The sequence below is a fragment of the Choristoneura fumiferana genome, chromosome 11, assembly GCF_025370935.1.
Source record: "Choristoneura fumiferana chromosome 11, NRCan_CFum_1, whole genome shotgun sequence".
NCBI lineage: Eukaryota > Metazoa > Arthropoda > Insecta > Lepidoptera > Tortricidae > Choristoneura > Choristoneura fumiferana.
Genome location: NC_133482.1, coordinates 8,279,502 through 8,423,680, shown reverse-complemented (window position 1 = coordinate 8,423,680; position 144,179 = coordinate 8,279,502). Strand labels below are relative to the sequence as shown.

Below are 144,179 nucleotides of genomic sequence, written 5' to 3'. Positions count from 1 at the left end.
AACAAAATAAAGAAAATAGTTCAGCACTTTTACTAGTACATAGGCTTGTTTGTCAGTACATGAATCATATGACAATGATTCAGATACTGACAATCAAACCTATCTGCGAATGCCCTCAGGATGCCGTTAGCGCTCCCCTCCGCCCTCCGCACTAGGGATGTGTAATGAAATGAGGGCTATCGTTTTTTGTCTCACTAGATGGCGCACTGTTGCGTGAGGTTTTTATGTATGGCTTTCAAAGTCTGTTATTACGGGCGTGAAAACAAAGTTTAGATTAAAATCATATTTAATACACCTTAAAACCGTACCATAAAAATATCGAGCATGCCACAGTGTTCCATAGTCCCCGTTTTGTTCGGAATAAAGGGAGGACAAAGGTTTCCGAAAGACAAAACTGTCTCAAAACACAGACATTCATTGCCCCGGAACGCATATCTGCCATAATTAATTTCAGATATTGAAAAATATTCACAAAATTATTCTAATTATAAATAAACCCGCGTAGCTCACCCAAAAACTATGAGATTTGACATTTCGGAGACCTCACGCTACACTAGCGCCTCTAGTGGCGAATTCATACGCGATACACCGAATATATAGAATTTTCAATAAAGAAAATACGTAAGCTCTTAATCTGAGCTCTTAATTTAGAAAAGTCCTACTTATCAGATGTCTCCTTTAATGCTGATTAATTACCTACATAAATCTATCAATCTAATACCTTTGAACTAGCAATTCTTGTATATATGTATATATATATTTCAGAGATTTCGGAAACGGCTAAAACGATTTCGATGTATTTTGGTATGTTTGGTTCTCGGGAATGAAAAATCGATCTAGCTTGGTCTTATCTCTGGGAAAACGCTGGTTAGCTACCGAGTTATAGCCCGAGCGGAGCTCGGTCGCCCAGGTACTTTTATACTTAATGGATAAAGACACATTCTTCAATGACATTAGATTAGGACATCATTTATGTAGGAATCAATTAACTGTAATGGAAATATTGGAAATGGATCAGTAAATTTAACTCTTTGTTTGGGATTCATCTTCACGCCAAAAATTACATATCTTGCTGAACTAATTTCCAAAGACGCATTACATCATCGTTGCAAAACAAAATGGGAGGTGCGAGAAGTATTACGATGGTTTATATTATCGAACCGAGAAAACGGAAGAGATTATAATTCTTTTGTTCTGGCATCAGCATCCACTTATAAAAACGATGCATGGATGGATAATGGTGGATTATTACAGAATTATTTTGGTTTAACTTTAAGTCCGACTTCATTTTGTGTTATATATGATGATGTGTTGATGTTCTTGACTCCCGTATGATCCTACCACTCATGATTCATCCTAGTTTGATTATTTCTAGTGCTTAACAAAACGTAACTATAAATACAATTAAGTTTGTTCATTTACTTTTTTCGTAAGCTAATTTCTTCCCATTATGTAATAATAGCAAGTAAATAATTCCATAAGCAAAAATTAAAACTACATTATGCTCCTGAGTCCTGTCATTTTTTAACAAACTTAGCGTTTAAGACCTAGACGTGGTTGACCTGCTTTGTTATTTTGGATATTATTTCAAAATTCTTACAATTCTTTATTCAATCAACAATTTGTACTTTATAAAGTACATTCGGCCGTTATTCTTAGTGTTAATTAGTCCTGTATAAAGTACGCGAGGACTTAGGAGGTTATTATTGCTATTATTGGATTATAGAATTCCATGTGCAAAAGATCATTTTATGAGACTAATAAAAAATAAACACTTGAGAATAATAATGTGCTAATGGACAGAGGATTTACCTATATGAATGTTTTAATGCGCTTCAGACGAATGGATCGCGAACGAAACTCAAACTTTTAAACTGTCAAATATATCACATTAAAATAGGCAGAAGGCATGTGGAGAATTTTATATAAATAGAGACATGGACATCAGACACGCGGAGCGTGCGACAAATTTTATTTACTACGGTTATGGTTATGATATGAAGAACACTAACAAAGAAATGGTACACAAGCCTAAAGGACAAAGAAATATTCTGCAGATAGTATATGATGATAGTCAGATATTTATGCTTTAGCCTATTTTCCAATCATTAATAGCTTTTATTTGACTGTCGGAACGCATTAGTGTTTAATCCAAACAATGTTAAACCTAGGATGATTTGAGAAAAGACAACAATCAGAAGTAGGTCTTATTCCCGAAATATGATTAAATTGGTCGCCCGGCCGGCTGGTATGCGCAGGAGATGAAAGCTTTTCAGTTTTCACGCAGGCGCGGGCGGATCCGATCATCGCGCGATGACGTCCAAAAATGCGCCAAAGAAAAACAAAAAGAAGGTGGATTTTGGTCAATATTTTCTTAAAACGGTTTTTGCGCTGTGCTAAGTGATAAATCGTAGTTATTTTGTATTCACAAGTATTTATCTTATAAATATCGCGGTATTGTCATACTTACCAGGGGGTGCCGGCCACATTGTTTGTACCTAGGTTAAGTTTTGAAAATCAACATTTTTTGATACACTTAGAGAGGTGCAGTTTACAAATAATTTTATGAATAGTGAGCACAAAATTTTAGTGTGTTAATGGGGAATCCGTGACTTAAAATTAGCAATAATGCTTGGTTGAATTCGTGTAGGTGTATCGTCAAGGCAGTACACGATGGTGTGTCGGCATGGACCAGGTGACAGAGGATTCAGACGACCTGGAGGCAGGCTATATCTCCAGCGACGAGTCCGCCAGGGGAATCGATCTAGCTGAGCGGATCCGGGTCAAACCCAGCAGGGACATTTGGACAATTGGTAATCTTATACTTTGTAACATGATGTTATTTCTTAGCTAGTCTCTAGTAATATTTCAGAGTTGATAAAAAATCCTAATAGAAAGCTCTTAACATTTCTTTATTGCTTCACATTCAAGAGGAAATACAGTATGTGTTGCGGCAACTTCCATATGCGGAAACAATATCGGCGCTAGTTGAAGATGGTCTTTATGAAAAGGTGATAAACCTTGCCGCACAGCCAGAGGAAAGGAAAACAGCGGCCTTATGGGCGTGCTGGCTAGGACGGAGCTCTTTGTTAGCCAGGCTGTTGAAGCTTGGAATAGATCCTAACTGGGCAGACGATGCTGGCAGGTAAAAACTACTTATACGATTGTGCGATTGTGATTGTGTACACAATGGAAATCATCGATACAAATTCCCATTGAGTTTTTTTTTTCAGGACTTGTCTGCACCTGAGCTGCTTAGTGGGGAGTGAAGAATGCGTCAAATTGCTACTAGAACACAAGGCCGACCCTAACCGTTGGGAATGTCGACATGAGATGAAAGCAACCCCGCTTCATTGCGCCGCAAGTGCTAAAAGTTTAGCTTGTGTTAAGGTAAGCTGGATCATTTTAGTTTAAATTTTATGGCCAATAGCTTTACATTATTTTTATTATTTATAATTTCCAGATATTATTAGAGCACGGAGCTGACGTAAATGCAGGTCTAAACGAACACTCCCCGCTGCATTATGCGGTACTAAGTGACGCACCGGAGGTTGTCAGTTTGTTGTTACAAGCCGGCGCCTGTCCTGACACTCCACAGGTGTGCGAGAATATAATTCCCTATACAATTCATGAAAAAATAATTATATTTACGGGTTTATATAGAAATATCATCAACGCTTTGTCATACTTGCAGGTGTTCACAGAAACACCTCTTCACGTCGCCGCCTCGTTGGGTTCAGCGAAATGTACAAAGCTACTTCTCGATGCAGGAGCGGATGTAAGGGCTGCTTTTGGCACGGGACGAGCCACCGCACTCCATCTTGCTGCTGAAGATGGTCACGCTGAATGCGCAAGACTCCTACTAGAGCATAATGCGCGGATAGACTGCCCTAATTATAGAGGGCAGACGCCTCTTCACTTAGGTAGAGCTACAAAATAAAAAACTACCACTATTATATGATGAGGCAACAGGATAGCCGAGTGGTTAAAGAACCTGACTACGAAGCTAAAGGTCCCGGGCTTCCGGGCTCGATTCCCGGCCGGGGCAGAATATACATATATACGAATAATACGAATGTTTGTTCTCAGGTCTTGGATGTTTAATATGTATTTAAGTATGTTATCTATATAAGTACGTTTGTTAATGTTGCAGCAGCGTTAGCGCAGTCTGTAGAAGTGGTCGAACTGCTGGTCGGAAGGCATGCAGATGTCCATGCCAAAGACGTGGACGGTCGGACGCCACTACACGGGTCTATAGTAAGAGGAGCTAGAGCTTGTGACGTCGCACGGATGCTGCTCTCAGTCGGAGCTGATCCAAACGCACCCGACGAATTTGGATACACTCCATTGCACATAGCCGCTTTGAACGAGTTTTCTGCTTGTGTATTATTACTTTTAGGTAGCGTATATGGCTTTAAAATCACAGCTCAAGTTTTCTTCAATCTTTTTTACCTCGTATTTTTTTGTATCTACAGATTATGGTGGCGATTTAACGCTAAGGACGAACGGCGGAGTGTCAGCGCTTTCGTTTGTCGTCCGTCGAGTTCCAGATGTCGTGCCACGATACTTGTGCAAGTTTGACGATGCCGTTCACATGAGCGAGCACGAGCTAGGAGATGTGGACTGCGAGTTTACAATTGACTTCAGACCTTTGGTGCCGTGCTTAACCCGCGGGGAAGCCGAGTTGCTACTTGCTTTTATTGAGGTAAGCAAACGTGACATAGGTATATTTTTTTTCAATGATATTTCAATAAATGGTAAATGGTAATATTATGAGTTTTCTTTACAGGTGGGCCGTAAAGACGTTCTGAAGCATCCAGTAGCCGAAACATTCCTGTTTCTCAAATGGAGGAGGATAAGAAAGTTTTTTGTTCTAAGCTTCATCTATCATGCCTTGTTTATTACCCTGTACAGTATTTACATACTTCGTAAGTAGATTTTAACTTTAGTAGATAAATTAATATTCGAAGTAATATAGTAAATAGTTTGACGTCTTTGCTTTTCAGAAATATATTTATGTGCAGAAGTGACCTGTGATGTCCCAACATACCTTAGACCAGTACAATACCTTATTATATTGTTAAATTTGTGCTTTCTATGCAAGGAAATCTTTCAAGCGTGCCTTGATTGGTCTGCGTATATTCGTCAATGGGAAAATTGGTTACAATGCATTATTATAATTGGAGTTTTCTTATGCACTGTAAGTAGTAGAATAATGGTGAGTTGTAAGCATATCTATCACAATAAAGAGCAGAAATCAAATAAGGTCGTCACATTCTTCATAAGTCACATTTTCGACGTGAATTGCAAAATCTGGCAACATGATTGATTAATGATTAATTCTGCTGTTTATTGCCGTAGGTAGGTACTTACTCTAACAATGTTTACAGAAGGTTTTCAGTATAATTGTTAATAATATGTTTACAGGCCCCCAACTGGGAAATGGATAATGGAGTTATACGAAGTAATACGTCAGGGTGGCAGCATGATATAGCAGCTGTCACGATATTCTTTTGCTGGCTAGAATTAATGATGATTATTGGCCGATTCCCAACTTTTGGCCTTTACGTCCAAATGTTTACGACCGGTAAGAGACAGTTAGCAATTAGATACGATATTTTACAACATCACATTAACGGAGAACTCTTTGTTTGCAGTGACAGTGAATTTTGCGACGTTTTTGCTGGCCTACAGCTGTCTCCTAATTGCATTTGGGCTGGCGTTCAGCGTTTTATTTAGTAACTACCCTGCGTTCCAGTTGCCTGCAGGTTTGGTCAAGACTGTGATGATGATGTCAGGAGAACTGGAGTATGAGGATATATTTTACAACAACTGCACAAATTCACAGATCCAATACCCGTTAACGGCACATGGAATGTTTCTTATATTTGTGCTATTGGTCACTGTTATCCTTACTAATTTATTAGTAGGTTTGGCGGTCAGTGACATTCAGGTGAGAATTAGTCTGTTTATGTTTAATTTAAAGGCAGAGGTTCCCAAACTTTTTTTCTCGCAGACTTATTTTAAAGTTTAACTGTTTTCAGTAGACCTCCTCTGCTACATTTCTACTATATTCCCAAAACCCCTAAAACCTTTTTCACCCCAATCTGGACCCCCGTCTGGTTTCCCGTGGATGCCTGGAGGTCCACCTGGACCACTTTGGGAACTTTTGATTTAGGCGTACACAGTCAGACAAAACCAGATGGTGTATAAATACTATCTAACGCGCTGACGTTCGCGATCGCATCGCATTCATCATCTCCTTCTACTCTCGTCTTATGCCGTGTGCCTACTACTACGAAATTCGAAAATCGAAGTTCGTGGCGTTCCGTCCCTCTGACACTTACACTATACTATACGAGAGTGAGAGGGACGGTACGACACGAACTTCGATTTTCGAATTTCGGAGTAGGCCCTGTGTTCTCTTAATTTATATTTTCTTTTAGGCTTTGCAAGTATCGGCAGGCTTGGATCGGTTGGTGCGAACAACTCAATTGGTAGCGCATCTTGAAAGCATGCTGTTTAGTTCACTGTTGTCGTGTGCGCCGAAACAGCTGATCGCAGTTTTGCGGTGGGGCGCTTTGCTCACAGCATCTCATACGCGCACCCTGAATATTCGACCGAATGACCCTCGAGAGAATAGGGTAAGAGTAAGGCGCAAAAAAGTGATAAGTTCTTCAATTTTGGCATCATCATCCCAGCCCATTTATGTGACACTGCTGGGCACAGGCCTCCTCTCAGAATGAGAGGGCTTTGGCCGTACTTCCCACGTAAGCTCAGTGCGAATTGGGAACTTCAAGCACCACTGAAGTGCTTCCCACGTTGCGCAGGTTTTCTCACGATGTTTTCCTTCACCGTAAAGCATTGTAATTTCGAAAAACTCAGTGGTGCGAGCCCGGATTTGCACCCACGATCGTCTGCTTGAGAGGCCATAGATCAGGGTTGGGGAAATAGAGTTAGAGATGGGCCATATACAATAATTACAAGATTTCCGCGGGCCGGGGAGCATTTATTGAATACATTTTATTCTAATCAAGTAACAACAAAAATAAATCATGTAGGTATCTATAATAAATAAATTTATTGTTTTGATATGCTGGGTCGGTGTGAATAATTAAACGCGCGTGTCAAAAAGGTCTGATGCGGCGGCGCGGCGTTAATCGCGCTTTTGTTTTAGCGCGAATATTTGAATATTGTTTATCATATCACGGGCCGCTTTAATTTAGATGACGGGTTTTGGTCGCGGGCCGGACTTGGCCCGCGGGCCGCTATTTCCCTATCCCTGCCATAGATCAAACCATTGGGCCGCCACGGCAATTTAGGAATGTAACAATTATATTGTTTCAGATACCAAAGGAACTAATAACCTCAATTTATGGGATGGTCGCAAGCCGCAAAGACACCAAAAGAAGCATTCGGAAGAATAATAACTATGAATGTCGAATAAAATGTAAGGAAGAGCCAGGAGCTCCAAAACCTCAGCTTATTAAAAGAAAAAGCAATTTGTTTGATCGGTATTCATCCGAGAGCCAGCAAGTAGAAAGGCGAAAAAGAACTACTTCGGGATCCGATAACAGGAACAGGCCTATATCAATGAACATAAGCGCTATACAGGAAATATGCATGGTGGATATTAAAACTCAGTTGACAGAGTTGACCAAAAAGATAAATAAGTTGGTTGAGGTTACTGACTCCAGGTTAAATATAATTGAAAAGAAATTGGATAGTATTCCGCCATCTTAAGTGTAATTTTGCATAAGTTAATATTTATTTATTAAACTTGAGGAAAAAGCAAATGTTTGAGGTGTGCCGCTGATGTGGCAATCCTTAGTTAAGACTAAGGCTAGAAGATAAATGAGAAAGTGTATCATAAGTTGATATTAGACAATAAAAAAATACTATAAAACTGAGAAGGAAAACTTTTCATATTCAATATATGTAGAAGAGTGCAGGGTAAAAAAAAGATAGCCAGGTGGCCAAGTGGTTAGAGAACCTGACTATGAAGCTTGAGGTCCTGGGTTTGATTCCCGGTCGGGGCAGATATTTGTATGAATAATATGAATGTTTGTTCTTGGGTCTTAGATGATTAATATGTATTTAAGTATGTATTTATCTATTTAGGTATGTTTATCTGTTGCCTAGTATCCATAGTTCAAGCTTTCCTTAGTTTGGGACTAGGTCAATTGGTGTCAAGTGTCCCATGATGATACTGAAATAAAATTCAAGTAGAACTATTTTCCACTTACACAAAGGCTGATATTAAATTTACATATTTTTGTGTAATTCAAGGTCTGAATTATGAATTAACTTATGAACTGAATTATGGACTTTTACAATAACAGTTTCTGTGCCAAACTAGTTAGTGCTTGTACCATCAGCCAAATATGTGGTCTACCACCCTAAAGTTGATAATTGTTTGCATGTCACAAAACAATAATGCTAATAGATGTGTCTGTCAACTTGAAAGTTCGACTTTAGCGACATATTCATTTGATAGGAACTTATTTAAAAATGATAAACCACTTATTTGGCTGATGGTGCCGTGAGGTATGTTTGACAACTTTAATAATACATGTATGTCACATTTGTGTGGTTAAGTAACTAAATGAGCCAGTCAAAAGTAAGACTGTAACATCAAACAGACCTCTCAATACTAACACGATCTTGCAACACCTGTCAAGAAACCCCCATTATTTACATTTATTGATATTTCCTGATATAGTTCATTTCCCAAGGTAGTAAAAAATCATAAACAGGCCCAATAACATGCTTAAGCAAAACACAAATAAATGCAACAACTGATAAAACTCAGTATGTCGTTGATTTTTATAGGCAAGCAATTTTAACTGTAGTCTCAAACAGAAAGCTTTGTAAGATGCCTGTTTATATTATTATAAACATCTCAAAAAAAAAAACTGTTCATAGTAACATTAGTTAGAACAACATATTGGATGTTACAACCAAGAAAAAGTCTCAATAAAATCTTATATACCAAAATAACGCTGGTTTTAACAACCAACCATGTTTAACAACCAAATATAGCTGTCCCTTCCATGTCATTGTACCTAAACAGTTTTCACTGTGTTATTGATTACATGATTACTTACCAATAATCTGCAAGAGTAAACATCACCATTGTTCATTTTGACTAAGCTGTCAGTTGTATTATTTGTTGGTAATTCATAACCTGAAATCTTGGCCCCATATATAATTTCAACATTTTTTATTTCTGATGAAGTTAATTCAGTGTTGACTGCATGTTGTAGGACATCATTTTCTACTATGTATGCTACATCTTCATCAAGAATCTCAGCACTGTTGAATGTTATGATAGCATCGGAACATGCATCCCAGACCTACAAGTAAAGAATGGATTATGTATCATATTTACATAGTGGTATAACTGTAGGGTGGGCTCACAGTAAACTAAACCTGGTACAGAAATAAAAAGAAGTGATTTTTGTAACATAAATTGTTGTTTTAACAGGCCTCCCAAAATGAATGTGTAGATAAATAAGGGGAAAAGTTCCTTGAGAGTTTAAATATAAAATAATGTTTTTTTTCCTTTTCTGGTAACTGCAATCAGTTGAAAGACTTTAATTGGATTGGATGAGGGTGGTTCATGATTTGCATGGGAATAAGGCCATTGTTGTATTCTCCTTTTATAACACTTGGCATGTTTTCAGCCTCACAACGTTGTTATCAATGTTTAGCAGCAAAATAATGTTGCAGTAGGTATATTTTTACCTGCATATTACGTACAGGTTGTAGTCTCATCTCCTCAACATGTTGCCAAACTTTTAGAGATTTCATCAAAGTTTTTGTCTTTTGACTCAAGGCGACCACTCTATTGCTGTATTCTGGCTTCAGATGAAACTGTTTGTTCGGACTTCCCTCTAATAATAATATTTTAAGGTTGGAAAGTATGGAGTTCTTACCTAAAACAGACAAATTGAGCAAGTTGCAATATTTTGAAGGATAATTACATTACCATAATCAAACTATTATAAAGTAATAAACACCTCAAATAAATTGTTATTTTATTCTTACCTAAAGCGCAAGCCAAACTGCATCCAACCATTCCGCCACCAGCGATAATAACATCATATTGGCTTTTTATTTCGTGTTTTTTATTCGAATCAGTGCTTAAATTTCGACTGTAAACTCTGTAAACTTTCGACTGTAAAGTTTCTATTTTTCTAACAAGTATGAAATTGCGGTGAATGTTTTTTGGAAGCAACATTTTTAATAAGTTTGCAATAGTAACGTTTTCTTCTATTAATAGCGCAAAATTGACAAAAAACCTTGCAGATATAATTTAATTTTCTTAGAATTCGCAAATCGCAAATAGTTATATTTTTTGCATAGGATTAGAGGTTACCTTTTTATTTTTATATTGTCTTTGGTTTGATTGAGTTGACAGTTGACTGACAGAAATTTTATATTGCCATATACAAATTATACAATTTAAAGTGTTTTTTTATTTTTATTTTTATGTAAAAATTCAATAAATGGTTTTATTTAAAGTAATACATATGAAATTTATGTTAAAATTCTTAGTGTAAAAGATTTAAAATATAGCATTTATGGCTATAAGGCGTGCTTGTACAGCATGACGTAGAGTTATCCGGAGAAAAAAGGATGGTGACTTATGAGATAGTTCAGCTACTCACTACAAGATGGCGCGAGCAAACACATCGAAGCTAAAATATTGGTCAATAATATGTTTTTTTACCTTGAAAAATTGTTTTATTTTTAAACTTAAAATATCCCGGGATTTTTGGTCTGGCTTATTTTTGGTAATACTAGTCTTTACTAGCAGTTTTGCTCGCGGGAATAATCATTAGGTTAAAAATTTACGTCGTGGTCCTAATTTAAGTTTAAGAAGAAGACTTGAGACAAATTTCATGCGTTTAGACAGAGATTATGATTTCAGGATTTTCGTGCGTACATCCCTATCAAGTGGGAATATCGGGTTAAAAAGTAGCCTATGTGTTCGAGATGGCGATCCAGCAACCTACTTTCTATAATTTCATTTAAATCCGACCAGCCGTTTGAGCGTGAAAGAACAAATACATACACACCTTAAATTACTCGAAATATAAGTTCAATAATATTGGAGAGGACGGTAAAGGATAAATAGTTGCCTATTTACGTTTATCTAATTAGGTTTTCAGTTACCCGTAGTAACAGCAAAACACAGTTTAAATTGTACCTTCTCGTTCATTATTTCTCGTTTATAAAAAAATGCTATTTTATTAGTCTACTAAAATGTTGCTAAACGAAAGAATGTGTCGTAATATTTTCTAAATTTGATGAATTTGTACATTATACCATTATAAGTACGTCTTGAGGTAGGTACGTAGGTACTCGTAAATAAGATGCTTTGTAATTTATTGCAGATCAATTATAATGTTTTCAGTGACAAAAAGATAGGTAGGTTTTTCATCAAGCATTTATGATAGATTAGGTAAAGTGGTACTATAGATGATTCGATTACCTAATAATAAATGTTTTCGGAATTAATGCTATAACATTGACCTCGCGCAGAGTATCTGCGCAAGCTGCTATGGCAACGATTACTGCAACAAACGCTCACCAAAGCTATTCCCTTGAAATACACTACTTTGTCAAGTACTATCTGTATCTTAGCAATGAACCACAGCTGTAGCGTATTTGCAAACTCTTGTCTTAAACTTCCAGTGGATCCGATTAGTAAAATGCCGAAGCCCGAGTACGAGCGAAAGGATAAAATTATCACCTGCCAGAATTCCGTGGATTCTTCTTCAAACTCCTCAGTATACGCCGTGAAAGTGAATACGGAGAAAATAAAAGACTTCTATCGCAGCATCCCAGATTACAACGATATAAACCACTTGCCGGCTGAAGAATTTTACTCCACTTTAAAATCTTTACGCCAGAAAAAGAAAGTCATGTTAGAGTTTGCTGTGGATCAGATAGATGACTCAAATAGCGAAAATACTCTAGTTAGAGAAGATGCATATAGCAATCATAATGCAGTGAATGATAAGTCTGTTAAGACAGTTTACAACAGTTCTCTTAGGCGTAAATACAGTGCAGAAAAGAAAGATGCCAGTCGAGATTTCTGTGGAGCTACAAACCTGAATAGAAGATCTAATATCGATACTGCACAGTCATCGAAGAATTTAACAGTATCAGCGATGAAACAACCGCAAAAAAAGTTGACTGTTAGCAACCTCGAAGTGACAATAGACGACGATCCGAAAATGAGCACAAGCAAAAGTAGTTCTATGAAAGAGAAAAACAAAACTAATAAAGCTAAAAGAAACCACTCGGCCTGTTCCATATCGTGGAATGACGATAAAATTGAAACAAAAAATGAAGTTGATCAAAAGTTTCAGAAGTTTTTTGACGGCGCAGAATATTCCAAATTAAAAAAAGTTTATGTAGACGACGAATTCAAAACTCAAAGTATGCCTTCGAGCCCTTTACGAGGAAAGCGTTCCGGGTCTCCTCCAAGGAGACGTAAAAGTATTACTGTACCAAAACCATTTAAAATGACTGAAAGGTAAGTACCTGATATTTTTCAGTTTTCAGTGTCTGCAGTTGCCCTTTGCACTTGAAGAAACGCGAGTCTAAGCAACTCTTTTGACTTCAAATGTAAAAAACAATGACAGAAAAGGAGGTACTTATATGTATTTAATTTTAATAATTTCTAATTGCTTCATCATTGATTGTGATAACAGAGATGAAGATGAGAGAGCCGTAAACGAGTTACGTTGTCTCCAGAAGTCCTTTTCTGAAGACATGCTTCATCGGAAGTGTGATCGAAAGCAATTCCGCACCAGACCGGTGCCCATAGAATCTCGAATCCCTCTTTACGACAAGATTCTTGAAGACCAGGCTATGAGGTTTCCATATTCTTACATGTGCACATTTTATTTATGCTTGTCATTAGATCACCAGTTTGTTTTGAGATCTGTTATCATCAAAAAACACAAGTTTATTCACATACCTTATCTTTATTTTATATCTTACAGGTTGATTTGAGCCTCGGAGAGCTCTACCCTGATTCCTTCTTAATGATTTGCTGCTATAAATAGGTATTTTTTGTTTGTTTTTAGTTTTTAATTGTGTATTACGTTTGCGCTATTTTTATTTTATTTATTATTTTTATCTTATTTTTTAATAGTTACGTATGAGGTAATAAATTAAATGTAACGTAACTATTCTAGACGAGCTATAACCAAAATCAACAGTGAAGCAGAGCTCCGTGCGAAGATGAAACCCTTTAGCTTTACAGAGAGAGAAGAAAGTGGTATTCAGAAGTCTTGCGAGAGAGCAATGAATGTATTGCCTAAACCCAAGAAAAAGAAGAAATTCAGGGCGCGGCCGGTACCTAAAAATCTCTTTTCTAACTATTTTTATGATAAAATGAAGGAGGAAGAATTTTTTCGGTAGGTGTTTGACTCAAAAAATCGGAATTTTAGTAAATGATATTATTTTATTATGAATGTAATTTATAATCACCGCCTCAGGTCTATGAATCGGCGTATTAGATCGGAGGAAATGCTTCGCAATGCCAGCTATCCCGGTACAATGGCGATGAGAGAGCGCAGTAGATTGTCAACTCCGGCAGCCCACAGCGATCTACCGATAGACCCGTCCCCTGGCATCCCGTCCGTCAGTTCTTCCGACAGGCAGAGAGCCCGAAGTCCCATGGAAAAGAGGACCCGATGTGAGAAGTCTGTGAAAGAAGATTTCATCACTACGACCCCTAAGCCTTTCCGGTTCAATACCGCTGATAGAGCATTAAAAAAGGTAAAGAAAAAAAAAATAAAGGCATTTTTTTAAAGGAACTGTAATTTAAAACATACTTACGAGTTTTCTTAACGTTTTGATTATCATATTTAATGAAATAAAACCGGATAACTCATGGCATAAATTGAGTTTAGCTCGACATGTTTCGGGCTGATTCCCGCACGCGCACTCAGTCAGTTGCTAGAAGAAGGGCTACGAATAAACCCGAAACATATCGAGGTAATCTCGATTTAAGACGTGAGTTATCCGGTTTTATTTTGTTAAATATGAGTGAGTTTCATATTCAATACCTAAGTCGCAGAAATTACAGTGTCAGAAAAGTTAGGTAAATCGGCTTCTGATCTGTGAATCCTATGCCTAAATGAAAGGTTATAAGAGAGAGCTAAGATATGCTGATTAGAAAGGCTAAAGGCTCATCATCTCCAGGGCCGGATTTAGAAGTCTGGAGGCCTTGGGGCAGCAAAGGAGTGGAGGTCCCCCCCCTTCGCCCAAACTATGTTCAAAATGAAATGAGGGCCATTGGAGATTTTGACGTAATTACTGATTGCCTGATTGATGAGAACAAATAGAGATGAATATTTAATTGGTTGTTTACTAGTAATTACTCGTCGGAATTTTAAAAATAATAATCCGAAGTCTCTTTTGTGGAGGCCCCGGGGCTGTAGCCTCGTTTGCAATCCCCTAAATCCGGCCCTGCTCCGCTCAGCTACGTTTTAATCACCATTTAGTACCTACCTACCTATGTTTTCGATTGTAACTTTAGGTACTTACTATTTTGTCAGAACTTGTCGATTAATTTGTATTTTTTTTATTCGACTGGATGGAAAACGAGCAAGTGGGTCTCCTGATGGTAAGAGATCACCACCGCCCTTAAACATCTGCAACACAAGGTCTATTGCAGATGCGTTGCCAACCTAGAGGCCTAAGATGGCATAATACCTCAAGTGCCAGTAATTTCACCGGCTGTCTTACTCTCCACGCCGAAACACAACAGTGCAAGCACTGCTGCTTCACGGCAGGATTAGCAAGCAAGATGGTGGTAGCAATCAGACCTTGCACAAGGTTCTACCACCTGCATTTGTATATTAATTTTAATTTACGCATATAGTGAAGTTACGTTATTGCGCTTCCACTTACTTGCGTTTCATTTATTGGGTGGTAAGTAGTAAAGTAGTACAGTCGAGTTCTATACACGCTTCTACGCCGTTAACAATAGTAGCCGTGTTCAGATTTTTTTGAAAAAAATTTTGCTTACATGTTTATGACTGTACCTAGTAAGATGATGCTCAAGACAGAATTATTTTCTAGATGCAAGACGTAGCAAAGAAAATGTCTCAAGAGAGCAAGAGCACCGAAAGCGTTGGAACCAGCGGCGACGTCGGAGTCATGCGCGGCTACTCGGCCCTAGAACTGCGAGCCGCAGCTTCGGGGCGATCGAACTTGGCAGCATTGCTGAGAGCAGAAGCGGTTCGGAGGCGGTTCGAGCTAGACGCAGCCGGCCGCTTGGCCGAGCAGAGGAGGCGAAACGAGATGAGGACACGAGACCGCCTTCTTCGATCCAACCCGGCCTGGCATCTCGTTAAAAACAAGTGAGACGATTGCGAGATGTTCGTTTGTTCAGTTCTATTAAAGAAAAGTTTAATTGTTGGTTGCCAGCTTAGATGAATGATTGGTCTCGCGCAGTCTCGCGCGCTCGCTCGACTAGATACCGCGCTACCTAAAAACAAAAGGTTCGTGAATCGTGAATGAGGTAACTCAATATTGTAGTGTGTGTAGTGTAAGAACGGTGTAAGACAATTTGCAAGGATGCTAGTGTGCGTGACGAATTGTGTTGCCAGCTGGTCCACTGTTACCCGAATTATTGGGAAAAAAATATATTATGCTGTGGTCTATTAAGTTATTGGTTATAAAATGTATCGTGGGAAATACTTAGAAATGAACAAGTAAATGTATTAATATGTTTGTGTATAGGTTAGGCGTAGGTTTCTTCTTTAGAAAAAAGGTAGGTATGTAAGTATATCAATGATCAGGCCTCACTTTTAGTTAAAAAAAATATATTTAAGGACATTTAATATTTACAAATTATTACTAAAAATTCATGGACAGAATCACCAACTAAGAGGTTTTGCGTAGTTAAGATAACACGTTGCTCCTATAGTTAAATCTAATATAATGAACAGGTTAATGAAGACTATTTTTTTTTATTTACAAAATATACATACATACATGCATACATACAAACATACGCTTGAAAAACATAACCTTCCTTCGGGCAGTCGGGTGAAATGTTAACATTTCAGGAAAATGAGTGGAAATACGAAAAATTTTTTTTAGTAATGCAGCTGATTGGGTTTTTCGAATGGAAAGACGAAAAACATTTTTAATTTTAAGACACAATCACCCCTTAATCTGTGCCTTAATTAAATAGTGTCGGGTAACATTTTACCTTCATTGTATATATCACAAAGATAAAGATTAAATAATATAGAACTAGGTTATGTATATATAATAATTACGTTAGATAAATAAAATCAGTTATTAAAATTGATCATCATTTAATGATGATAACAATAAAATTCAATTTATTAAAATCTCAACCACGGGGAATTCGATTCTTGTCTACACGGCAACACTGAATGGCGTATATGGTTCATGTTATTTTAATTTGTAATTTCGAAATTATACGATATTTACTGATGGTATGTGATCTCAGTGTCCTTCTTATTTCTTGTAGTATTATTTTTACGCAGTTTCACTATGCAAACTGGAATTTTACTTCGGTTTATGACCATAATTTAACAAAACATTCGGTACGTGCACTGCAACGCGACTGACTCGGGTACGCCGAATTCGGCGTACTATTTGTTGCCGCATTTGACAAGTAAGTACGCCGGCGGTATCTAGTCGAGCGAGCGCGCGATACGAATCATTCATCTAAAGTTGCCAGATTTATGTGGAATGGATTCTTGGTCACTATTTGGATGATTTTGATTTTTCTTAACCAGGAAATAAAAATCAGGAAGAAAGTGTTGTTCCTGATAACAAAAAATGTGCTTGCGTCTAAACTCGTCTTAGGTCTATTTCCAAATAGGTACATCTTCTTTAACCATGAAACCATAATATGTAATGCAAATGTTTCATTTTGACCACCAGATGGCCTAGTCGTTAGAGAACCTGACTAGTCTGACTACGAAGCTTGTGGTCCCGGGTTCGATTCCCGTGTCGGGGCAGATATTTGAACGAAAAATACGAATGTTTGTTCTCGGGTCTTGGGTGTTTAATATGTATTTAAGTATGGATCTATCTATATAATTATATTTATCCGTTGCTTAGTACCCATAACACAAGCTTTGCTAAGCTTAGGTACTTATTGTCCCGTGATATTAATTTATTTTATTTTACTTATTTATTTTCAGTCACGCAGAAGACATTGCTATGCGGCTGCAAACGCGTCGCGACGAGGAACGAATGAGACGAGAGGAGTTCCTCCACGAGATGGAACTCATGTACGGTAGGGTGCAACAGCAGCCGTTGCTCTTCGAAAGATACTATGCGCCTAGGTCCCATTCAGCTCCTGTCGACTACATTCAGCTATCCCCACGTAAATCTGGCAAAAGAGTCTCTAGAAAGAATAAATCGTATCATTTTAATACTCCTAGCAGATCCCGAAAAGACTCTTTGTATGATCTCAACGGTCACATGTTGGAGTACTTGAATAGAATAGAGAATGATGAGAAATCTTACACCTACTCCGAAGATGTCATTGATAGCCCAAATGGCAAATAGGGGTACTATGTAAGTAAAGCCCTCCTATTCTGAGAGAAGGTTTGTGCCCAGCAGAGGGACGTATATAGGCTGGAGGGATTATATAATTAAAGTGTGGAAGAATAATAAACGTTGTTTATTTGTTCACCAGAATTTCGTCTTTTTATTTTGTCATAACAATGTGAGCGATTTGATTAAGGCATAAATATCTTACAACTAGATGTCTGTCCTTCAAATGTACAATTAAAAGTATCATTACACTAGTCAGAAGAAAATAAGGTCCACTTTAGTTTCATCGGTGCCTAGAATGATATCAGAAATATATACTTACTTAAGGTATAGAGCGAGAGAGAGAGAGAGTTACGAGTTATGATGACGCGTGCCGTGGTTCTTATTGCAATGTCATTAATGTCTAATTTTGACAAAATCACGCGTCTTCGTGGATGGCACTAGGTATTTTTGCGTTTTTATCTAAATTCATGTATCTCGACACGCTAATGCCCAATAGACGACACTCTGCTGTCATCTCTATTGATATAATCTTAAAGATGCCTACTATTGGGACAGCGACGAGCACTCGTACGTTTACCTTAAGCAATTAAACGAAATTTATTTGTGTTGTGTTTATGCTGTAGGTACCTACTAATAAAGCCATTTTTTGGCAAAGGAATGTTACAAAGAATTATAATTAAGTGCTTTGGTAATTCTGTAAACGGGGTTATTCCATTTATTTAAAATTTCTCCTAAACGTGTTGATGTTTAACCACTGGCAACACTTAAATGGACGCCCCATTTACCGCTCCTCGCGTCTCTCCAGATGATGCGAGGCGCTGACATCGGTTGGACGTGCAATATATATTTTTTTGGGTCGAGTGCATTTTCGTGCCAAAAAATTAAATACGAAATAACCCCAACACCGCTAACTCTAGAACCTGATAAGTTACAAGATTGAACTATTAATTTTATGACAAATAATCGTTTTTTGCGAATGACTGTGTCAGTCTAAAAGGCCTAGCTATAGTTTAAAAAATTTTCCCGAATTACCCCTTTAGGGTTATTCCAGTGAAGTGATTCCCGAATAACCCCAGCTTACTTTAGTATGGTAATTGTCTGAGGTATTCAAACTTTCAACTTTTCAAGATTTACATTTTTTTATTTGTGGTGTAAGGGGGCCAACCTCCATCTATGGACTCCAAGCCAACCTTACCTGATCGTGGTGCACCCTGCCGTCTAACAGACTGGGCTCTGGCAGCTGGCTGAATGCGGCATAGCGCAGCCAAAATCGGCACAGTTAAATCTGGATGGGCTGCAGCATCGGCGGTGCAATAAACTGTGCCCTACGATCGCTAACTCGCATGCCCAGTGTGAGGATTATGGGCAAACCCGTACCAGAATGAGCGCACGGCAAAGAGATGGCCCCAGTTCCGGTCGCCCCGCTATTCCTTGCCATAGTAGCGTTCATGGTAATGTGGGGCAGAGGATGCTTAGAATCCCGGGCGATCCAAGGCTATCTAAGTAAACTGACCCTGGCTACGTAGAACGGACGGACTTTTAGGACTCTTCTAGCGCAGTTCGAAGTGGAGCTGGAAAATAAGGTGGCATATTCAGGAGTTAAGTGAAATACATAGAGACGGAGAGGGCACCATCATCTTAGACTCGGGCCATCTTCTGTACTTCCGCGAGGATGATCAAACATCACAGGGTGGCGTAGGGTTCCTTGTTAATAGATCCTTCTCTAACAACATTAAAGAGATCTCCAGTGTGTCGAACAGGGTAGCGTACCTGATACTTCGGCTATCAAAACGATGTAGCATGAAGTTTATTTAGTTGCTTGCATACTTGCTTCTTTGAAATGATTATGGTTCACGCGAGCGAAGCATGCTCACTTGCAAGCTAGCTTAAATGTTTGCTTGCATGCTTGCTTGCTTGCATGCTTGCTTGCTTGCATACTTGCTTGCAAGCTAGCTTAAATGCTTGCTAGCATGCTTACTTGATTGCTTGCTTCATTGAAATGTTTATGGTCACGCGAGCGTAGCCGCGGTAAAGCTAGTTCAAAATATAAAAGTGACATGGCATTTCTAATTGTTTTATATACTTACTAGTATACTCCCGCGGCTTCGCTCCTTTCCCCCTATTCTGCTATTCGGGGCGGAGACAAACTCTACAATCCACACATCAAATCATAGTAATCTGTCCAGCTGTTCTCGAGTTATAAATGGTGTAACTAATCCAGCTTTTTCTATAATGTATGTAGATTTAATATTCCTTTGCGCCAAATTTTGACCACATTGCGTTTGTTTATTTTGAATACAGAGATTGAAAAAATGTAACTATGGATATTACTAACGAAATAAAAAATAAAATGAATGGGGTAATTTAAGCCTAAAAAAAATATGAATCTTGAGCCAAATTATAATAAAGTCCACCTTTCAATAACACGCAGAATAACCCCGCTATATTCCGAAATAGCCCCTGTGCAAAAAAAATAAGTAACTAGTTTTGATTAAATATTTCCATAAATCGATCATATTTTAGAAACTTTTTTATATAGTATCTAGATCGACAGAAATATCCTAAGACTTTAAAGATAATGTACCAACTCGTAGTAATTAAGAAATTACAAACGTCCTGTCAACTCATCAAAAAAGCCATTTTTTGGCAATTACCCCAAAGAATTATTACCCTACTATTGGTATTTTAGTTTTACGAATGAAACTCACATGGGCCCTATTTTCTTTTGAGTACCTAGCAAGTAGGTATAAGAGAAAGTTTCTTTGTAGGCTTTTATCTTATTTAGGTAAGTGTCATGGCAGCGACGCGACTTGTAAATGTATCTAATATAAATAATCACTATGTATGCATTACAAGTATCTTATAACCTAACCTAAACAACAAAAAGTTGGAAAACCCTCGACTTCGTCACTTCAAAGTTCAATATCTCAAAAACGACTAAACTGATTTTGATAAAACATGTCTAAGAACTATCGCTAGAAAACCTGCTATCAAATAAAAACACCACATTCAAATCGGTCCACCCGCTTAAGAGCTACGGTGCCACAGACAGACAGGCACACACATAGCGGTCAAACTTATAATACCCCTCTTTTTGGGTCGGGGATTAAAAAAGGGCGCCCAATGATGACGCGAGGCGATTCCGGCGTTTTCTTGACCGCGCGCTTAATCTCAAGTGTCATTTTTCAAGATAACAATATTTTAGTGGTGCAATTTTGACCCAGTTTCCTTGCGATTTCACTGTTTCTTGTAGAAAAAAAAATTACGAGCTATTGATTTACTTCACGTGAAATTTTGTGAGATTCGGCTCGACACCCTCCACAATGGCCTAAAAACCCAACGTAATTAATTAATGGACGTCCCTAAACTCTCGTATGAAATAGGTAGATACTTACTCGTAAAACAGCCCATTTCTCATCGAAAGTTACAAATACTTATGGACAAGTAGGACAAACCTTGTCTTATTGGAATAAGGCTCACGAGCGTTTTGCCCGCCCGTTCCAGTGTGTTATGAATATTGATGCATACCATAACTATTTGCGTCAACTTCTGATACAAGTAGTTTATCTTTTTAAGTGAAGTATTCATCCTTGTATTAGTAGAAACGGGTCATCATTCGTATGCATCAATATTCATAACACACTGGAACGGGCGGGAAAACGCTATGAGCCTTACCCATTGGTGATTCTACGTTATTTATTATCTTACACAGATCTTACAATGAGAAAATTCATGCTATAAAATCGATGCCAGCTGTGATTTCTGATGCTTGCAATATGGTTGGAAGCGATTTAATTGCTGGTATTGTAGTTAATTATGTATCTAACCATTTTAAGCTCAGCGTAAGATTATAACGTAGTATCACCGAATTACCAACCAAGTATCACCGATAAGCTAAACCTGACTCTTCACAACAATTTCGGTAGCATTGGCACTAATAGTTCTTAGTATCCAGTCCAAGTAGTAAGTTGTCCTTGTGTAAATGCCGGGTAGACCTTCTGCGCCACATTTTGAAGGGCCGAAGCTGGTTACCCCGTAAAGGAACCAATTAAGTTGGTTATTCTCGCTGACCAACTTGACGAGGGAACTGCCGGAGTCTCCGGCGCAGCTGTCCTCACCCTTCCTACCTCCCGCGCATATAGAACTAGACGCAAGTGCGTCAGAAATACGCGGGATTGCCAACCGACAAATTGACATCGGGACTGCATTTAACGTTATTTTTCGTTTAACCACAGCTCTCAATTCTGAAAATAAGTTAATTAACAAGTCAAATAATGTTTGCAAGCAATCAAGAATTGAGTTGTTTTAGTGTCGGATCGAAACCAGTATTTTCAACTGAAACCGAACCAGAAACCGAATTTCGGTTTGCGTATCAGTATTGTTTGAAACCGAAACTTTATTCGAGGGCTATTCTAATGTAGGTACCTATACCGAGTGATTCGCGAGACTGAGCAGGACCAACCCTACACCCTCATTAATTGATATGGATCGTTCACACTCATATGTACCTAAGTAAAATCGGCACATTTTTAATTGCGATGTGACCATAAGTACTTAGTTTTCAATAAAAAAAAAGTTAATCTCACTAATGCGGCATTAGTGAGATTAACGTTTATTGCTGGTACAATTATAATAGTCTTAATTTAACGGATCCGTTATGGTTGGTCTTGCTCAAGTTTCCCTAATCACCTGTATCATTAAAGTGTTCATTTTAAGAATAGAAAGGTAATTAACTGAAACTTTAATAAAAGGCATGGATGTATTCTATTTCATATAGTTTACCACATCTACTAGCTAGTAGCTTTAGCTACTTATGTAGGTAAGCCACGAAAAATTTGCTAATGCACGGGTGGCACGGAGTCATTCGACGACGCCGATTGTTTCCGAACGCAGCACAAAAGCTCATGAATCCAGTTTCGGCAACCGAAACTCTAGTTTAACTCCGAAACTTTCGAATTCCGAGTGTCCGGTCGGACACTAAATATCACTCTTTTAACGACCGATGTGCCGTGTAATTAACAGCAATCTACAAGCTGGTTGGAATTGGAAAACAATCTGGGTAAGAATCCCTTGAGGAACAGAAATGACTTGGGCGAGCTCGAGTAAGGATGATTATTACATGAATACGTACCATATTCTGTTCGACCCCAGCCTCCCGTTACGTAACTGTTGTCCAGATCGTAATCCTTCCGAGCGACGTATTCCGTAGTTGGCAAGCAAATTGGTCGAACGAATTCTGAAAAATGGCCATTTTATTAATATCTAAATACATATCTAAGAGTAGCTTACAGAATGATTGACTGACTGACTAACTGACATATCAATGCACACCTCAATGTACTGAGTCTAGGAACTCGAAATTTTGCCTATTCCTTATTTTATGAGTCCCTAAGGAGTGACACAGGGGATTTATTCGGAACATCGAAACAGCTGAAGTTAAAGTATATTAAGTATGTATGTCGCAGGGATATGATAAAAACAGGGATTTGATCAAATTCCTCAGGGATTTGATCAGGTCCTGGGAGATGATAAAAAAACATCGCGTTGTATAATTTCTCTTGCGGAATTCAGTGATTTGATCAAGTCTTCGAGCCGTTTAGGGGAATGATAGAATTATAGCAATAGCTGATGGATTTCTTAATTTCCCTTAGCAATTTGATTAAATCTCTGACCTGTTTTAGGGCAAAGATAAAACGAGTTATTTAAGTCAACTAGATTCGAACATTTTACTAAACACATCTAGTGATTTGATAGTTTTGTTAGCTTTTCGGTGAAGGAATACATCGTGAGGAAACCTGTATATATCTGCGAAGAAATTCAAGGATGTATGCGAACCCGCTCTGCGAACAGCTCAGGGATGATGAATTCCATCGGCCATTGCCATAATTCTATCATTACCCTAAAACGCCTCGGAGACTTGATCAAATCACTGAATTACGCAAGGGAAATGATACAATGCGATGTTTTTAGGGTTCCGGAGCCAAAATGGCAAAAACGAAACCTTTATAGTTTCGTCAAGTCCGTCTGTCTGTCTGTCCGTCCGTATGTCACAGGCAATTTACTCGAAAACTACAACATGTATATGAATGAAATTTGGAGTACAGATGTCTTGTCAAAGCCGCTATTTAGTTTTGTAGTTAAATTACAAAAATAAATATTTATAGGGGGGGGGGCACTCCATACACGTAACAAAAATTTTAAAAAATATATTTCAACTCACATCAACGTGTGGCACATAGTTCGACAGCTCTTTTGAAAATATAGTAAGGTTTCTCAAAAACTTTTTATATTAAGTGAAGATTTCCGGAAATAATCACTCCCAAAGTGGCAAAAATTGTGCCCCCCCCTCTATCTTGTAAACCGTTTGTCCAAAAAATGTGCAAAAAATATAGAAAGGTAACGCTTAGTAAACACTTTCAACGAAAATTGGTTTAAACATGATCGGATATACCGTAGTTGAATTATTACCGAAAAACTGCGCTTCTTAACAAAAGGACGTAAGTGCCGTGAAGATACGCTATTTTTCTGCTAATAGATTTTAAGACTGTAACAAGTGTTTTACTTGTGTTATAACGCACATAATAAAACTTGTTTTTTTTCGTAATGGCTACGGAACGCTATCTTCGGCGTGTCCGACACGCTATTGGCCGGTTTTTTATCATCTCCCGGGACTTGATCATATCCCTGTTGTATTTGGTCAAATCCCTAGATAGTTTAGGGATGTCATCAAATCACTAGACGTGTTTAGTAAAATGTTCGAATCTAGTTGACTTAAATAACTCGTTTTATCTTTTCTTTAAAACAGCTCAGGGATTTGATCAAATTGCTAAGGGAAATTAAGAAATCCATCGGCCATTGCTATAAGTAATTCTATCATTCCCCTAAAACGGCTCGGAGACTAGATCAAATCACTGAATTCCGCAAGGGAAATGATACAACGCGATGTTTTTTTATCATATCCCGGGACTTAATCATATCCCTGAGGAATTTGATTAAATCCCTGTTTTTATCATATCCCTGCGACATATATACTTCTAACTTTCATTGTTTTTAAATATTAATACTCAATACTCAATATTTTATTGCTTTTCCACAATGTATGGTTACAGATGTTACAAAGAGATTATGTGATCATCATGGACCCTGTTGGGCACAGCAATATTTATACAAGAGGGCAGCTTTTATATAATTAATAAATTTTATCTTATAGCTAAATAACACAATCAAATTAAACTGACTTACTTTTATGAAATTCTTAATCAATTAATATTACATCATGTCCCTTTTATCTATTAGGATTATTTATTAACATTATGTTAAATTTATCATCTATCATCTAGGTATTAATTGTTAAAAGCGTGAAATAATAAATGAACTGTAGGCGCAGTAGTTCGTAGCGTGCGATGTTCATCATGTACGAAATATTGTAATTATTGAAGAAATAAACTTTAGATACGCAGTACGCACTAAGAAGAACTGAAAATAATACCTGTGAAATTAACGGGGGTTGCCAATCGTAGCAGAGCAATGTCACCAATTATCAATTTTCTATTATAGAACGGGTATATAAAAGAGCTTTCAACTTCAACGTCCTCCGGTGGGTCGCTGCAATCATCACCTACGCAGTCAACGTCGGTCTCAGTGTCCCATTCACCCAGACGGACTCCTATTCTGAAAAAAGTGACAAGTATGAACAACGAAACCATCATGTAATTGGGTTATGTGTGTAATTCATCTATCATACCATGTGTAGGCGCTTTGAGTATGATTCCTATACTTCTGATAGTAGTAGGTATTTTTCAGACGGCTACAGGAATTAAATTCATTTACTACTTCTATGACCCCCCCCCTCCAAATCGTACACGTCAAATTGAAAAATCTTTGAAAAATTTACAAAATAAAAAGCAATGTTTTGCCCCTTGCATATTGTATTATTATTAGTGACCTACCTCCAAAATTTCAGGCTGCGACCGCGCCTGTTAGGAAGCGGTTTCATTTCTTTGGGTTGTCCAGACGTAGAGTGATAATAATTTTGGTCCAAACTTTTTTTTTTTCATTAAATACAAGGACTTTAAAAATCTTGGTTGATTTATGTTACCTAATGGCCAATATTGCCATCGACTGCAAAGTACGAGTATGAAAAAATAATACTCAATGTATTTAGAGGTATTTAAGCTTTGTGTGTTTGTTACCTATTTTTGTTTTAATGTAACCTCTGCTGTAAAACTACAACTCAACACTATTTTACTTTATATCCCAGGATATCAGGTCCGGATTAACCATTAAGCAAAGCAGACAATTGCTGTGCCTAGGGGCCCCGCACGCGCACATAAGAAAATGTTTCATAGAGTGAAAATTGTATTTGTGTCCTCAATGACACAATAACTATTTATTATTATAGTTGCTTTTTTTCGACGCATGCTCTCAGTTGATCTGATGGGACTAGACTTGAAAAGAGCTGTTCGAACGGCTGAAATGGGGCCTCGAGAATTGCATTGCCTAGGGGCTCCAACATGGTTAATCTGACTCTGTTCTGTAGGGCATGAATATAATTAAGCATTACTCACATCTGCAGACCTTCCACGCAATGACCTGCAGTGACCACGTAGCGACTACTTATCAGGGAACCATGACAAGCGTAAATCGGTTTGGAATCTGTAAAGTAAAAGACAATTTGTGAATTTCCATTGTCAAGTGTCACTCAATTGATTATCAGTGAGTTATCATGACATATTAAATTAAATTTTAAACCTTCCAAAGTCTGATCAAACAAATCAGAAAAGGATCATGATGAGAGTATGTAAAGCATATGAAATTAAAAAGGAAAACGATTACGGTTCTGTTTGATTGAGAATTATTAGTACATAATTTAAGAGTAAAATAAACACATGTCAAAATAAGGTATGCAAGGATTTTGTGTAACGGCTACGGAACCCTATCCTGGGCGTGTCCGACTCAGCCGGCTTCTTTAAAATTAGGTGACTAGGTGAATTAGGTGATTAGGTGACTTACTTCTAAGATACTTGATACGCGCCAACCACGGCAATTCGTCCAACCCCGCTACTTGACCTCCATAAATCCTGTCGGATATGGTGTCCAATCCACATTCGTTTCGATTTGGTAAGATATTAGCTGGATACGAGCTCGGAAAACGCTTTGCGCTAGGTGGTGTAATTGGTGCAGTAATTTGAATTTGGTTAAAGGCATCCGTTGTCTGAGCTTCGAATTGAGAGTTGCCAAAATCTGTAAAGGGTCGATCACGATCCACGGTAGGCGAAAATTCATTTTTGGGTGATGATTTAATTTGCTTTTGGGTACTATCTGAAGTTAGTACTGTAAATCTAGTTGGCGGAGGTTGCGTTGGCGCAAAAGTTAGTCTTGCACTTGGGTCTGGTGGTAACTTGACAGAATTTTCTGATTGGTTAAAACTTTTATTAGTTGTGGTTTTCTCTGTAGTATTCTTGAATGTTAGCGCTTCATCCGTTCTGTTTGTTACACAGCATACCTGTTGATCGCAAGTACGGCATAAATAATACAACTTTGGTCATGCCTATTTATACGTATACGTATTCAGCTGATTAAAAGTGTTAGACTGTGCTTGATTTTTCTAAATTTTTTAATTTGATGTCGTAGATACCTTTGAGTCCAATTTGTCGAATCCACAAGTTATACTTTTTAAAGTTTCCACGTCTCTTATGCTTAATAATTGCACTGCACGGGAGCAGAGTTGTAACGAAATACATTCTCCCTGGATGTCATCTGTTATGTTGCATTTATTTAGAGATTGGTCGTCGTTTTCTGGAAAAATAATAAGCTTATAAGCTATTTAGCAAAAATGATGAGTTTTTACGAGCACATATTTGAATATCGAAATTTAAAATATCTTAAGTTAAAACGTCGACGGTCAAAATATCGAAAATCAAAATATCGAATGATCTAAATATCTACTATCATTATATCGACGTCTGGAATTCCTAAAACCGAAATATCGAACGGCTAAAGTATCGAAAGTTCAAAATATCTACAACCGAATGATCGATATATGTTAATATCGAAACACAAAATATCAACTGTCACAAAACCAAATATTAAAATATCGAAAATTGAAATAACGAAATATCTTAATATCAAGAAAAATGCATAGAACTCGATTCTGGCACTTGCCGGCCGCTGCCGCGGCACGCTCGCTCGGCTCGTGCTTGTTTTGGTCACGGTTGAACCTAACCGCTCCTCCTCGCTGCGCTCGTCGTCGCACTTAAGTTTTAGATTAGATTACTTAGTACCTAAAATTCAAAACGGAAGTCTTATTAATTCAACCGAAAAGTTTAGGTGCGACGACGAGCGCAGCGAAGAGGAGCGTGTTAGGTTCAACTGTGGCCAAAACAATCACGAGCCGAGCGAGCGAAGCGAGCGTGCCGCGGGAGTGGCCGGCGAGTCCACGGTTAAATTTCGTATCAGTAATCGACTATTGTACCCTTCGGTATTATAGGCATTCGATATTTAGAATTTCGACCTTAGAATCCTTCGAAATTTCAATTTTCGATATTTTATCCGTCGATATTAGGATTTTAGAAATTTTAGCATTCGATAATTGTACCATTCGATAATTTATACTTTCGACATTTTGAATTTCGACCTTATGATCGTTCGACATTCTGATTTTCGATATTTTGACCGTCGACGTTTTAACCTTAGATATTTTGAATTTTGATATTCAAATACGTGCCCGTTTTTACATATTTTGATACGCTATAAGTAAGTATAATTTTAATAAGTACCCAAGATGAAAATTGCTAATGTCGTTAATAGCTTCAAACAGAAGATGGCTTTGGTTTTTCGTTTTCATTAAATCTCCAGGAAAACGAAGAATACCGAGAAGTTCCGAGCGGCATTAACATTCTAGTTAATTCAATTAATTTTTTTAGATACTCAAGCATTAAGTACCCAACCCAATCAGTATGATCGTAAGCTTGGTAATTTTAACTTTTTAAGTACTAAAATTAAAACAAAACTTAACTAACTGCTCTTAAAGTAAATGCACTATAGGTACTTATTTGGCTTGAAAAATTGCATTTTAAATACCTATACGTATTTATTTTGTATGAATATGGCAACCCAAAATATTACGAGCTCAGTCTGCGACTTCTGCGAGTCAAAGTCGTAACACCGCTGGCTAGCTCATAACTAGGTAATTTGTTGTATATGTTAGGTAATTAAGTATATGTCTTCAACTATGCGTTCAACTTGAAAGATTTTTACGATCTGTGATTATAACTGATTATACAGGTAATATTTGTAGGTAAGTTTGCAAAGTTATGTGATTTCGTTTTGACACATTTCTTATTTTATTTTACCTGTGTACATACGTAGGTCCTTATTTAATACTCTTTGCATACCTATAGTTCAAACAAATAAACGTTGCCCCAATAAATAACTATCAGATTTTTTTGATATTTACTGTGAAAAGACTACAGTGGGTCACGATTTACCCAACCGGTGCAACATGCAGTAACAGTCCTAAGCTGTATTTAAGAAAGGACACGCATTCGCGCATTTGACTAAGTACGTAGGTATAATATATGACAATGAAATAATTGTTGAGCGACCTGTCTACACTTTAAATATGAATACTCCTATACATATTAAGTATATACATAATGATAGTGATGCAAACTCATGAACCTTTTAGTTACTCTAATCGTATTTACTTATGCATACTTTATTATATTATGCAGATAAAATAAAGGTGTGCTGAATATTACCTACACTGACTCAGACTTCTAATTAACTACGTCGAACAAAATTGACTACACGAATCTATGTAAATAACAAAAAAAACGAGGAAAACCCAAACCAGTCACCCGCGACATTGATGTTGAACTATAATAATTTTATGACACTGCAGCTTATTGTGAAATTGAGTCCCATTATTTTTGATTCGTACTTACGTGGTGCTCCTAAAGCGAGGACACTGAGTAGGATGCAAACCCGTATGAATATAAACATGTTGTTGTTGGTAATTAAACAGGTTGAGCGACGTGCCGCTTCGCGCGTTCTCGGTACAGACTGCTCGGTCACTGCAGAGCTTCGCTAACTGTCGGAACTTCGGACTAGTTTCTCTGTATTTATCCGCTGATTATGTCGCGTCGCTTGCGCCTTAACGTAACTACTTGTACCTACTATTACTTATTCTGTGACGTAACGGAGGTTAAGGGTTTTCCCACCAATTCGAGCTAAGGTGCATTCGGGTAATCCCGAAAATCGGGTAATTCTAATAATGTAAATTTTCTACCAAACTCGCCATTATTTTTTAGTCTGGCATTTCTAACCTAGCCGCCATGTTCATCCGCTCCCCCGCCTCGGCTGATTTAAGTCGCTACAAGTGAGCGTACGTGTGGCATGCGTCATTTTCTGAGAAAAGTAAAATTTCCCGCATTTTTGCATTTTTGGAATTACACGAACAAAAATATCTTTGAAATTTGGTAAGTATTTGACTTGATTGTTTTTGTTTTCGATAGTTTTTCGTTTTTGTGTAATGCTGAATAAGTTCAGTACCGTATAGCTCAAGAATTTTTGATTTTCCGGAATTAGCCGACGAGGGTAATTCCGTATGAAAAATAGTTCGGAATTTTCCAAAATTTATTTACCATACAAAAGGTCAGCGGCTCTCTACATTGTTTCGCGTGGAAAAATTGATGACATATTTTGTACAGTACTATATAAAGTATTATTTCAATAATATTTTTTGTAAACATATTACTAGCTGAACTCATTCCAATTTTCAAAACTAAAATTTGTTCACTCAAATCCAATAATTCATTCATTCATTCATTCATTAATTCCACTCACAAAATTGACATTAAGATAAATTTGAAAAACAACCCTTGATTTGAGGCCAAAAAATTATTTCCATATTTTTTGCAGTCCATATGTGCAAAAAAAATTAAAATATTTTTTTGCCCAAATCTATGCAAGATCCAGAAAAACAATTACATTCACTAATTGTAGGACAAGCTGCTGCCATTTTTTGTTGAATCATTAGTTTACGTAATGGTTACGGTTACGGCGGCGGTGGAAAAACGCTATTAGCCTGCTCTATTTATACTTAAGACTGCTTGAGAATACCTGTAAACGTCATATCAACGTCAAATCATGTGCGTGCCAGAAATTCATAAAAAACCATCGATTTATCTCCGACAATGACGATCTTCCATATAAAGTTTCATCCCCTATTTCACCCCCTCACAGGAAGAATTTTAAAAAACGTGGGAACAAATATCTATATTTGTCTCTTATCACGTGCCGAAATGGCAAGTTTAATAAAGATTTATCGATTTATCTTCGATAATGATGACTTTCCATACTGATAAACTTTCATCCCCTATTATATCCCCTCACAGCTCGAATTTTCGAAAAAGCTTAAACAAATATCGACTTATTTCTTATGGAGTGCCGAAATGGCAAGTTTAATAAAGATTTATCAATTTATCTTCGATAATGGCAACCTTACATATTAACTTTCATCCTCTATTCCATCCCCTCACAGGTCGAATTTACGAAAAAGCTCAAACAAATATCGACTTCTTTCTTATTGAGTGCCTAAATGCCAAGTTTCATGGTTTTATCTTCCACAGCGACGCACTTCCTCCATATAAACTTTTATCTCCTATTTCAACCCCTTAAAGCCTCTTTTTCGCAATAGCCAATAGCCTATGTTCTTTCCCAAGGTCTATTCTATCTCTGTACTAAATTTCATTAAAATCGGTTTAGCGGTTTAGGCGTAAAAGCCTAACAGACAGACAGACAGACAGAGTTACTTTCGCATTTATAATATTAGTAAGGATTGCTTTCTTAGCAATTACCTAACTTTGAGAGCTTCTGCCTTCTTGTCGGGTAATTCCGAAATAAAAGTATACCATAATTAGCTGTACGCAACTCGGTGACCCACACCAAGATATTTTTGTTGGGAGTGTAATTTCGAACGAAAAAGTAATATGTACCTTATGCTATAAGCCAGTAAAACTCAATGTTTAATGTCATTCGGAATTACTCGAACATACATCGGAATTAGACTCGAGTGAAAAAATAAAACCTACTTTTGAAAACATTTAGGTATTGCTACCAAAAGGATAGTTTTTTTCGCAATGTCTTAAGTTTATGTTTTAGTTTATTTCATTGAAGACCCACTAATTTTATACTTGGTAAAATAAACTCTACCCAATTTTGACTAGACAACAAAAATAACACATATTGCGAACTCGTCTAAAATTCATTCGGAATTACCCGAATGCACCTTATTTATAACGTTTGCAATGACGTAAGAGAGATTTTATAGGAATTATGTTTTAATGCTAAAAATAGGGACAATTGCTAATTTAGGAAAATACGTTACGCTAGGCATACCATTTCAAAATTCACATTATTCTAATTTTAAGCTGGTAAACGCTATTAGCCCTTTGGGCACAATGCCACGGGCCATTTCTAGATTTAATTTAGTTATTAGTTTTAATTTAGTAATTTAATATTTTCCTTTCTTATTTCATGGATTTTTTTTGCGTAATATCTTCTTTGTTATCTGTGTAGGTAAGGTTGCTTTGTTTGTTTTTAGGTCTGACTTGGCTAGTTCTCATATACGAATTATTATTAAGTACCTACTAAAACTTGACAACTTGCGAAGGCTATAATGAAAACTAGCCAAGTCCGACCTTAGGCTTTCACATATTATCCTAAGTTATAAGAAGAAAAAATGATATTTTAAGTTGTTATAAAATATTTTATATTGTTATAGGACTGACCATTGAACTTCGCTCTCATTTCACATTTATGTTTTGATGGGATATCTACTTTTTATACAGAAATATATTAAATTTAAAATTTATAATGAAATGATAAAAATTTAAGGTACCTACTTAATACGTTTGGGCCAAGTTCGATGCGGATGGGTCTTGAGTAGGTTTTATAGTATTTGATTATTTTATTTATTATTATTTTTCTTTCTTTTCCTTTCGTTTAGATTTTTTTGATATTTTGTATTTTTTTATTGTATAATTGTTTTGTTTTTAGTGTTATTTATTATTATTTAATTAATGTTGGTTTTTCGTGATTAGATAGATAAATAAATTATGATGTAAATGTGACTATAATCTTCAATAAATAAATCTTTGATATTCGAGGTGAAAGTCATTAAAAAATCCGTTCGTGTGAGAAACGATACTTTAATTGAAAACTTATTAACAACGCAAAATTGTTGAGGACTTTCTGGTGTTTCATCATCCGTTCCACTTCACCTCACCATATGCGCATTGCGGCGACGAGTATTAAATTGCTTAGAAACTATTTTAAAGTAATGAATTCTCAACCAAGTGTCTTCCTCATCAGCTTCCTTCACTTCACCAAATAGTGATTTCCAAGAACAAACGATCGAGTTACTACTAAGTAAATATACTTACCTAAATTACCTTTGGTGACCCTACAATGTTTGAAGAGTTCCCTCAATTTCCCCAGGATCCACGTATCAGTTCCTGATTTAGTGGCAATGGGACCTGGTGAAAATATTCCCATTCGAATCCTACTAATAATTATAAATGTGAAAGTTTGTGAGTGAGTGAGTATGTTTGTTACTTCTTCACGCTGAAACAGCTGTACGGATTTGGATGAAATTTGGCAAAAAGTTAGTTTATAACCTGGATTCCTACAGGATAGGGAATCTCGAAATAACAACCGATGGGCTTAGAGTCATGAAATTTGGTATATAGGTAGCTGGACGTCTGTAATAACACAGGATGGTTACCTAATGATTCGCCGACTATTTTTAGGCAGATTATTGATTGGCAGACAACGTGTCGCCGAGTAACGGTACGCCGATGAATTTAGGTATTGTTTCCCAGACTAACGTTTCGTAATTCAACCTTTAGCAGACTATTCACTTGGCATAAGAGGCAGTAAGCCGAACAACCATTAATCACAGAAATTCGTTTAGCCTATTAATCACTACACATTTTGCACGTTTGGTCGAACAACCTTTCGCTTTTGTAACGGTTGTTCAGTGTGCAAATCAACTTTTCGCATCTTTCCGTTTCGCATGGGGAATGTCATTCAATACCGCGAATATGTATTGATTACACTATGGCCTAATTGGCATTTTTACACGCCGTCCTCACTGCGGATTCTTTATAATTTTCTTATGTATCCACACAAGTTTTAAACGTATAACGCAAGTAATAAACGTATTTTTGACTATCATTTGTATTTATTTTACATTGGAGTCTAAACAAACCAAGTCGCTAGCAGTTCGGTTCTGGAACTTCGCCGGTCGCTGCCGCGGCACGCTCGCTTCGCTCGGTTGGCTCGTGCGTTGTTGGTCGCAATTCTACCTAACACTCCTCCTCACTAACGCTCGTCGTCGCACCTAACTACATTTTGATAACAGCTAGTATATAATAGTCAACTCAGTAAATTCCTTCTTGTCTTTTGGCCGATTTTATCTACGCGTATTACGAAACTAAAATCGACTAAACATTAAGGGGCTGTTTCACCATCCATTGATTAGTGTTAACCGGCGGTTAAATGTGATGCCGTCTCCGTCTATTCGAACAAAACAAATAGAGACGGCATCACACCTAACCGCCAGTTAACACTAATCAATGGATGGTGAAACAGCCCCTAAAGATTTAGATACTTAACAATATGAATGCCATGTGATAACTCTGTTTATCGTGTTTCGACGAACAGTTGTTAGGTAAACTGAAACAATTACGAAACAAACAATCTACTAAACGTAAACCTGCTTATCGCTATTCTTCCTACCGACTACTCAGCGACTCGAATAATAGGCGTAATGAACTTATACCAAACGTTGCTAGGTCAAAAGAAAAATCTGCCAATAGTTTATTGAATCAGGCGTTACTTTGCGGAGGTCCATATCAATGAACTAAAATAATTTCCTTGCTCACCCGCGACCTTACGATAGCTAAGCTTATGCAAAATATGCGTGTTCATGCAGTTCCTCCACCAATAGTTGTCTGCGAAAAGAAAATGTGCATAATTAAACTCGGCGAAACGACAGGTCACCCACAGTCTACTTTTTATCCCGATATTCCCACGGGATAGGGATACAGTCTTGAACTTTCAACCGCTGGGTCTTACAATTTTGGACAGTGTTATTTTTAACACAACCTCAATGATGACCACGATATACATTTTGGGATTTCTCAGGGGTATTTTGTAAAATCTCGGAGTTTCAATTGTAACTAAACTCTAGTGAAATATAAACTTTCAAATCGGTTCAAGAATGACGGTAGGTAGGTACTTCAGAGGTAATAAACATAAAAAAGTTCAACCATATTATATTAATCTTTTTCATTGAAGCTCCATTTAGACAATGCTCGAACTTGCATCCAAGTCTCACTACATTGCTGTATTTGTTTGATCAACTGAATTCAGTGTTTCTAAGCTCCATAGTCCGCAATGTAACTCAACTTGCATGCAAGTTCTCGCATCGTCCAAATGGCCTATGATATATTCAGACTAAGCAATAAGGTAAAAGAGGTGTGTCTTATTCAAAATACAGGTAGATATAGCAGGTATAACCAAGCCTGGCCTGTTGTAGTCAAACAAGCGGATAAAACCAACAGCTGCTTATACGCAGGAATGCACACTTTTAATACAAGCAACTTCATCTCAGGACTTTCTTGGAATTTATGAAATAAACATTCATTTGATTTAACATATTATTTTATTTAATATTAACAATTATTTTTAATTTCAATCTTAATTTTCAAAGCCTTTAGGGCCCTGGCAGCCGACATGAATTCTTTTAAGTAAGTATAATGGACCTGTGGTCCCGATTGGTCGACGCTTCTGAGGACCCAAGAGCATCGCAGAAAATCGAGATTCGTATCGTACCGTCCCTCTCGCTCTCGTATTAAATAGTATAATTGTCAGAGGGATCGAACGACACGAACTTCGATTTTCGAATTTCGTAGTAGCCCTGCTGGCGCGTACTTATCCCAGCCCCAGCGGATCGCATTTGCGGTCCAAAGGAGTAATGCGGCCACAGGCAGATCTTTTAGACGAGTGTTCTTTTTTTGTTATAGTTACCTATATAGTTAGTTATGATATCTTAGGATTGTTATTTTTGTTTTTGTATGTATAAAACACTTTATTGCTTAGATTATATTGTCTAAGATCCACTTAAGATAAAATGACGTCGCTGCGTAGACACCAGGCTTCTTGATCCCGCATATCGTTGGGCCGAAGGAGACTACTCCCATGAGGTAATTCTTGGGGCCCTCGACGCTATCAAAAACCTAAAATATTATTTAAGATTAATATTAAATACAAATATATATATTTGTTTATACAGCACGCAGAGATTCTAACGAAACGAAATGAACTGATTTATTCATGTATTGGGTTACAGTTGCAGTCACACTTGCAACTTTAGAAGTCTCACCAAACCCTTCCTCCAAGAATTCCAAGAAAATCCAAGGAATTTTAGTTTGGTAGTTGTAATTATAGGAATTGTTCTTTAGTTTTAAATTTTCGTGATTTTCACTCATAGTCAAAAGACCACAAACAGCACTTATCACGCTAAATATAATAAATAAATATTACTTATATTTATAATAAATAATCCCACCAAAAACATTCTGTAAAAAACTAGCCAAGTCTCGATGGAGCTGTTTGTTTATTTCTAAAAAGTAATGAAATCTAGACAAAGTCGTGCCAAGTCTAAGGTTTCCTTACTGCGTTTTTTTTATTATTATAGTGATATATATACGTATAAACAATGTTGAGTCTTAAGTCTTATCCAGTAAATGTTGAGACTCAATACGCGGACAATGTAAAGAAATCGCAGTAAGGAACCTTAGACTTGGCACGACTTTGTCTAGATTTCATTAAGTACAGAATGTTTTTGGTGGGATTTCACTTCTGTTTGTAGGAAATTTGTAAAGGCGGTATGTCGATCTCTAAAAGTTTGGTTGAACTCTTGTGTTTTCTAATCAGGTTCACCATGTACTCCAGATTTTCGATTATCCTAGTTTTTATAGTTTTCCCTTTATGTGGCCATTAAACCCTAACTCTGTACCAAATTTCAGCTCTTTGAGTTTATGGGAAATACTAGTTCTATTTTGATGATCATGAGTGAATGAGTGAGTGAGTGTCATAAATGTGAAACTTTGCTTTCGCTTAACTTTGGAACTAAATGACCTACAGACTTGAAATTTATGGATTTTAAATATGTGATTATAGTTTACTGGATGACGAAAATTTCTGCGTTTTGGTCTTATCCAGAGGTTCTCAAATAGGGGCCTGAAAATGCGGCGAAATGGTTCCAGTAAAGGATGGTATGGCAGTGTTTGCATCGCGTTCGACTTGGCGGGGGCACTACCGTGCCCCCAGATTACTCGTGTGCTTTAGCATGATAAGTCCTGTTTGTGGTATTTTGACTATTGCTAAGCTCTGTAGTATTAGCACAAGGGTCATTTATGACTAAAGGTATTGGAAGTATTGAATCATAACCGTTTTTACGCGTAGTGTTGTTGTATTTATAATAACGATATTTAAATGATTCAGAACTGGTTTTTCCAATAGGTATTGTTCGAAAGTAAACAATGTGTAACGACATGAATAGTTAGAAAGTTTAAAATGCATCTTTGGTTCGTAAGAAAAGGTTGCTTTCGCGTCGGCGCGTGTTGTACAAACTTTAATGTGAACAGGGGGGCTAAATAGTGGGGGGGAGGGGGGGGTTATAAATTCGAAAATCGAAGTTCGTTTTGTACCGTCCCTCTCACTCGTATTAAATAATATAAGCATCAGTTCGAATTTTGCATTTCGTGGTAATAGGACCAGATACAAAATAAGCTTTTAAAGTTAGCTTTCTTTAACACAACTTTCGCTTTAATCGTAAGGGAACAGGAAAACGTCCGACTTGTTCGACATTGGGCACTTTAAAATCCTCTAACTGGTTTTTTTAAATTACTTTTTTTATGGACTTTCTTGGAGGTAGGTACAGTCGAACAAACGGATTCATGTACCAGGGTGGGAACTTTTGAAAATAAACTTCACTGTACGTGTAATTTTTACTGTACGCCAGGCCAGATCATCGAGAAAGCGCGGAAGTTCAACAAGCTTACCTACATTTGCTTTGTTGATTTCTCCAAAGCGTTAGACTCGGTGAAGTGGCCATAGTCTTATGGAAATCCTTGCTGGATATGGGCACACCAAAACACCTTGTCTACTTACTCAGGCGTCTATACGAGAGCGGATGAGCGTCAGTCAGCACAGATGAAGCGCTGTCGAGTGATTTCCATCCCGCCTGATGCAGGAGTACGGCAAGGTTGTATAATTTCACCACTACTATTCAACATCTATAGAGATGATAATGTGAATAGTCTTGGAAGAGAGGACAGACGGGGTCGTAATAGGCTGTAGAAGGAACTCCAACTTGTGTTATGCGGATGACACTACCTTATTCGCAACTAGTGCTCGTCATTGCAAGATCCGCTGCATAAGATGGAAGCTACGAGCCGTAACTTTGGATTGAAAATAAATCGCACAAAACCAACATGATGATTGTCGACCGCGTCAATAAAAACTTACCAGGGATCACACACGGGAATTGCGAGGTTGTTCAATCATATATTTACCTTGGGGCGTTAATCGATGGGTCCTATGTATAAGGGCCAAAGTGATTTTTTTCAATTTTGAGTTTTGTGCGTTATAACTATGATTATTTAGATAGTGGATTTAAAAACATTGTTATTTAATAATTTTTCAAGTTATCATTGAAGTAAAATGGCCGAACTAGATGCAATTTTAACGTAAAAAGGGCTATACGTACGTTTGATACTTTTACGCGGTAAATCAAGGGCAGTTTTTTTTAATCTGTGGGCGCAACTTTTTTTTTATTTCTCCAAGTATCTTGGATGACGTATTTTTTACCAAAGATTTTAAAGTTGAACGCGTATATGAGCCACTGCCACATAGATTTTTTAACTGCCTTTTTGAACACAAGTTTATTTCCCTGAAATTCACGTATATGGGCGTATGTAACTTTAAATGTTTTTTTTTTTATTAAAATTTATTAATTGTGGTTGAAGGACATAGTACTATTAGCTAGTGTGCCAAGTTTTAGAAGTTTCGGATACATCATCTATAAGTTACGACAGTTTTGACTTTAAAAGCCCGTCCTGTAAAGTAAGGATTTTACACTTAAGCCCTTGTACGTAGGACCCATACCCATCGTAATACCCAACGAACGAAGGCGGCTGCATAGATGAAATCAAGCGGCGCGTGGCGATCACTAGGTCTGCTATGGATAACATGATAAAGATTTGGGGTAATAGGAGTGTAGGAGCATTACCAAGACCACGAAAACCAGAATCGTTTATTGCCTAATATTTCTAATTTTCATCTATGTGTCGGAGACATGGACTCTTCTCGTGAAACCGAGAAGAAGAAAGTTAACACGTTGGAGATGTGGTGATGGAGAGGGATGTTAAGAGTATCGTGGACAGAGTTTCGTACAAATTACTCCATATTAAAAGAACTCGGCATCAGAAAGCGCCTATCAACTGCATTCTGACCTTCTGCGGCCATGTCTCTCGTCATAGTGATGAGTCGTAGTGCAGGGAAAAGTTGAAGGCACCAGGCCACGTGGCCGCAAGTACATCCACGGTCTACGAATGTACCCGGAAAGCTGCAGTCCGTGTCGAGTGGCGCCGTATTACCAAGATCATCACTTATGGTGATTCACAATGATGACCACGACCACTCTGGCAAGAGTGTACCGAGTACCGACTAAGAAGAGAAGATTTATTTGAGAAAAGTATGAGATTTCAACAGGACATTATAGTAGCATAAAGGTTCCACTCCGGTACATGATTAAATAAATAAATAAGGGAACAAAACCGGGCAAGAGCGAGTCAGACTCGCGCACTGAAGATTTCGTACAAATTAAAAAACATATAATCTTTGATTTTTAGTTTTTTATTTGACACAGATTAATACGAAATCCCATTTTGCGCTTGACCGGTTTTTTATACCTATGACCTCACGATGATACAATACAGCAACTATACTGAAATAAAGCACAGTGAATACCTTCATAACGGGCCCTCCCGAGTCGCCGCCGCAGGCATCCTTGTTCTGCTGTGCGCCAGCGCAAATTTGCGATTTGGCCACTGTAAAAGTCTTCCCAAACATGTTGCAGGCCCCTGGCTCCACTATGGGAATCTAAATAGAAAATGGAATAGCTTTTGTTAAAATTTAATTTTCAACTTTTTGTTGACTGTACTTTTTGTCACCTGTACCCGCAATGTCATCAAATTTATTAAGTTAGGGATACCAATCATACTTAATTAAAAAAAATAGGATTTGGAGTTAATCTAACGTGGACAATTCGTATAAACAATTCGTACAAACACGTCCTGACGTATATAGTACCTACCTAATTATAAATAACAGTGTAGCAATATTTCAATTAATGGGCGGGGCTCTGAAACGTTCAACCTTCCTATATCCCGTATGTTATGAAAATAAAGGACGTTTCTTATACTCGAACTATTCGGGATGCCCCAGGGCAACTCAAGAAGATATGTCCTGTAAAAACAAGACGGTTGGCAATCCTTACTTAAGTAATACTAAGTAAATTTCAAGTGAATTCCAGGAAGTGGGATTAATTTACTTTTATAAAGGTTCACGCACTAACTAAAAGCTTGTAAAAAAGAAAAATAGTTGTTATGAAATTCGGTTCAAAACATTATTAAATATTGATCTTGAATACACTACACTTTAAATGTAGGTAAGTATATTGAATTTCTTTCTTTCTTTCATTATGCGTAAGTACATTAGGTATGTTGTGAATTTCGGAAACGGCTCCAACGATTTCGATGAAATTTGGTATGTGGGGGTTTTCGGGAATGACAAATCGCCTAGGTACTTTAACTGATTTTACACATTGATATATTTTTGTAGTTATTATTACAAGTAATTGATGATTTTCATTGTTTTCGTTGTATTTGTATTTTTTGACAATCTTTTTTGCGTATTTATTATTGAAATGTCTGAAATATGGTGTGAAATAAGTAAATAAGAGGTTATTAGATGTCACAGGGGATCGAAGAACTGGCAGCTTTCTCGGACTAACAATTAGCTTAGCTATTCAAAGCGGAAATCCTGCCAGCATCTTCGGTAGGTACCTTGCCTAAGGGGGTTACTCTAAGTAATTTGTTTTAGTTTTAGGCTTTATTTTATTTAATTGAATGTGTACATATTTTAAGTTTAAGATAGTTTTATGTAAATAGTTTTAATTTATGTTTATCATTAAGTAACTAAATAAGAAACTACCGTGAGACCCACTCATATTTAATGAAATAAAACTGGATAACCTGTCGAGTTAAATTCGATTAAAAACTGAGCTATTCGGTTTTATTTGTTAAGTAAATATAAGAAACAAATAAATCTAAACTAATAATTGCTAGTTAAGAACACAGGCCTCATGGAGGGCATAAATATCTAGTAGCGCTTACTATTTCTGGTGTACAGTAAAAAGTTATTGTATTGTATTGTACTGTATCTATACAGCCATAACGTCAAATATAAGTTCCCGGTTCTATTTTGACGTCTTGCTTGATATGGTACTTAAATTCATGACCTTGGCTGTGGGCTGTGGGTATGCTTTGAGATATTAAAAAAGGTTGGAACGATATCGATTCAATTGATACTGCACGGAATGTACTTATATTAATATATGTACTTGGAAAAAATAAAAACGCCGGAGAATTATGATAAAAATGTGTTTTGTATCGATAAATATAAATACATAGTTAAATATATGAACGCAAAAAAAACTTGTTTAGTTAAGATAAAATAGTTTTTACTTAACTTTTTTGGATGGGGTCTATTGCGAAATCCATAATATATGGTTTGTCCTAAAATCAAATGCCATATCACGTTTGCCATAAGCAATTTTTACATAACATTAATTTGACACAATGAATGTTTGCCACAATTGTCTTACATCCTAATGATCATAATCTATAATATTACATTACCTAATGCTCTAAATCCTAAATATGTTTTGAACTAATATTAAGACATAAAACTTACGAGTCATAATAATATAAAACTACAATATAATACTTTAGGTCCTTGGGGTAAGGGTGCGTTGGAGCTACACAGGGAGCTCAGCAATAGGTTAAGGGAGGCAACAGGCAACCCTCGCGCCGGCAGCTTCCTCACGCAAAGAATCTCAATCGCAGTTCAACGCGGGAATGCTGCCTGCGTGATGGACAGAATGGGCACCATGCCAAGAGGCCCACCTCTCTTTTTTAATTAAAGTTTTATTTTTAGTTATTTTATTTAATAGTAGTTTTAGTCCTATGGATATTTTGTATTTTCTTAATATTTCTTTATAAATTCTGGTATAATATTGAATGCCATAACCATAATAGACCAGGCGTCGGCAAACTGCAGCGAGAAAAGTAGGTTAGGTTAGAACTCCTACCCCTACAAGACGAACCGCTGTCAAAAAAGTAGGTTAGGTTAGAACTGCAACTCCTACAGAAATGAACTGGGTCTTGTTCGTAATCCATAACATAATATAACCATTATTCATTTATTACCATTATTTTGCGCCTTTGAATATGTATACCTAGTACAGTTAGGTGCAACAAAAACGGCTACCCACCCACTAGAAGACTTGTTTCTGCTTTTTAGTATTTTTTAAGACAGTCGGGTTTTTGATTTTTTAAATTTATTGTTTTATTGTATAGAATCGTACTAATAATAGCACGTAGTACACATTATTACAAAGATGATTATGGCAACCAGTATTAGGATATGTGACTATTTATAGGATAAATGATCATTAGTAGTAGGTACTTAAGAAAATAGTGCAAATAAGAATTAGAATACTTATTTCAGATAAGGATTAACCATATTATGACCTTTACGTTAGGACAAACGTTATTATGGCAATAGATCATCACAGTATAACAAGTTTCCCTACACAGTAATCCGACGGAGACGTCTAGACAGAGCAATCGTGCGGCGCGTGAGGGGTGAGATGCGGGTGGGAGGAGCCCCAGCTGCATACTTCGCCGTTCTTAGTAGCTTGGGACAAGTCTTCTAGGGCTATCGCGTTTTAAAATTTATTATGGTGCATACGACATGTACTGCGAGTGCGTGCAAATCTTTATCTTTCATAAATAAGGAACTAAGATTTCATCTATTTATGTAATTATATTTATTTATATTTTTATAAAATTAAATTCAATAACAGGAACTTTAAGTCCTTTAAGTCTAGAAACCTAAAGTAGGTATTTGTCGTAGGTGTTTGTTGTATAGATTAGTACTATGAAAGTATATTTTGTAGAAAACATAAAGTTTTTTATTTCAAAAATAGTATAATTTGATACTTCTTTGATTACTTCCGACATAGACCCTTTTTACCCGACTGCGAAGAGGGAGGTTGTGTTTGGCGCGTATGTATGTATGTCTATTCCTATGTCCTCTCGTAACTACTCAATGGCTGAACCGATTTTGATAAATGATACGTCATTGGATTTGTCTTGATGACGCGAGTGACACTAGGTACATGAAATTCTTAAAAAATTAAAATCGCGGATTTTTGGCGCCAAATTGTAAGTATTCAAAAAATGTTTTTTATTCAAACCTATCGAGTGGGGTATCAAATGAAAGCTTATAATTAGCCCATTCTAAATATATATATAGTTTATAATCGTTTTAATATACCATTTTCACAGAAAAGTGGGAAATAAAATAATAAATTTAAAAAATCAAAAAACCCGACTGCCTAAAAAAATACTAAAAAGAAGAAAACAAGTCTAGTGGGCTAGAACTTTGTTAAGTAGCTAACTTAAAGTTCAACAGTCGGGACCCAAATAATTTTTGAGCGTCACTATTTAAATGGGTCCCGACTGTTGAATTTTAAGTTAGCTACTTAACAAAGTTCTAGCCCACTAGACTTGTTTTCTTCTTCTTTTTAGTATTTTTTAAGGCAGTCGGGTTTTTTGATTTTTTAAATTTATTATTGATGATTGTAATATTATAAAAAACGTATCTGTAACCTCCTTCTCTGTCCGTATTCTGATCGTTTCACCATGAACCGCTAAGCTGATTATATAGTATTATCCTGGAAAACTGCATAGTGCCCAGCCCGTGGGATAGCGATAAACGAAATCTTCGAAGACGAATTCGCGGCGCAACAGCTCGAATAAAAATGTATTGTTATTAAAGTTGTTGTAAATCGCCTACTAAACAAGGAAATGTGCATGTACCTATGTAAAGGGGGTTTACCCCATTCATAAGGTTGTAGGTAAACCTACATACTCGTAGATGAGAGGCGGAATTTGTTTGCGTTCTACTATAATAAAATTAATAACAAGGAAATATTATATCTAGTTTAATGAAATTAATATATACAGTGGTTATTTTTAACCGACTTCAAAAAAAGGAGGAGGTTATCTATTCGGTTAACTCAGAACTCCGTTATTTATGAACTGATTTTGATTTTTTGCGTTCGTCTAGACGAACGCAAAAAAAAATCAATTAATTGAAAGCATTCCTAGGAACATTGCTATCCTCATAAATATTATGTAGTGACGAAAACGCATGACATACTTTACTTCATCATCATCATCTCTGCCTTAGGACGTCCACTGTTGGAAATTAGGTCTCCCCCATAGACCTCCAGTTGCTTCGGTTGGCAGCGGCTTGCATCCACCGCGAATCGGCGGCTTTGACCCGGTCGTCCGTCCATCTCGTTGGTGGACGTCCTACACTGCGCTTGCCGATCCGCGGTCTCCACTCGAGAACTTTTCGGCCCCCAACGGCCATCTGTTCTCCGTCCTATATGTCCTGCCAATTGCCACTTCAAGGAGCTAATTCGCTTGGCGCTTGGATACTTTACTTACAGGATACTTATACAGTAAAAAGAAATACTCGTATGACGTTAATAACTAAATTGTAAAAAGAATTCCCCATCACAACTGTTTCCATAAAAACATCATTCTGAGTATTTATTGATAAGTCATTCGTTATATAAGATTGGAAAACATCATAAAGGTTGTAGCTTCATTTAGTTATCTGGCGTGGGAAATATCGTGCAGGTTTTGTTACATTGCGTGGCGGCGAGGCTATGAATATAAAACGTGTTATTTTTGTTTTTTCCTCACCTTTATAGGGATATTTATAACAAGTCAAATGAAACTAATTTCTCCAAGACACTTAGTGGCATAACTCTTACTGTTTAAAACATATTAAAGAGTTAAGGTAATTAATTTTATGCGTAGTAAAATATTGTATTATTTTTATTCATGACGCTTTACAGTTTGTTTTAATAAACTGCAAGACAACAATTTGGGAGACAATGAATAGGCACCATCAGCCAAATAAGTGGTCTATCGATTTTTAAACAAGTTCCTATCAAATGAGTATGTTGCTAAAGTCGAACTTTCAAGTTGACAGACACGTCTATTGGCATTATTGTTTTATGACATGCAAACGATTATCAACTTAAGGGTGGTAGAAAGGTGGTAGACCACATATTTGGCTGATGGTGCCTACAAAGTTCACTTAACAATTAAGTTGACAAAATTGCAAGAGGTCCGGATGATTTTAAACCTCGTCGTTACCTTGTAGTCCAAAAAATTCTACAATAAAAAACAAACAAAAAGGTAGTCTTGAATCATGTGCATATTATTGCACACTTCACTACCAATTTAAGGGTTAAAAATATAGGTCATTGCTCATCGCAGGCAATGTACTGCATCACACAATATATTTTCTTAAGGCACATTTTCTAGATACCTATAGTAATGTCGAATTAAGTGTTAATTAAGATAAGTGTACTTATAGCGCAGAGCTCGATACAAACCACAAAATGTAATCGACAAAATAATTGATGATGATTGGTGGGTAATTGGGGGAAACATTACCAAAGTTATTTATTATTTACTAGCTTATGCCCGCGATTTCGCCTGCAAAGAATTCATTTATCACTATCGCACGGGAACCGAGATAAAAACTATCCTATTTATGCCCTTTCCCATTTTCTTAAACTACTAGTTGAAAACCCGGCTTTGCTCGGGTAAAATGTAGACTCATAATAATATGTTTAAACATTTTTTTGTCACTGAAAAGACTGTTGTACTTATCGAAAAATCTGAAGTATATTCCCAGCCTTAATAATTATCACAAACGTACTTTTACAGCTAACCTACGTATCGGTATTTCACCAGTAGATAGTTCTGCTAAATCTTATTTGCCCAAATAACTATGATGTCTCTGTCTCATAATCAAAGAAATTAGACCTAAAGGGCCCCATATACGGTACGATTTGTCTGTACGATCGATCTGATGAAAATCGACGAATCGTACCGTGTGTGGGGCCCTTAAGAGGTCACAATGGAGAACGAAATGCAAACCTGTGACACGTGATGACGTGACACTAACGCCACTTTGATGTGGTGACTTTGACATGTTTACTTCGCAACGCCATTATATACTTAGTAATTTATTCAAGTATATATTGAAAATACTCTATAATCCGAATTTTCCGCATACAAGTTGTCGACTCGGATTGACTAATTTTTTACGCTCTTCAATTTGATGTGCATTTCGTTCGAGTCTACCGTACCTACCCCTTGACGAAATTATTAATATAGATTACAAGCTTTTATTTAACTTGCCAAATGTATGTATGTTTGAATGTAATATGTGCGGGTTAAATCCAGTGGTTGGATTGACTTGAAATTTGGCATACTTATATAAATTGCGTGACATAAATACATTAATCTGGTAGTGAATTGACATTCTTGTAGTCCGGCCAGGATCGTTTCAGCAAGACGGAATTCCTCAACGGTTAATGGCATTGACTTGAAATTTGGTACGGAAATGTAGCTGAGATGACAATGCAAGTACAGTCAACAAAAAAGTAAAGTCAGCAAAAAAATCTTCTATTAAAAATGATTCAAAGGTCAAAGGTTTAAGCGTGAAGAGAACAGTTACTGAATGTTGCATTATAATATTAGTAGGTACGGATTTTATATTAAATAGGTGAGTAATTTTTATTATACACATATAAATGAAATGATATATTTATTACAGACGTTAGTCCATAAAACAATCAATAACAATTAATTAGAAGTCAATTAACTCACGTTTCGGGCTAAACTCGATTAGGTACAGACGTGAGTTCTCCGTTTTGTTATCATTTAAAATGAGTAAGTCTCACGGTAGTTTCATGTTCAAAAAAAGTCTTGGTAGTACCTACCTTTATCCCCCCTTTGACTCATTAGTAATAGGTTTACCTTTGAAATATTCAAAACGGCCTTTTGATGAGTGTACTTTCGGGATTTTAATCTTTCGGTCAAATAACATTCGATATTTTAATGTTCGGCTGTTTGCACATCGGTCATATCAAAAATAGGTCTCACCCAGCCTATATACGTCCCACTGCTGGGCACATGCCTCCTCTCAGAACAAGAGGGCTTGGGCCATAGTTCCCACGCGGGCCCAGTGCGGATTGGGAACTTCGCACGCAGCATTGAATAGCTCGTGGTAAATTTTTAATGTAATTCCGCACATGAGTTTCGAAAAACTCAGAGGTGCGAGCCGGGGTTCGAACCCACGACCCTCTTGTTGAGAGGCGATAGGTCAAACCACTAGGCCACCACGGCTTTTTAGGGTTAAGGAGCCAAAATGGCAAAAACGGAACCCTTATAGTTTCGCCATGTCTGTCTGTCTGTCTGTCCGTCCGCGGCTTTGCTCAGGGACTATCAATGCTAGAAAGCTGTATAATTTTGCACAGATATATAAATAAACTATGCCGACAAAATAGTACAATTCAAGAAACAATAAAAAAATTTTTATGGTACCTCCCATAGACGTAACGTAGGGGGGGGGTGTTTTTTTTTCTCATTCAACCCTATAGTGTGGGTTATAGTTGGATAGGTCTTTTAAAACCATTAGGGGGTTGCTAAAACGATTTTTCGATTCAGTGATCTGTTTGCGAAATATTGAACTTTAAAGTGCAAATTTTCATTAAAATCGACCGTCGTCCCTCCCCTCTAAAATCTAAACCAGTGAGTGGAAAAATTTGAAAAAAATCAGAATGGTAGTAAATATATCAAAATTTTAAGGAAAACTATAACGGCTAAGTTTGCTTGAGAATTATTAGTAGTTTATGAGTAAATAGCAGCCTAAGGTATTAAATATACCTAAACTTGGAAGATTCCGTATAAAATACGAAATCCTTAGAAAAATATTACTTAATTTTTTCGTAACGGCTACGGAACCCTATTTTGGGCGTGTCCGACACGTTCTTGGCCGGTTTTTTAAAATAGGTCTTTTAACTAGTAATTATTGACATTCTGACTTCCGGGATTTTGCGATTTCGATCTGTTTACCGTTGATATTTCAGTTGTACTTATAAGGAATTTTCGATATTAAGTGGCGTACCTAATCAACAGTTCCGTACCAAATGTAATGTATATCTAAGGTAAAATGTTGCGTTTATTTTCTGAATCAGTATTTGTTTAGTCGCGGTTATAAATAGGTATAAATTGTTTTTGTACGGCCGTGCTACATATCGCAAATTCCATATGAAATATGTAGTTAACCGAAGCCGTAGGTTCGTCGATTATTTATTTTTCAGAGTCAAAGTCAAAATATCTTTAAATTCAAGCTATTCAATTTACGAATGTCAAAAAAAATCTACCACCTACCACTTAAGCAGATATAGGTGAGGACGAAGTTAATACTTGGTTTGGATAGGTACCTAAGAGGTACCTATTTAGCAAAATGTAAACAAAACAGCGTCAATTGGTGACTTAAATATTGAAATTCCCCCATTAAACTATCTAAACATTTACATTTCTGTATCGAAATTTCAATGATAGATAAGTAAAATGTTTAAAATCCTTGAATGTATCAAATCTGGCAGCTGAAGTTTGTTATATTTACATTTAGTTAATTACCTAAACGTTTCAAGTATAGTCACAATAAAATTGTTACTAAAATGGTCATTAGCAGCACCAGATTTAGAATTCTGGAGGTCTTGGAACAATGAGGAGAGGAGGTCTTAATAAGGCAAAAGAGACTGTTCGAAAAACATTACTTGTTTGGTAGGTAAGTTTTTTTATTTGGGGGGCAAACGAGCAAACGGATCGCCTGATGGTAAGCGACAGGTGTCACTTTTGACAGCAAATGCCGTTGATAGTGTTGCGCCGTCACAACTTAGCCCTAGCTGTAGAAGACATGCTCAGGCCCTATACTATACGGTATTTGACTACTCCTGATTTTGCCATATCTTAATATTATTATGAAAATAGATATACAAATAGTGTTTAGCGAAAAGAAAATTTAAATCTTTTGAAAATTGGATTTATAGTAGTTTTTTGAAAAATCTATATACCTGTCTCTTTCTCAAACGCTTTTCTCTATGCAGCAAGTATGGCAGTACTGGCGTGTGACGTCACATGCCAGTATGTCTTTCTCTGTCTAATCTTAAATTTCAAACCTTTATAACTCTGTTATTTGTAAAGGTAGCTTAAAAATTGTTTTTTTATTCGATAACAGGCATTGTGTAGTTTTAATTTATAAAACATACACAAAATAGTCAAATACCGTATTATATGAAGTGCAAAAATCGAACCTCGCGTATCTTGCCGTTCCGCTGACGCTTATAATTTTTTAATACGAGAGTGAGAGGGACGGTGCGATACGAACTTCAATTTTCGAATTTCGTAGTAGCCCCCCAGTATTAGCCGGGACAGCCGTCGCTTCCAGTGCTGACCTTTCGAAATTTGAATTTGAGTTCTATTGAGATTTTAGGGGGTCTTCTTTGTGGAAGCCTTCGGGACTACAGCCTCAAATACTTCTCTCACTATAGGCCGAGTAGTACGGCGATTGAATTACAAGGCAATGTATCCACAATAATACACACTTGGACATATTGGAGTATGTGTGCCCGCTCTTCAGTGGTCATATTCATCTTGCCCCAACCAGCCACGGTCAGCAGCTCGCCAAGCGGCATCTCAGCCAACTGCTCCTCGGTATTCGGGAGGCAGATCGGGGCTACGTATTCTGTGAAACAAGATTTTTTGTTTAAGCCCCATGCAGACGAAATTCTAAAAAGACATGAAGGATCCGGGAGGGAACGGGAGATCCTTTGCTCTTGGTAACAGAGACAAAATTATGATCTCATCCTGCGTTATTCAAATTAGTACTAAATATAATCTTTGCGGTTAGGTACCTACATGATTTTACAATGAAACAGTCAGCGCCAGAAATAGGACATTGTTCATTAATTATGATATTATTTATCATTTATATTTTACATTACGTATTTAATTATAGTAGCTGGACTTCAATTTGGGTCATCGTTCATCCACCATTACGTCTCATATTTCGTTTTCTAGATTTTTTTCCATACAACGGCAAAATCTACTAGACACTGGCAAAATTGTCCTCCAATGGACAGCGCCATATTTTTCTAAAAAAAAAAGACATCAATTTGACGTCACGCTCACGCTGCATATAGGATGATTCCAATTAGTATTTCGTCATAATTAATCATAAGTATTAGATTTAAGACGTGAGTTATCCGTTACAATAGGTATTTCATATGATGTTCATAAAAGGACGGGAAATTTTTTAGAAACGCTTGAAACTTTTTTTATCGATAGGAATAACCTTTCTAATTAACAGAAAAAATATCACACACTAATCTAACGCATTCGGAATCATGCACGATCGTCTTCACCACTTATTTCTTTCACATGATGTAGGACGATGGTAGAATGTGAATGCGATCCCGAGCGCCAGAGCGATCGGCAATACGGCCAATCAGTCAGTAATGTATATGAAATCGTAATGTAATATGTCACCTCTCGTAGGGCTATGGCGGTGGCAGTTATTGGCGGCATGCCTTTTAATGACAAGCATTAAATAGCAGCTACAGTACTTTCATTGTAGCATGCATAGACAGCTGTCAGTATCACAAGACTAGAGAGGCAAAGTGTCGAAACTTGAGTCAATAAAACTAATGCTCCCGCACCATGCTAGAATGAAAGCACTGTAGAGCTTAGGGTTTCTCTACGGGATTGAATCAGAAATGAGGAGATACGTAGAAGAACAAGGGTCAATGGCAAGTGGCAATGGGCAGGCAGCACGGAGAACAGATGGCCTAAAAGTTCTCGAGTGGAGACCGCGGATCGGCAAGCGCAGCGTAGAACTTCCACCAACGCAATGAACGGATGACCTGGTTAAAGTCGCGGGGTCACGATGGATGCAAGCCGCTTCCAACCGAGGCAACTGGAAGTCTATGGGGAAGCCAATGTCCAACAGTGGACGTACCACGGCTGATGTGATGATCATGATGATGATTAAATAGCAGCGGACACCACACCACGTCATCATATGGACAAAGGCTTTATATTTACCGTGCAGTTCTACCGGTTTGTCTAACTCGATTATAGCTATGTCATTGTGGAAGGCTGGCTTGTTAAATTCTGGATGCTTTTTGATGACCTTCGGCTTTCTGTCCTGGACCTTCGGCGCGCACGTTGCGAGCTGACAGTCCGGGTCTGTCTCTGTGTTGAGCTCACCCATACGAATGAAGGCTCTGTAAACCAACAGACAGCAAAATAACGGTCCGTAATATGTTTAGTACCAGCACCAATATCTGATACAACAAAGCGTGCATAATATCTGACACGATTCTATTAGAGGTGAGACGTACTAGGCAAAACGCGGACTGAGTCTTGCGAGTACGCGTCCACAAAAAGACTAGATCCAAAGACTAGGTCCACGAGTATCTACGAGTACTTAACTCATTGACTCATTGCGTAAACAAAATGATTCCCGTAAATGCGCTCCCGTGATTGCGTATAAACCGTACTAGTTTTAGTAGTTTTACGAATATCGAACTACCGAATTCCGCGTCATAGTTCAGTCTTCACACTTCATATTTTTTTTTAATTTTAACTTATATTAAATACCGACTAAAAACTTCCCTGCATCTTAATACGGGCTTAGGGCTGTCAGCAATTTTTATAAAATTTTCAGTAAAAAAGTGTATATAAATGCTTGTTTCAAGTTGACGGAACGTTGTCAGCCGCCGTACTCCTAAATACTCGTACGCTAAAAGAATCGCGGGCGGGAACGCGTACTCACGCGTCCTAGCCAGAACCTATTCCAGTAAATACGTCTCACCTCTAGATTCTATTTCTAGGGCTGGTAGGACGTGTCAGATATTTTTGCATGCTCCGCTAGGCAGATAAACATTAATGGAGGTGACTGCACTGCACCCGTGTAGGCAAAAAAAAGTTCAAATCGACTAAAAAAACTTCTGCATCCGCGTCATTTGGATTACTCGTACCTATACCTACTATATATAAGGTAAAGGTCCGAGTGCTCGACAGGCTAATGCCCAATAGAAGGCACCCTGCTGTCATCTCTATAGCTAATGTAATGACATAAGATTGAAGCTGCCAATTACTTGACAGTGACGAGCCCTCGTACGATTACCTTACCTACATAGAAGTTAAGGAAAGACAAGGAGATGCTAGAAGATACAGTCATCATCATACAAGGTGGCACATTTAGAAAGGTGCAAGTCTGATATTATAAGGTAAAAGGGAGACTTCCCTCTGTTCTTAGGGACCGTCATCGATCGGTTTAGTGACAAAAAAACTGCATAAATAGACATTAAAAAAAACTTGTTTTCAGTTGGGAAGTCGTATTGAAAAATAAAAAAGTTTATTTATATTTGGATGTCAACTGTGTAGAGTAAATAAACTAAAAGGATTTCTTTGCTCACCCGCCACCTTATGATAGCTAAGCTTATGCAAGATATGGGTGTTCATGCAGTTCCTCCACCTCTACACTGTAAGAACACACAAATCACACAAACCCATCTATCACCACCACCACAATACACTGACAGGTTTTGAACTCAACCAGAGCTCATCTTCAGAGCAACACATCTAACATCTGGTAGTATGGTGTTGCGGCTGTGTTGCTCTGAAGATGAGCTCTGGTTGAGTTCGAAACGCGTCACTGTATTGTGGTGATGGTGATAGATGGGTTTGTGTGTTTTCTTACAGTGTGGAGGTGGAGAAACTGCATGAATACGCATATCTTGCATAAACTTAGCTATCATAAGGTCGCGGGTAAGCAAAGAATAGTAGATTGATAACCGAGGGTGGAAAGTGACCCATTTCACCCGAGTTAGACACTCTACTTTTCATTTCGACTGTGAGGAAAGTAAACTACGAAAAAGAAGAGAATAATAATAAATTAAATTTACTGATATCCAACCTCCAACCTTTTCGCACTGGCCACTTGCCACGTCCGACTATAAAAAAAATCGAGTTGGTCACGACAAGACCAAGGAGCTTATAAATGTACAAAACTGGAGGTTGAACGCCGAACGAAGAAGTTTGACCTTTGTTACTTATTTATATATTCCATCTCTTTCTTTCACATTTCAAGAATGACTTCCATCTCTTTCTTAACCTAACTAAAGAAAGAGACGGAATATTATTCGTGACATAATAAAAGTCAAATTTCTTGTTTCAAACGGATGTTCGGCGTTCAACCTCCAGTGTTGTAGGTATATAAGCTCCTTGGTCACGACGTGTATCTAGATGGCCAGGCCGAAACGTGAAAAAATGTGTCATTGACGTAACTCGACTCCGTGGCTAATCGTAAAAAAAAAAAAAATAGTTTCCACCTTAGAGATGAAAACGCAATTTTCCACCCGGCTATCTATCCATGAAAATTAAACTTTCCGAACAGGAGAGATGAAAATAATGTTTAACTCTAAATCCCAGTCAGTCAATCCTATCCTATCCTTCTAATATTATAAATGCGACAGTTTGTGAGTGAGTGAGTATGCTTGTTACTCTTTCTTTCTTTATAAAACATAGGTTTTTTTTTATCCCGATATTCCCACGGGATAGGGATAAAATCTCGAAATAACAAACGCTGAGCTTAGAGTAATGAAATTTGGGATAGTTGTTTTTAATGCAACGTCAATGAAAACCACGATAATTATCAGGAATTCCCACGGGAATTTTGTAAAATCCCAGAAATCAATTAAACCGCTGTATCTAATGATCTACACGAGCGAAGTGATCAATATTTAAACTAAATAACTTGCATGCTTGCTTTGCTTAGATTATTGCTTGCACCTTTGAGAGTATGCTTGCTTGATCTTTTGATTGCATGCTTGCTTGCATTCTGGCTTGCATGCTTGCTTGCAACTTTGGGAGTATGCTTGCTTGATCTGTTGTTTGCATTCTGGCTTGTATGCCTGCTTGTATGCTTGCTTGCATGCTTGCTCGCATGCTTGCTCGCATGCTTGCTTGCATGATTGCTTGCATGCTTGCTTGCATGCTTGCTTGCTTGCATGCTTGCTTGCTTGCATGCTTGCGTGCATGCTTGAATAGAGCCTTGAATGCATGCTTGCTTGCACTATTTTTTGCACATTTGAGACTATGCTTGCTTGATTTGTTGTTTGCATGCTTGCATGCATGTATGCCTATATGCTTGCTTGCACGCTTGAATGCATGCTTGCTTCCAAGTTTGCTTAGATGCTTGCTTACATTCTGGCTTGCATGTTTGCCTATATGCTTGCTTGCATGCTTGCTTACATGCTCACTTGCATGCTTGCTTGAATGCTTGCTTGCCAACTTGCTTGCATGCTTGAATGCAGCCCTAAATGCATGCTGCTTGCACTATTTTTCTCACATTTGAGACTATGGTTGCCTGATTTTTTGTTTGCATGCTTGCTTACATGCCTGCTTGCATGCTTGCTTCTTTGAAATCTTTATGGCTCACGCGAGCGAAGCATGCTCACTTGCAAGCTTGCTTAGATGTTTGCTTGCATGCTTGCTTGCGTGCTTGCTTGCGTGCTTGCCTGCGTGCTTGCTTTCTTACTTTCGTGCTTGCTTAATTGCTTGCTTCTTTGAACTGTTTTTGGTTCACGCGAGCGAAGCTGCGGGTAAAAGTTAGTAACGTAATAAATACGAAAGTCGGCTATACTCTTAATTATAAGTAGGTACTCGTAGTTATAAGTACAAAAACTGATATGTTCGGTTAAAAATAAATTAAGGGTGGTATTTCTTTCGTTATACATTCACGTGGAGACCTTAAATCGACATAAAGACCGGTTGTCATCATTTTGATTGCTTATAAATATGTTTCGCTTAATAAAAAAAAATAAGGGTGGTATTCCACTCGTTATACTCGTATGTATATTCACGCGAAGACCTTAAAATCCACATAAAGTCCGGCTGTCATCAATTTTGATTGCTGATTCTACAGCAGCTGACATTACAGGCACTTCAGTAAGTATAGGCACTAAAAGTGTTCCTTCCTAATAGAGTCAATTAATTGAAAAATTATAAGTAATAAAATAATAAAAATTTACTACTTTCTAATTTACTACTTAAAAATTTACTACTTTTGGAATCTTTTCGTATTTTTTATTTCAATTCAAAATTTTTACTTTTACGGTCATCCCGTAAAACCTAAATTGAAAATACAAACTGAAATATAGATGCACAGAAAAACCAGAAAAATAAGACCAGCACTGGGAATCGAACCCAGGTCTTCGGTATTCCGTACTGCGTGCTATACCGCTACACCACTGATGGTCCACCTGGGTTCGATTCCCAGTGCTGGTCTTATTTTTCTGTTTTTTCTGTGCATCTATATTTCAGTTTGTATTTTCAATTTACTACTTTCTAATTTATTCCTTTGTATTCACCCAACTTCCTATCTGGGGTCCTACCATTAGTTGAAAAAAAGCGATCCAAAATGAATGTGTGTAACTTATACTGAATCGCTAAATTTGACACTGAAGCGATTCAATTCCCACTCAAGTTAAGCGTCATGGTACGAAAACCGCTTGAAGTGAGTGAATGGAAATGTCTGTATCCCTGTCGCTGAACCGTGCTTGAACTGAATCGCAAAAGTAACGTCGTGGTCGTGGTACGAAATAGTGATGCAGTTCAGCTTAGAGCCTAAACTGAATCGTATTAAGAGAGCGTGGTGGCCCCTGGATGCCAAATTTGAACTTTCTAGGACATCTGGAACTAGGTTAGACTTTTGATCTATATACTTAGGTCAAACAGTGATAAAAAAATGACGATTTTTGGACGTTAATATCTAATAACCGTCTCGCAAGTCTTTATATGTAAGTACGAGCCAAATTTGACATATTTATGTGAAATAGTTTTTGAGTTATGAGGGGGTAAAAAGTGGCTCCAAATGGTTTGTGTAACACACGGTGCTGCTCGCCACTCGCCAGTTATGTTAGCTTGAACTAGTTGAACTTGGCTTGACTGACACCCTACCGCGTGTCAGACACATTAGCGTCAGGGGGATGGCAAGATATGAAGTTCAAATTTTGATTCGTAGTAAATATAGGGCCTGCTAATGTGTAATGAAAATGTTAGATATTGTTGGTAAATAAGGAAAACTGTGCAATAAACCAGCTTTTAGCTAAATTATGCCAGTCATGTTCTAACTGGTCAAAAGTGATAATTTGTATGTATAAATCATCCGATTTACGTGTACTTCAGCGTACTATATGTCGTCAATGTTTTGGTGTAATCAATTAAAAGGTGGTTTTTCCCATATATAAATGAAATCATTATTTTAAGGAAATTGGTTTCTCAAAAACACTGAGCTCATATTGTTAAACGCGCTTAGAATTGCATTCGCTTTACTTTCTGTCAAATGGTATTGGATGAGGGTGGACAGACATGGTGGTTGTGATTGTGAGTGCCTTCGCGTTAGGCAAATAATTATGACCTCAGAGGCCGTGTCTAACGTGCTGACGTTCGCAATTGCATTAATCCATCCTGCAGACAAACTGTGTAAATCCTGCAGACAAACTGTGTAAACAGTTTTGCAGGGCTATGTGCAAAAAACCTATGTAAAAAATAATGTCAAATAAATACTTTTTCATTCATTCATTCATTTGCATCTCTTTCTCTTTCTAACATTTTCATTACACATTAGCAGGCCCTATATTTACTACGAATAAGACGAGGGTAGCCTCGTCTTATACCGTGTGCCAGAAAGAAATCGTGAAAACGATTGTGATCCCGAGTTCGTAAGACAATAAGGTCTCATGTTTCGTAATTATGATCGGAGTCTACTTTTATCCTAATAGGAGGTCGAATGTTGATTATATTGATTGCTAATAGTTTACATCGCACGCGGCGGCGACGGTTGGTTACGAATTGTGTAGTTGGCTATCCTCATGCTTTTCAATAAAAATAATATATTTTTACCTGTCACGTTCCTATTACGGTCATGGTATGCTACGGTGTAGTGGGAAGAGACCTTTACTCACAATTCGTAGCCAACGTCGAGGTTGGCGAGGCAGTGCGCGGCAGTCACGACATGCCGGTCGGTGACCAGCGCTCCGCCACACATCCAGTCCGGATCTGGCTCGTCTGCGTCTAAAAGAAACAATCAATTTGAAATAAGTATGGAAAAACAACATCCTTGTCGTTTCTGGGAAATTGCATACGTTTTTATAATAAAATTCCAAAAAAATTACAAATGAAACGGATACAAAGTTCAGATCTATTGTCAAGAAGACATTATTACAGATACCTAACTATTATCACATAAATTTTATCAATGCACTAAGGGCCTGCTTCACCACTTAATGATAGGTACATTTTATGGGGTTTACTACTAGAATGCGACACGCCGACACAATTCGCACACTAGTAATCATTGACAGATAAATGTGACAATTTGATCGGACATAACCAACGACATTGCGACTTCAAAGTTCAATATCACAAAAACGGCTGAACCGATTTTGATAAAACATGTCTAAGAACCATCGCTAGAAAACCCGCTTTTAAATGAAAAAACCGCATTCAAATCGGTTCACCCGTTTAAGAGCTACGATATCACAGATAGACAGACAGACATGTGTCATTATGTCTAATTTTGTCTAATATTATTATACTTATACCTAGTGCCATCCACGAAGACGCGTGATTTTCGCGTATGGCACTAGGTAATATGTATATCCATACTAATGTTATAAATGCGAAAGTTTGTGTGTTTGTATGTTTGTGTGTGTGTATGTTTGTATGTGGGTGAAGACCAAAAAGTTGCACAGCGTTAAAGCTGCGTTAGCACAAATGTATACAAATGTATGATTAATTTTCGTGTCATAATGGAAAAATTTAATGGAAAATAAAACAATACGTGCTAACGCAGCTTTAAAGGTGTGCAACTTTTTGGTCTTCACCCATATGTTTGTCCGTCTTTCACATCGAAACGAAGCGACGGATCGACGTGATTTTTGGCATAGAGATAGTTTATGGGCCAGAGAGTGACAGGCTACTTTTTATCCCGGAAAAATGCAGAATTCCCGAGGGAACAGCGCGCGATAACGAGATTCCACGCGGGCGAAGCCGCGGGCAAGAGCTAGCTAGTATATAGGCACATATAATTCTACACTCATAATGTGTATTTGTCAGTTGTGCTCTTAGGTTGTGCTTCGACGTTTTTAAAAGAAAATCGAACTGACAGATAAGTGGCCAATGTTAAATTATCTAAATAGTATGCAACCTCGCTAAATATTTAATTGGCGCATGTTGCATTCGGAACTTTTAAACTGGGCATAATAGAAAAGGGATTTTAAAACTCATACATAACCTGATTTAAAATATAGTGTAATCGATTCTGAGCAAACTAATTTCTGGTTTTCAGTTATTTAATCAACACCTGTATAGTAGGATAGGACTAGGAGGATGGGTAAATTGAGGGGTAAAACAGGCCTAAGTGTCATAAATACATACTATAATTATATATATAGTAGGACGGGACTAGTAGGATAGTAGGTAAATTGAGGGGTAAAACAAAAACAGGCCTAAGTGTCCTAATGATTGTCCTTGTTGGGCTATTCGCGGAAAATGCGATGTCTCGAACACTTTCTGTGAAAACATTCCACAGTTGGTGATAGATTTTTTTTCTGTAGAAATTTTGATCCGCAGTGGGTGATGAATAAGTAGCATTGCATTAAGGAAAGTTTCCTTGGTTCTCAGAAATTCAATTTAATGAACTACGAAATGACGTTAGCAGCTCACTAGATCAGCGGTTCTCAACTCAAAAAAATTAGCTCGTCTAGCTTCACCCTAAAACTTAGTTATTAAAAAAATTATATAGGTAGGTATCTTTCAGCGACAAAAGAGGAGAATTGATTTTGTTATTTGATTACCTATGTTGTTTTACAATGAATAAGTTGGCCCTTGGATGTGGGGCCAGTGTAGCGGGATATACTTATAGATATATATTTTTTCGTGAAAAAGTCTTTCCGTGATTAAGATTTTTAGAGATAAAGTTTTCGTAATAATGTCGTTCGTGAAAAAGTCTTTCGTGAAATAATACTAGCGCCATTGTGACGTTCTAACTAAGGCCTCCCTTTGTTCAGCAGTGGACGTCTTCCAGCTGATGATGATGGTGATGATGAATCTTTTTCTTACTTATGTATCCGAGGCGCACGACCCAAGGGAACTGACCCAGGGCTGCGTTGAGGCCGCCAATGATGCGGTCCGCAGCGCTGTCTCCGCAGTCGAACTCCGCCAGCCTCTTCCACGCCGGGTGAGCCTTCAAGACTTCTGTATGGACATAATATAGAATAATTCACGAGGGGTAATTTAGGTTGCACTTCTACGAGAGATGTGCGACGATGCGTGGGGACTTGCCAATCCTCGCTGCTACGAACTGTTTCCACTAGTACTGTATACATTCAGGCGTTACTTTGTGGAGGTCCATGTTAAAATCAATGGAATATCTGTCTTGCTCCTCCGCCAAGTATTGAGGCCAAGTCGTGCGAAACAGCTACGTTTGAGTTGGAAAAAATGTTTTTTCATGTAATTTAACCCGCCCTCCCTCCACATAAAAAACGTAATTAACCAACGCAAACGTAACCCACCACCAAGAGAACCACCACCACCACAACCATAAACAAAATCCCGGACACGTGTTTCGCTTCTCTCCGAAGCATTTTTTTTGTTTCCACTAGAGCTGTGCTGAGCGAGGATAGGTAAATGGATCGTTTCTGTTTTGGTTCATGACAAACACATCCCTCGCAACACATTCTCGCACATCTCTGGTGGAAGCACAGCCTAATGGGCTCATCATGTCAGCCGAAAGACGTCCACTGCTGGACATAGGCCTCCCCAAGGCTCTCCACTCAGACCGGTCTTGTGCTTTCCGCATCCACCGCGATCCCGCGATCTTAACATCTCGTATCCGCCTCATTATCATCAGACGTGTAGGAATTGCTCGATCCCAACACGTCTCCTCTCCGCCTCAGAGGAGCCGCAGCCTTAATAGTTAGAATATGAAAAAAAAATATCGATATTTAATTTTTGTTTTGTCAATGTAAACAATAAAATGACAATGATGAAACGCGTGGGTGCTACACTTTACCGGCCCGCATATACCGATCCTGTTTTTTGTGTATGTGTCGCAGGGAAATGATAGGAATATGATCAAGTCCCGGGAGATGATAAAAAAAAATCGCGTTGTATCATTTCCCTTGCGGAATTCAGTGATTTGATCAAGTCTCCGAGCCGTTATAGGGATGATAGAATTATAGCAATGGCCGATGGATTTCTTCATTTCCCTTAGCAATTTGGATTTGAGCTGTTTTAGGAAAAATATAAAACGAGTTATTTAAGTCAACTAGATTCGAACATTTTACTAAACACGTCTAGTGATTTGATCAAATTCCTAAACAGAATTAGGGATTTGGCCAAATACCTCAGGGATATAATCAAGTCCAGGAGATGATAAAAAAACATTGCGTTATATCATTTCCCTTGCGGAATTCAGTGATTTGATTAAGTCTCCGAGCCGTTCTAGGGGAATGATAGAATGAGGGCTATCGCGTATGAATTCGCCACTAGAGGCGCTAGTGTAGCGTGAGATCTCCGAAATGTCAAATCTCATAGTTTTTGGGTGAGCTACGCGGGTTTATTTATAATTAGAATAATTTTGTGAATATTTTGCAATATCTGAAATTAATTATGGCAAATATGCGTTCCGGGGCAATGAATGTCTGTGTTTTGAGACAGTTTTGTCTTTCGGAAACCTTTGTCCTCCCTTTTTTCCGAACAAAACGGGGACTATGCAACACTGTGGCATGCTCGATATTTTTATGGTACGGTTTTAAGGTGTATTAAATATGATTTTAATCTAAACTTTGTTTTCACGCCCGTAATAACAGACTTTGAAAGCCATACTTAAAAACCTCACGCAACAGTGCGCCATCTAGTGAGACAAAAAACGATAGCCCTCATTATGGCAATGGCCGATGGATTTCATCATTTCTCTTAGCAATTTGATCAAATCCCTGAGCTGTTCTAGGGAAAAGATAAAACGAATCATTTAAGTCAATTTAATTTGAACATTTTACTTAACAAGCCTGAATTGACTTAAATGGTTCGTTTTATCTTTTCCCTTGAACAGCTCAGGTATTAGGTATCAGATATCAGGTATCTCAGGAAACTAGAAAAGCGGGTTAAAGCAGTCTTCCCCAATGTGGGCAATAACGCCCCCTTGTAGGCGCTGGAGGCCTGGAGGGGGGGGCGGCAGCATGATCATATATTTTTTTATTTTATCAAGTGTCCCATGATCATATATTTTTTTATTTTATGGATTTTATATATTAATAGTAATAATTGAACAAAAAACAGAAAAAAGCATTTATTAAAGTTCATGTGAGTAAGATTTAGAAGCTTATATTTATGTGATTTGCGCTGAAAGACCCGAATCAGATCAGATAGATAGGTACATAAAAAGTTGCTAGGTACGTTACGTACATCTCGTTCTGAGCTAAATATGTACGATGTGTTCTGTAGTTGCCACGACTAACTTTATTTTATAAGTATATCCTATCCTAAAAGGGTTATTACCTGAACGCGAAATGGATTAAATCAAATTGATTTTATGAATCATATTATGGTTCCATCCATTTAAATTGATTCAAAATAAATACATTTTCTATAATGCGACATGCGATTCGTAAAGGGAAGTGGTATGTACGTACATTTCTTTAATAATGTATATAAATGGCTTTTAAAAATGAAATAGTGCGGTTCATTCCATTTCCTCGTAGCACATGCTGTTGTTTGATAATATTATTATTATTAATAAAATATGGCTCTGTCCATTGAAGGACAATTTGCCAGTGTCAGTAGGTTTTGCCGTTGTACGGTAAAACAATTCTAGAAAACGAAATATGAGAGGTAATGGTGGATGAACGATGACAGCGCGAAAAAAAACGACTGTTGTTTGTTATGTTATAGTAGATTGTTGCACCAAGCAGAAAGTTATTTATTATTGCACCGAGTGCCAATTTGGAGCCCGAGCGTCAGCGAGGGCTTTAGAAAGCACGAGGGCAATATAAATTACTTAATGCGAGGTGCATAATCTGCTTTTCTTTCAACTATTACAGGAATAGTAGACGAAAAAAAAACTCATGCTGAACAATTAATAGGAAAGAAATATCACTAGCACTCGATGATTCCATTCTTGTAAGTTTACTTACATTCGCACTCTCAAAAAATGTCCACGGAAAATTCGCAAGGTTGCCGTTTATTAGTTTTTTTAATCCTTACTTTTTTTTGGCAGAGTTAGTAGCCAGTAGCAGATCTTTTTAAAAGTCAAATTTCGGATGGGCGCCAGGTTGGCCAACAAAACACACAATTTTTTTTAAATATACGGCTACTTACTGTTTTTGGTAGGGTTGGTAGCTACAATTTTTTGTACGCAATCTGTTAAATTTCATAAGACCGTCAGGTGAAGCAACCTAACACTAGATTTTTTTACACTGTGCAGGCTAATTTTATAGCAAAATTACTTGTGTTAACTCTTTGGTGGTGCAATTAATAAAAATCTAAAACAATGCAATAAAGGATTTTCATACATTTTTTCTGCTCTAGAGCAGAAAAGTCCCGCTTTGTGCTGGGTTGTATAATGAATGGCACCAGTCACTGTCTACTCTTTAGCTCTATGCATTGTAGTTTGCTTTATGGTTGTTATTATTATTGACCTATTTTATAAGGAAGTGTCCGTTTTTGCTCGCAATCTTGACTAACAAACTAGTCCTGTCTCCGAAGCTTTGTTTGATTGCCAGCACCACTCCGTTCGAGCTCCTTCAGCCCCTTTAACACTGTTGATAGCTAACCATTGTTGGTACAGTCGCGGTCAAAGATATGTTTACACTTTACTCATCATCGTCATCATAATCATCCCAGCCTTTTTACGTCCCATTGCTGGGTACAGGCCTCCTCTCAGAACCAAGCGGGCCCAGTGCGGATTGGGAAGTTCACACATACCATTGAATTACCGCCGGAGTTTGAACCCACGAACCTCTGCTTGAGAGGTGTTAGGTCAAACTACTAGGCCACCACGGCTTCACTTTACTATACCTTGTTGCTATCACTTCAAGTTTGAACTTTTGTATAAAATTGACCGAAGGCGTATAGTGAACAAGGTACTAAAGTGTAAAGATATCTTTGACGTCGACTTTACATACAATGGGTACGGTATGACTAAATTTAAAACCGGGTTTTATCAAAAAAAATAGTGCTAAAGGAACAACATTTTCGTGAAATGAATGAAAGTATATGAAACGTTGGTTGTGAAATGAAATTTGGTCAAAAAAGTTGCGGTGAAACATTAGTGAACCATTGTAGCTTCCATTATTTCGGTCCCTGACTGATTGCTCCTCTCATCCACTCAAAGGTTGACTGTTAGAGATCCCTTAAAGTTCAAAAGGAAAAGTTCGCCTTTGTCGTTCTAGCTGAAAGTTTGTTACCTGTATGTACTGTTTGTTTCTTTCATTTTGTACAATAAAGAGTTTACATACGTACATATAATATCTGTGCATTTACTTGTGAGGCTCACTGAGCTCTTCTAGAATTTTTATAACCCGCAGAATAAGTTCTTTAGTGTCATTTACTGATTTTCAGAAGACCAAATCAAGGGTTTGGGGAAGAGTGTGCCCTAGTATATTTAGTTAGAGTGAACCGGGTTGGCTGGATTCGAAACCTAACACTGTACTTCTCTGAGCATGTCTTCGTGCCACCGCCAAACTAAAGTGGGACTTATTTAATTTATGTCGTGTGAAGGTTTTTGTTTGTATACTCTTGGATATAGAAGAACTAGTCAGTGGCTGGAGGGCTACTACGAAATTCGAAAATCGAAGTTCGTGTTATATGGTACCGTCCCTATCGCTCTCGTATTAAATAATATTAGCGTTAGCGGGACGGCAAGATAAGAATTTCGGTTTTTGCAGTTCGTAGTATAGGGCCTGATTTTTGACGGTCCCTTTTTTAATCAATTTATAGTTAATCTTAGAACCAGAGTTCAGTCAAGGCCGCTTTACAATTAATCTACGTGAAATGGTATGCTATTTAGTTTTCGTGGCTGAAAGTAGAAATTGGTAAGAAATAATATATAATTGTCCTGTAATTATAAACATTTATAATCGTGTAGCATGTGCTGTTGTTGAGCTCGGATTTGGGCTCTACAGCTAATCATCGTTGCTGTATCCACTGTATATTATCACGTGCTGAGTGTCACCAACATTGCGATATCATTATCATCATCATCATTCCAATCTATATACGTACCACTGCTGGGCATAGGCCTCCACTCATATGAGACCTTGTACATATTATATGTTTAATGAAATATAAATGTGCATATTATATGTTACATGTATGATTATTATTGTCTTCTGTTTGGTGGTGGTTATTTTTGGGACCGTATATAAAGTTTTTTTTTTCTTTCTTGAAATGAATGGAATAAATAAACTTCAATTAAAACGACTTGCTCACCGGTTGAAACATGACACAACAAGGGCAGGACCAAACCTAACACTAATTTGCACTTAACCATCGATACAACTGTTTATAACATCAAATAAAGAAGCACCTTCAAAACGTCTTTCAGTGATGGCTCATGACTGGCGTATAGCTAAAGAAATATTGAATCTGCCTTGAGTCGGTGTGCAGAACCGATTCGACCCGCAGCGGTGCTTTATCGTTCGTTTTCTGCACACATTACTATCGAGTTAACAAATCGTAAATTTAAATCGTCTTGGCTAGGCTACTAATTAGTTTTTCTGATAACGACATGTAAATCTGAGTTTTAATAGCAATTAGGTAGTTAGGTAGAAATTTACGTAAATCATTGTAATCGATTGTGTAACAGAGAAATATTGTGTAAATTGTGTTTCGTGCGCAGGAGTGGTTAGGGAAAGTGATTGAAATTAAAATATACATAGCTTGGTAACAAATAATGTAAAGTACTTAGTGTAAATTTAAAACACTCATAAATACTGCTTAGAGAGTGACATTAAACCTACCTTACCTAGTGCATGGTATTTTGGATTAGGTAATATTGATGTACTGAACCGCTGTAACTCGCTTACTATTACATAAACCCCTAACGGGTTTTCTGATAGTGACAAAATGAACTCAAATCTTGTTCGTTCATGTTTTGATTACTTACGTTCAATTAAAAAAATACATAAAATAAAAATAAAAACTTTATAAACCAAAGTTAAATTTAATTTCCTAAAACTTGATTCGCTTGACTAGCGTTTATTAATTAATTGTTGGTTTGCAGTATAATTATGGCTATTATCATTCAGAGTTTAAGATTTGTATGTTTAAAAGTCATTGAGATAAAACGTAAAGAATAGAGTTCTTCTATGGAGACCCCTTTTCTTTTCGTTCTATTTCTGTAACAGTTAAGTACACGTGCAAACCTCAAACTCGAAATGATAACAGTAACTAACAGGTAAATGTACTTAAAAAATATATACAGGTAAATGTACGTAAAATCCGGTCAAACATAAGTCAGAGGAAAAACATTTAAACTTGATAAATAATAGTAATGATAATTTGTACACCAGGGGGGATAAAACACTGTATTACCATGGATGGGCAGGGCACGCTATTGAATCCTGAGCGTAATGAAGGACTCCAAAGGCCGTATTGTATGACGTTTCTGACACTCGCGATCACAATCAAATGACAGTTTTTGTATGCGAGTGTCAGAAACGTTAGACAATACGGCCTCAGATTTAACTTCCAAGTGTAGCGAGAGTGTCATGAGTTAATCCCTGAGCGTAGCGAGTTTTATCTTCGAGGAGTATATTCTACTTTTTCAGCTTTCGCAAGATAATAAATAAAACACCAACCAAGGCTAATGTAAATTATTTTTATTGAAATAATTCCAATGCTAATTATATATACTGGTACAGTACGGTTATACTTAACTGTTATAAGTTAAAGTACTTAAATTAAAAGTAAAAAATTATGTTCGACACATTAGTCCATATTATATAGTATATATTTATTTGGTACGCTTATCTTAGTTGACATGTAATTTGTTAGAGGAATAACCAAAGGTTGGGGAAGGGGAAGGCATAACATAGTTTTAAGGGTGAAGTCAGAGGAGCCTGTTTTTTTTGAGTTATGAGTTGCGTATTTTCGGTCGCGTAATTTGTGCTGCATTCGGTTTTATACAAAAGTCCAGTTCGTGCCACACGGCGACTCAAAATTAGTTGTACACATTAAAATATAACCAAAATTACTCAAGAAAATTCGCAACACACAGAAGTGCCATTTAATTTATTTATCTACCAACTCTTATACCTAAGCCTTATGCACAGTCAAAGAAACTGAATGGAACGAGATCCTTTCGACTGCCATAATCTTATAAGTCATAATGTAATGTTTGTCATAATTATTGTTTTTCCCGCTGAAACTGTAAATTTTTCATATTTTTTTAAATGGTCAACCTGTAGAACACTATAGGTTAGGTTAGGTTTGTTTTATAACAATTCTGAAAAATAAATGGTTTCAGAGAAAAAAAGAGTTATGTCAAACATTATTATGACTAACAATTTTCTACCAGTCAATATAGACCCGAATGGAACACCAGGGACCTTTATGCTCTGATGTCATATTGACATTCTATACATCTGCGAAATAAATCATTGTGACTTAATCAATTCACTATGATTTCTTTGGCAGTTGTATAGAAGCCATACTAATATTATAAATGCGAAAGTGTGTTTGTGTTTGCCCATCTTTCACGTCGAAACAGAGCGACGGATTGACGTGATCTTTGGCATTAGTTTATGGACCAGAGAGTGACATAGGCTACTTTTTATCCTGGAAAAATGCACAGTTCCCGAGGGAACAGGGCGCGATAACCGAATTTCACGCGGACGAAACCGAGGGCAAAAGCTAGTGCCAATGTAAAAGTCCCACCCAGTTTAAGCTACTGTATATGCACCTACTTGTAGGTATAAGATCGAAATATATGTCTGTACCTAAACGGTTTTTAAACATGCGCAATCAACTTAAACCTAGCATACGTCCTAAAAAACCCCTTTTCTCAGTTCTCGCATAGATTTTTGAGAAAAAAATCAATAGCACCAATTAAGTTAAGTAGTGATTCACGCAAGCTGAGGTGCGCGGGCGCAGCTACGTGCGATCAGATCACCTGTCTGACCAGTATGATAACAACCGTCAACCGTCCTCCCGGCCTCTCACCGACGTCATAACGTCCAAGCTGAACACGCGGAGTAATGTATAAGTATAGATCTAGTGAATATTAATTTTCTGTCGTATTTTGTCGGATAATTTCGTATTTATCTTCATGTCCCATTTAGCTCCAGTAAACTTCAGTAAGTTAGTTGAGAGAGAGAGATAAATACGAACTTTTCCGATAAAATACGATGGCAAAACATTATTCACTTCTGTAGAGTGCTACCATTACAAACAGCTGATAGCTTCTCGTGGACTAAAACAACTCACTTAGCTACCTTATCTAAATTAATACCGCAGTTTAAGACAGATGGAGTGACCACATACGACGTAGTTATCTGCGCTTTGTTTATTCGATGTGTATTTAAAATTGTACGTGTCTTTTAAATATTTTGTAAATTGTTCTGTGAGTGAGATGAGTATGCACTGTAGTGGTTATTAGAGTGAGACGATAACAAAATGATGAAATGGTTAAGTGTGACGTCCGTGCTGACGGTGTTCATAGTAGCAGAATGTCGTAAGTGTCATGTTTTTATCGCATTTATTGTTGACGTGTGTACCATCAGCCAAATATGTGGTGTACCACCTTAAAGTTTATCAACTTTAAGGTAATACTTTGCATGTCTTAAAACAATAATGCCAATAGACGTGTCTGTCAACTTTGAAAGTTCGACTTTAGCGACATATTAATTTGATAGGAACTTGTTTAAAAATTGATAGACCACTTATTAACCTGATGGTACCTACTCTTTTTTTACTGCAACCCAGAAATGCCACAAGAAAGAAAAGGTGACTTTCTACTAATGTAGGTACCCAATAAAACATAAAAATACACTTACCGACTGTGTCACCGTCACCACTTTCTACTAAGTCTCTTCATCATCATCATCATCAGCCAGAAGACGTCCACTGCTGAACAAAGGCCTCCCCTTAGAACAAAAACGCGCCACTTGCATTCACCGGTTGCCCGCAATTCTCACATCATGTCGTCAGTTCACCTATACTAATAGTTTCTGGTCCGCGGCTAAGCTCAGGACCGTTAGTATTAGAAAGCTGTAATTTGCCATGAATATACAAATCAGTCACGCCGACAGTGGTAAAATAAAAAAATAAAAAATTAAGGTAGGCACACCTGTATATAGACGTAAAGTGAGGGTGATTTTTTTCTCGATTAACCCTATAGTGTGGGGTATCGTTGGATAGGTCTTTTAAACCCATTGGGGGGCTTTCTAAGACGATTTTTCGATTTAGTGATCTGTTTGCGAAATATTCAACTTTAAAGTGCAAATTTTCATGAAAATCGAGCGTCCCCCGCCCCCTCTAAAGTCTAAACTGTAGGGTGGAAAAATTAAAAAAAAAACAGGATGGTAGTAATTATATCAAATTTATAAGGAAAATTATAATGGCTAAGATTGCTTGAGAATTATTAGTAGTTTAAGCTTTTTACGATAATGTAACTGACAGACTAAGCTATTGTCCACGCATAATGAGAATTCGATAAGCAAAATAAAGGACGGTAAACCGTGAAATTGTACGGAGTAAACAGGAAATGAGTAGGTATTGTTATGTTATTAAATTTGTTATTCATAATTAATTAGAATATTAACCACGAGTAATCACGAGGTTATCTCACAGGAAAAATGCTATTTTTGGGTAAACATTTACTTACATAAAATTCTTAGTCTTATTTTTTCATCCACTACCTATTTGTGTTCATAATCATAATAATTCACAATTTTTACTACTTACCATTGCATGCAACTGATATCATAAGTCATAACTGAGAGTTATCATATTTTTTATTGATAGGTAATTTCATTACGAAGAGCATACCTATTTGAATTCAGAGCATTGTCCTTTATATAACCTACAGCACAGTCACAACATTTTTTTTTGCAAGCTTTTATTGATACAGATGTTATATTATTATAATATAAATACATACAAACTTGATTATTTACATTACATAATATCTTAAAATAAGTTAAAATTATTACAAAAGTAAAATAAAAGTAACTATAATATAATAGCTAAACTATAACTAGAATAAAATTGTAAAAGGATCCCCCGCGGCATGGACCCAAAGATGCTGGCATGGCAGCATTTCCTCGCTGTATAGCAATGATGCTGATACGTTGTGCGAGGAAGCTGCCAGCTCTTCTGTCCCCTGTGGTTTCCGAAAGACATTTTTTTTACTAATATTAGTTTTACAATGACGTTATTAATACATATTTGCAATTTAAAATCTTAATTTAAAAGCTTGCACATATAACATAAGCACTCCAGTAAAACGTGTTGTTGTCATAAATAATTATATTGGGCGGTGTTTCCTCACAAATGATTTGTCTAATAATGGAACTGTAGAGCATGGTCGACGGAGCTCCGCTTCGCGGTGCTCCTATTACACATGGTTAAGGCACTTCGCGCGTTGAATCAATTCAACCTAACCTAACCTAAACTTTGTATGTTGAATATTATTAAAGAATGTTACAAAAAATATAAGAAAATAAAAAGTCAAACATTAAGAATTTGAATAATGTGGATAAACAAACGTCATTATTTAAAAGAGATGTTAATAGGTAAGTAATAGTATAAAAAGACGTGTGATTATTGTTAGTACGAATTTCAATGATTCGGATAAATTTATTAGGTACTAAAAATATCAAAATAAATAGTACATAGTAAGTATATGTGAGAAAAAGCGCACCCGCTAATTTTATTAATTCTCGTGTGTTACCCATAATTAAATAAGTGTTGGTAGGTATTTAGAAGTCCAATATGAGTAGGTATGGAAAAAAATGGTTTGACTTAGCAGTTAAATGGTTAACTAGGCGTTTTCAAAAAAGTATAAGTACTTACCTTTTCTTTCAACTTTTTATTACACATAAAAATAAAATAAAAACAAATACAAATACTCACATAGGCGATTGATAGAAAGGTGATTTAGTTATGATACGAGTCAGTTTTGTGACGCCCATACCGAGTACGTATGAAAAAAACTTGAGGTTTTTGTTTGGGGACAGTTTTTTAACCCCCGACGCAAAAAGAGGGGTGTTATAAGTTTGACCGCTATGTGTGTCTGTCTGTCTGTGGCACCGTAGCTCTTAGACGGGTGGATTTGAATGCAGTTTTTTTATTGGAAACCAGATTTTCTAGCGATGGTTCTTAGATAAGTTTTATCAAAATCGGTTCAGCCGTTTTTGAGATATTGAACTTTGAAGTGGCAAAGTCGGGGGTTTTCCAAATTTTGAAGGCTAGGTTAGTTCAATTTTTTTAAACTATCGGAATCGATTGTGCTTTTGATTCAGAGTAGGAAAAACCATTTTTTTTTCTAAAATTGAAGAAAAGAGAAAAGGTACACTTTTTTGGGAAAATGCCCAACTACACATACATAAATTAAATCGTTTGTCTTCACTAATCGATCAATGCAGAGACAAAATTAAACTAGGTTAGGTACACTTATGTCCAAAAGTTTAGAGTTTGGAAACGTTTTCGAGTAAGTAGTCATTTTAGGCAAAGACAACACTTGTACAATTCCGACTTACTTTGGAAAAACCAACCTGCCTGGAGCACATAGTAGGGCTAAACTGATCTTAGAATTTAAATACGTGCGAAAGTGCAAGGTTTCCAAGGGAAGCAGACGAACTTACAGGTAGCAATTAATTCTACTAATCATCCTTTTTTTTCATTTACGTGTGGAACGAGCACCTTATTCATGTCCCGTGTTTAGGGCAAAGATACTGCGGGGCTCTCCCACAGAAGGTAGCATACCCATTAAAGCTACTCGGGTACTCTTGGCTTGGCCACAACTACACTTATCCGTACTGATCCTACCCAGTATTTAATTAAATAAATAAATAAATATCATGGGACACTCGACAATTGACCTAGTCCCAAACTAAGCAAAGCTTGTACTATGGGTACAAGGCAAGGGATAAACATTCTTGTATAGACAAATACATACTTAAATACATATTAAACATTCATATTATTAATAATTCTGATGCATATTTTCTATTTTACTAGGCGGAATTTGTAAAATACCAAATTTACATTTCGGGGATGATGAACATAAAGGTCTCTATTCTTTATTTCAACAAACATAATATAGTATAAAAAGAAACGATAACAATTATATACTTAGATTAAAAAATATATAAACCCTATGATGAAAATTACTTAGCAGGGCAACACAATTTACAAAATGCCTATGGCTTATACCTATACATATCTAAAATTTTCTGTAGTTACTTAAACTGTAGTAGGTAGAACAGCTCGACACCAAAAATGATTTTAACTTCAGTTACCTTGAAGCAAGAGGAAAAATTTTAGTCACAACAGAAGGACTCTCTAAAATTAAATATCACCTGTGCCGAATCCGGTTTTGAATGGCCGTGCAAAAATCATCGTTGTAGCAAAAATATATTTTATTTATCATTTTAAGGCTTTTATTTAAATTGGAATCTAAAGGCTCAAACATACTATTACTACGATTCTAAACATACTACACGTAAACACTCAGTGTACACAGAGACACTTCGTGTATACCTACACTGACTGTACCTTGTATATAAATTGTCTTAGCATAAACTCAGCTTAAGTATGTACTAACCCTTATACTGCTACTTGAATTTGGCAATTAAGTGATCTGATTAACTTCAAATTTGGTAAGCATACATATTATACAAGTAATTCGGGAGAATTCGGGAGAAATTATATACCAACCCTACACTCTCCGTAATTGATTGACCCGACCATGCGGTTAGCAAATAATTAAATGCTTTTTATTACGACATAAAAAAAATAGCGTTAATCTGACTAAATAAATACTGTTAGGTACGATATTTGTCATAACCACGTCGTAACTAACTGAATCCGGTAGGTTGGTCCTGCGTCTCCCGAATCACCACCATGTATATGTAGTTTGAATGCAATGTAAGTACAGTTAGAAAAAAGTTTGTATTAAAATTATATTTTTAACAAAGACTCATTTACATTGTGCCAGGGTTTGTCGGGGACAAGTGCGAGGCCGACAACAGGGCGGGTGTCTGCCGACTCCTCTCAACTTGCAAGCCGTTGCTGGATGAAATCAAAAGAGGTGGAGCCCCCATGCCGGGGTATTTGCGGAGAAAACTTCAGTCTCTTATGTGTGGCTTCGAAAGCGATCAACCCATTGTAAGTAGGTATATTTTTTCACATTTAGGATACGAATAAAGCTGATTAACAGGAATGCTCACGAACCTCAGCTCACGCAACCTGCTTTAGGTATATGCTTTGGTTTTATCGTCTGGACCCCCCACCTCTCCCCCTTAATAGAATCCTGGCTAGGTACGCTCTTGGGCTAGATAATGGTGTGGGTGTAGTGTAGACATAACCGTTAGACCACATCTTACTACAACAGCGCTATGCTCATAATGTGGCAATTTATATCCTTGAAACATGTGAGCAAAAATTTGATTAAAAATGTCTAAAAACGACTCTATTCGCGTGTTCAGATTGGTATTTTTGATCAAATTTTTAGTCACAAGCTTATGAGCTCGACTGTAATAGGTATGTTATTGTAAGTACTTGAGTTTTTCAAAATGCTCATGCTCAGGTCACCCCGCCATACTACTTTATTTGCAACTTTCGTAAAATTTTGAATTTTTCTTAAGTGAGTCAAAATTCTTTTCGTTGCATTGTTTCTGACCACTCTGTCACTATATTATTTAGGGGCTGTTTCACCATCCATTGATTAGCGTTAACCGACGGTTAAATGTGATGCCGTCTCCGTCTATTCGAACAAAACAAATAGAGACGGCATCACACCTAACCGCCAGTTAACACTAATCAATGGATGGTGAAACAGCCCCTTAGTCTTCTAACTAAGAAATAAAAAAAATGTAGAGCCAATGTTTGCTTTTTACGGGTAAACTTATATTTAACTAGAGAAAAATTAAAAATGCCACTACGTTCCATATTAAAAAAAACTCCGTGCCATTTTTTCGGGGACAAAAGCAAGACAATGAAAAGAATTTTGACCCAAGTATCTGAAAATTGTGATTGGAATTGGCACAGGAAACATACGTGAAGCTTTTTAGAATTAGATTAGTTTGTTCAACCGCATTTAGACTCCATCCTTTCTCTTATTACAGGTTTGTTGTGTTGAAAATGAGCGTACGACAACCTCACAGCCGACGCTACTGTTCACATCGCCCCACGGATTCGGCGTTCCACCTAACAGTTGGGAAAATCCTGTAACTCCTTCACAAAATGGTGGAAACAGGCCTTGGTCACCAGGATTTTCGACCACTTCTACTAGAAGACCAAGCCTTTCAAATGATAAGACGAATGATAGAAATAATAACCAAAATACTGATAGCGATTTAGCTCCTGATGTGAGTCGACATCAGAACTTGAGGCTGCTGCCCACCAACTGCGGACCAATTGAAGATAATAAGATATTTGGTGGTAACAGAACAGGGCTGTTTGAGATGCCATGGATGGTGCTGTTGTCTTACAATTCAGGTAAACTAGGTTAAGATTAGTGAAGATTTTTAAAATCTTTCTACCGCTGTTAGCTTTTTTCCCTACTCGCATAATGATACGTGCATATCTATCTGCTAAAGTCAAAATGGGAAAGACTAAGGTTTAGTTACTTATACAAAAAAGAGAAAGTACTTACCTATCGTGTCGTAAACCAAAGAAGGCCAAACAGAGTACAATGGAAAACTCATTGGCTCCGTCGACAAGAGTGATTATGAAGAGTGAAGATTAACGACGACAGAGAAATATTTTCAGGTCGTGGCACAAAGTTGAGTTGCGGCGGGACCCTCATCCACGAGCGATACGTGCTGACGGCAGCTCATTGTGTCTCTTTCCTTGGAGAAAGACTGAAGCTGTCTGGAGTCATCCTGGGGGAACACGACGTGAGGACAGATCCAGATTGCGAGAGAGTTGACGGCGACAGGGTCTGCGCTCCTAATACTCGGGTAAATAACATGTAGGCCAAAGTTGAATGTATACCAAATTATTCCGCTGTTCATGACAAATTCATAGCCGTCAGGGGAAACCGTGTAAACTTTCTTATTAAAGTCGTGGAAGAAATGTATGTACGGTAAATAAACTTGTTCTAATGTACAGTACATCCTCATACGTTTTGCGCTGTTTGACTAACTGGATTTGAATATTTTTAAATGGTTTTATTTAACTTGCTTTGTTTCGTTTACTCGTATTTGTCTTACCTAATATTAACTGTTTAATTACCGAAACTCTTGACATAAAAACACTAGGTATCTCAAATATTTGTTGCAGGTTTCTCATCATGTAGGTTAATGAAGTTATGTGCACTAATTTACTAACTCGTATTTTTCTATTATTCTTCCAGAATGTGTCCATAGACACAATCATTACGCATCCAGGCTACAGTCCCCAAAATTTGTTTGATGACATCGCACTTATAAGACTCTCAGAACGAGCGGACTTTAGTTCAGGTTTGCAGTTTCAGGCTTTTTCTTTTTTTTTAACTAGAGTAGTCATCATTCAAACCTTGTGTGTCAAAACCATTTTGTGTAGCAATATACCTTTTTAATGCTAGAAAACAGGTTGCGATGCACTACTGATTAATAAATTAATAACATAAAAAACATCGAATTTCCGCTTAACCAAGCTGCGACTAGCATTGAAATTTGCCTGACTGAAATTGTATCCAATGCTACGATGCCAAATACCGAGACGGAAGATTCAACGAGAGAGCGCAGCTTCTAACTCACTTATATGTATCCCTTTATCTGATTATGATTCTTTTTAGATAGTGTGAAACCAGTTGCTTGCCAACGACCCCGGAGCTCCAGTCGGAGAATCTTATTGGACAGCAATTGGTGGTGGCAGGATGGGGTGCTACGGAAGACGGACTCCAGTCGCCTGTGCTTCTCAGCGTTAGTCTACCAGCAGTTTCCAACCAGGACTGCCAGACGGCGTACAATGGGTGAGTTACTATTTCGCTAATAAATAAGTATTTGATCACAGTCTTTCTCCTGTAGCTAGACTAAAGTTATTGACGAAGGTCTCATATGGTTTTCATAAACTACTGTTTTGACATTATTTTATGTTCAAGAGTTGTATCAATTAGCAACCTTTTATTTTTTTACTGTAGATTCACTCGTGCTTGGCCGGTCTTTTAACAAAACTGGAATGCTTCGCTTCATAATTGTGCGCATTATGCAAATATCTACCATGAGGACGTTCCTGGGTGATCGTCATGTTTCCTTTTTTTTACTGTTAGGTTATATTATAGGTTGCCTGGAAGAGATAGCTCACCTCGTGCGGCCCAATGTTCAGTAGAACTAGTAATCTATGACAATGTAACAAAGAAAAAAAAATGTTATTCTATTGTTTTACACCATGGCAGTTTGACGGCAGTTTGACTTTTTTCTCGAAACAATTAGATTCTAATTGCTTTGTCAATTTTTTTCAAAATATTTATATGGTGGGCTTCAGGAGGTTAAGCGATAAGGTCGCCTATTGCTTACCTTGTAATTTTCTCTTTGTGTACCTGTTTTCTGTATCCCTTACTATTTGTGGTGTAAAAATAGAGTCATTGTATTGTTATATCACTAAGGGCTTGTGTGTTATCATTTTCATAAATATAAACAAGGAATTTAATATGTGATTCCGTAGAAAAAAATAGTAAAAACCAGTGAGATATTTTTTTTCAGAACCTAATAAAGTCTTTAAATTAAATAATGTGTATAGAAAAAAAAATATAAAGCATATTTAATATTTTTTTTTAAAACGTACACGAAAATAAAGTAATTTTTTCACCAATTTCCAGTTCACCCCGCATCTACAACCGACAGATGTGCGCCGGTGGCGTTGAAGATAAGGACTCTTGCGGGGGTGATTCTGGGGGCCCCCTGATGTACCCAGGGGTCGTGGGTCGCAGGGGGGTCCGCTACGTGCAGCGGGGGATTGTGTCTTACGGGTCCAAGCGCTGCGGCCTCGGAGGCCTCCCGGGGGTCTATACTAGAGTGGGCCATTACATGGACTGGATCTTGGATCATATTAGGGACTAAACCTGTAGTATGAGGATTATACAATAAAACTAGTAATGTCGTTTGAAAGTTGAAACAGAAGATTGGATCTTTTCATTTCTCTTAAGCATCTCCAGCAAAGAAGAAAACAGACGAGTCCCGAACTCCCGAGCGATATTAACATTTTAGTTGTATTACTGTATAGGTATAGCATATCAACGTTAGATTCAAGCAGCGACTTTAGTTAACTGTATGTAATGGAAAAAAATGATCGTTTTATATAAACGATATTAACGGATTGAATCATGGCCTAAAATTGAGAGTTGATTGTGTTTGATAGCCGATTGACTTTTGGATTAGAATGAAACAGCGATCTGCAAATAGACGATTGGTACCGAATCGGAGGGTTATTTTATTAACTAAAGTAAAACTATATCTCGTGAGGAGCAGTGAACAAAGTGCCATCAGACATAGTGGGACAAACGCGATGAAGGAATTGTACCTACTGCACTTGTTTTTAAAATTAACAGTAAATGAGAACTTGCTGAACGTGCAGCTTTAGGCACAGTGGAGATTCCAAAAAAGATATTACAAACCACTGAAGTATACCTACATATTTCAGGTATTATAGATACACCTAGACTAACGTGAATATTAATGACGTTTTCTATAGTTTTCAGTTACTTAGTCAGAGTAATTTCGCTTAAAATATTTAATGTGATTAATGAAAGAGAATGAAGATATATCGTGTATCGTAAGTACGTTCTAGAATTGACTAAAATACTTAATACTCGTAGTAATTTTCAATGGCGCTTCAGGTTTTATACCCAGAATGCAAAATCTTGCCGTAAACCATAGAATTTGTCGAAATACCTACTTATTTCATAATAATTTCTATTTTTAAATATATACTCGTACACTAGTGGAAATTCAATAGCGTACTCTTTTAAACTTTTTTTTATCGATTTTGTTTTATTTAATTTTAACGAGCTCGAGAGAAACATACACAACATTTAAACACGACAGTTACACATATTTATCTATTCAATCTGACCAGCTTCTTTACACCATGTCCAAGGCCGGATGGGCTAATAGAATATCCAGAATTCTCCCTATGTCATATTGTGCGTGTTTGTCTGTGTGTATGTATACTTAAATATTAAAGTTCTCTCCACATGATATAAATAACTTCTGTTCTTATTTCTAGTGACAATAGAGAGTAGACACGATTTTTTTTTCTTATATAGCTTAATGTGATACAAAACTGAAAAATAAAACGAATGACGTAAAAATAATCAATAACTGTTGAAAAATAAGGAAGATCCGAGCAAATGAAGTTTAAATGCCGTCGCTTAGTAGAATAATTAAATTAATCTTTATTTAGGTCGTCGTTAAATGAGGCATCTTTAGTTCATGTCGGATCTTTCCGTGTAATAAACCATTTAAAACGTTTATATCTTCATATTTTCATTGTTATTGACCTATTTTATAGTTAAGATATCTTAGGTTAGTTCTTTTTTATGCATGTAAACTCATAATTGTACAGTCGTAGTAAAAAAAGGTTCGTCACCCTAAGATCTATTTTCCTTTGCTAAGTATGAGCGCTAATCTGCTTTACCGATTGAGTAGGACATACTGCGTCAACCTGTCAACCTGCTAAACATAAGTAATCAGGTGACCATAGCAACCCTACAACTACACCTTGGCACTGACAAACACTGACAATTAAATAGAACATTATTTGATTGAACTTTTACGAAGTTGGTTATTAAAAAGATTTTGTATTGACATGAAACTAGATATATGTTAGAGGTGTATACTATTTTGACCCTTGTTATCATGTCAAAAGTAAGTATAATTTGATATGCACTTGTCTTTGATGAACCATACTACTAGTATGGTTCATCAAAGGCACTTGTCTACTTTGGTTTCAAAACGTACTAAGAGTCTATGACTTTGTAAAGGAATCAATTTAATAACTGTCGAAGGTTTTCCTACCCCCACTGTACGAAATAATGTAAATTACTTATTAAACCTGTTCATTCATATTTATAAGATATTTAAAACAACTTTCACATTTCGATTTATCAAGCAATACATTAGATATATAAGAAATAAAAAAACATGCATATCCCTATTGTTACATTACAACAGCATTCCACAAAGACTACGCGATTAATTTTTTTCAACTAAACTAATATGTTTATGTTTAAGTGATAAATTATTATTGTACTGAACTAACTAGTCTATAGGAACGTATTTTTTATATGATTTGTACTCTTATTTATGCTAAAACTGGGGTCAATTTATTGTTAATAAATAATGATTCGACTTAACTCAAGTTTTTCCATCGTTCGACCGCAGAAAGAGTGATAAATTCAAAGTACAACCAGTACAAAGTAAGTAAGTATAATAAAATCGTGGATAGATTTAATCCTAGGGCCACAGATTAACCAATTTATATTTTCCATTTACTAGCTGTGCCCGCGACTTCTTCCACGTCTCCAAAATATCGATTGTAAATTTGAGAAAAAACGCGAAAAATGGTTGAAAAGATGGCTACAGGACTACCGAATGCTACTCGAATTGTTTATTTAAAAATTGTAAACGACACTGATGTAACTACGCTCAATTAACTTATTTCATCCCAGCCTATATACGTCCCACTGCTGGGCACAGGCCTGAAAGACAGGGCTCGGGCCATAGTTCCCACGCGGGCCCAGTGCGGACTGGGAACTTCACACACACCTTTGAATTGCCTCGCAGGTTCGTACAGCTTTCCTCACGATGTTTTCCTTCACCGTAAAGCTCGTGGTAAATTTCAAATGTAATTTCGCACATGAATTTCGAAAAACTCAAAGGTGTGAGCCAGGGTTTGAACCCACGATCCTCTGCTTGAGAGGCGATAGGTCAAATCACTAGACCACCACGGCTTTAACTTATTTATGATCAGCGTATTTTGTTCCATGCCACTTCCTCTTGTTTTCTTCTATTCCGTTAAATAAACACTGAATATTACCCTAATCAAAACCGCAATAGATCGGTTAAGCGGTTTTAGCGCGCACATAATGCAAAACAGGCACAACAACACAACCTGACAATACAATAATAAGGGCAGGGATAATAATTCAAAAAATTATCGTTTTCAGTTCTTTTAAAAATATGACCCTCTTACATAAAATAAATCTAAAAACCGGCCAAGAGCGTGTCGTACACGCCCAGGATAAGGTTCCGTAGCCATAACGAAAAAAACAAATAATATGTTTCTAAGGATTTCGTATTGTGTACTGAATCTTCCAAGAATAAGGTATATTTTATACCCTAATAATTCTCAAGTACTTAATCTTAGCCGCTATAATTTTCCTTGTAAATTTGATATACGAGTATTTAGTACCATTCTGCTTTACTGAATCTTACAAGAATAAGGTATATTTTATACCCTAATAATTCTCAAGTAATCTTAGCCGCTATAATTTTCCTTGTAAATTTGATATATTTACAGTACCATTCCGTTTTTTTTTTAATTTTTCCACCTACGCTCGATTTCAATGAAAATTTGCACTTTAAAGTTGAATATTTCGCAACTAGATCACTGAATAGAAAAATTGTCTTAGCAACCCCGCAATGGTTTTAAAAGACCTATCCTATACCCCACCATATAGGGATAGTCGAGAAAAAAAAATTACCCCCAATTTACGTCTATGGGAGGTACCTACCCTATTTTTTTACTTTTTTTTGTTGTACCACTTTGTCGGCGTGACTGATATGTATATTCATGTCAAATTACAGCTTTCTAGTACTAACGGTCCCTGAGCTTACCCGCGGACAGACAGACAGACAGACGGACAGACATGGCGAAACTATAAGGGTTCCTAGTTGACTACGGAACCCTAAAAATGCTTTGTATCTGACCTTAATATACTTGTAACTACATAATAGATAGCCACGTTACTCGTAGCTTGATTGACTGCCTGTGGCTTGACACAAAGAATCTCGGTTTGGTTATCTTATATCCAGAAACTTAAACGAATCTAATGCCAACAAATAGGATTGGTTTTAGTTTATTGCCCGTTTGTTATGACTTCTAGATTAACCCTTTTTGCGTTGAGCGTTAAAAACAAATCCGAGTGTGGAAATAAATTAAGTACTTATACGATTTTAAATTAACCACAAACCCTATCGAGCTGGTCATGGTCCTGTTGAATCACTGTTCGTCATGTAAATAGCATTAGTAACCTAAGCATTAGTCAGGTCAATTTCAATTAGTTCTGATGTCAAATACTTAAATTTTACTGGTAAGTACCAATTACTTTTATGTGTAGATGCCGGACGGTGGTACCGAAGTAGGTATTACTGGTGATGTCTGAGCTGCTTGGATGACCAGGCCATCATAATTTGTGGTTAATAGATTGAGAATGTACTATAAAGATTGCCAGATTGGCGATGCTAGAGGAGGAGCATTAGCATACGCTACGACTGCTATACGTACACGTGTTTACACCTTGGTTTTAACCCCCAATGCAAAAGGATGGGTGTTATAAGTTTGACCGCTATGTGTGTCTGTATGTTTGTGGGTCTGTGTGTGTCTGTCTGTCTGTGGCACCGTAGCTCTTAAACGGGTGGACAGATTTGCCTACGTTTTTTTAAAATTGAAAGCAGGTTTTCTAGCGATGGTTCTTAGTTAGACATGTTTTATCAAAATCGGTTCAGCCGCTTTTGAGATATTGAACTTTGAAGTGACAAAGTCGGGGTTTCCAACTTTTTGTTGTTAGTCTCATGAGATCTCTAAACGCCTCACATAATAGTAGGTACAATCGCCATCAGAAATTTCAGAGCGGCCAAGGGATTCCAAAATATTCTATAATGCCTTGAAAATAGAGTGGTTGTTCCGATATTTTTGGCCACATATCGACCGCTTCGAAGTATCTGATGGCAACTGACGCGACACATATTATAATGGCCTCCTTTTCTATTTTCATGGAGTGGCGATGTATTTATTTTAACCTCTTTAGTAATCGACACAAAACTTGCCAAATTTTCTATGTACCGAAACGCAACTTTAATTATTCTGACACTTCTGACGATTTCAGTTTGCCGGGTGACACTCTTTCCCGGACCGGATAACACCGTCATAGAAATACCGGCCCTGTTTTTTGTGTACATGCCCATAGAAACTGACAGGAGCTTCTATGGGCGTGTACACAAAAAACAAGTTCGGTATTTCCATCCCGGTATTATTCGGGCCGGGAAAGAGTGTCACCTAATTTGACGTCACTACCTAATATAGGACGTAAACGTCATCCTTCCAACCACAACAGACCACCAGTAAAACAAACTATATACTTAATTCCAAATTCCATTTAAAAATGTCATTAAATACCACAGAAAACAAAGAAGCTTCGCTGTGGTTCCTCAGCCCCTGACGGCAATGAGATGGTGAAGTGTGGGACACCGGAGTGCCCTGCAAATGCAAATGATGAGAAATCTACGTCTTCCATCGCAGGCATCGCAGCTGTATTCCCTATAGTACCTGCTGGCCGTCGTGGGCCTAGTGTAAGAACACATTGCAACTAATTAGGGTCTCTACCTACACATTTCACCATACCATACCATGAATGTAATAGCGACGTTTCAGGCAAAAATATATTCTTTGTATCGTGGCATGATACGGTGTAATATGTAGAGATTTTTACCGTAGCCGTTTATCTAACCTATCCTCACTCAGCGCAGCTCTAGTGGAAGCAGCTCGGCGGAGCTCGAATAGGTAATAGTACATTACTGTAGAGGCCGGGAAGTAGGGGTTGCCGGTAAGCAGATATAGACGGCCGAGCCGGATAGGGATGCGAGGCCGGCAACCCCAGGTTCCAGCCGAGGCTTGTAGTGCTTTTCTCAATCATTACATGAAATAATAAAAAAAAAACAAGAAATGAAGCTGGCGGGACGCTAGTCTGGTCGCCCTGTTGTGTACGCGCGTGTCGCGCTGGCTGCTGGCGGTGCTGCTGTGCGTGCTGTGGTGTTGCTGGGCGTGGGCCGCGTGCGTGTAGCAGAGCGCTCGTTCATACAAAAGACGGTCTATATCTGCTTGGCCGGCAACCCCCTACTTCCCGGCCTCTACAGTAATGTACTATTATAATGACGTCAATTTCCGCGGTATTCTTATAGAGTAGGTACCTAGCGGGCTTCATTACTCGTATACACGGTGATTTTTAATCGGTGATCAGGAATAACAAAAAGCGATAAGGACGGTCATATTGAACAACTTTTCCCATGGGACCAATAGAAAGATCGGGGTAAAAAAAACAGCTATAAGCATAGAAAACATCAGCACTTCACCAGCCTCAATGAATGAAACCAGGGTTTTTTCCCGATTTTCGTATTGGACCCATTAGAAAAGTTGTTCAGTATGACCATCTTTATAGCTTGATAGGGTTCCGAAGCCAAAATGGCAAAAACGGATCCCTTGTAGTTTCGCCATGCCTGTCTGTCCGTCCGCGGTTTTGCTCTGGGAATATCAATGCTAGAAAGCTGTAATTTTGCACGAATATATATGTAAACTCATTCATGTGCGGAATTACATTTGAAATTTACCACGAGCTTTACGGTGAAGGAAAACATCGTGAGGAAACCTGCACACAAACCTGCGAAGCAATTCAACGGTGTGTGTGAAGTTCCCAATCCGCACTGGGCCTGCGTGGGAACTACTGCCCAAGCCCTCTCATTACGAGAGGAGGCCTGTGCCCTGCAGTGGGACGTATATAGGCTGGGATGATGATATATGTAAACTATGCCGACAAAATGGTACTATAAAAATTCAAAAACAATTTTTTTTAGAGTATCTCCCATAGAAGTAAAGTGGAGGTTATTTTTTTTTCTCATTCAACCTTATAGTATCGGGTATCGTTGGATAGGTCTTTTAAAACCATTAGGGGGTTGCTAAAAAGATTTTTCGATTCAGTGATTTGTTTGCAAAACATTCAACTTTAAAGTGCAAATTTTCATCCCCCCTCCCCCCTCTAAAATCTAAACCGGTGGGTGGAAAAATTTGAAAAAATTCACGATGGTACTAAGTACTTATATCAAACTTACAAGGAAAACTATAACGGTTAAGTTTTCTTGAGAATTACTATTGGTTTATGAGTAAATAGCAGCTATAAAATATATCTAAATTTGGAATATTCCGTACAAAATACGAAATCCTTAGAAAAATATTACTTAGTTTTTTCGTAATGGCTACGGAACCCTATTTCGAGCGTGTCCGACAAACTCACTATGTATAAAATGTCGCCAGCCAATAAGGTTACGAACAAGCTGATTTACACAATCATACCCCTGAGATTAATGTGTGGATTTTGGCATAGCGATAGTTAATGGGTCAGAGAGTGACATAGGCTACTTTTTTTTATCCCGGAACGGAAAATGCACAGTTCTCGAGGGAACAGCGCGCGATAACCAAATTCCACGCGGTGAAGCCGCGGGCAAAAGCTAGTAAAATTTTATTAGAATAGATAATATTGAGTATCACTAGATAATGACAGACTCCACAAATGAGCAACGTAATGAATTTACTTTTAAATAGCATTCTTCTCAGAGTAGAAACTTTTTTGTTTTCTATTGGAAACTTCTCTTTTTGGTCTCTGTTCTGAATTTAAACATGGTTACATTAATTTCGAACATTGAATGAATATATTTTTGTCACAATTTGTGGATATATATTTGATTAAGGTTGTCAGTATACATTTCAATGGAAATGTAGGGGGATACACAAATATTGCACATTAGAGGCATACAGTTTGTCACATTCTATGGCTACTTTGTTATGGCATCCGCAGGGATACATCATTTTGTGAGATTAACTTGGATACATCTTTTTGTAGATGACTGCACCTACAGAACATTTTTAACTTTTGTTTCAGCTCTTGGACCGACTCAAGTGGCTGCAAAAAACCGTTTTTGACACTTTGAGTTTATTATTAAAAAGATACCGCTCGGACCCCTACTACCAATCAAACGTTAGGGGCGTAATCTTCTTCTTATTGGGACTGAAACTCTTCCGGGACGTAGCACGCAGCCTAAGATGTCGTCGGTAAAGAAAACGTGAACAAATTTAATATTATAATTTTAAAGTACAATATTAAAATATAAATGTTGCTGCATTCCAACAAGCTTTGTGTTGTGTAATTTTATTCTTTAAATATTCTCTTAGCAATTACATAGTACCTAACGTACTCGTAGTGTATTAAAACAAGTGAGATAAGATAACTAAGATGTCTCGACTAGCCAACTAACGCGATGCGGGACAGCAGGGCTACTACGAAACTCGAAACTCTTAAGTTCGTGTCGTGCGGTCCCTCTGACACTTATACTATTTAATACGAGAGCGAGAGGGACGGTACGATACGAAGTTCCAGTTACGAGTTTCGTAGTAGCCCTGCTGGGCCGTGCACTTCTCCACAATTGACTGATCTTCAATGCGAATCACAGTTTGGACTGTATTCCGAGTATTCCGACTGCAATGTAACAGCCAACTGCGGACTGCCTGTACATTTTCCGTTGCAGTTCCAATGCAGTCGTCAAAACTGCACGCTCTAGGTGCTCTTTAGCTGCTATTGAAATGTATGTCGTCGCCCGTCAGCAGTTGCGGTTAGGTACGTTGCAGGTTACAATGCAGTTTGTCTGTAAAGGCGCTAACGTTAAAACGTTTCCATCATTAGGTAAACCTAAATGTAAAGAAACATTATACGAGTTAATTTCTTTGTTTAACACAACCGGCTGGTTAGGTACTCTAATTCGTTAATGTGAACGTAATGTTAACACATTAAACAAACATAAATAATAAATAGATAGACAATTAGGATAGATTAATATACACTGTGACAAAGATATTAGAGTATTTCTCAAAAAAGTGTCCCGTCATGAAATTAACAAGAAATCTGTTTTGTCAAGAAATTGTTAACACTAAGGACGAGATCATAAAACATAAACTGCATAAAACATCCAAAATTTGTTGACGTCAGGAAAACGTCGCGAAATCTTGTGAGGATAAAATCGTAATTTTGTAAAACTACCTAAGTACATCGACACTTTCTATTGGATGTAACCACAAAGATTTACCTGACTTTTTATCACCTTTACCACAAGGTTTGTCGTTTTGTATAAGTACTCGTATATTTAAACACAATATTACTTACTTATCTTTTGTGTTGAAATAGCGTCAGAATATATATTATAAGTGGACAACTGGAAATGGACCACTTTTTGAGAAATAGTCATTAACGCACGTGGGTGACATTTTGATCACGGGCGTTTAATTATTATTCTTAACTTAATAATTATTAGGTACTTAGTGCTTTTATCTCAAAGTACAAACTAAAAGCCGCGAACAAAAGATACAAATAGCGACACTTTCGCGAACCGTATGAAGTGATGTTTTGCAAGATAGCCGCGTTAGTTCCATTTTGTCGAAGAGAGTTCCATTTTGTCCATGTACAAAGGCGAACATAACTATAAAAAGTTTTTGTAACACATTATATATCCACACAAAAGTTCCGTTAGGTAAACCCGTAGTATTGGGTTTATTTTCTGAGAGAAGTGTGAATTACTAATGTCTTCGTATACAACACTTCGTATAGGTAGTGCCACCAGAGTTGAGGTCACTCATTAATTTAATTAATTCTCCTTTTATGCAATCAGTACTTCATGTAGCTGTGTGTGTATATAATCATATTAATCATTCACTTCAACTCTCGTGGCACTATCTATACTCATAGTAAGTGCACATAGCTTTGTCAGAGAAAAAAGACAGACAACCCGGCAGGAATCGAGTTTTTACGGCGCCACACCACTGTCTTATACCTACCTACATCCTTAAAGCATATTATTATCATAATGTCATAAATTACTTAAGAGTGGAAAACATTACAAGGATAACGCGACTGTACGAGATCAGTGTTAATTTAATCTACTCGACACAACATCGTTTGCCTAGTTTCATAATATATTTTGCTATTGAAGTTGATAACCTTTGGGATTCACCCACAAAGTCAGGGCCGGTTGTCATCAGTCGCAGGCGGGCTGTCGGTAGTGCAAGTAGCGCTGTTTAGTAGTCTATTAATTTGTAGTTAAGTTTTAATTAAGTATGAGGTCACGGATCCTCTGTTTCGCACTGTTGGCCATCGCGACGAGTAGCGCGGATCAAAGTAAGTATGAACAGGTTTTAAGTCATCCGTCTTGTTTATTAGTGTTTTATTATCGCGAATACAACTTGTTTTGTGTTTACCGCTTCGTTTTCATGTTGTTTAGTAAGTATGTATCATTGAACATCATTAACCATTCGTATGCGGCAACTAAAAAAATACAAAATGCATGTTTCATCTGTTGTAATAAGCACAAATTCTGATGAATTAAATAAAGAAAAAACAAAAAGATAGCCAATAATTTGGCTGGATTTGGCGGATCCTCGTCCTAAGCATACCAGGGGTTGAATTGACTTTTAAAAAGGAACTTGCTTCTTATGTTTGTAGGAATCTTCTGGCGTCTAATTATTATTTAAAAAAAAATGCAAAGTACTGCTTCAGAGTAAGAGCTAAAACCAAACAAGAAATAGGTACATAAGAAAAGGTAGGTGTATAAGAATATTTGTATTGTATTGTATTGTACATATACATGTATAGATGAAATTCTACAAGTGGTAGGTAAAGTAAGTAATTAACTAATTAAGCCCGGTAACTACCCTTCCCTCTGCATACATACGAGTGATACAAGTGCAACCAAACTTTGGCAAACAAACTAGGTAGTTGAACTACTTACACACACTGGTACGAGCCCGAGGCATGGTGTAGTTTAATCCGACCTCACTTTGTTGTCCGCAGAATTTTGTCTTAACTTTTTATTGGATTTGAGAGTAAGTGAAATACCTACTATCAATCACGGGTATAACGTGTTGTAAACGTGGAATTTCCCACTATCAACTAACTAATACCTACATAAAAACGTGTGAACAAAACAAGGCAAATGCTTTGTAGCTTTTGCAAAGGCCAAAGTTCATACAAACCTGGGATAAGAAAAAGTATAAATTATGTGCATTTTTAATTTGTTGACGAGCTTAAAACTTGTATTTAAGTAAATTATGCTTTTTATTAGACTAGACAATTTTAAAACAGTTGGGTTAGAACATTGGGACCTGAATGTGATTTGAGGGTGGTTATTTTTACTGGTGCACACTTTTAAATATTAATTATTTTTGTAATAGGTACTTATATAAGTGAGAAACCTAACTGGCATTCCCTAGACAACCACTTTTTTAACCCCCGATGCAAAAAGAAGGGTGCTATAAGTTTGACCGCTACGTGTGTCTGTGTGTTTGTCTGTGGCACTGTAGCTCTTAAGGCCCTGGCTCTTTAAACGGGTGGAGCGATTTGAATGCGGTTTTTTATTTCAAAGCAGGTTTTTTAGCTATGGTTCTTAGACTTTTTTGTCAAAATCGATTCAGCCGTTTTTGAGATATTGCACTTTGAAGTGACAATGTCGGGGGTTTTCCAACTTTTTGTTGGTTAGGTTACGAAGTATTCTGGGACCGATTTCAGGTTACCACAGCAATCAACGGATTAGTCGACGCTGATCGATAGTTTCTAACACAATAATCGATCGATGCTATAGTAAACTGATTTATCTACGACGTAGACCAAGGAACTTATTTGATCTCCTTGAGTTACCTTAAACCTACTATTGGTTGACATAGACTCTAGACAATCAATAGTTTTATACATCTAAAATCGATCGATACCATTAATAATTAACAATTGATTTAAGTTGATGAACGAGTTTAGATAAGACCTGCAAGAAAATTTGTGCAAGTTGCATTGCATTACATTGCGGTGCTCGATTGACCACTAAACCACGACAAACTTGTAGATTTTACGGCCTCATAATGTAATGCAACTTGCTCGATTTTTTTTGCAGGTCTAAGCCGGGTCTTACGTAATATGTACCTACTTATAACGTCATGTTGTGACCAATTGCAGGTACATGCAACAATGACGCGCCATGTGTCACGCTCATTACTTCTTGCCCCGGCCTGCATGACCGTCTACGGCAGGGCAACACGCCCCAACTGACAAGGCTGTTGAAGAGTCTTCATTGTGGCTTCGATGAGTATAGCAATGCTATGGTATATACACTATCGATTCTATTTACTCGCAAGAAAGACTATTTTTAACATGCTTTTATTAGCGCCCTTTTAGTTAGTGTCGCCACGTATAATTCTAGTCATATGTGATTCTATCACGGTTCTAGTACCTATATTAAATTGTAAGATGGGTGTTACGTTATTCTACATAAACACTGTGTCTTCTCTTGCCTGACTCTTAACCAAGACATAATGACAAGACATCAAAATGCAAATGTATGTACATCATTGATGGATATTTAACAAAGTTCAAACGGATGAGAGGAAGTACTCATAGGTACTTATCTAATCTAATCTAATTCTAGTTCTAAATCTAGTTCTAGTTCTAGTCTCCATTGATGACGAGTTTCTGTGCCCGCTGCGGTCCTTCACAACTCCCCTTACAGCCGACCCTGTCCACACAAATTCGTTTGGCACATTCTCGGCCTTCTGACTCACCAGTTCTTTCAGCAGGCTTCTCTCTTGTTCTATGACTTACTTACTCCTTTGTTTGACTCTCACCGTTCTCACACTCTGCTCTACTTAAGTATATAGTAGTAGAGGATCGCGTTCGTAACGACAGATACGACAAGCGACTAATATGACAGCTCAGGTTTGTTACCCTAACAGTGTTTTCAAACTTTTTTAGGACGCGACTCACCTTGGTTTGAAAAATATTTGGCGACCCGCTGCTTACCTCCACTTACAGTTATTTGTATTATCTTAGGCATAGAATACTCGTATTAGGTTATTCTAATTTGTACATGTATTTATTTCCCTCGTACACGAGTCTGACTAGCACTTGGCCGGTTTTAAAACAACTTCAAAGATAATAGGATCAAATAAAGCCGAATATGGGCAATCAGGGGAAAAACTCGTGTAGTTTTCAAAATTGGTACAGTTATACCTTGCAGTATTAAAACATACGTATACATATATTATTGAACATACTAAAAGTCCTCAAGGGTGGGGAGTGTGCTGGCGGTGTGCTGGCGGTGTAAGGGGGGGTTGAAGGTACCTTTTTTTAGGTTTTTGCTCATATCTCGAATATTTGTACAAATAGCATTCTGATTACTTCGGACAAAAGTTTCTAAGTACATAAAATTTCCTACAAATTTGGTCATATTTATTATTTCTCTACGATTTATACTTTAGGAGCTACGGGGTTGTGTAAGTTTTAACTGATTTAAAAAGTAGACGATTTAAGAATAACGAAAAGTTTATTTAAGAATAGAAAAATAGAACCAGTCTGTCTCTATTATCTTATTCATCGTCTTCTACATCAACATCTTCGTCTTCTACTTCTATGATATCTACATGTACCTACATCGTTAGTACATGAGCCTCAGCAGCGAATCAGTGGTGGTAATTGGCTCCTCGCTTCCAACCCCACATTTCGGAAGGCATTTCGTTACCCAGCCACTTGCTGACACTTAAGTAGGAGGGAGAGAGGAGAGATCAGCTTTGGACTTGGTGCTGGATTTTACAAAAAGCGAGTATCGATCGATGGCTGTTAAGATCAAGCTGAGTAGTAGGCGAACGATATATTGTCAAAAACATCGTTTCTCTTGATTTTGCTATGGCTTCCTATGTTGATGTTACGGTGACCTGTCGTTTCGCGGAGTTTAATTATGCAGATTTTCGTTTCGCAGACAACTATTCGCAGATTTTTCTTTTGGCCGAGCAATAATATGTTTGGTATAATTTCGTTACGCCTATTATTCGTTTCGCCGAGTAGTCGGTAGGAAGAATAGCGATATGTGGCGATATGCAGATTTACTTTTAGTCGATTGTTTGTTTCGCAATTGTTTCAGTTGATCGAACAACTGTTCGCCGAAACACGATAAGCAGAGTTATCGCATGACATCAAAATGTGTGGTTAGGTTCGACGACGAGCGTTAGCGAGGAGGAGTGTTAGGTAGAATTGTGACCAACAACGAACCAGAACTACTGAGCAAAAATAAAGAGGACCAAATTCGCCGGAAATTTTATGTAGACACATTTGTCTGAAGTAATCATAATTCTATTCGAACAAATATTCGAGATGTGAGCTTTAAAACCTGAATAAAGGTACCTACCTTCAACCCCCCCCCCTACACCCTCAGCACAGCCCCCACCCTTGAGGACTTTTACTATGTTCAACTGGATACAGCAAGGTATAACTGTACAAATTTTCAAAACTACATGTATTTTTTCCCATGATTTTGTTAATTTTCTCACCCTAAGAAGGAAGAGATTCTATTTTCGACTTTGTTTTTTCAGATTTGCTGTCCACCCGAATTCCTACATTCACAAGAGACAAGTAGTCAGTCGTCAAGATTTGGGGGTGTTCCGTCCCAGAGTCAAGGCGCTAGTCTTTTGCCTGACACCACTGTCTGCGGCGTACAGAATGATGACAGAATTGTGGGGGGAACGTTCACGGAAATCGACGAGCACCCTTGGATGGCTCTCCTGCGTTATGACAAATGTTAGTAATTACTTATCATATCAGCCAAAAGATGCCCATCGTCCCCAGCCTTTGTCCCACTACTGGGCACAGGCTTCCTCAGAGAATAAGATGGCTTGGGCTGTAGTGCCCGTGCGGGCCGTTCACACTCGCTATTGATTTGGTTCGCAATTTGTTCTGTATCACTGAACTGAACACCTCCGGTTTTTATCTTTTTGTTTCTATTTAGTTAGGTCATTTCTCTTTTTTTAGCAGTAAATAAACATGACTTTTACCGATAGCTAATGAGGGTCGAAAACGTAAAAAAACACAGAGCCACTAGTTGACTCTCCTCTAGACAGTAAGTAAGTATTTATAAAAGCCGTGGTAGCCCAGTGCTTTGATCTATGACCTCTCAAGCAGAGAACCCTGCGTAGTAATTAAGTTCCCAATCCGACCTGGCTCCGTGTGAGAACTACAGCCCAAGTCAATATGAGGTCTGTGCCCAGCAGTGGGACGCAAAAAAGGCTAATTAAAAATATGTTTCTGACAGCTCGTGACTGGGGTTTCTACTGTGGTGGTGTGCTCATATCCTCCAAGTACGTCCTGACGGCTGCGCACTGCGTGAAAGGAAAAGACTTGCCACGCGATTGGAGACTGTAAGTGGTGAATATTTGATTGGGGTCTACCGGTTGTCGGTGCAGTCGCTACTACGCAAATCTGTACCGGCTCCTAACGCCATCTAGGGAGCAAATATAGAAACTCCAACCGAATCCTACAATCGAAATTTCTCAACTCGGTCACATGTATGGTACCTTTATATACCTACAACTTCCGACGCTTTACCTTCGTACTTCGGTCCCCAGGCATAACCCTGCCTGGAGAGATCTCTCTATTGTAGCCTCTTCCCCCTTAGTATTTAACCACGACCACAGAATAAGTAATAGACTAATAGTAACGAAACTTAGGTAGATACAGAAAATTCCCAACTTGGGGGCCCGTGGAAATCTCGCCCAGGGCGCTGGAAGCGCTCAAACCGGCACTGTTCGCGATCATAATCAAATGAAAACTGTGATCGCGAGTGTCAGTAACGTTACACCCGGGTGAGTCTGTCTTTGGCGCCCTTTTAGATACCTACAACTGACAAAATGACAGATTATGTTTGTTAGACATATAGAATTCCCAAACCCCCTTTTAAGAAAAGTTAATAGCTGAAGCTGAGTCTCGTTTTTCTTTACATCAATAAATATAAGAGGTATTCAAATTAAGTGGTCAAGTTGAGCTGGCACGCGCGGTGCCCAGTAGCTACCGGGCGCCCCCGGGCAGTAGCTTATTTAATTGTTAAGTTTATAGAGAGCTCAGTTCGGAGCCGTGTTGCCGGACTATGGGCCATTAGTCAATGCCTCCTCAGTTTTCAGCCTAAAGGCATTTCGAATAAGAATTTCTGTGATAAGCAGAGGCCGTATTGCCTAACCGTTTCTGACGCTCACGATCGCAGTCAAATGACAGTTTTTGTATGCGAAATCTGGCATTTGATTGCGATCGCGACCGTCACACTGAAAAAAAGGATACCTAGCTGAACTAGTTTGGCTACTCAAGTAGTCAAAATTTAGGTACTAATTAGGAACCAAAATTATGCTAATATTGCAAAACTGTTTTTGTAAGGCACCACCTAACTTTTAGCTAAGGCCTTAGTTTTGTAGTCACTCAAGTTATGTTAAAAGCAACATTTTTTTTTGTTACTGTTAGCAAATCTTTTTTTTCAGTGCAGAAACGTTACAGGCAATAGCCTTTTCTTCCAACTATGCTTTAATTTCATCATAACCACACTAAATACTAGAGCAGAAAAAATGTATGAAAATCCTTTATTGCATTGTTTTAGATTTTTTTTAATTGCATGACGAAAGAGGTAACACAAGTATTTTTGCTATAAAATTAGCCTGCGTAGTCTAAAAAAATCTAATGTTAAGTTGGTCAACCTGGCGCCCATCCGAAATTTGACAGATCGCGGGTAAAAATATCTGCTATAATTATATACTAACTGCCAAAAAAACATGGTCATTTTTTGAGAGTGCGAATGAAAACTTACAAAAATAGAAAACTAACTGCTAAAAACATTTCATTTTTATTAATGTTTAGAGTCATGAGTTTTTTTTTCGTCTGCTATTCCTGTAATAGTTGAAACAAAAGCAGATTATGCACCTCGCATTAAGTAGGTAATTTATATTGCCCTCGTGCTTTTTAAAGCCCTCGCTGACGCTCGGGCTCCAAATCGGCACTCGGTGCTATATAGTAAATAACTTTCTGCTTGGTGCAACAATCTACTATTGTTTGGCGCTAGTCGCTAGTATTGTGAGGTCCGTTTGACAACTTTGACATTTACACACATCTGTGATTGGTTAAATAACTAAATGAGTCAATCGCAAGCTAGACGTAAAGTTAAACGAACCTCTCGATTCTAACGCCATCTACCGATATTTTGCCTGTCAAGAAACCATCTTTCCACTACTACAAACTGATAATTTTCCAGGAGCCAAGTCCGCCTAGGTGAATGGAACACCTCAAGTAGTATAGACTGCTCCGACGGCGACTGCGCAGCCACCCCCCAAGACGTGCCTATAGAGGAAATCATCGCTCACGAGGGCTATGACCCTTATGATGATAACCAGCATAATGATCTCGCTCTGCTGCGGCTCGCACGTGCTGTACAGTATTCAGGTACCTAAATGAAAATTTAAAGTGAGAACTTTATATTGTAAGTGTGTGCAGATGTGGTCTATTACCCTATATTGAAAGAGGAAGAAGGGCTATGAACGATGAAGGCCTTTAAAAATAACAAAACACCTAACATCCATTTTTAGGATTCCGTAGTCAACTAGGAACCCTTATAGTTTCGCCATGTTTGTCCGTCTGTCCGTCCGCGGCTAAGCTCAGAGACCGTTAGTACTAGCATAATGTACTAGAAAGCTGTAATTTCAAATATACTGTTCAAAAGAAAATAAGGGCCACGGAGTTTTATTGGTATTAAAACGAAAATACTAATAACTATAATTCTTTACTTATAACATTTCTTGCCCAAAACTTGTTTTTATTAATACTAAGTACATAACATAATACAAATACTTTTGATTCAATTCAAACGTACGAGTATTTAAGATAAAAACGCAAACGTACCTAAGTCAGGCCGACAGTGATAAAATAAACATACTTTATGTATAGATAAATACATACTTAAATACATATTAAACAGCCAAGACCCGAGCACAAACATTCGTAGATGCAGATGTCATAATATGAATATATCAGATATTTTTATATTATAAAAATATCTGCCCCGGCCGGGAATCGAACCCGGGGACCTCAAGCTTCACTTCTCTAACCACTAGGCCATCCGGTCGTCTTCAAGTTGACTACGGAACCCTAAAAACGTAAATGTAAAGATACCTTTGAACTCGGCTGTACTATTCATATTCCTTATACCAAAAACTACCAAAAAGGATATACCTGCCTTTTCTATTGGTAGTTTAATGTAAAAAAAAACTAGAATATCTGATCTGAATTCATTATCACATAATTATCTACTTAAATCAACCTTTATTTAGCCTGGGTCAAACCGATCTGCTTGCCATCGACGAATGCTCTGAAAACAGCGATGTGGGAAGATTACGACTTGGAAGTCGCTGGTTGGGGCAAAACCGAATATCGTAAGTTAACTACCTTTTTAATAATGTCTCGAAATCTGGGGAGCGGTAAGTACCTAGCGTCCCCGGTTAAGGTAGGTAAGTACCTACCTAGGTACTTAGAATCCGGCACAAAAGAGCACCTATAAAACGCATGACCGATAAGATAAGTAGGTAAGTATCTAATTAGAAATGGAAAATCGAAGCTTATTCAAGCTCTAGTGCTTGTTCCGTGTTTTACACGTTTATAATAAAATCTCTGTCTAACTGTATATAGGTACTTACCTACTCTTAATAATGTTTTTGGTATTACAAGCTTTTTTTTGTTGACTGTACCTCCATTGTAATCCAAAGTACATTTCCGTATCAAGTTTCATATCGATCCTATTTGATGATTTCTTTCTTTGGGGTGACGATCCTGGGCTGAACCACTAGAATTTCATTATTAGATCAGATAACAGGTGAAACTAAGTAAAAGCTTGTAAATATTGGTTCAAATTTTCGAATTTTTATCTCTAACTTTGATAACATTGCTTGCAGGTTCTGAATCAAACGTGAAACTTAAAGTCCGTGTCCCAGTTGTCACCACATCAGAGTGCCAGCTCGTCTACAGTCGAAGCAACCGACGCGTCATCAATAGACAACTGTGCGCAGGCGGCGCCGCAGGACATGACTCGTGTCGCGGCGACTCCGGCGGTCCCCTCATGGGCCGCCTACCCCGTGTAAACAACTGGATAATCGTAGGAGTTGTGTCTTATGGACCTACACCCTGCGGAACCGCCGGTTGGCCCGGCGTTTACACCAGAGTTGGTGCTTACGTTGACTGGATTATGACCAAACTGAGACCTTAAGACATTGACTGATTTTAAATTGTAAGATTGATTGGCGGAAACACGACGCGACGCGATGAAACGCAACGCGTGTTAAGTAGAATCAAATTGTATTATTTACTGCGATTAGAATTGCATTGTTACAGAAACTTTAGATACATAATTGAAAGGTAGATACTTACAACAATGAATGGATGGCCGTGGTTGTAGAAGGCGTTTAGCCTGAACACACTATCAAATCTACATACAACGCGAATGTGCAGTGTGGTTCTGATATTTCTGATCATAGAAAATATTAATTAACTCTACCCAACACGCGTTGCGGTTTATCGGGTCGCTTTTCATTTTAATGTTTCCGCCGTATAATCTAAAGCGACGGCAAAATGTGGGGTGGGATATAAGTATTCCCGTAACTTCGTTAGGTAGTGTTTTAAAATTTTTGCTAAATAAATGATTCTTGTGCCATGTCATAGCTATATTTTATAGACGTTATTTTTTAATAGAACAGCAGCCGATGCCGGCAGATTTCATGAGCATGGTAGATGTGATGAGTTAGTTTGAGCATGTACCAATTTTAGTACCAAAAATATTCCGCTTCTGTACATTCAATATTAACTCTGTTTAATGTATTGCTTACTAGATTGTGGTGTTCAATAGTTATTGGATAGTATTAAATTGCATTGTTATCTTCTGTTTAATAGATGCTTAATTAGAAACAAGAAGTCTATCAAACAACGATAACTCTATGTACACATAATTAATGTTAGCTTATTTACGTTTGACATTGTGTGAAAAAAAATTCGACGCAATTTTCTTACCACATATTCTGGGAATCTAAAAATGATAATGAACGATAATTTAAAAACTCTATACAGGAATCATCAAGACAGCAAAAAATTAATGTATATTCAACAATAGACAGTCAATTCGAAGTAAAGAATTGTATTATTTTATATATTTGTATCAAATACAATCATGAAATAAAAACTACAAAATACGATTTTCCAATTTTTATTGAAATAAGTTATGTAAATAGTATAATTGTCTTAAGAGTTCCAGAGCTCAAAAGAAAAGACGATAGGACCGTTATTTATAGGTTTGTCAGGATGTCCTTCCGACTGATCTTTTATATGACGTACGGAACTCTTGATGCGCAAGTCCAACTCATGCTTGGCCAGTTTTTTAATATATTTATCGCCTTCCTTTATCCACAACACGCCGTTCTAACACCAGCACCCTATTATCACTTCCAATCTTACCACACACTATATTCGTAAAGAATGATTACAAAGACATGTGTATATAATTGATATGAAATACTGATTAAACCTTGGCACATTGAATGTTTGTACTAAGACGTTAATTGTTGGCCTCTAGAATATTTCTTATATCAATGAAAGTTTATAATAACGTTAATGATATTAGCTGATTACTAACATTTACACTTCATGACCCACACTTAATCCACAAGTTCATATTTACTAACACACCTGTAGTTAATAACATCTTTTATATTTTTGAGACTAATGACCTTGGCCGCTGCAATGTGGTCGAAACGTCGAAGTCATTTCAGCAATATAAAAGGCTTGATTAACTCCCGGGTGTATTTGTAATAAAGTTAACGAGTAAAGATTACTCCACAAGATGATTTATAAATATAAAAAGAAAGAAATTAGTTAGAGATTCATATTGCTTAACTTAATGCGGAAACATACATACTAAAACGCGACGCCACGCCACGTCGTCCGACGCATGTATCTGCAGCTGACCATTATAATTTATAAATATATGTGACTAAGCTGATTAGTACTGACACGCGTTGGATGGCGTGTCGCAGGCGTTTCGTGGTGTCGGGTTTTAATAGAATGTCCGCACCTTTATTCTTAAATGTACACATGTGTTTTATATGGAATGCAAAAACAGTGGAATGTATCATTGTGCTATAAACAAAGCGTTAATAGCAATAGGAATGATTTGAAATATTAAAAAGATTTGTTAGCTGCTGAGAAGAGATTCACTGTATAAAATATGATTTGTATAAATATGCTTTTTATGAAGAAGGTTAAGACGCAGCTGCTATTTCTACAGGAATGTTACCATCTTGAGTAACAACAACTTCCTCTTTTTCCTCGGTTGTCTCCTCAGATTGTTCTACTTCTACACTATTCCCGGCTTCAACTTCTTGTTTATCTTCTTCTTCAATTGGAGAATGCAGTTCGCTAGTGCCATTGAGATCTCCATTCATTTGAAGTCCATTAGTAAGAATATCTTGAAGTTTTTTTCCAAAGTCTGGGTCAGTTTCCGTGACACCTGCTACTAGCCTGTCTCGCTCTTCTGCAGTCCATGTGGGGTACCACTCGTTGAATAGTTTAATCTGTAAACAAATTTATTTTAATTGAATCATCATCATCATCATATCAGCCGTAGGATGTACATTTGTTTAACTCCGAATTAACTCATGCTGACACAAGTTAGTAGTGAGTGACCCTAACCCTACGAACTAATAATCTCTAACCCTAATAACAATTTAAACAGGATTATTTTTAACATGTGGCTGTAACGGGTATTTGCTATCGCCACCAAAACCGAATTTTGGCGTGCTTCAGTTTTGACTGAAACTGGAACTATTTGAAGGTTATTTTAGTCTGTATTTTTTAAACTTGCGTACATTAGCCTATTTAAATATGGTACCAAAAACTTTTTTCGATTTGGCCAAAAAGTTAATTACTGTGTCAAAGTTAATAGAAATCAAAAATAACATGGTGTATATTAGTGTAAATAAAAGTGATTATTCAATAAGTTGAAAGTTTGGAAGTAATTATACATAAAAGTTATGTTTAATTAACCAACTTATCCTTCTTGAACATTTGGTTTGTTCATAAAACTAGTCAAATCTTTGGCTTCAATCACAGATTACCCCCTTTAGATACCGCATAGAAGGCGGTTGATGCGCCGATCTCATTCTATATTTCAATAATATAAGTGAGGCTTAGCGGTATTGCAAGTTCAGTATGGACCAACATTCGGGACCGTGTACGTGTGCTTATTTTAAAAACAATTGGCATGAAAAACATTAAAAATGGTTAACTGTGCAGTGAGGTGGTGTGGAAACTCGGCTAATAAGTCAAATTTCAACAAGTGTGTCGGACACGCCCAAAATAGGGTTCCGTAGCCATTACGAAAAAATTAAGTAATATTTTTCTAAGGATTTCGTATTTTATACGGAATCTTCCAAGTTTAGTTATATTTTTTACCTTAGGCAGCTATTTACTCATAAACTACTAGTAATTCTCAAGCAAACTTGCCCGTTATAGTTTTCCTTGAAAGTTTGATATACTTTCTACCATCCTGAATTTTTCAAAATTTTTCTACCCACCGGTTTAGATTTTAGAGAGGGGGGGGACGCTCGATTTTAATGAAAATTTGCACTTTAAAGTTGAATATTTCGCAAACATATCACAAAAATAGTCTTAGCAACCCCCTAAAAGACCTATCCAATGATACCCCATACTATAGGGTTGGATGAGAAAAAAAATCATCCCCACTTTACGTCTATGGGAGGTACCCTAAAAATTGTTTTTTTGAATTTTTTTTAATGTACCATTTTGTCGGCATAGTTTACCTTTATATCCGTGCAAAATAACAGCTTTCTAGCATTGTTAGTCCCTGAGCAAAGCCGCGGACGGACAGACAGACATACAGACAGACAGACAGACAGACACGGCGAAACTATAAGGGTTCCGTTTTTGCCATTTTGGCTCCGGAACCCTAAAAAGACGGGATTACATTTAACAGTTAAGCCAATTATTAACGAATTTAAAACAAAAACTTATCACGGTAGGAGTTCTACTTACGCTGGTCACTCGATCGTAAACAATCCCTTTTCTCTCTTTCACTCTCTGTGCTAAATTCTATAACTGCAGGGCTACTACGAAACTCGAAACTCGAAGTTCGTATCGTACCGTCCCTCTCGCTCTCGTATTAAATAGTATAAGTGTCAGAGGGACCGCACGACACGAACTTCGAGTTTCGTAGTAGCCCTGCTGTCACTGTCTAACGGCGGCACGTGTAATGCTAATGTGTGCTAATGAACGCTCGAGCTCGTATCGAGTATGTTATAAGTTAGCAATGTTACAGTACTATTACACTGCAACATGTTACAGTGAAAATAAATATTTAAGGGGGGCTCCCATATAAAAAACGTGATTTTTTTGCCGTTTTTTTGCTAATGACTACTTGATAAGGGTACGGAACCCTTCGTGCGCGAGTCCGACTCGCACTTGGCCGGTTTTTTCCTTTCGTGCATATCATGATTAATTTTGTAGGTTTTGTAGGTTTCACAATGCCTTGAGAGAAAAAATAAGTGGATAGCTTTAACAGTATTATTCTATTCTTAAAATCCATCAAGTAGTACCTAACTAATACTTAAGTGTTCGTATCGATAATTTTGTCGACAGTAATCTAATTACTTATGTCACAACACTATTTTCTAGCACGGCACGAGTTCATTCGCAACTTTGAAATGGCCAAGTTTTTTTTTTATTCGACTGGATGGCAAACGAGCAAGTGGGTCTCCTGATGGTAAGAGATCACCACCGCCCATAAACATCTGCAACACCAGGGGTATTGCAGACGCGTTGCCAACCTAGAGGCCTAAGATGGGATACCTCACGTGCCAGTAATTTCACCGGCTGTCTTACTCTTCACGCCGCAACACAACAGTGCAAGCACTGCTGCTTCACGGCAGGATTAGCGAGCAAGATGGTGGTAGCAATCCGGGCGGACCTTGCACAAGGTCCTACCACCTGCAAAAGATGACGTTAGCATGACGTTACGTCTCCCGCACTTCCGACCCTACCGCCTAATTTGGTGAACTCTAAATCGTACAAAATTTTACAAAAGCGATATCTTGAGGGGGTAATCTGTGGCTTCACTTTGACACTTTCAGGTTGCCTGTAGAACTTTGAATTTTCAGATTTATTTTTTGGTGCTCTATTTTTATGTGATGTAACTACGAAAAATTAGCAGATGCCAGATTGGAGGAGCCACTCCTGATTGCTTCTGAATGCCGCACAAAAGCCCACAAATCAAATTTTGGTTCTGGTTTTTGATTCTGTAGATTATTTGCCAAAGTCAGACCGAATGTTCAGCTGCACACAATTTTTTTGCATCGTTAGGTTAGGAATTTTTTCCATCACACTTGCTCATCAACGATGTTATTCCATACCTGTAGGTATACTATATGACGATGGCCTCAATTGTTCCGGGGGAGTTATGGATTTACATATAGTTTTTCGTCTCAAGGGAGTTCTGTATGATATAATTATTTTAGTTTAAAAAATTAAGTAGGTACATTATTTCAGACAAAAGAGGTTACAAGTCAGCCAATGTTTCATTTACATCTTTAAAACTTAACTATATATAACCCAATTTTATACCATAAATATTTGCCATGCATCATGAAACTTCGTTATTTTTACTAAATTTATATAAAATTGTTTTGCAATTATTTTTGTAAATATTTTTTTATCATTTTGGAATAATTAACTTAGCATTATCTATGGTAGATGACTCAAAAAAAGTGACAATCAGGGGGGGCTACTATGCAATTCCAAAATAGAAGTTTGTATCGATTCGCTGGCCCAAATATTATTTAATACAAGAGTGAGAGGGACAGTACGATATAAACTTTGATTTTCGAATTTTGTTGTGGTCCTCTGCATTGGCGGGTAGCCATTATTTTATTCAGTTCTTTATTTAGCGTTTTTCTTTTGCCAACCTGTGAAGTGTTTAGACACAAGATCATTTAATTTTATGCAGTTTTTTCCTTGCAATGTGACGAAAATCATTGTGTGTATCATGGGCCGTAAGGGGATTTCAAACTTGAGTCATTAAAAGCCCTCTACCTCTGGCGTCGGTCTTCTAATAGACTCGTTGGTAATCCCCTTCTTATGCCTCTTAATGCACAATTTACTATTGCAACATACAAAATTTAATATAAAAATCTTTACATCCATTAAATGGATGGGTATATTTTATATATATTTTTTAAGACTTGACAACCCGATAGTACAAAATTAAATTAAAACTTACCCTGCACTGAAACAGGCTAACTGGCTTGTCTTCACAGGAGAGAGCAGCAAGTGTAGCTGCTAGTTGGTCGGTATTGCCCCCAGAGGCTGCAGATAGCACTGGCAAGAAGTCCTCACGCTGGAGCTCACTGAACTCCCCAAACCATTGGAGGAGGTACCGTAGCTGTGCCTCCGATGTCAATCCTGGAGCTGACATCCTTCTAGCTAACGGTTTATGCTCACCTGAAGATTTTAACAAGAATTTATGGTCACCCATTGTATTGAGGAATAGGTACAAGACTAACTACAAAAAAAATTTAGATTTGCTTTTAAATAATACCACTAGTTATTAGAGACAATTAAATAGTACTTTGAGAATGAATCACTATAATAACAATGTTATTATTATATTAATCTAACAATTAGTCATTTAAAAACTGGTTGAAACATCTTACTGTCAGGTAGCACTGATAAACAAATAGTTGATCCAATTATAAAGCTCATTGTTAACTTCCAATCGCACACACAAGCACTAACTAGACGAACTAAAGCGAAACTGAAACTAACTTTCTATACGACGCTTGCTTGGCTACGACTGAACCCAACGGAGGCAAGGTTATCCACCCAGCACTTAATTTCACCTTTCAACTCGGTTATATCACACGCTAACATCACTTTCTAACGATTCATTTTAATTACCATTTACCATAATTCTACGAAGATTACGAGATGAAATGAAACTGTTATTTTACGTAAGATAAAGTTACTGGGAACCTGTTATACTCACCAAGCAAAGTTTAATCCTGTTAAAAGGTACCACTTTGTTGTTTCAATTCAATGGGTACGGTACGGTGACGATGATTGATTACTAGTTATTCTAGTTTACTTATTTTAGAAATGTAAACAATTGTGCGTATCGTAGTGTTCGTGTTTGTAAAAGTTTTTATCTTTTTTGTGAACGATCTCGTTCTGTCAGTCACATTGCGGACTAGTGTTGTACTCTTTTGTATTGTACCTATAAATGTGTGTGATGCTTATCGATTAAAAAATGTCTGCGGAATAATTAATAGGTACAATACAATACAATCTACAAATATTTGATCATGTCAGTCAGCTATCTTATCTGTTTTTCTTAAAATAACTGCAGTCAATTAATGATCAATTTAATGAGTAGTCATTTCCTAAATGAACGAGTCTCTTCTAATGTCTCAAACAGTGTAGTACCTAGATTATACAGAGTTGTTTGTCTGTCTCGCTCGAAGCAGGTAGTACCGGTATTCCCAGGAAATTTAAATGGAATGCTGGGTCCTTAACAATCACGATAATCTAAAATAAATATATATGTCATTGGTTGCATTGCACTTATTCGGGTTTTGCGATAGTCAGCCCTGTGTATCTTACGCACACATTGACGCGTGTACAGACATCGTCGTGCCTATGTAGATTCAAGAACGCGTATTGTACGGCATGGCCGCCGTGTGGTATAATATGAGGACAAGGAAACCCAAAATTCAACCGCCCAAATCTTGAAAAGCCTACAGCTAAGTATCTCGATATAAATTACGGACGTCGTTGCGGAAGGCATGGGGGGGACGGGGACGGCTGCGAGCGCTTATGTCACGAGCGATAAAGACAGCAATATCCCAAACGAATACCTAACGCGGCCGCGTGGCCGGCCAGCAGGGAAACTTCTCTTAAATTCAATTAATATTTATGCGTGCGTGATCACGCACGGGTATAGGTTAGTCGTTAGGTAGATATTAATAAAGTAGGGCTTCATAAAGTCGAGTAAGATAATATATACCTACTATATTAACCATGTGTGTTTTGTAATATGTATTTTAAAGCCAGCCTTAAATCTAGATATTTTTATAGCGCAGCGTAATGAGGGCTATCGCGTATGAATTCGCCGCTAGAGGCGCTAGTGTAGCGTGAGGTCTACGAAATGTCAAATCTCATAGTGTTTGGGTTTGCTACGCGGGTTTATTTATAATTAGAATAATTTTGTGAATATTTTGCATTACCTGAAATTAATTATGGCAAATAAGCGTTACGGGGCAATGAATGAATGTGTTGAGACAGTTGTCTTTCGAAAACTTTTGTCCTCCCTTTTTTTCCGAACAAAACGGGACGCAACACTATGGTTGCACGGTTTTAAGGTGTATTAAATATGATTTTAATCTAAACATTGTTTTCACGCCAGTAATAACAGACTTTGAAAGCCACACTTAAAACCTCACGCAACAGTGGCGCCATCTAGAAAGACAAACAACGATAGCCCTCATTAAGATTTCGATGGGTCCTATGTATAAGGGCCAGTGTTTTTTTTTTCAATTTTGAGTTTTGTGTGTTATAGGTATCTATAAACTATATATATTTAGATAGTGTATAAAAAAACACTGTTATTTAATTATTTTTAGAGTTTTCATTGACGTAAAATGGCCGACCTAGATGCAATTTTAACGTAAAAGGGCTAAACGTACGTTTGATACTTTTACGCGGTAAATCCCGTGGCGGTTTTTTGAATCTGTCGGCATAACTGCCATTTAGGTCTAAAACGTAGTGATTATATACTCTTTGTTTAGGTCCTTGTACCTACGTCAAGCGGAACGCCGCTACCCCGATTCTACATCGAAATGTGATGGTATTTTTTTTTTTTAATTTCTCCGAGTATCTTGGGTAACGTATTTTTTAACCGACTTCAAAAAAAGGAGGAGGTTATCAATTCGGTTGTATTTTTTTTTTTAATGTTTGTTACCTCAGAACTCCGTCATTTATGTAACGATTTCAAAAATTTTTTTTGAGTTCGTCTAGGAATGCTTTCAATTAGGTCCCATAAGCAGCAAATTAGGATCTGATGATCGGATCTTAAGGAAATCGAGGGAACTCTTCAAATATTGTAGAGACACCTATGGTAATTTGGATATATTTAGCAGTAACTCGTGCATTTGTTCTTGCAAATCATAATTTGGTGAAGTGGAACTGATGATGAAGACCAGATTTGACCAACGGAACTACTACTATCAATAACAAGTATTTCACGGTTAAATTTAAATTATCATGATTAATATACTTACCTAGATAAGCGACTAAGAAGAAACTTTAAGTTAATGATTCTTTCGAACTGATCTGATGCTGAAGCCAGAAGGTAGGCAACGGAACTCTGTTATAAAACAACGTAACTAAGTCGTGTTTGGCTTAACGGAATCGTTGTGAGATGTTCTTTGGCTACGAATCACTAAAAAGTGAGAAATAAAGAAAATTTTTAACAAAAAAGTAAAACCGACTACAAAAAAATAAAAAAATAACAAATGGAACCGACTACAAAACCCTTGAAAATATTTTTCTAGGTAAGTAGGTACGTACTAGCTCGAAGTCGGTGACTCAGCACGACCCAGCAGGAGGGATTGAAACCCATAGTATGTAGGTGAGGTAGACGACTATTGTGAATTGTCCCACTCCTGCTGGCTCGTGCTGAGTCACCGACTTCGAGCTAGTACGTACCTACTTACCTAGAAAAATATATTCAAGGGTTTTGTAGTCGGTTCCATTTGTTATTTTTTTATTTTTTTGTAGTCGGTTTTACTTTTTTGTTAAAAATTTTCTTTTTACCAAAGATTTTAAAGTTGAACGCGTATATGAGCCAAAGTACCACATATATCTCTTTACTGTATTTTTGAATACAAGTTTATTTCCCGGAAATTCACGTATATGGGCGTATGTACAATAACTTTTAATGAAAAGATATTTTAGTAAAATTTATTCGTTGTGGTTGAAGGATAGAGTACTATTAGTTAGTGTGCCAAATTTTATAAGTCTCGGATACACCCTCTCTAAGTTACGACAGTTTTTGACTTTGAAAACCCGTCCTGTAAAGTAAGGATTTTACACTTAAGCCCTTATACGTAGGACCCATCGATTTCTTGGTCAAACAAAAATAAACAACGGGTCTGTGGTTTCACAACGATTTAATAAAGCAAACAACTAAAAGATAATGTCCAACATTGCCATCGGATAACTTTCGTTGCCCAGCTTACTTAAGTAGTTATAATTAACAGTTCTTAAATTTATTATAGTTATTTATTTACAATTCTACATTTAGAGTGCGTTCTTCATTATTATGCAATCATTACAAACTTTGTTTGAATTTCCAAATTGATCACCTTTGTTATAACACTTAGGTACAGCGTCGTCACAACTACACATTAAAAACTTAGATAATTTTGCAGAAGACATATAAAACCTAGAAAATGTTCCTTCATTAGTACAAATTCCAGACTTGAAATGAAGTTGGCCAGGGAAATTGGCCAAACTTCTGCTCATGATAATAAAAGTTAGGTAAGAAAAATAGTAGCTACTTAGGCATACTACTCGTAGCTTAAGAAATTTAAAGAACTGTAAGATCAGATGGACCATCAAATATTGGCCCAACTTGTCAATGTCCGGTCATTTTTCAAAGTCACACAATTTATAAAAAGGGGGATTGTTCTGCTATGGCTTCGACGTTTACAATTTTTCGATATAATATCACAGACAGACAATGTCTTACCTATAAATAGGAAATACTGGAATCAGTGGCGAAGCTACCAAGGGGCTAGGCGGGGCGGTGCCCCGGGGCCCTCAAGCTCAGGGGGCCCTCGAAATTCTGCTTTATAGCTGATGATAAAGTTGCTTAGCATTTTTAAAGTATTTGTATATATAATGATTTTACTTCAAAAAACCTTACCAGTTTTGATAACAGTGGGCCCCATTTTTTTATTTGCCCCAGGGCCCTAGGTTACCTAGCTACGCCACTGACTGGAATGCAGTATAATTAAGGCGAAGCTAAGTCTAACAATAATCTCTTTCATCCTCAGATCTAAACGTATACCTACACGAATCCTTTACAATAGGTTCACAAGATTTATAAATAAACCTCAGTTTAGTAAGACAAGGACTTGATTCTTATTACATCAATATATAGATCTGTGGATCGCCCTCTAAATTTAATACTTCCAGAACTGGACTTTATAAAAATGTATTTAATTAAGTATGAACAGAAATATAAAACACATACAAACATATTAAATAATGATAAACTGATGACTAGATTTCTTTTTCATCATCTCAACTGCAAATTCATTAAAATCATTACATATTGATCCATGATTTGTTAAAAATTCGTCTTACAATAAATATTTCTACCTATATATGGAGCATTTTTAAATTTCCTGGGTAGTTATTAATTTAAATAAAGTTTACCTTGCTTTTTCTTGAGGTATACATACAAAATGTAAATACCTAAAGTACTGTAAAAAACTTGGTGCCTTGATGAATTAAATTGATTTGTCTATCTCAGTCAATTCAATTCTTAAAAAAAAAAATGTCCTTTAACTCTAAGTAGGACATTTAGTTGCTTTCATACAAAATGGCATATTTATGTAGGTACATGTATGTATTATCGTTTTTCTAGGTACTTGGTGTTTAAATGCTAAGTCCAAATCACGAATCTTTAAAGGACCAAATGTTAAGCCTCCATTTAAATAAAAAGAGACACAAATATCGATAAAACTAATCACAGTAACCCATCTATGTTTCTGTCATTGTGTGATGTGCCTATTGTAGGGTATCACAGGTATTTAATGACGCTCCGCTTAGAGCTCATGGCCAGAAATAATTTAAAGAAATGACACAAGACTTAGGGGCTGTTTCACCATCCATTGATTAGTGTTAACTGGCGGTTAGGTGTGATGCCGTCTCTGTTTGTTTTGTTCGAATAGACGGAGACGGCATCACATTTAACCGTCGGTTAACGCTAATCAATGGATGGTGAAACGACCCCTTAGTCATTTTAACTTACATAAAGTCATATCTAATTTTAATACCTAATAAAAATGAATATTAAAGGACTGATTATAAACTTTGAATAAATTATTTCAATGGGTGACACCAAATATCGTTCCACTGCCCGCTATAAAAAGTTCGTCTAGAATATTCTAGATATAAACATAGTAACGTGGCTCTGGATCCCTCGACGACTCTCACTTGTCGTGGGAATGCCCGTGATCACCGTCCCCGTGGGAGTGGCTGTGGGGTGCTGAAAGAGAAAAAAAAACATTAATAAAAAACAACCCAATGACGAGTAAAGCTGCTTGCGTTATGGGTTTTTGGGTAAAAGTCGAAGAAAATGAATCCCATATAGCTATGTATATTATGGAACATTTTTCTTACAAATCTTATGGTGCTCCCACATTGGCTGTTATAAATGTTATATAACGCAATAAAACATTTGTTTTATAACAGATTGTACCTAAAAAATGTTATACATTGTTATAGTGTTATATCAATTTTAAAATGTTATATATACCTACATGATAACATATGGCATAATAATATATATTATTATGGTGTTATATACCAACGTGGCGCATTTAACATCAAGTTTTAACATTATGAAGTGTTAGCTTCGATTTAGAATAGTGTTAGACAATTTTATCGTATTTTATAACGTTATATAACATTTATAACAGCCAATGTGGGAGCACCATTACACTAACAAATCGTATCTGTTAATGAAATTATTGTGAATAGGTTCCACCGACTTTAGCGATTGAGTTTGATCGACTATACTCGTAAGTACCTAGTCAACGGATAGGTAATGGATCGTGTTACTGTTACCTTGTTTACTACAAGGCTATTACTTCATGAAAAAGCCGACATTTTACAGCGTCAAACTGCATTAGACAAGGATTATTGTACTCTACGTACAATTTCAGGGCAATGAGGGTCCTTCCGAAAGCGCTGTTGGTATAAAAAGTACCTAACATGTAAGAGAGCCCTCTGCGAACCTTTGAATTTTGTCGTGACAAATATTGAGTTCAATAGAGTTAGTGAAGTAGGTACAGCATTTGTTACAACAAAAATACTCACTAAGTAACTGTAATCCGAACATAAGGCAGAAGCCGACAACGGCCGCGATGTACTGAAGGATGCCGGTCCTGTCGCTTTTCCAGATCTCGAAGAAGATGACGTACAGCAGAGTTCCCGAAGCCAGACCTTGAAGAACCACAGAGTACGTCCCTGCGGCCGTAGCTCCCTGCCCTCCGACCAGGATCAGACCAATCCCAATACCAATAGGCGATACAATGGCAAAAGTAGTGATATACACTATCGACAGCCAAGTTTTCGTGCGACTGGCGATCAACTCCACGCCAATACAGAAGGCAATGACCAGCTTGTGTGCCGAGACAGCTCCTAACATATACCTGGAACAATAAAAGCGAATTAGTTTTGTTGCTTTTGAAACAGTTAAATTATTAATTTACTGATAGCAGCGCCATCTTTCACTTTAATAGTGAATTAACAATTCACACTATGCAACATCGACACTAACGCCATCTGCTAGCTATGAACAATAAAAGAAGCTACTTCTACTCGACGCTAGATGGCGTAAAGAGTAACTTAACTTTTAAACTCACCATACATGAGAGGCACTGGATTCTAAACCAACAGCCAGTCCTTCGAAAAGCTCGTGGATTGAGAGGGCTAGCACGATGAGCAGACCACGAAGAGCAGTAGTGACGTCATCACCGCCACTCACCGGCATGTGACTGTGGTGGTGGGAATGACCGTGATTGGTTTCAACGTCCTGAAAGTTGCAATATGAGGAAAACGATTAAAATTTATCTCCATTTATGTTAAATGTTGTGGTAAACGAGTTATGACTCAGAAAGCGGATGTTATAATTAAGTACGTCTAGACAGTCATTTAGGGTTACCTATGCAATTTTGCGATTTATTTATTGCAATAAGCCAATAAGTAGGTATTAACAATTTTTAGGAACCATTATTTATGGTTCGTTATAATTAGTTACGTTTCAGTTTATAAAAAAAGAAAACCTAGCAATAGTCACAAGAATCATTTAATTGTGGTAGCTACTACATGTATAAAGGATGAAGGTAGGTATTAAATTTTGAAAAAACAAATAAAACAATGTCATTGAAATACTAAAAACGTTGCTTACTACAACAGTAAGTTTAATCTACATAATATGGAATCAAACAAATCCATCGCAATTTACGCGACCGTAATAATAACATAGGGATCACCAAGGTACCAAATAGAGGTAACTACTTAAGTAAGTTTTGGAAAAAAAAATTACCTCTGATGCAAAAGGGTCTTATTAAATATATTGACCCGGATAACTCACGTCTTAAATCGAGTTTAGCTCGGCATGTTTCAGCAGCAGCTGAGTCGCGTTGCTCCGAAGACGAAGGGCTACGGATTAGCCCGAAACATGTCGAGCTAAACTCGATTTAAGACGTGAGTTATCCGGGTCAATATATTTAATATGAGTGAGTCTCACGGTAGTTTCATGTTCAAAAGGGTCTTATAAGTTTGACGCCAATGTCTGTTTGTCTGTCTGGCATCGTAGCTCTCCAATGGAAGGACCGATTTCGATGCTACTTGTTTACCTGAATTTTCATTCGGTGGTATATAGTTAGAGCTGTTTGCTAAAAAGCCGTTTTTGAGATATTGAACTTTGAAATGACAATATCGGGGGTTCTTCAACTTGCCCAAGTTGGTTGGGTTATAAATAAAAAAAAAACCTGAAGGAATTTCAATTAACCTTTCAAAAGCGAAAAGTAAGAGAAAACCTGCATTCTAGCCTCCTTTGTTTCAAATAATATCTAAAACCGGCCAAGTGCTTGTCGGACTCGTGCACGAAGGGTTCCGTACCATTATCTATACAACATTAGACATTAGCAAAAAACGGTAAAAAAATGTCGTTTGTTGTATTGGAGCCCCCTCTTAAATATTTTTAGTATTTGTTGTTATAGCGGCAACACAAATACATAATTTGTGAAAATTTCAATTGTCTAGCTGTCACTGTTCCGGAGATAACAGCCTGCTGACAGACAGACAGACGGACGGACAGTGAAGTCTTAGTAATAGAGGGTACCGTTTTTACCCTTTGGGTATGGAGGCCTAAAAATGACAATTATGATAAAAATAGAAAACGATAGACGTCAATTTTGCATTGATCAGTTTTACTTAAATCATTCGAAAGGTTAAGCGAATTTTTACAATCAATGTTTACTATACCTTCTTCTTCTCATTCTCCGGCTCAATAAGATCAGCAGTGGAGTTGGTAACGCTCTTGTCTCCGGCGCTGTCGGGGCTGGCGCGACTCCTGCGCACACTCAAGTTGCGGACGAGAGGGAGAGCCTTGGCGTTCTTCTTTTCTCTGCTGTGAATGTACATGTGGACCAGTTCCTCGATGAGGTACATGATGAAGAAGCCGATACAGGTGAGCAGGTGGACGATGGAGAATTCGAAGGAACGCATGCGGTCGACGGCTGGAATGTAGAAATTTAAATAATAAATAAATATCATGGGACAATTCACACCAATTGACCTAGTCCCAAAGTAAGCTTAGCAAGGCTTGTATTATGGGTACGAAGCAACGGATAAATATAATTATATAGATATAGATACATACTTAAATACATATTAAACAACCAAGACCCGAGAACAAACATTCGTATTTTTCACACAAATATCTGCCCCGACACGGAAATCAAACCCAGGACCTCAAGCTTCGTAGTCAGGTTCTCTAACCACTAGGCCATCTGGTCGTCGATGATAATTTAGATTTAGTAAAATGTTACTAAGGGTCTATTAAAATGTAGGTTTAGAATAAATATAGCGAATATTTAGCAATCCGAATTTTGGATAGCAATTGCAAAAACAGGACTAAATCAATAATTGTTTTCCCCAACATTTATTTGACGACCGGATAGCCAAGTGGTTAGAGAACCTGACTGCGAAGCTTGAGGTTCCGGGTACGATTCCCGGCCGGGGCAGATATTTGTATGAATAATACGAATATTTGTTCTATGTATTTAAGTATGCATTTATCTATATAAGTATGTTTATCCGTTGCCTAGTATCCATAGTACAAGCTTTGCTTAGTACTAGGTCCATAGTACAAGTACTTACTGCTTGAGTTTAGGGAATATATTTAGGTCAATTGTGGCATGCACTAAAAAAAAAAAAGGTACGATTTTATATTAATATTTTGTTTGGAAGAATAGGATATTTTAAGATACCATTTTCATCGATTTTGAATTTGGATGAGTATTTAATTTTTTATATTTTTTTTACGAAATACGCTGGATGACGTCACAGTCAGACAGCCACGTTCCATTGCCTTGAAAATTCAGGTCGTACATAACATAATCTGTGGCATTACAATGTGACAATAATACAAGCATTTAGGGTCCTAAATGAACCATGACAAATAGTTTTATTTATTTCTCTTCTTTTAGCTTCGATTATTCCTATGTTTGTTTAATGGTGTGATAGTAAATTTTTTATTAAAATCTGATATTTAAATTCTTTTATATTTACTTGTAACGTAGTAATTTAATAATTTAATTTGTAAAAATACATAGGAAATACTCGTATACATTTCGGACTTTACGATAAATGACAACTGTTTAAAGCCGGGTGCGCATCATGTGATTAAAGTTCTGTCTTTGTTACTCTTTGCTATTATAAGCAGGACAGCAACATTTCAAACTGTCAATTTGCTTTAGAGTGTAGACCTGCTTTAGAACTGCCTTTGTGACGAAACACTGCAGAGGTCAAATGAAGGTAAATTTTGTTTATTTAATTCAGTTCATCACGTTTTTGGAATCTGATTTCTGAAAACGCTTCACAAAGCCTATTTCTCCAAACGGTTTTCGATTGTGTGGTGTCAAGTGTCCCATGATATTTATTTACTTATTTAATTTCACTCACGTCTCGTAAATGTCTTTTATGACCATGCCATGCTGTACATTGAACGACGGAAGCCAAATAACAAACTGCCCTACTGACCAATATAATAAATCAACACTCAACGTAAGCTATATACTCTGTAAACGTAATGTAAACAAATGAATGGCGGCTGGAGTGTCCCAAGCATTTGATGCAAGTACGTTACGCAAAGTTTGCCTCACTTGAGTGTACTTTCTGGGATATACTTATGATACTTGATAAATATCTATATGACTTCACGTAATGAAGTTCTGACGGTAGCACAAATCGTGATCTAACGATACCTACTTATTAATTGTATCTGACAAAGACAGTATGTTATTAAGTAAAATGTTTTATTTGCGGAATGTTTATAAATTCTTTATGGACCATAGAAATCAAAGAAATATGGCTAGGACAGTACCGCACTAACACTTTGCCTCGTTATGACTAGGTATATTTATGTAATAAAATAATTGCTTAAGTATACACAGTAATCTACAGATTAAGGGGCTGTTTCACCACCCATTGATTAGTGCTAACTGACGGTTAAATGTGATGCCGTCTCTATTTGTTTTGTTCGAATAGACGGAGACGGCATCACATTTAACCGTCAGTTAACACTAATCAATGGGTGGTGAAACAATACCCCTAAGTCATGTAGAGCCCTATACTAAAGTAGTTATTGTGATAATAATAAATATTACATTTTTTTTTCAGTAAAAAAAAAGGGAACAAAAAAGAACCAAGTAATCAACAGAGGCAGCACAGGTGTCTGTTGCATTGAATTAACGAGAAAACAAACTACAACGAACTTCAATTTCCTCGACCTAAATGAATTCAAATGCAATTTTTCTAAATGAGTTGCCTGTGTAGGTACTTGAACCTTTTTTTGTTGACGCACGAATTAGATGGACTGTCAAACTAATTGCACAATTTATCAATGGTAAGTAGATACCTAATGGAGATGTCATGCTGACGTAATAGGTATTTTCAGTACTCGTACGCGCTTACAGATTTGCAATTATTATCTTAATAGCTGCCACGATGTAGATGGCCATTGTTTGTTGCACACGATATATTCGACGAACGTAATCTGTTCCAATTTAAATTATCTACATTTGAATATGCCTCAGTTATAAGCCTCGGTAATTATAATTTCAGTTATAATTTCCGGCCATTGTAATTTAAAGTTTTTCCGTAAGAGTTACGGCTTCTAGTAATTGTCTAATATTGCTCAATATAACTCAAATGACTGCAGATTAAGTAAGTCTTCAGCCGAAATCGACATAACAAAGTAGAGATAAAATCTAAATGGAAATTGTGCGAGTATGTGAAGTAACTCAAATAGGGAAATGTAAAAAGTAGCTGCGTGTTGACCTACGCCTCAATTTTTGTATTATTGACATTATTAGATTTAGATTACATTTGAAGTTTTTAGTAAAAATAAAAATATCGAATGTTAGTCTTTATATTTAACTTTTATTCCCTCTGAGTTAATTAGTAATAACGAGAAGCTTAGGCTTAGGTAAAAAAACTAAAGAACATTGAGCATTAAGCAACTAATAAAAACCAATTTTATACACTCATCAAAATTGCCTTGAGATATTTTTTATCCCTAGACAGTTTTGAACATGTCAATGTACAGTCTACATCAGATTGGTCAAAAACATCGGAACATGCACTCTATTATTAAGGTATTAGGGTTCATGTTTCGATATTTTTGATCAACTTGGCCGCTCCGACATATCTAATAGCGACTGTACGCACATTACTACTCAGTTAAAACATCCAATTTGTCTAGGGATAATGAGATACCAAGACTTTTTTGATGTGTACGGTTGGCATAGAAACGCATAAACTATTTATAGAAATCCGATTGCGTAGCACGAGGAAGAAAATCAGCAGGAAAATCCGCTATGCTCACAGCTTTAGTCATGCTTGTTTCCTCAGTTACCTACACGTTATGAAAGTGGTTGGTCGACAGCTAAATTAGCATCCATTCTGTTTCATATACCTACATCTGTTTTATTCGTTCCTATGTGTTCTATGAATGAGTAGTTTTCTATTTTTGAGAGATACCTAAACACATCCTAAGGCATTGTAAGAAGGTTTTCAAAATGCCAACTCACACAAAGCAAAAAAAATACAAACAAGGAAGATAAAATATTACTGACAATATCATTCTGTCATCTATCGGTATTTGTGATCTATTCATGTTTATGTTTCTACGTACAAAGCATAATAATAATATATTATATTATTAGCTGCTACAGAGGTAAATGCGTTCGTTGACCTATAACTATATTTATTTTTACAGCTACTAATAAACATAAAATTACAAATGTGATCACCACTTCTGCAACCGGTCCTTTAACTATAATTTTATTGGTCTTTCTATTGCACACAATCCCACGATTGCATTAAATAACAAAAACTTCATTATTACTATGATCATTTGCATTTCTCTTAAATCTATAGCAAACCGCAACTGATTTACCACAAAGAGAATTACAATAACAGTAGTTATACATATTTTTACTTTTACTGTTACAGGGTTAACCTTAACCTTAGTGACGTTGAACTTTAATACTACGCGTTGGCGCACAAAGAAGTCTTTCTGTAGATTAGACGTGTTTCGATGGCCACCATTATAACAATAAATTACTTGGTAAATTTAACGTAAGGAAAGGCGAAAGGCAGGCGACCTCGTCCCTATTAGTCGTTCAACTCACTTTCCATATTCGTGCAACGCACACCACGACAACCAAAATTATACCTAAGTACTTGTTCTGTGTAACTATATTAATAATAATTTATAATAATAATATTTTTTTTTATTATTATAGCTGTGTCGTTTACAAAAGTATAGTTTGAGGCCTCCTAGTAGGTAAGTAGGTTACCTGTAGCAGGAGGCCCCGCTCTTCTACAAAGTAGATTTTTTTTTAAATAACAGTCTACGCTCGTAACTGTAACTGTATCACCACTTCAAACATTACAGTGCCGGTTTGAGAATAATAAAATGTGGAGACAAAAAGGCGTAGCTTTTGCTACAAACTCGTCTACGACTAGGTTCGTCTACGCGATGCTACGCCTAAGGAGCGAACATAAATTCTATTCAGTAAAAAATATCTTAATTCTGTAGCCAATAATAATATTAAATTGTGTTGCTTTTGTTGTAAAACGAGTGTAACGGTTCGAAGTTATCTTGGCACTGGAACGCTGGCCCCAGCGCCAAATGGGTCGCAAACGGGGCTTATGTCAACTATTGGATCGCCCTTGTGGGCATCTTTGAATTTGGAGAAACAACTGGGATGTATGCACTGCCAAAGTTTATAGTTGTAATCGATACGACTATACATATAACTGTAAATTGGTTTAAGTACATTTAATTCAATTAACGACCTAGGACATCTTACCGTACAAAGCTCAAAATGACAGGTAGCGTCTTAAGTTCTTAACCAATCTTGACATAAGCGGAATCATAGCAAAAAAATTACATTGAATTTACCGAAATATATTCATACATTATTTTCTTCACAGTTATTAAAGCACTCTCGCTCTGCTCGTGTGGCTAAACATCTCGTGTCATTATGGCTTGTTTTAGCCCCTTGTTGAACAATCTACTATATAGTGTTTTCGTTTTCCATAAAATAGGTGTCATATTTTATAGATTAACTCGTGACCACGACCGCTTCAGTGTGACTAACATGTCGCGGAAATTTTTGCAACATTTTTACATAATTGACTATTTCTTATGTTCTTCATTGAACATAATTTGTTTTTATCATCAGATGATTTACATGTGTTTCTCAGTAATATATGTCCTGCTAATAAATTAAATTACGAGTACATATACAACTGTTCAAACAATGGTACCTACTGATGCTCAACCACTCCTATTGATACAATGTTAATTAATTTCACGCACTAATTGTTGAAGCAGTCGTCATGCTTTACATGTAGCGCTTTATGTGCCGTGCCGTAGACAAAGGGCATCTATTTAACCATAGTTTGAGTGTGAACAGCGATAATTTGGCAAAACACCTGTTCATACGAATTTCGTAAATGTTTGGTTTTTGTTTTGGGATTTGCCAACACCAAATTTTATCCGAAGTGAATAGAGCGGAATTTTAAAGTCATTTTTTGACCTGTCATAGTGACTTCTCACTTATTGACTTTCGATATACATACATATCGATACACAACATTGGTACTAAAGAAGATTAAAATTAGAGGTAAACAATGGGCGACCTTATGTTAAAGAGCGATCTCTTCCAATTTACTTTCGAGCAGTTGAAAATGTGATATAGACATATGTAATGAACAATGAATGGATAACAATTTCTAATTTGATAATTTCAGTTCAGTTTTTTTTTTCAATTTTAATGTTGAAATTGTTCTGTTGTAATGTTAACAACTGTTCCAATAATGTCTCTAAAAAGAAATAAGTAGTTGTTTTTTTATGTATATTTTTAAACTACTTCTTTTACAGTCAAATATCCATTTATATGTGGAAAAAGAACGCTTTACATAACATGATAAATTTACGACAATCTACTTTTAAAATAGTTTTCAGTCATTGAAAGAAAACATGTAGGTATATACCTATCTATCACCTATCGTATTTCATGTATGGAAAATTTAAACACTTATCTAATATCACCAAGAAGTCTTTGTTGATCATTTATGTACCGACTAAATCGCTTCGGCTTTCGTAAATCGGGAAGTCCTATCGATAAGTAGCAACGGGGAATAACCAGCTTTTGAGGAAAGGTTATGCGCTAAAACCGGTCCAGCTAGCAGGCATAGGCCCTGGGTTAAACCCTAACTGATTAAGCTCTGCTCATAAAATGTGATTACGGCGCTATTTGACGCTAAAGCAATTGAAAATCTGCCAGGAGGTCGATTTTTTTAATTATATCATACGAAAATGGTGAATCTGTATTGCAGTTCTCGAGTATTTAACGTAGGTAATAAAATAATCGAATATATACACGACTCTATTGTTAACGGCGTAGAAGCGTGTTCAGATATTTTTAATCAAATTTTTGCTCAAACTTCTCAGACTCAGACGTAGGTACAGTCAAGAAAAATTAAACACGTCACGTACCAGGGTGGAACCTTTGTGTTACTAATCTCAAGTTGACATCCCGTACATTTGTCAAAGAAATAGCGAAATTGATTGTGAGAAGGTTCCACCCTGGTAAGTGATTAAATTTCCTCGACTGTACTTTGGTCAGTTTTTTTGACTAAGTAGTTGTGATTGTGAAGTAAACCGTAATTTTCTGACTTCACTCGCAATTAAAATTGTATTCCGTTATTCTACAATTCTGTAAGGTGTCTTCATAGATATGTGGTCAAAAAAATCGGTTCCCATACACTACACTATTGCACGTAGATTCTACATATACAGTATGATGTGTATGTAGGTACATATGTGTTGCCACAACCTAGACACAACGCTGACGTTCACATCAAACAGGTGCATTGAGATCCCCAGTCTATTAAACTAAATCATCGAGTTAACTTTAGTCTTAGAAAGAAACTTCTTCGAAATTTTGAACCGATAAATTATGTTAATCACAACAATGGGTCCATATTAAATCAATCATATTAATCCCGTTGATTGATCTTTTGTTATGTATAAACAAATGTTTACTAGTGGTAGGTACTGATTCTACCGAATTGACACAAATCAAAGGAGATTAATTGAAGAATTTGCTACTTATCGGATTTTTCCCGCTTTAAAGTAGGTACCTACTTAATCTTTATCAGAGCGGGTAATTCATTATTTTGTAACGTTTATTACGATATCAAATTGGGTTTTACATAGGTATTCGTTTTTGTAAATACCGATATCGTGATAATTTCTCTTTATTATTACTTTGTCTGTTACCTTTCAATGAAAAGAAACTGAGTTTACTTGTCTTATTTAAAGAGTGAATAAATTATAATATATATTTATCCTTAATTATTAGAGCTACTTAAAGTTTAAAATTGTTCTTTTAGTGTTAGGCTAGTTTAGTTCGAATAACAAAAAGCTAGTTCTCTATCCCGTGAAAATTTCAGTTCTCCTTCAGTGGAATACGGCTGTCAAATTTCAAGTCTCTTAGCTCCAGTTGTTTTTGTTTAAGCTGTGCATTCTCTGTCCGTTAGTAAGCTACGTACTCTTTACAAGTAGGTATAAAATTATCTTATTAAATTGGATTTATTTATGTAACACCTACTTGCAGACCGGTCTCCAAAAAAAAAAACTCAAGAGCCTGACAGGGTAAATATATATTTATTGATACACAAAGGTTTGTTTATACACTTTATTGTACAAAAAGGAAAAACAAAAAGGTTACATAAATAAAAGTTGTGTTAAGTACAATGGCGGACTTATCCCTGCAGGGATCTCTGCCAGTCAACCTTTGAGTGGTAGAGGAGCAATCCAAAAAACAAGGATCGACAAAAAGAGCAAAACATTTGAATAAATATAAATGCATATGTAAACCTCAGAGGAGCAATCCAAAAAACAAGGATCGACAAATAGAGCAAAACATTTGAATAAATATAAATGCATATGTAAACCTCAAAGGTTAGGTTTTTGTTCATAGCCACAAAGTGGAAGTAGTTAAGCGTCTGAAGACATCGTGACTCTTTATAATGGCATTAGGTAGATGTCAGTATCTAACAACATCCGCCCATAGTTTTTGCTGACAATAGCCTTAAAGTTACTCAACCTGTCCCGTCAAGTTTTTTCTTTGTAATTATTCTGATTCGTTTGTGATGATAAGACTTGTTATTTAGTAATTCTTTGTTGTATATAATATTAGCAATTCTATGGCCATATCGCATTCACTATCTCTTTCTACCCTCAAGCTATTACATTCTGTGCCTCAAGTTATACCGTGTGAGAGAAAGAAGATGTGAAAAGTGATGTGTAAGGCGCAGTAGGTACTTGTGATAGAGCTCAAGACAGACATTCTTTTCTTTACATAAAATAAGATTTTTGACACAATTTTATTATTATTATTATGTGATGGAGGTAAACAAGCACTAGGGTTATCTGATGGGAAATTATCACCAAGTCCATTATTTTTTTTCTCCTTTATATTATTTGTGTCGATTTTGTATTCAAATGAATTTGCTTGGTATTCCAATTGTTTGGAAATAAGTAAATTGGTTGATTAATAGTGGTCTTGGGAAATTTACTTTAGCCCCTCAGTGTTCAGAATAACAATTACAAAATAAGTAAATTGTTACTATTTGAAAGTGCATTTGCATGTGTACGCTAAAAGTGGTTTAATGGAGCCGGTAACACGCAGTAGGTACGCATGTGCGAGCACGATAGTACTGTCGGTGCCAAAAGTGGACAGGTGACGCGCAACAAACATGCGAATTACATTTGAACCTGCACACATGCGAAGAAATTCAGTGGTGTTTGTAAAGTTCCTGGGGCACGGAATTTTAGTAACACTATTCTTTGGCATAACTATAAATCATTTTTAAAGCTTCTTACGTGACGTCAGTGACGACATAAAATGGTAAAAATACACAACTCACGCTTCTTTCACTCTTTGGGTTGCCTCCATGCTATTAAATCCAGTTTAGACTTGCACAAAAAACCGTATAAGGCAATAGATACATTTACGACACTTGCTTGACTACATCCAACTCATCCGATTACAACCTCGTAATGTAATATAAATTGCACGGCTTTTCTCGCGAGTCTTACTGGGCTCTACAATTTCGGCGTAAGCCTTTCGACAGCGACGATACGACCCGGACTGCTGAATGAGCGGCGCACGAGTGCATTGCGCCATCGCGGCTGGCCTTGAGCGGGATGCCTGCGTCGGCGCAGCCTCCGCACGTTCACGCAGTCGACACAGGATTTGAGAACTAGATCTGACAGTGCCAAAAGATTGAAAAAAACCCGCTATTGCACTTATAAGTGACAACCACAGAATAAGTAATAGTACAAACACAACGACGACAATTTAGGACCCTTGTATGACTCAAAAACTGTTTATAGTCTACTGTAGGTATGAAACAACTAGTTTTTGAGATGACAGGCGTTTCGCCATTCTTTCGGAGTTTTGAGTTTCCCATTCTGAGAATTATGGTTCTTTCTATGGATAGATTCCCAGTTGTTTATCTTTATCACTCAGAGACATATTAAATACCTACATCAAAAATAATAAGCGCGATTTTTCTGTAAATAAATTAGAAATAATTTTATGTTCTGTTGTAATAGAGCCAAATTAGCCAAAATCAGAGTATTTTACGTAATCCTTGCCTACTCTAAGTAGGTAGATTTGTGGGTCAAATTTTCCATATATTTTGAATGCTTGTAAACTTCGTTGTATGATCTGAGGAGTTTTAGAAACACTATTTGATTGTCTTTCCGTTTGCTTATTTTCGTTTTTAATAAAAAAAAAAAATATTTATGTAAATTAAATTTCCTATTCGCAAATTCAGCTTGCGCTGTTACTCTATTTTCATGTTTTAAACCTGAATTGTTATTTGTTCCTTGTTAATTCCAACACAAATATAGGTAGGTACTTAAGAAAGTAGAGTTGCAATGCCACAACAGGCAGTAGCACCCAGCATTTTCTAGTCTAGGTAAAGCAAATCCTGACTGATACCGACTTTAAAATTCATTGCACGAGACGTGAGAGTGCATACAAAATCTTTGTTTACGCTTAAGTTACATCACAGCCTTTCGTCCGATATTCTCATGGTGGCATACTTATTTAAGGTCCCGTGAATTTAAATAAATATTTATGGAACTTTAAACAAATAAGCGACAAAAAAGGGCGAGAGGCAAGCCGCTGCGGAAGTAGAACGGACCAGATTTGATTACTTAATCGAATTCAGCGAATCGACTATCGATCGGAACCGATCAATTATTTATGTTTACCAACAAGACATTTTTATGTGACTGCTTTTGATTGTGATTGGTTGTGATTGTGAAGAATTTATATTTTATGAGGATTCGAATGATAAATTGAGGCTTGAAGATGAATGTTTAAGACAAATTTTTAGGGTTCCGGAGCCAAAATGGCAAAAACGGAACCCTTATAGTTTCGCCATGTCTGTCTGTCTGTAGTGTCAGTCCGTCCGTCCGCGGCTTTGCTCAGGGACTATCAATGGTAGAAAGCTGTAATTTTGCACGGATATATATGCCAACAAAATGGTACAATAAAAAATTAAAAAAAAAATTTTTTTAGCGTGAGTACATAGACGTAAAGTGGGGTGTTTTTTTTTGTTTTCATCCAACCCTTAGTGTGGGGTATCGTTGATAGGTCTTTGAAAACCATTTTTCGATTCATTGATTTTTTTGCGAAATATTCAACTTTAAAGTGCAATTTTTCATTAAAATTTGAAAAAATCAGGATGGTAGTAAGTATATCAAACTTTCCAGGAAAACTATAAAGGCTAAGTTTGCTTGAGAATTATTAGTAGTTTTACTCTTAAATAGCAGCCTAAGGTATAAAATATACCTATACTTGCAAGATTCCGTATAAAATACGAAATCCTTAGAAAAATATTAGTTAATTTTTTCGTAATGGCTACGGAACCCTATTTTGTGCGTGTCCAACACGATCTTAGCCGGTTCTTCTTAACTTTTAACGGCTTTTTGACTGGGAATTGATAAAACAACTTTATTATTTTATGAAATGCAGAGAGCATATAAGCAGTTGTCAAAGAAAAAGTAAGAAGCGACAGATCATCGTCAAAACCATTACAGTTTCTTTTAGTCATAAAAATTTGATTCGCGTTGTTTTTTATCAATTGAGTAGGCACAAGAACAGAAAGTGTAAATTAGTCTTAAATTAGTACTGTTTCAAAAAGTACTTAAACGACACGCTTATTTTATAATCTGGAGATCGACTAGATATTGCTTTACGGCGTAGGTATAATTACATTGGTTTTAATTACCCTGCAGTACACTTTAAATTAGCTAATAATGTGCTAATAACCTCAAAGTAAGACTGATAATTATTCGTCCCTCCCCCCGCTACCTCAATAACTGTCGTAACTAGTAAACTGGCGTAACTGCAAAAGCACCACCAAAGCATTCGCCTCAATATTTTCCTTAAGTTCTCTCTAATCGTCGTACCTGTATCATTTACCGTTCAAAAAATAATCAAATTTTTCTTTTGCATATCTGCATAAGGCAGGGAATCATATTCTCACTAATTGAAACAAGTGCAATATATATGATATGATAGTTAGTGAGATATATTTTTCTATATAAAATGCAAAAGTGGTGGACGTACGTAACATGAGTATTTTATTTAAGTCAGATTATAAAATATGTTGATGATATTTACAATATTTCATTCGCTTAAGTCTTGCAGGTTTGATTGAATATAAACTTTATTGCGTTTATTTCAAGGTTTTATTATTGACTAACCTAGATTTTGGTACGTAAACTGATGATGAAAGTGCCAAAGTAAGCTGAAGCTTCTTCATAATTAATACGATGTTCAATGTGTTTTAAAAGAATTAGACTGATTTTGAGTAGGTAACAAGATTGAGTTAATAGTAAGTACTTAATTAATTACCTAAAGACTTTGAAAACGATGTGTCATAGTAGATTAGAATACGGCATGTAAGTTTCACAAAGTGATGATAAAAGTGCCAATAATTAAAATTAACAGAATATGTTTAATTGTTTATGTAACTAATAAAAAAATTACAAGTTTAGACTGATTTTTATTATAACTTTTGTGCCTAATTGACATCGTATCTGTACAAGTAACAAAACAAAGATATTACAGAGTGGCGTATCGGTTTTAAATAAATATATTCAGTATATAAATAAACAGTATACTGATTTATAAAACAAGATGAGAGGAATCCAAAAACGTTGCTAATACTTTAGTAAAGTCAAAATTAACCAAACTACAACCAAAATCAACCGGACTTAAACTGAATTACCGTTGTCCTGGAAAATCATCAATTGTTATTTACGATAGTTAGCGGGGGGAGGGACGATAATAATCCTTTTAAAATGAAAAAGTCTATCAGGTAGCCTTTGTAGAAAAATATACAAACCGTGAGATAATGTTGAAGAGGAAAAGTACTTAATTAAACAATGTTTTTTTTTAGCCAAACTGTCAAATAGCACATTAGTATAAACACATATTAACACGCAAATATGTTTATTTAGGATGTGAGAACTGTTTACAAGCTTCACAATAACATGCTTACTCCATATTAACTTCGGCCCATGTACTCCTAAAAGGACAAAAATTGTAACTTATGATTTAATCTGCCTATCCTCTCTTGTAGTCTGGTAGAAATACGAGTAAGCGCTGACTCACAAATTAGAAAATATTACGTTTGTCACTGAAATGCGTAGACCTACTAAACTTGTCTATATATTTTTATTTTTTAGAGAAATAGAAATTTAATTCATAACAGAAAAGCACAGAGTTATAACACATGTACAAAATAAAAAACATACAACTACTATCTACTTACTATTTACAAAACTTACACTAAATAGAAAACGTCTTCAAGGCTGCTGCTTTGGGGGGCCGTTCCTAGGAGGCTGGCAGCATTACCTCTCTGTATAGCTAGGCTCCCTTGAGGTATCTACCAGCCGAGAAGATAGCTGACGGAAGAGCTGTTTTGCCTCTGGCCCCCAAGGCCCCAGAGTTTCTACACCAAAAGGCGTAAATATACAAACCTCACCAAGGGCTGCGTATTTACGCCGTCTCAAAACCGAATAGTGAATAGTCTGATAAGTAACCAATTTTTTACAAATGACTAAGCGTTAAGCGGATACCTATAGGTAAAGGTCAAGATCAATAAACATTGTGCGATTTTTTTACCTACTCACATGAACAATGGTAAATTCCGTTATAGTCATACTTTCTCATTCTTACGGATAGATAGAATAGTAAGGTTGTTATGTTTGTTTTGTGTCTGTCGGACGTCATCTGTAGGTGTTATCCCGGTATACTGCCAAGATTGTAAGGGTAAATATTACGTCACAAACACCATAACAATAAACAGCATACGTAACGAGACGAGGACATCTTAGGTCATCCTGCTAAAGGTCGGACAGCTCGGCGCCTCTCTATCGATCCCTTGCATCCCACCCTAATTACCCTTTGTAAGGTCACTCACACCATCTTATCTCCTCACGGTCACTAATTTCTTTAGTCATTTTGACGTGTAAGATATTGACGCACGCGTGTATCGTGAGACAAATAGATTCTCGGCGAAGGTTTTCCAGGAAGTATGAGAGTAAACGCAGTAATTGCGGTAAGCGGGACAAAGATTTGCTAAACAAATGCACATCGGATTGCCGTGATTTGTATCTCAATTTCTTTCAATTATATTCATGCAACTAATAAGGTTCCCAATCCGCAAAGGAGCCGCGTGGAAACTACGGCCCAAGCCTTCTCGTTCTGAGAGGAGGTCTGTGCCCAGCAGTGGGACTTGTATAGAGGCTGAGATGAACTAATTAATTACAACTCTTTTATAGTTCTGCACCTAATAATGACAAACGAAACACTTAGAAAATCATTATTAAGTATTTGAATTGTTTTGGTAGGTTTCTACTTGCTGTTTTAAATTTCTTAAGGTTTCTAATCATACTAGGTATTCAGCTTGGAAGTGAGATTATATAGATTGTGTTAAGTAAAATATAACCTTAGCGTGTCAAATACTTAAGTAGAAAATGTTCAATAATTCTTGACTACTTGTAGGAATTTTCTATTACGCATTGCGTGGAGTATAATCTATATCAACGTTGATTAGGTACAGGGGTTCGTGAAACTAAACATTTACCGATATAGTCACATTTAATAAACGGTTCAGTTGTTACCTTCTGGCCTTTTATTTTTCTCAGTAATAGCGGTAAAAACCATTGTATTTGTATTTTGAGTATTTTCTAAGAACAGACTAAGCAATATCCAGAGTTTCAACTAAGTAACTCCGACTATATAATTGTTGTTATGTTTTCCGTGTCAAAAAAATGCCTTGCATACTAGTATGATAAGTACTTATACTCGTATTCCTAAAGTCAATATCCGTCATGAATTTGGCTGCATTTAATATCTGTTTATAATAATATGGTGTTTTAAATACTACGTTGCACTAACAACGTAATGACTGCAATCATAACATTTTATATCTCTGCACGCATTTCTGAAACCAGGCATTACGGAATAATTAACTGACTTTTTTGTGTTATAAAAACAAGCGAAGTATGCAGGGGAAGGTAGTATAGTATCGGACACATATTAGTTTTTACAAGTAAATCTTGAAATTGGAGACTTTAAAATCATTTTAAATAATAATTGTGCACATTGAAGTTCATTCGATAAACCGTTTCGGTAAAAAGTATAATAACTTTATCGACAACCGATTTATATCAATTATTATTTTATAAAACTTTTGTATACTATCGGACATCGTGCGATAGTATCGGACAGTTTACTTAAAAGGCCAAAAAAAAAACATATAATAAATGTGGGAATAGGTGAATACTTTCAATAAATACCTTGGAAATATGTTCGTCACAGGAGTTATTAACATTTAAGAAGAAGGTAACATAGAAGAAGAAAAAAATATGCCCTACGTTGAAATTGATTTAATCACATAAATCGATGTGGTGCCCTCAGGGGTGTCGGCAGCTTGCCACAGACTGGTTCATCGCGTGTCTAGAATTGTATATTTTGCTTGTGCGTTCATAGATTGGCGCTTAGACGTGAAATAGAGAAGTTATCGACATTGATCGATACTATACACTGTCCGATACTATACTACCTTCCCCTATGTTTTTTGACTTTTATCCGATCCATAGTTCGATTGATTTGAAACATTTACAAAGTGCTGATGACAATGCAATAATCAAGTTCCGTTTTTAAGTTTTAAATATTTATTTTTAAGATCAGGTTATAAGAAATACCACCCTCAATCAGCTACAAAAAGGAAATTAAATAATTATGCAAATATATACCTACATACATATTTTACTTATCTAATATTTAGGTTCTAGATCTAGATGCCACGCATGTGTGCTAGGCCCAGAACCGGGGATAATATTAAAAAACATCTGAGTTTCTATAGGTCACCAGTAATTGGATCATCATGGTCCCACTTAATTAAAATTAAAACTTTTGTTTTTTTCTAACAAACTTAATCTTAAATTCAATGTACGCCATCTTGGAACCCAACTGACGTCGCCTGTCACGCTACAAATATCAAACAATTTGCTTTGCATTGCTTCTTCGAATAAACTTTAAAGTGTAATAAAAATAAAAATAAGCGATTTTTTTAAAGGTCGCTGAACTAATGTTGTTCAGTTTGATGAGTACCGTAAACTGCTTTAACTTTGCCCTCTAGCCCCAACATTGCCTGATTCGATTTAGAGTTAAACTTAGCATCCTTTAGGTTTTTAAACTTTTATCCCCCCGTAATAATAATTCCCGTGTAGATAAAAGTTTAAAACCTATTTAGTGCTAAGTTATCGACTCTCAATCAAATCAGGCAATGTTGGGGCCAGAGCGCAAAGTTGAAGCAGTTTACGGTACGATCTATGTTTTAATTATTTGCCCGTGTTACAGGCCACACCCGGTACACAATTAAGTTGCGGTTACCTACTCAGCTACAATTAAAAACTCTTAAAACTTACCTACTAGAATAAGGCCTTGTGTATTTTATGTTATTGCCAAATAAATGAATACTGAATACTAAAAAACTTAGGTATTCCACACCATGCATGTACAGATGTGAAAGTAACTTTGTTTATTTGTTTGTTTATTCGCCTGCCCTGCTTTCACGCTTTAATGCCTTAAACGTGACTAAGTAGTTCCTTAACATAATTATACGATTACGATTAAGATTATAATCGTAACATTTCATTCACATTCCATTAATGGAACTTCTGACAGAGCTGGTGCAGCATCTGAAGCGGCTGAAAAAGCTAATGCACTCACAGGGGTCTACGTAGGTATCAAATACGACTTTGTCCCTTTCGGTGTCGAGGCTCGTTGGTCCGTGGGGTCCTAGCGCTATATATATACGCTAGCGCTAGATAGGCTATATCAGTTGTATTTAAGATTTACGGCCTCTCGCATATACGGGGATTCCAAAACCGTTAGCGAAAATTTGCCGCAGCTAGGTAGAAAGCCCCCAAGAAATTTTGATACAAGGGCCGTAGGGTAAGCTATGCCTTTGATAATTCTCAAACAATTATTGAAACAAAGCATAAAACTCTAAAGCGGACCTTTTCTATCACTTTAATGACACTATGAAGCTTAACGGGAAATAAGAAAGTCATAATTGCATAAGGCGGACCCACGGTGCATTGGCATGCACTGCCTTACTAATAACAGTAATCTGAATGCAACAATCATCCTTTCCAAGAGTTCTAAATGATGGAAAGACAATAAAAATGACAACGATGAATGCAATGATATCACAAAGAAAACTATGCACTCTGTTGGTTAGGTACAGCTACTGCATGTCGCGGAATACCGTGGTTGCCGATTCATGTTCTGTCAGACGTCATATTTTGCTTTGTGCTGGCAGTGCGATAAATATTCCTATTTCAAAATAAGAACGTTTGACTTTGTGAAAATTAATGAGAATACAAAAACATCGACTAATAAATAAAGTGATTGCTCATAGATAAACGAAATTAAAGGAATAGGTACCTTTCTTGGGAATTCCCGTGAAATATTTCTCAACCTTCGTGACAACCTACTCGCCTGGACGCGAGGGAACTCGCGGGTAAAAACCACTTTTTTCATGAACTTGAGAGAGAGAGAGAGAGAGAGAGAGAGAGAGCACTTCTGCTAATTTCAAAACCTTTATTCGCGCGGGCCACTTAAAAGCCTGTCTTCAGATTATTCTTGCGCCACACACATCTAACCGTTTGCATTAGTTGTTGTACCAACGTGGCATCACGACAGCACGACAGCAAGCGGGCACTTATGCATTTCCATCTGGCTAGACATAATTAAACCGTGTCGTCATCGGGACCTTGGCTATGAGTTTCACTCGAGACAGTAATGGTTTCTCTGACGGCCGTGAATTTAACGGCTATAGACATAAAGTGCTAAGGGACACAATAGTAAGTTTCGTGGACGGTGGGTGTTGACTATTCAAGTATAGGTTACCTATAAAAGAGAAACGTGATTGACCGACAGACGACGTTAGCATTAAAGTTTGGAGTTAGAGACTTTAGATTGGGCAGACTAATTTCTTGAGGAACATAATGGAGGTGCTCTATGAACCAATTTTATCAAATGTAACGGGATAGAGAACTAACTTATCATTGGTTCTACGAAAGCAAAGAGCTGGTAATAACTTACATTTTCAAGTCTAATAGTTGCCATTAATTAAAATTTACAACGTATATGCATACCAGTAAGCCCTAAACTAAAGTTGTTTCTTGAAGAATTTTGTTATTGTATCAATTGAAAATGATTTTGTTAGGGCTATTTGGGATCAGCAGTAAGAAAGTGCGTGCCGTTATACGCCCCAATAAAACAATGGTGCGTCAACTAAAATATCAGCCTGATGCGCACGCGACGACCATTTTAAACGCTATAGGAAGTATTTGGAACTACGCATTTGCACCCGTGTTTTCGAACGAGTATCGAATTTTTACAATTGATCTCATGGCCAACGAGTATCGTGTATAATGAGATATCAAATGTCGAATTGTATCAAATGACATTAATTAAGAGGCAATTCTTATACGGTGTGATTAAAACGAATAAGATTATTACCACTTACGAAGCTGTTGGTAAATACCTATAAAAGACAATACGTACATCTATTTACAAAAGCGTTTTTTCTATTTTCTATTCTATACCTACCTATAGTCTTGTCACTGTAATGTTATTGCTTGTAATTGTTAACCGTCCTTCATATTTAAAAGGAATTAAACAACAGAAAACTTATTCTAAAATCACAGTGTACTGACACACTTAAATGCTGTCATATTGACGCAACAAATGTAAATCCCTCTCATTTTGAGAGGAGGCCTGTCAAAGTCAAAGTGTCGGGGTCTTTAGGCACCAACGAACTCACCCATCTGTTATAATGTAAAAAAGTGATGGCCAGTCAACATACTCACTATTTTCGTGTATCTTTCACCTAATTGATTGTATCTTTCGAGGCGTGTGCCCTGATGGGAAGGGAGGGACTGTTCATCATTTGACTATGGCAAGTCCAAAAGTGCTTAATATTTGTGAGTCATATACTGTGCATTGTTTGCTTTGCTATGCTTACCTGACATTCTGTCACGTCTGCGTAGATAAATTAAACTGTAGTCAGGTTTTAATAAATAAGAACGTGATATGCGCACAGATCAGGTTTACTCGTAACTTTGCCTTTGCCCCCAGTCATTGTAACATATTAATAATTATGTCATACTAAAATTTACATGAACAACGATAGGTTGAATATATCTGCCTTTTTGTGCGCGTTCTTTATCCTGAGATGGCATTCAAATGAGATTTGTGGAAGGAATTATAGTAGAGAGTTATGATGATGTACTTATATAATATTGTGAAAAGATATAATATTTAAATAATGATGTAATGTCAAAAGTCTATGATACTGTTTTCATGAAGATTTACATACAATACAGTCGAATGGATCAACGTAAAATGCCTCTGTTATAGTATTTTTAAATATGCTAGATATCGGTCCAATCTAAGTTGTATAACATTAGAAACTATTTCCAAGAAAGACAGAGCAGAGAAATTAGTTTTTTTTAAACATATATTTAACGATATCTAGAAAAGGTTATGTTGATGGGAAATTAACTCTACAACAGTACTCAATTAGTATATTTGATACATCGAATTACCCTAAAACTTATTAAATACCTAAGTTTAATATTTAGTAAAATAATAAGACAACTTTAAACCACGTAACAAAACGTCCATAAACTTCATTGAATACATTAACCATTCGTCTTTTTACTATTCCACATATGTGAACGGCGGTAATTTCCCAATAGAGACATTACCATGTGATCCAACAACAAGTTGCGTAAGATTAGATTGTTTTATCTAACGTTTGTTACGTGTAGTATTGGTAGGTACCGGCTCTATCTCCTTAAAGAAATCACTGACCTTTTCAGTGTCAATGAACTTTAAAACAAGAGAACTTCTGTTTCAACAGATTTACGTGAAATTTGCTTCATTCAATAGATTAGGTAAAGTGACCATTACCCACTTTAGGATGCTGAAAAACTTGAATTTTTTCTTTATCTCATTTATTACATTTTCTAAATAGTCACTTTACAGAAGGTCGCTGAGTAAGAACACCTTTGAAACTATCTAAATTGCTCATGCGAACCGGTCCTAGCCAAAACATTGGAATCGATTATAAATCGTAAATCCATGCGTAAATCAAAGCATGTGAACATATGCATATACTTATGTATTTAAATTGCCATGTTAAAACTGTTAATAGATCTTAGCGAAGGTGTTGTTATCTGCACGAACGTGCCTTAAGTTAAGGTCAAGTGTTGAACGAACTAATACAATCTAGCTTCATAACATATTTGCAGGTATTTTTAGAGTTCTAAAGCGATTTAACGTTAAATGTAGTTAAAGTACTAACCATATTAAATGATAAAACTTCGTGTGCCGTTTGACATTTGTACTGTTTTTTTAACTACAAACTCAACTCTGCTGAAATAATATTAGCAATTAATTTTGAGTTTCCACGTAACTATGCACTCTTCTTAAATTCATTTTTAATGCAGTTAAATTTAAGAAAAAAGTCTATCTACTTATTAATTATACCTACCTACAACCGACTACCGGATATAAAGTCACGTTGTCACGTTTCAGATGACCAAGAACCGCTCCAATATCCGGTTTAACCTACTAACAGTCCGGTTAAAACGGACCAGGCTTAGTCTGTCAAAAGCGTTTTCTCACGCTTGTTACGTGAAGAGTCTATAGCAAACGTGATGCAATGAGACTACTTATAGTTATGTTAATACGTTGTATAATGATGGATTCACTTGGCCGTGAACTTAGTGATCCGTAAAAGGAAGCAATAAAATATTGTATATAGTAATTACTAGTTATATACAGTATCAATATTTCTTTGTAAGTTTGATATACTTACAATCATCCTGAATTTTTTCAAAATTTTCCACCGACCGGTTTAGATTTTAGAGGAAGGGGGATGCTCAACTCATTTACTGCGAATCAATTTGAGAGATGAAGGTCGGTAAAGAAAGAGTAAGATTAAAATTATTGATCGGAGTCGATGTGGATTTGATGGGATGCTTGATGATATTACGAGTTTAAATGCGAAAGTTTGTGAGTGAGTGAGTAAGTATGTTTATTTATTCACGCTGAAATGGCTGGACGGATTTGGATGAAATTTGGCAACATAGAATACTTTTTATTCCGATATTCCCACGAGATAGGGATAAAATATCTAAATAACAACCGCTGGGCTTGGAGTCATTAAATTTAGTATGTAGGTAGCTGTACCTCTGGAATAACACATAGGCTACTTTTTCCCGATATAACAATTTTATTACAATTATTTCAGTACCAGATTGAATAGTTTATGCGGGTAAAAGCTAGTATTGAGATCGTAAAGTTAATGATTACTACTGGTGCCTTGCGTACCGAACGCGGACTAATTGCTTTAGTACACCTACAATTAATAAGCCGATGGAGTGAATTTGATGAGTTAGCTGTTATCAACGGGGTACACTACATAAAAACGAAAAACGAAATTCCGAAAGTCGGAATCACGAACTTCAAAATATCGATTTTTATAATTCCGAATGTTTTAAAACTCCTAATATCGGAATTATATGGCTTAGGAATTGTGAAAATCGGAATTAGCGAATTCGGAATTAAACTTTTCGGAGTATTTGGGTGTTCCCAATCAACGTGCGTAGCTCGTATAATTAGGTAGATCTTACAGTGATTTCTATGAGCATACGTAAACCTTCGTAAAAAAATACAGAAACTTTTTCATATCGCTATAAACGAGCTATCATTGCAAGTGTCAAAGCTTAGGGATCATCTTAAAATGACAAAATTAAAGTTGGCGACTATTGCGACAGTGACGAGCACGAGAACTCGTTCGTTTACTTTGAGTTGCTTTAAAAGGAAACGTTATGAATTTTATAGATACTGTAATGTCTATACCATCGATAATAGAGAGTTTCTCTCCATTATGGTCTTTTATGATGAGTAATATAGATGTTAGTGCCAACATTACATTTAAGTATATTATTTATCCGTAGAAAATAAAAAGACGGGTCCATAGTAATTTCGGGAAATCCCTTCTTCGTGCGCCTCTGTGACTCTTAGGAAATAGTCTCTCAAATTTGAATTTGCTCCAGTGGTTCAGGCTGTTGGTTATCAGTCAGTTAGTCAGTCAGTCTTTTAGTAACGTTACTCTTTTATAGATTATACTTTAAAACTAAACTACCTATAGCTAATGTAGCTAAATACGTGGTTTTATTACAAATTTGTTAGAAACCTCATAGTTGTATGTTACGACATTATTATTTTTATTATGTTTATACTGCGTATATCACAAAAAATGTACTTAAAATCTAACAAGGAAAATTGAATAAATTGATTCATATCAAACCTATCAAATAGTAATAATTCCAAAAGATAAAACATGTAGTTAACTAATATTTTTTTATGGAAAAATATGTAACTCAACTCTTTATTGCCTTGTCATTTACAGTAATTTGTAATCGTCCTAGTAAGTATCTAGTTATAATCGTTTCCTGCGTTGGTGTTGGTTTTAGTTAGGCTACTTTTGATTTTGACTATACTGCAAAGAATTTCTCTCCAAGTAAGCAAGTGCCGGCACGTAAACTATGAAAGTTATGATCGTGGTATTGATATAAAGCAATTCCTAGTTTTCACCAGAAAAGTACTTACCTAGTGGAAAAAGAATCTAACACTGGTGGTTCCTCCAACTAGTTCGAGAGAGGAGTCATGTCGTGCCAGTAAGTATTTAGTGTTTTTTATAATATGCAATAAAAATCTACTGAACCACGTGTGTTGTAACAATATGGGTATCAAATGAAAGCTAATAATTAGCACATTCTTAATATACATGGGTTATAATACTTTTAATCTACCATTTTCACAGAAATAACAAAACGTATAAAGAAAACATTTATAAAAATCAACAACCCGACTGCCTTAAAAACTAAAGGGAAGAAAATAAGTAAGTAGTGGTCGAGAACTCCGTCATGTAGCTTATTTAAAGTTCAACAGTCGGGACCCATTCAAATCGTATAACCAGCTCAAAATTTCTTGGTAAGGGGTCCCGACTCTTCAACTTCAAATTAGCTACTTGACAGAGAGAGACCACTAGACTTATTTTCTTCCTTTTTAGGGTTCCGGAGCCAAAATCGCAAAAACGGAACCCTTATAGTTTCGCCATGTCGGTCTGTCTGTCCGTCCATCCACGGCTTTGCTCAGAGACTAGAAAGCTGTAATGTTGCAAGGATATATATGTAAACCATGCCGACAAAATGGTACTATAAAAAAGAATTTTTTTTAGGTTACCCATAGAGTATCTATAGACGTAGTGGGGGTGAAGACGATTTTTCGATTCAGTGATTTGCTTACGAAATAATCAACTTTAAAGTGCAAATTTTCATTAAAATCGAGCGGCCCTTCCCCTCTAAAATCTAAACCGGTAGGTGGAAATTTTTTTAAAAATTCTGGTTGGTAGTAAGTATATCAAACTCTCAAGGAAAACTATAACGGCTAAGTTTGCTTGAGAATTATTAGTAGTTTTACTCTTAAATAGCAGCCTAAGGTATAAAATATACCTAAACTTGCAAGATTCCGTATAAAATACGAAATCCTTAGAAAAATATTACTTAATTTTTTCGTAATGCCTACGGAACCCTATTTTGGGTGTGTCTGACATGCTCTTGACCTTTAGTCTTAAACTCTTAAGGCAGTCGGGTTTTTTGATTTTTGCCCACAACTTCTTTTGTGTCCAGCGGAAACTTTTCAAACAAACAAAGTTTATCTTTTTACTATATTGATTCTCAGATTAGTTTAGTAGATGATAAAAATAACATTATGAGAACAATATACGATGTATACCGGGTGCGGCCTGTAACACGGGCAAATAATAAAAAACATAGAACGTACTCGTCAAACTGAACAAAATTAGTTCAACGACTTATAAAAATAATTAGTTTTTAAATTTTTTCCATCCCAGCCTTCCCAGCCATTCCAGCCTATATACGTCCTACTGCTGGGCACAGGCCTCCTCTCAGAACAAGAGGGTTTGGGCCATAGTACCCATGCGGTTTTATATTTTTATTACACTTTAAAATTTATTCGAAAAAGCAATGTAAAGCAAAATGATTGATATTTGTAGTGACAGACGACGTCAGTTGGGTTCTAGGATAGCGTACATTGAATTTACGATTATGTTTGTTGGAAAAAAAACAAAAGTGATCTATAAAGCCTCTGTTTTTAATATTACCCCCGGTTCTGGGCCACACACTATACCTAAACGTAGCATGCGTGCGTGACATCTAGGTCTAGAACCTAAATTTTAGATAAATAATATATGTACATATTTGCAAAATTATTTAATTTCTTTTTTGTAGCTGATTGTGGGTGGTAAGTATTTCTTTCTTTGTCTATTAAAAGAAAGCTGCGGTTGGATTCATTATTTCATCAACGAGCAGATAATGCACATAGAGTCAACTTTTCACTCTCTCTTCCACTCTAACGTTGACTGAAGGAGTATGTGATTAATCAGTATGTGTTAATCAGTTGCGTCTATTAATTCTTGTTTCCAATGAAGACCCCCACAAATATAACATTATTCTTTACTTCCGTACCTACTCCAGATGAATTTGTTACTACTTGTGTAAAGAAAAGTAGTAACGGTTACTACTTTTTTTTACACGACGAACAAATATCTGTATGGGCGGTAAGCTGGCTTTAATGTGTCACGGCCCTACCCACAAAATACATATACCACTTTGTAAACAAAAGTAGGTACTCGTATGCCTAGCAATGTGTTTGTGTTGATGGAGTTCAATTGGCCTTGTAAATTGTATTCGTAATTGTAGAGGCGCAGCGTATTGTCAGAAAACAAAAGTATAATGCATACAGTATAAGCTGATTTATTGTTACCTAATCCCTTGACACTTTGACCTACCGTGCCAGCATGTACACCTATAGTGTACTTACAAGCAGTTACAGTACTTTGTTTTCTGGATTTTATACCTACGTTTCAGATACACAATACAGACAATTACAAAAAAAATGTTACTTATCTATGTATTTGAACAACTCAAATATATAGTCCGCCTTTGTACATATATCTCATTGCTTGTCAATTGTGTTTATTTACTTATTTTGTACAATAAATAGTTTACATACATATCGGCCTTAATACGTTGGAATAAGAGTCTGTGGTACATACTTCTGAAGCGTTGGACAAGTTTATATTTTTACACTGATTAATTTAGGGACAGAAATTCAAAAGTCTTGACTGAAGAGTGGGATTGTATTAATCCTTATCCAAATAAATAATTTTATATTCAAGACGGTTAAAAGTTGGATGCAAACTGCCAAAAATGGCAGGACAGTTTACTTACAAGTTGGAACTTTAATTACTCATAGTATTGTGACGATCATCATCATCATATCACCCGGATGACGTCCTCTGCAATCTTCCCCAAGAATCTCTGAAACGACGATCGGTTTTGTGCTGCCTTTTGCTAATGATTTTGCGCGACACCATCCACCTTGTGAGAGGTCGTCTACCAACATTCCGCTTCGGTACGCGTATTGCTGAATAATCTGTATTGTTACTGAGTCCCTTGACATTTGACCTACCTTGATGGTATATTATGTATATCTATGTCTCATTTCGCGGTATTTCCCACGACCCGCTCGGTTTCCTAGTCACGCAGAGCATGAGTAATCTATCTACTAAGATGTATTTATTATCTGCCTGTACTATTTATACGCTGTGCTAATTAACCAATTAAAGTTTCAGCAGTGATGATTTATTTTTAGCAATATGCTTTATGCGTACAAACCGAAGCTAGCTCACTTGTGTTTTATTACTGATCCTCTGTAGAAAGAAACCTTTGCCACTAGGCACACTAAATTAAGGGTTTTTATTTGGTTTGTTGTCCTCTGTTTCCAGTTTTATATTTTATGGCGTTTAAAATGTTGTAAATTCCGAATAAAAGGGTCGTAGGTATTATACTATCATAAAATATGTCACTCGGCCCTTATAAAGCTTGAATAAGTCCGTAGTTTTTCTTAAGTAGGGGCTGAACCTAAAATATAGCCCTTAAAGTCAAATATTTATGCGATATTGTGCTTATTTTTATACCCCATTTGAATTAAAACATGAATGGTATTCGAAAACCGATCTCAAATCTACTCTGTTTCCAAGTTTGTAATAGTTAACACAAGAATTGCAGAGCAACTATTTACCACGAACCTTTTAAAGCAATGGTAATAAAAACTCGTGGGAAACAACAGGGAAAGTAACTCGATTACAGGAAAATGTATTCGCCGTACCGATCAATTAATTTAGAACGCAAAGTTAGACACAACAATGCTTTAATTATTCACAACCCTTTGCATGTTTAGCGCATATCTCCAGCTATTGTTTTAAATCATTGCAACGAATGAACGTCAGCCGATATGCTTCCTTGTTTGATAAACAGAAAAACTGGCATCGTGTTGAATCTGATAAGAATGAATCTAATTCTGACTTGCCGAGTAATGGCTGACTAATAAGTAATAAAGTAGATAAACAGAGTAATGAAGTTGAAGCTGAAGTTGGCTGTATTTAAAACAAACTTCAAATCAGATTTGAAACATCGAACAAAGAATATATTTGCGTCAATCAACTGTTTAGGGTTGTTATTCGGTTCAGTAACCCAGGAGACATCAGTGATACACTTTGTTACGAAAATGTTGGATTATAATAGACTAGTATCATGCTTAGGAGATGAACCAGAAGGAATTGCCTTAAAACTGTCACCTTTTAGTGGATTTACCCCCAATAAAATCATACATTTAATCGGTGACTCAGAAGACGTTACCATAGCAACAAGCTACACTAAAAAATTGATTGAACCATTTACGTAAATCTTGTTTTTTTAGTGTTGAGTCACTTTAAGGGCATATAGACTAGTGTCCTTGCTTTTGTTTACTTGTTTTTAGTTTTTAACCTATTTCTAGGCGCAGCGGATTTAGATATGCTACCACAAAGTGAATCATACTTTTTTATATTGTTAACCTGCGAGGGATTAATTTAAAGACGAATAATATTTTTATTATCGTACCATATTGTAAATTTAGCAATGTCAAATATTTGTGTACATTTATGTGGTTGCTATATGATGCACTATGCCTGGAAAAGGGTAAAAAAAACTTGTTCAGTTAATATACCCACTCAAGAGTCGAGTTGGGTACGTTTTTATTTTGACCATCTTCTGTAGTATCTATCAAAGGGTAAAGTAACTAACCAATAACGCACGGCTTTAACCACCTGAGCTGGACTTATATCAGACATATTCCTCAGGATCATAAAGTTGCACTAAGAAGGAAATTTCCGAAGCTTCCATAAAATAAATAGCTATTCATTTTTATTCTTCCATAAATAAAGCTTGGTACTAATCTAGCAATACAAGATGGGCCCTGTAACAGGAGCAGGCGCAGTTTTGCAGGTGGTAGGACCCTGTGCAAGGTCCGCCCGGATTGCTACCACCATCATGCTCGCTAATCCTGCCGTGAAGCAGCACTGCTTGCACTGTTGTGTTTCGGCGTGGAGAGTAAGACAGCCGGTGAAATTACTGGCACGTGAGGTATCCCATCTTAGGCCTCTAGGTTGGCAACGCGTCGGCAATACCCCTGGTGTTTCAGATGTTTATGGGCGGTGGTGATCTCTTACCATCAGGAGACCCATTTGCTCTTTTGCCATCCAGTCAAATAAAAAAAAAATTGATTTGTTTGGAATAAACATAATGATAAAATTACTTAATTTTTGAAAGTTGCAGAACTTAGTAGTTAACCTGTGTTTTAATTTTTTGCTCCTGTTACAGGGCCCACCCGTATACTTAGAGGTAAAACCAGGAAAACAAATGCCTATAGTCTCCGTTGCGTCTTGCACATTATGCGAGTAGTTCAAACGCTTGTGTCAGATATGTATGCCTAACATCCCATGACTGGCATCTGTCACTTGCATTAAAAGTGTGCAAATGTGCATGGTCTTGGTTTATGATAGTCGCACATAAGGATTTTATACTTGGCTCTTCCCACGGTTCTTGCTCAGCTCATGCCATAAACCAAGCATAAACCTATTGTTATTTAACAGATGTCAAAACATTAGATGGTTATAAACACGTAAGTACATTAGGCATATTAGTTAAACAAATCACAAAACAGCTGGCGGTCCCAAAACATAAATGAAACTGATAACAGAATCAAGTTGTTTAGATAGAGGGAGTTCAAGAGCACGAATCTAAACGTATCGTCTTCATTGTTCTATATACTAAACAAAAATGCGACCTACATTAAGTGTGGAATAAAACAAAATACTGCTGCAAAGCTAAATGATGTTTATGGTATAATAAAAAATACTGTATTCTAAATAATAATATGACAACAAACGCGAATAGATTTATGATTACTTTCTTTATTTCAAATTCTTTTGTCATAAATTACTTTTTTTCTTCTTTTATTCTAGGTTGATTCTACGCAAGTGTTCCTTATGTGTCAAGTCTGTTATAATGGTAGCACTAGTTATGATGCACCGTGCGTACTCAGGGTGCTTTTGTTTACCTTCATTGAATTGGTAAATAAGTTTTATTTTGTTCATGTCCGGTGGTGACTAGAGTGTGACGTATGCAAGATACTCTACCTTGTAAGCTATGATTCCTTTACTTTACACTGGGTTGACTAAATTGACAATGCAAATGATGCAAATGTATCTGGAAAAGCCTCACTGCTAATGTTGCGTAAAACCACTACAATTAATTAGTTAAATCATCATCATTAGCAAACTTAATTGACGACTTCACAGTTTTTATTTTAAACTAAACTGCTATATTTTTTTTTGCTTCAAAACAACTACATGTTTACATAAGAATAATAACATTTATTAATGCAAATTTATAATTCAAATTTAATTTGGTCACTGGGACACGTGCTTGGAAGTTTTTTTTAAATAATTTACTTATTGGTCACGGTTTAGCGGTCGCGTGTTTCAAAGGGCTCTGATGTCATAATTACAAAACTTGTTAGAGATAGGAGGTTAAATGTAGAGTTAGAAAAGCTCTAGCGGAATAGTTTCAATTTACCGGAACTAATAGGTATTAAATAAAGGATGCTAGTTTGAAAGGTTGATGACGAAACACGATCACATTGTATTTTTGTTTCTTCATCGATTGATTCAGGCGCCGCGACGCGATCCTTACAACAAACAAGAACTAGAAGCAAGTTAAATAATATAGTAAGTATCATGTTACTTTACAATAAAGGCCCTTCAAAGGAATAAATCGTTTTTTACCACGTTAGAATAGTTTCCACGGATGCGATCCCAAAAATCGCTCTCCTTGTCACTCCTATGCTTACGCTTTAGAATCATCTTTACTAACGTCCAGTTTTTTTTTCCATGACGCTAAATTGTAACAGCGAGATGCGAGGGTCCGGTGCGGCCATTGGCACACTGACGCTGCGCTTGCGCAACTATTAGATAACCTCCGCGAAACCTAATGAGAATAGCAGATCAATTGACACCGCCGAAAATGCAATAGTAAAAAAGCATTATGCTGTTATTCGTAATTGTATGTAATAAGGTTATGTTTATACTGACATGTTATTTGTAACGATCACGATGCAGGTACAGTCACTAGCAAAAAAAGCGTGCATATACATATCTGATACGAATCTATTTCTAGGGCCGGTAGGACGTCTCAGATATTTTTGCACGCACCGCTGTGGCAGATATTAGTGCTGTTGACTGAACCTAATTGTTTTGCGCGAAAAATCCAAATTTACTAATTTAACATCTGATTATTACAAAGTGCACTGGCCCCACGTGGGAACTATGGCCCAAGCCCTCTTGTTCTGAGAGGAGGCCTGTGCCCAGCAGTGGGACGTATATGGCTGGGATGAAATTATAACGAATGTACATTGAATGCAAGTAATTGGATTATTTACTTATGTGAGATGGTTATAATTATATATTTTTGTTTATGTAATTTAATTATTGTAAGTAATTATTACTCAAGTGAAAAATAGCTAATGACTACTAATCATCTATGGACGGACGTGTGTTTGATATAACTAATAATTATAATAAAATATTATGTGTAGTTACTTATTCATGAAGCAGTACTCTTTCATATCAATTCATTATTACGCTACATCTTTTCGACGATTAAATCTAATCAGGTTAATTTAATTCCTCCAGTTGCCGTACTAAACATTAATATGCGACCGAATAATCTTGAGGGTTAATTACCGTGTTGATGCCGAATTTTAAGTAAGTACTGAACAAGTTCGTAATTTTCTTGAATTTCTTATTGCTTAACATGACTTGCCATCACTCATGCTCCTGTCGAGCCATTTCGAAATGCTAGTGCAATCGTGTAGTTAGGTATACGATAATTTGATAGTACATAACTATTTACAAACGAGTACCGAGCTACACCTACCTAACCATCTTCAAAGAGCATGAAATCCTTGCAAAACTGCATTTATAAAATGAGTTGCACTGCGATTATAAAGAGTAAATTTAAACTAAATAAATAAATATCAAGGGACACATGACACCAATTGACCTAGTCCCAAACTAATCAAAGCTTGTGCTATGCTTTTGAAATGCATGTGTTTAGATATTTAGGCGATTGATTGTCTTGTTTTTTTTCAAGTTAATAATTTATTACACAAATGTCTATGCACGTACTTAATACTATTAGAGTAACAGAAATAAAAGTTACTACGGACAAACTTAATCTTTAAAGTTGGACGCCTACCCAACTTTATTTGTAAAAGCTGCCATATCTAGAGTGTTTGTATTTATTCGCGATAAAGAAGCTAGTCGATTTAAAATAATTTATTCCGGACAGCTAAGCTTTCAATTGAAATAATGATGTTTATGTTGATTCGGAATAGTCCTCCGTTGACCTTTGACGAACTGTTTGATCAATTAACATTTTTCAAATAATTGAACCACAAAAAGAACCACTCCATTATATGATAGAGCGAAAAAACTAACGTTGAATATCTTTCTAGATACGCATGATCCTACACATAACATACGCATGAGAAACGAAGTTTGTTTTAACAAACAAACACAAACACTAAACTGCTGGCTTACTTAAGTTATGAATAACCTAACCATAAAAATTGCTTTTTTTGCTGATTGTACTTTTTTGACTGTACTTGCATTGTCACCCAAACCACAGAATAAGTAATAGTACAAGTACCCAAACTACATTTGCATACCAAATTTCAAGTCGATGCTATTAACCGTTGAAGAGTTCCGTCCTGCGGAGACGATCCTGGTTAGACTACTGGGATGTCATTACTAGATTATTGTATTGTCACGCGATTTACATAAGTATTACAAATTTCAAGTCAATCTGAATACTGGAAGTTGGTCAAATTTAACTTGAAAGATTTGATTACAGACAGACAGACAACGGGACAGGTGAAACTAAATAAAAGCTTGCAATGAGTTTTAACTAAACAGTACTTATTTAATTAAACTACACTTACCGACTAAATAGTCCACATTATGCTGAACTTCAGGAATCAAATGCATGAAAGTTGTGGACAGCAGAACTCCTCCACCGAAGGAGAGCAGCGTCATCACCACCCGGTTAGTAGTCTTGAGGGTACTGGCATCTTCAGCAGACACCCACTTGAACTTCCTAGCCAGCAGCAGCGGGGTGAGACCACATATCATGGAAGCACAGAACAGCACCAACATCGAGATCCCCTTGGCGAGGACGACTCCATCAGTGTCGTCATCGTGTCCGTGGCCATGCCTAAACATTAATTCTTCGACAGCCATTTTGATTCGAAGGTGCTGCTGCGGAGATGGAGATGTGTAAAGTGGATTGCACCAAGGGCGCGTGCCCTTTTATACCGTAGCGGAGCGCGTATCGTCCGCAGTATCAGCGATGCGCGTGCGGCGGGCGAGAACGGCGCGTTTGTACTAGTCTAGTCGCGGCGTCGCCGGCGCTGGCGGCTGGCGGCCCGCTCCCGCGCAACCTGCGCTATAAAAAACCTTAAGACTCTTGCAACATTTGGTAGTCCGCATTTGATGCACTTTCGTCACGATCGAGCGGCGGATATAGTATACGCGAGCGACAGATTAAAACTATATATTTAGAATTTTTTTTTGTATTAATAGATGGTTTTTTAATACATTTGTAAAAAGTCAGTAGCTTTATTATATATGAAAGCGCGAATAATCATATTGTTTTTTTTTATATATTAAGTTAAATAGTTATATCTATTAATTTATTCTCTCCATCTTTATTCTTTACTTAATACCTAATTTTGTACACGTGCTCTTGATTCTGAAATAAATTTCTGTCATTTCATTTCATTCCCTTTTCCTGGGACAACCTAGTAATGATCTTATGATAAGCAAATCATTTAATGCCGCAGGAAAAAATTGTAACAGTAAACTATTTCAAATATTAAACGACTCTACATTTGAAGAAAGAGCCGTAGCGCTACAGCCTACATGCTGTAGACGTATCTATGTATTTTTAAAATACCTTTAAAATACCATTTAAAAGTTCTGCGGATTAACGATAATAAGTGCTACTCGTTATCTCGTTACCACGATTATTCAGATATTGTCACAATTGCGCAATAAGCCTTGATATTTTTGGCAAGGAAATTAACAAAAAAAGCAACATTATCCTTTAATGTTCATCACCATGAATACATAATGCTATAAGTTTTTTGGGTACCCTTGTGTCAGGTCTCCAATGAAAATGCCAACCAGCCAACCAACATTACCATCATAAAGTAAATAGCCCGTTACTTAGCCACACACAACATCTAAAGTTGAATTTAAAATCCGAGATTTTAATTTATTCCAATGAGAATCGCGATCGTGGTCTATGTATATTAACGTTGTAAGAAAAACACTTCATCATCATCATCCCAGCCTATAAACGTCCCACTGCTGGGCACAGGCTCTCTCAAAACAGCTTGAGCCGTAGTTCTCACGCGGGCCCAGTGCGGAATGGGAACTTCACACAACACCATTGAATTATTTCGCAGGTGCACAGCAAGCTCGTGATAAATTACGAATGTACCTACCTTATGAATTTCAAAAAACTCATAGATGCCGGGTTTGAATCCACGATCCTCTGCTCGAGAGGCCACAGGTCAAACCACTAAGCCACCACAGCTTTTTATAGACACCTAGAGATATATTCGGGATACGAGTTGTTATTCTTAAGATCCAGTTATCTACGTACTTACCAAATTTCTTAAAACCCGTCCAGCCGTCTGAGCGTGTACTTACTCACATAATTTCACATTTATTATTTTAATGAGTAAGATAAGTATTTTGAGGCCGATACTCAATAGCCCGATAGCCTTTTATTATTTTCTTGCTATGGCTTCATCATTTCCCATGGTAACAGAATTACTTAGTCGTGATGTCGGTAAGAATACCTAATCATAATAGTTACTAAGGTATTTCTAATAAGTACGTCTCTTAGCTGTATGTATAATCCATCGAAGTGATATTAAAAGTTATTACTGATACAATTAATATTCAATAAGCAGAGATATTAAGTCCCTACAAGGTCATCAAACATCGTTACAAAGTATCACAGGCAGGATACACCAGTTACATTTGTAGATAAAAACGCGCTTTGAAAAAGACTTCGTTTGAAATCAGTTTAAGTACTTAATGAAATAATGCAAAAAAATACTTATATGTGATCGGAA

The 144,179-nt window shown here is 36.8% G+C and overlaps 8 protein-coding genes, 1 long non-coding RNA gene and 1 pseudogene across 20 annotated transcripts in view; 5 read left to right on the top strand and 5 right to left on the bottom strand.

The window, feature by feature from the left end:
• The window catches only part of pyx (transient receptor potential channel pyrexia), a 12,331-nt gene extending 3,230 nt beyond the window's left edge, over nt 1–9,101 (top strand). For 6 of the 7 annotated variants that reach the window (XM_074094397.1, XM_074094396.1, XM_074094393.1 and 3 more), the window contains 13 exons: nt 2,651–2,813; nt 2,932–3,145; nt 3,234–3,390; nt 3,464–3,598; nt 3,695–3,923; nt 4,154–4,399; nt 4,476–4,705; nt 4,790–4,928; nt 5,007–5,200; nt 5,428–5,587; nt 5,658–5,953; nt 6,447–6,644; nt 7,348–9,101. In XM_074094397.1, the coding sequence (XP_073950498.1) occupies nt 2,651–2,813; nt 2,932–3,145; nt 3,234–3,390; nt 3,464–3,598; nt 3,695–3,923; nt 4,154–4,399; nt 4,476–4,705; nt 4,790–4,928; nt 5,007–5,200; nt 5,428–5,587; nt 5,658–5,953; nt 6,447–6,644; nt 7,348–7,743 (2,757 nt within the window). In that variant the 3' untranslated portion in view covers nt 7,744–9,101. Of the gene's footprint in view, nt 2,353–2,650; nt 2,814–2,931; nt 3,146–3,233; nt 3,391–3,463; nt 3,599–3,694; nt 3,924–4,153; nt 4,400–4,475; nt 4,706–4,789; nt 4,929–5,006; nt 5,201–5,427; nt 5,588–5,657; nt 5,954–6,446; nt 6,645–7,347 lie in introns of all 7 variants that reach the window. The other variant, XM_074094391.1, reaches the window with a different exon arrangement.
• The window catches only part of LOC141432684 (ubiquinone biosynthesis monooxygenase COQ6, mitochondrial-like), a 24,301-nt gene extending 13,886 nt beyond the window's left edge, over nt 1–10,415 (bottom strand). The window contains exons 1-3 of the mRNA XM_074094398.1: nt 10,051–10,415; nt 9,748–9,938; nt 9,108–9,356 (exon numbers count right to left, since the gene is read on the bottom strand). Coding sequence (XP_073950499.1) covers nt 9,108–9,356; nt 9,748–9,938; nt 10,051–10,243 — 633 coding nt within the window. The 5' untranslated portion in view covers nt 10,244–10,415. The remainder of the gene's footprint in view (nt 1–9,107; nt 9,357–9,747; nt 9,939–10,050) is intronic.
• Nucleotides 10,416–11,268: 853 nt separating this feature from the next.
• LOC141432682 (uncharacterized) lies at nt 11,269–18,263 on the top strand. Of its 4 annotated transcripts, none has more exons than XM_074094387.1 (7): nt 11,269–11,354; nt 11,704–12,550; nt 12,729–12,893; nt 13,218–13,439; nt 13,521–13,803; nt 15,112–15,392; nt 17,220–18,263. In XM_074094387.1, the coding sequence occupies exons 2-7, from the start codon at nt 11,721–11,723 to the stop codon at nt 17,587–17,589; spliced, it is 2,151 nt and encodes a 716-aa protein (XP_073950488.1). In that variant the 5' UTR covers nt 11,269–11,354; nt 11,704–11,720; the 3' UTR covers nt 17,590–18,263. The 4 variants fall into 4 exon arrangements, with proteins under 4 accessions (XP_073950488.1, XP_073950489.1, XP_073950487.1 ...); XM_074094388.1 differs by having other exon boundaries at nt 11,311–11,358; XM_074094386.1 differs by lacking the exon at nt 11,269–11,354 and having other exon boundaries at nt 11,600–12,550.
• A 1,985-nt stretch (nt 18,264–20,248) lies between these two features.
• LOC141432680 (CLIP domain-containing serine protease HP8-like) lies at nt 20,249–29,762 on the bottom strand. The gene is made up of 7 exons (XM_074094385.1): nt 29,529–29,762; nt 27,218–27,378; nt 26,593–27,085; nt 26,148–26,235; nt 25,070–25,251; nt 22,712–22,816; nt 20,249–21,824 (listed from the first exon to the last, which is right to left on the bottom strand). The coding sequence occupies exons 1-7, from the start codon at nt 29,584–29,586 to the stop codon at nt 21,475–21,477; spliced, it is 1,437 nt and encodes a 478-aa protein (XP_073950486.1). The 5' UTR covers nt 29,587–29,762; the 3' UTR covers nt 20,249–21,474.
• Nucleotides 29,763–35,295: 5,533 nt separating this feature from the next.
• LOC141432677 (venom protease-like) lies at nt 35,296–64,724 on the bottom strand. 2 transcript variants are annotated; one of them, XM_074094381.1, is made up of 7 exons: nt 64,512–64,724; nt 59,142–59,276; nt 56,984–57,092; nt 51,054–51,235; nt 49,556–49,695; nt 39,688–39,819; nt 35,296–35,888 (listed from the first exon to the last, which is right to left on the bottom strand). In XM_074094381.1, the coding sequence occupies exons 1-7, from the start codon at nt 64,570–64,572 to the stop codon at nt 35,748–35,750; spliced, it is 900 nt and encodes a 299-aa protein (XP_073950482.1). In that variant the 5' UTR covers nt 64,573–64,724; the 3' UTR covers nt 35,296–35,747. The 2 variants fall into 2 exon arrangements, with proteins under 2 accessions (XP_073950482.1, XP_073950483.1); XM_074094382.1 differs by lacking the exon at nt 59,142–59,276.
• Nucleotides 64,725–67,235: 2,511 nt separating this feature from the next.
• On the top strand, nt 67,236–78,585 carry LOC141432675 (CLIP domain-containing serine protease HP8-like; annotated as a pseudogene).
• A 1,823-nt stretch (nt 78,586–80,408) lies between these two features.
• LOC141432679 (uncharacterized) lies at nt 80,409–84,413 on the top strand. Its single transcript, XR_012451852.1, has 3 exons — nt 80,409–80,544; nt 81,635–81,802; nt 84,163–84,413. It is a non-coding gene; the product is annotated as an uncharacterized lncRNA (long non-coding RNA).
• A 1,700-nt stretch (nt 84,414–86,113) lies between these two features.
• Nucleotides 86,114–96,347, top strand: LOC141432676 (CLIP domain-containing serine protease HP8-like). The gene is made up of 7 exons (XM_074094380.1): nt 86,114–86,445; nt 88,270–88,415; nt 90,675–90,879; nt 91,391–91,496; nt 93,368–93,555; nt 94,440–94,541; nt 95,058–96,347. The coding sequence occupies exons 1-7, from the start codon at nt 86,385–86,387 to the stop codon at nt 95,366–95,368; spliced, it is 1,119 nt and encodes a 372-aa protein (XP_073950481.1). The 5' UTR covers nt 86,114–86,384; the 3' UTR covers nt 95,369–96,347.
• Nucleotides 96,343–102,427, bottom strand: LOC141432678 (uncharacterized protein C14orf119). 2 transcript variants are annotated; one of them, XM_074094384.1, is made up of 3 exons: nt 102,206–102,427; nt 101,441–101,661; nt 96,343–97,721 (listed from the first exon to the last, which is right to left on the bottom strand). In XM_074094384.1, the coding sequence occupies exons 2-3, from the start codon at nt 101,633–101,635 to the stop codon at nt 97,410–97,412; spliced, it is 507 nt and encodes a 168-aa protein (XP_073950485.1). In that variant the 5' UTR covers nt 101,636–101,661; nt 102,206–102,427; the 3' UTR covers nt 96,343–97,409. The 2 variants fall into 2 exon arrangements, with proteins under 2 accessions (XP_073950485.1, XP_073950484.1); XM_074094383.1 differs by lacking the exon at nt 102,206–102,427 and adding an exon at nt 101,874–102,135.
• Nucleotides 102,428–105,367: 2,940 nt separating this feature from the next.
• Nucleotides 105,368–142,412, bottom strand: LOC141432674 (zinc transporter ZIP2-like). Its single transcript, XM_074094378.1, has 5 exons — nt 141,975–142,412; nt 110,503–110,756; nt 108,876–109,045; nt 108,328–108,662; nt 105,368–107,494 (listed from the first exon to the last, which is right to left on the bottom strand). The coding sequence occupies exons 1-5, from the start codon at nt 142,270–142,272 to the stop codon at nt 107,439–107,441; spliced, it is 1,113 nt and encodes a 370-aa protein (XP_073950479.1). The 5' UTR covers nt 142,273–142,412; the 3' UTR covers nt 105,368–107,438.
• Nucleotides 142,413–144,179: the final 1,767 nt, after the last annotated feature.

Bases quoted from the DNA above. Each gene is read 5' to 3' on its own strand.
- LOC141432682 (XM_074094386.1), top strand. From the start codon at position 11,655: ATGAACCACAGCTGTAGCGTATTTGCAAACTCTTGTCTTAAACTTCCA. The intron at 13,804-15,111 runs GTAAAGAAAAAA...ATTATTTTCTAG, and splicing joins CTGATAGAGCATTAAAAAAG to ATGCAAGACGTAGCAAAGAA. The intron at 15,393-17,219 runs GTGAGACGATTG...ATTTATTTTCAG, and splicing joins TGGCATCTCGTTAAAAACAA to TCACGCAGAAGACATTGCTA.
- LOC141432680 (XM_074094385.1), bottom strand. From the start codon at position 29,586: ATGTTTATATTCATACGGGTTTGCATCCTACTCAGTGTCCTCGCTTTA. The intron at 25,252-26,147 runs GTGAGTAATGCT...CACTTTTTTCAG, and splicing joins TGCGTGGAAGGTCTGCAGAT to AATAGGAGTCCGTCTGGGTG. The intron at 22,817-25,069 runs GTATTATTTTCA...GCCATTTTTCAG, and splicing joins AACCCCCGTTAATTTCACAG to AATTCGTTCGACCAATTTGC.
- LOC141432677 (XM_074094381.1), bottom strand. From the start codon at position 64,572: ATGGTTAAGTGCAAATTAGTGTTAGGTTTGGTCCTGCCCTTGTTGTGT. The intron at 59,277-64,511 runs GTGAGCAAGTCG...ATGTCCATACAG, and splicing joins GTTGTGTCATGTTTCAACCG to AAGTCTTGAAGGCTCACCCG. The intron at 35,889-39,687 runs GTATTCACTGTG...ATAATATTTTAG, and splicing joins CGGGAGGGCCCGTTATGAAG to GTTTTTGATAGCGTCGAGGG.
- LOC141432676 (XM_074094380.1), top strand. From the start codon at position 86,385: ATGAGGTCACGGATCCTCTGTTTCGCACTGTTGGCCATCGCGACGAGT. The intron at 88,416-90,674 runs GTATATACACTA...TTGTTTTTTCAG, and splicing joins ATGAGTATAGCAATGCTATG to ATTTGCTGTCCACCCGAATT. The intron at 91,497-93,367 runs GTAAGTGGTGAA...ATAATTTTCCAG, and splicing joins TTGCCACGCGATTGGAGACT to GAGCCAAGTCCGCCTAGGTG.
- LOC141432678 (XM_074094383.1), bottom strand. From the start codon at position 101,922: ATGAGCTTTATAATTGGATCAACTATTTGTTTATCAGTGCTACCTGAC. The intron at 101,662-101,873 runs GTAAGATGTTTC...TAAAATCTTCAG, and splicing joins TTTATCAGTGCTACCTGACA to GTGAGCATAAACCGTTAGCT. The intron at 97,722-101,440 runs GTAAGTTTTAAT...ATTTGTTTACAG, and splicing joins TTAGCCTGTTTCAGTGCAGG to ATTAAACTATTCAACGAGTG.
- LOC141432674 (XM_074094378.1), bottom strand. From the start codon at position 142,272: ATGGCTGTCGAAGAATTAATGTTTAGGCATGGCCACGGACACGATGAC. The intron at 109,046-110,502 runs GTATAGTAAACA...TGCAACTTTCAG, and splicing joins CGGAGAATGAGAAGAAGAAG to GACGTTGAAACCAATCACGG. The intron at 108,663-108,875 runs GTGAGTTTAAAA...TTATTGTTCCAG, and splicing joins TCCAGTGCCTCTCATGTATG to GTATATGTTAGGAGCTGTCT.